The sequence below is a fragment of the Rhopalosiphum padi genome, chromosome 2 (genome assembly GCF_020882245.1).
Source record: "Rhopalosiphum padi isolate XX-2018 chromosome 2, ASM2088224v1, whole genome shotgun sequence".
In the NCBI taxonomy this organism is placed as follows: Eukaryota; Metazoa; Arthropoda; class Insecta; order Hemiptera; family Aphididae; genus Rhopalosiphum; species Rhopalosiphum padi.
This window is the reverse complement of record NC_083598.1, coordinates 45,921,196-46,037,191: the sequence shown is the minus strand read 5'-3', so window position 1 is coordinate 46,037,191 and position 115,996 is coordinate 45,921,196. Positions and strand designations below refer to the sequence as shown.

Sequence of the window (115,996 nt, the reverse complement as noted above, 5' to 3'; positions counted from 1 at the left end):
CAATAAGTACGGCAACGGACCATATTGTGTTTGATACTATGCTATTACTGCTATTGTTTTGTTTTTCTTTGCCGAGAACGCGTTTTGGATAATACGAAAGTCGTTTATCAATCATTATACATATATAGACTTGATATCACACACACGTTATAAACAAATTTATTCTATATACTTACGGATTACTATGTCCTGTCGAAACACACCGTCTGCGGTTTGAATAATGTTTAGAATTTTCGCAATTCCGTTGTTTGGCCCACTGACTTATTTCCGTTGTTATTTTATATTTTACAAAAAAAAAAAAAAAACAAAAAAAAATTAATTAAAAAAATTATTTTATTATAATAACAGACTAAAATATTTTTATTTTTACGAAATTATATTACAGTGAGTTCCACTTAATGTTATCATCGCAGTTTTAAGAATCATCCGTTTAATGGAAAAAAACCAAATCATATTATAGACTGTAAAAATATAGTGAGTTAATTATTGTCATCATTTTATAAGAAACACCGTGTATAAGATAATTAAATTAGCTTTATAGCTTGATAAGTCATAACTCATTTTAATCGTAAGTCATAACTTGACACATTAATTACAACATTTTTAGGCTAATATGAGAAATTAAGTAAGTACGTGACGCTCAAATAAACCAAATATCGATGGTTTATTTTCTTAGTGGTATTTATTTTTAAATAATATATGATACATTATATTATTATAAATTTATTATATCTTTTATTTTTATTAAATGGGGAAGTATAATAATGAACAGTTATTTCAAAAAGTATATATTTATATTATATTATTAAGCGGAACAATCATCGGATAATATAACTAATTTTTAAACTCTCGTGAAACCCTACAATAGAGATGTATATAGGCGATGATCATATAAATCTTGTACATTTATCCATTTATTATTATTCGTGTCGGGCACATACAAAAATGGTCAATGATGTAATATAATAACAACAAAGTATAAAAATAATAAGATAGAATTTAAACATTTTAAACAAATAGATAAATTAAATAAATATGATAATGGTAATGCATACCTGTAATTTTATTACTTGGTGTTCCTATTAATTATCTATTAAGGAAGGAACACTTTGGATTGGCGAAAAAACAAAACGATTCACAATCGAGTAGATATATCTACTACGACGGAAAACGTAATGTTTTTATTTATTTGGTCTTAAAACTGCAGTCGATAACACACTACACGGATCGTGTTGTATATACATGATTGATGACACCTGAGTCAATATAATAATAATATCTCGTTGTCGATGATCCGCGATGACAATACAAAGGCGTCATATTATTATTTTCTATTTCTTCCCTACAAGAAGAGACAATATACAACGCAATCGTATAGCGTCGTCGTATTCGTGATTATAATTCGTACGCGCGCGAACCAAACTCTGATCGTTTCCTAACGATTTACAATATGATTAGAATATTATTACAACACCATAGTGTTTCGCGTACATCCGCCAATATACCGCCCAGCGCGGGCGTAACACGTGTAATATATAGGTATAATTTACTCGTACCGCGTATAATATAAATAGCTGTTAATGCCTCAGATAACGATATGATATATTATAGTCGCGTATCGAAACGACGACGGAAGAAAACGTCTGAAAAGAAAATTATTTAAACGCACGCCATTATTATATATTATTATAAATATAGTATTATAGTATATTAAATACATAATATACGGATTACTGGCGTTTGGCACGCACTGTTCCGCTGCCGCGCCAACCGATTAACACACCTGCAGCGTCTTTCGCATACCTACCTATTCAATATACGCATTCGGTGTAACATATATTCAAGGCTGAGCATTAACGCGTTATTAAGTTAAATTAATTTAACTTTTTAACTTTATAAGTTATTTTTTTTTTATGATTATTAACTTAAGGAGTTTTCAAATTAACTTTTAGTTAACTTGAGTTAATTTTCATTTAAACAATAGTTAAGTTAATTTCAATAAAATTGTGTGAACTATTGTACTGTTACCTTTTGGAACATATACAATAATAATAGTTCTTTGGTCTAATAACATGAACAATTTTAGGTACCGATTATTTTAATTTTACCTATGTGAAAACCAGATACTTTTTTTTTTTAAACTAACTTAACTTGAGTTAAAAAGCTAATATTAAATTTTGGTTAACTCTTAACTTAGTTCAATTGATAGAAAATTTTGAATTAACTTTTAACTATTAACTTAATTTAGATTTCAATTTAACTTAACTGAGTTAGAAAATATCATTAACTTGCCCACCCTTGCATATATTATATGGGTAGGTGCATTATCGCGAGCCTACGGTTCGTTAAAAGGACGTGTAATATATAGGAACTATTTACTATATATATATATATATATGCTGCACGATATGATGTAATTTCACTGTGATTATAATATGTTTACAATAATTAGATACTGTAGAACAAAAACGCACAGCACCGATCTACAACACGATCGAATCTATAGTACTACAAAAACTCCCGCTAATTTTACATGCGCAAATCCTATCATAATGGTATATAAGTACTAAACCAATCCTTGTTCACTCCACAATATAATTATTACACTTCTGAATGTCTATATAGGTTGGATGTAGAAATTTGATCGTATATGAAATTTCGTTCAGTGTTCATTTTTTTTTTTTTTATAATATAAACGGACGCTTTATATTTACGTGTTATACGAATTAACAAATCATACCAATGCGAAACGGTACATCATTAAACTAAACAATCAAATGTTTAAATAAGGGTTCCATATTAGCAATAATCATCAGAGTTTAGTTTTCTATTTTTTTTTCAAAATAATTTACTGTACATATAGGAGTGTAAAATGAGAATCGGGAATGGATATAATACTATATGGTATTTTTAAATTAAACACCTATTACCATTATACATTAATATACTTACTTACGTTGTGAATATAAACTGAAAAAAAATTATAGAACATATTTATTATTTACCACTAATATTTTCCACTCAGCTAGTACCTTTTTGGCTTCTTTCGCTGAAGATACTTATTAAGTTTCAATTAACATAGATCTAATTCGAGTCTACAATCCCGGTACCAGTGCACCAATTCTACTTAGTATTGACGTGATTCCCTCCACTCAGACAATAAATAGTTAGGTATCTATTTTGACAAAAGACTTAAACGGACTAACCGCTTAAAAACAAAAGCGAAATCGCGAACATAAAACTTTACAAAAACTGCAACACCTTTCCAAATTGTAAATCTCACTTAATACCAAAACTTTTCTTTACGAACAAATAATCCATCCAACGATGACCAACGATATCTAACTAGATATATGATGCGATACATAAAACTATAAAAGTATAGAATATCGGTATCTTTCAGACCTTCCGACCAACATGTTTTCATTTGGTTTATTCCAATTATCATATTAACGATCTCACTTTACTTACATACCGTAAAATTCCGAAATGTCTTCTACTGTGGTCTCATTACAAAATAAAATTACAGTAGCCCATAATATTCATCCTAAGTCCTAACCCATTTGTATGCAGTCTTCATTCTACCACTTCCTTTAACAATCCACAACACGGGCTTTAACGTAAATAGTTCCGGACCTTCATAATGAATACTTAAACCTATCATTACTGGACAAATAAATTCTAAAAGTACCTGAAGTAGTGTTAATAGACACTCAAGTCCAGTATTTATTGTAGGTATTAATTGTATGCAGATCGTAATTATTTGATTTCTATGTATATTTATTTAAATCGTTATTTATATCAATATACCATACATTTGATGGGTAACACTGAGGTAATATACGCATAGGACAAGATAATATTTTTATTAGTTTGTGGACTAGGGACACTTAAAGGTATCTAGTACACTATTTGGGGTCTTTACGTCTTGTATTATTTTATGTATTACACTAGTTGTATCTCAGATGTATTTCAGATTCAGGAATAACCTACTATATACTGCAGGTACATTGTGTCACGTCATTTGAACGTGCGTCAAATCAATGCGTGTAAATTTGATGCATTTTTTTTTTTTAGCTGATATTATTATAAACAATATAAAAATAAAAGTGTAACATTGGAAAATTCCAGTTTAATAACATTTGTCTTTATAACCGTTCGTATCGTTATAGATATATTTACCACGAAAAATCATATTATTATAAACAATATTTGAAATTATTGAGTCGAAATGACGTTACATACGTCAAAAATCAGTGACCAAACTAGTGTAGTACCTAAAATAAATGGGATATCTAACTATATTATGAATATTTTATTATAAAGCCTTATCCATATGCTGTAGCCAAATAATAACAACATAATATCTAGTTGTTATTGTTGATTTTTGCTATATTAACAAATCGTATTTGTTTTCGATTTTTGGAGGGGCTTAGTCTCTAAAATCCCTAAAATCACCAATAAATGCAGGGTGATCTATTTGACGTAATATACTTAGTATTTCAGAAAACACAAACGTTTTTGAAAATATTTCTCTTACATAAACAATTTAAATCAAAACAATATTTTTTACAAAACAAATATTTTTTACTATTTGTTATTTTTATCATTTTTTCAATGAAACGTACATTTTTAATTTCTAAAGCGGAATATTATTCAGAGTCTTTCTTTCTATAAAAATCAAATTTCGGATGAGTAGTATTATTTATATACTTTCTATATCATGGAAATAAGATTCAATTACTGGTTTTATATATATATATATACTATTTACAAACAACATCAATAACACGATAATTATATAAAAAAGGTAAAAAAAATATATATAATTATTATAAATATCATGGTATACTATTTATTTTAAAGTTATTAGTGGAGCAGTGAGACACTATTTTTTAGGTGCCCTTAAAATAACATTTCTCTCTGCTCATCAAATACCTATACTTATAAAGTTATAACTTATAACTTTAAACTATATAATAATTTATTATAAAATAAAAAAAAAATCGAATTAACTATACACGTACGAAATTTGATTGTTATGTATGTATCGAATCACTTCGAAATATTATATTTTGCTTTGTAACAAAGAATTGAATAATAGTAAACAATTTGTTTTAATATTTTAATTGTTATAACTATGTAAAAAAATATATTCATAAACGTGCTCTTATTGTAATGGTTATAGTGAAGTGATTTTATATCACTATACCTCAAATGAACTATATCCGAGAACACCTATATTTACAGGATATATATTATAAATTTCGTGTGAAAAATTTGTGGGGATTGCGTTAATAATTAACATGATCGGCAATTACCACGAATTTTGTCTGCACACATTTGAAAAACTGTATAATCTATAATATTTATATTATGTTATGTATTATATACAAAACAAAAAATAACAGAAAATAACAAAAAATAATTAACGGCATCATGGTACATCATAAAACTATGAAAGTGTCTCGCCATAGTTTTATTTAAATAATAATATTAAACATTCCGGTTTACGCGTTTATGTTACTTGAATGTGTTTTTTAGCTATAACTTTTTCCACGGTTAAAATAAAATTCATAGAAGTATAATTGGAAATGTTTTATTCTTTTATTCGCTTAAATTAAGCTGTTTATATATTTATAATATTTATTTAATATTATAATTACAATTTTATAACGATTCGCGTTATAATTCGGCTTAGTTTACTAACAAATTTCCAATATGTAATGAAAACGAGTAATTTTGACACTTACATAATCGATTTTCATGAAATCTACTGAGATACTCCAAGTCCTCAGACGGGTATAATATATATTACAGCAATATTATACATTTATAATTTTGATGTTAATCCCGTTTGAAGCGACTATATAAGTATTAAGTAGTCAAACAAATTGTTGGGAGTTTACTAATGAAATAACTGTTATCAAATTTACACCGATCCCAATCGCTTAATACAAGATAAATTATTTGCATATTAATCGTATATACTTACATATTAAACACAGTGTTGTCTATATTCGAATGTTTTCGTTGTTTTAGTAATGTTGTTATCTATAACATCACTCAATTGCGCAGTATAAACGAAATAAATCCTAAAACTTTGAGTTTTCAATGTTTCAACCGTTAAGCTTTACACTTGTCGTCTTTCCAAACTTACATCGTAAACTTTTAGTAGGTACTTATATTTAGTTTTCACATTGCCATTGACTTTCGAGTTTTTTGTTTCTCTCTCCTAGCTTTGTTCTAAATTTAATTCGTATACTTTTTTCTTTGGCTCTTATATAAGTTCTAACTTCTGACAAATGCTCTACCAGCAAACAATAAAGTGCACGGCAACGACAGAAACCCTTGACTGAACAATTTAATAATACCCATTTAAATGAAACATATTATATTAATTTTTAATATTTTCTAAGTGGATAGTTTGATTGAAAAAATTTAGGTAGATGCATTATTACCTAGCTATGTATTATATTTGTGTAACAGTCATTAACTGCCTTCTTAAGTCTTGCGATATTATAATACAATTTTTGTGTTAACAATTATTCTGGATTAAACGCTTGTTAATCAATGTTCTGTATTGAATTCTAAATATTTATTTGTTTTGTGAAAAATGTATTATTTTAATTGAATCCAATATATCAATGCTTAACAGTCGATGGTCTGGAAAATAATAACATTTTATTTTTAATTCTATTAAATTTGGTAATTTTTATACCTATACTTACTTTTCATTTAAAAGTTTTAACGGTGGCTGTCATAAATGTATTTTACATAAAACAAAATAAAACAATTGTTATTGAATCAAATATCATTAGGATAATTAAATATCGGAATGGAAAATGGTTTGGGTGTAAATCACATGGTTATAGACTAAATAAATTGTTTTTATTTGACATGCATTTTTATTATTGTCGACTATCAAACAAAAACTGGTTAATGTTTTAGAATATAATAATAAAATTAAAATCATTAAATATCTGATATCAATGTAACGTGAAACACTATAAATACTAATATAATGTACAATCTTAATAATTCAAAAAAAGCAAAAACAAAACAATGTTCAATTTACAAAATAATAATAATAAACGTATAAATAAATTTTAATCTTACAATAAAATTGGCACCAAGTGTTAAAAATAAACAAAATATCTTAGTCTAAAAATGTAATAATGTTTCTATACATAATATAATATATTATATTATACCATAATAATAATAATAATACCTAGTCGTATGAGAATAGAAAAACGACGAAAACGAATTTTTAGACTTAGACACGTGTACAACACTGCGGTGAGAGAACCCTACTTATAACAAGTACATATTATTATGATATACTTTTTTCGTCTTTGGTCGATTTCCTAACGAAAATTATGATAAAATATAGTGTTGTACGTGGCTATGTAAATGTATATCATAATATACCTTCCTACTGCGAATTGAATTTGCGCACATTTACTTACCAATATCTTAATAGAAAAAAATAAAACAATACTAACCAAACGCTTTAAATAATTTTATACACAAAAACAGATTTTGGTTTGAATAAATTACTATCGAAATATCTAAATATACATACGAATACGTGTCTCAGAAATGTGCATGTATACAGTATATATACGCGCATATAATATATTATGAAGACCTAATGTCGTCGTGTTTTGCATATGCATGAGATATAATAAACTATGCACTATAATATGCATAATATCGATGAGTCAACACGATAAAAAATTTAAAAAAAAAAAACGATTTTTCCGAAAACCCGTTAAAAATACGACGGAAACGGATGCCGGCAAATGCGACCGGAAATCGAGAGACGTCGAGAACACGCGGACGGGCCACGGCGGCTTACAAAAAATCCGTGACAAACACTCGTTTCAGATCGGGCACGCTGCCGCCGTGATGTCCGCGGCCACCGCCGCCCAGCCGTCTACCTGCTATGCCGCCGAAGCCACCGCGATGTCTGCCGCCGGCGCCGTGATGATGGTGCACCTGGTGGTGTTGGTGGTGGTGCGGCTGTGGCTGGTGGTGCTGCTGCTGCTGGTGGTGATGCTGCTGCTGCTGCAGCATTTTGGCGGCGTGCGGATAACCCGCGGTGGCCGCGGCGTCCGCAGCCGCTTGTGCCGCGACCAGCGAGTCGACAGACAAGACGGACGTGAGACGGGCCTTGGGCCTGCGGGGAGTGGGCGGGGTGGGTGGCAGGGCCGGTGCCGCGGAGCGAACTTGATGCCTGTGATGTTGCTGGTGATACTGCGGCGGCTGCGGGTGTTGGTGGTGCCGGTGGTGCTGCGGCTGCGGCTGGTGGTGCTTGGCACGTCTGGTCGGCGCCCGCTGGTACGGGACCCGACCGCCGACGGGCGACCGGTCGGACGCCGGCGGAACAGTGACGACTTCACCGCCGCCGCCACTGCCGCGACTGTCGCGACTGGCGCCGCCGGATCGGTCGACGGACGCGGCGAAATACTCGAAATCGTCGTTGGCCGCCGTCGTGGCCGAGCACACGCTCCGGGCGGACAGCGTGGCGTACCCGCCCTCTTCGTCGCAGTCGTCGCAGTCGTCCCGCCTGTCGCATCCGTCGTCCGAAGAATCGTCTTCGTCGTCGGCCGTCGTGTCCGTGGCCGCTGCTTTCTCGGGCCTGTCCGCCCGACGTCCGTCGTCGTCCGCGTCCCGTCCACCGTCACTGCCGCAACAACTCGTCTCGTCTTCGTCGTCGTCGTCGTCGTCTTGGGCGTACAGTTTTTCGCGGAGCTGTTGCAAGTTTTGCGGCAATCGGTTGTCCGCCGCTTGAACGCCACCCACTGCGGTGGCCGCGCCGGCTATGACCGACTGGTCGTCCAGGCTGTCGGCCGGCGTCGAGTCGTCCGCCACCGTTTTGCAGTCGTCCACCGTCGTCGTCGACATGGCTGCGGACGCGGTCACCATGTTGGCGAACCGTAGTGACCGATGGTGGAGTTGTTGTTGTTGTTGTTGTTGGTCGTGGTGGTGGTGATGTTCGTCTTCGCAACAGTGACCGGCAGCCGAATCGTTTGCAGTGTGAATGAAATGTGGAGGTGGTGGAGAAGAAAGTAGGCCACTCATCGTCCTAACGCCTGAAAAACCAACAGACACAAATATTAATAATGTATATAGGACATGGGTACTTTAGTGTATTAATATGGGTTGCAAAAATATGATCTTAAAATTTACGATTAAAATATTATCATATTATTATTATTATTATTATTAATTGAATACAAGAAAAAAAATCTATTATTTAAAAATATTCAATATGACTTATTAAAAAAATTGTTTTCATCAATATTCAACTCGTTTCAACCTGCATGTTTCGCTTTATCTTCATTCATACACTTCATGACGTGAACTATACTATTCTATACTGAACACCAAACCGACCTATAACTGATTTTCTTTCATTTATTTTCCAAAATGCTCTTGATATTTATTCATATTACTAATATTACTGTATCACTAGATTGTTATGTTTAATCTTAAACAATTATAATTAAATGTCAGACTATGTATTTCAATGAGAAAATAATATCTTTGTTGTGTTATTGTTATACGTATAAAAAGACTAAATACAAAAACACCAATTGGCAAAATATCACTGAGTAATGTTTATGATACTGTTATTGTGTGTTATAGGTACTCAACAATAACGTGGAAAACGTTAGATTTCGTGGTACTGTGATTATCGACTAAACGGTTACAACGAGAATAAAGGAACAAATACATCAAACTCCAAACGGTATTCGGCTGTGCTGGTAAAGTTATTAAAGTTTAATATCATGTAGGTAAAACGACTACAACGAAGTATGCTACGAAAATATGGTGTATTTATATTCTGAGCAAGTAATAAAACATTTTTTTAGCGTTTTTAGTTAAATATGTACACATGTTACACATTATATACTGTAACTATTGCCGTCTATCGGCATCGTACATTATTCCTTAAGTAGGGCACCCGCTGCCTAATATGCTGAGTGTGAGGAATAGCGAGCGCAGCTGACTGCTGACCAAGGGTTTTAGGCACACGGCAGGGGTGTATATAATTAAGACCGAGGCGGTGTGTGAAGAGAGTGTGTGCGACACGGAAACAACGACAACAGCAACATCGACTCCGCGACGATCCGACGGCCCCATCAACGATCCACACTCACGGCACGTCATCATCTACCCGGATCGGTAAACCATTTATATTTATATATATGTCATATATTATATTATATATTTATATATATTATACCTATGTGCTTACTTCAATAAGGTAACCCTGATCTCTTAGTATTAATATTACACACCGAGGTCGAGTCCCCGAGACCTCGAAAAAATAAACAGAACTTAAATCCGTAGGGTTCGAGAGACGAACGCCCGGTGAAGAGGGGACGTTACAATACGTAATATATGTACATAAATAAAAAATAAATGTACTATATATATACTATTAAAAATATGGATGTTTACTGTTGAGCGTTTAGTCGGAACGATACGTTCACATCGGCGTAATCCAACAATGTATTATTATTAATTGTGATTACAATAATAATGATTCTCAGGGTAGTCTACAGTCAAGGTTTAACCTAAAATATAATTTATTATAATTAATAATGCCCGTCGACAATTCTCTCAACCTTTCTCACGTGCGATTTTTCTTTAAACTTATAAGAAAATCAAAAAACGACCTATTTGAAATAATAAAGTGTTGGTACTAAATTCTCGAATTTCCAATCGACTTACACGAATTCCAGGTAGGAAAATTATTCACCGAGGAAAAAGTTAGAATAACGTTCTCATCATTGTAAGGCCAATATAGATTTACTTAGAAATCAGAATATACAATTAAAAATTAAAACTACATTTCTTAGACAATATAAACATAACAATATATTATAATGTTACCACGCGCTTTCTCAATTATAATTCTGTATATTTTATACCCATGTAAAATGTAATACTTCATTTTTTTTACAAAGTGTGTCATAGGATATTATACCCGCTGTCTTTTATTGCCAACACACGATTTTTAGCCCTGTGACCCGTATTATACAATATAATTTTATAATTTGTACATAGTAGGTAATAACTAATAGGTTAGCTCTAATAATCGGCAATAAAATAAATACTCGAATGCGTATATATAGTATATACATAGACAATATTATTATTATTATATTGTTGGGTTACGGTGCACGGTCAAACGTCAACGCCGCCGTGATCATAATAATAATAATAATATACTGTTATATAGATGATGAAAAAACGCGGTGATTTAATATATATATATATATATATATAATAATTATGTTTGGTGGACGTCGTGTTACACGCTCGGCGCCGGCTTGGAATTGCATTGGACACGAGCAAAATTTAATAAATATTCCAACGGCCCTCGATGTGCCCAAATCACGTCGCTATTAATTCGTTCTTTGGATATTTTTTTCCTCTATATTTCATATTATATTTTACAATCGCGAGAAGCCTATTGTTTGTATATTACTTTAATACGATATAATAATATTATAACTATATATTGAATTGGTATGTATTCGGCACGAAGGACGTGATAATTACGCGCTCTCTGTGCGTGTACTATATATTTTATAGGTATAACTATCAAAAATATAAAATAATATAATATTTTTTTTTTAAATAGGTCCGTTATTAGTTATTACATTCTATAATGTATTTTATAGTTTAATGTATTTTATGTAGGTATAGATAGAGACGAGATGATTTTTATTATCTTCAAAAAACAATTGAAATTCATTTACGGTTTGCAGTTAGCCGTTCCTCGCCCGCGAGTACATATTATTAATTGTTTATGGATCATAGTAGGTATTTAACTATCAACGAGAAGACTTTAAGTCGGCAAAAATAATCGAAATTCAACCAACGAGTCTCTCGTGACCGCTTAAAATTTAAACGATAATCTAACAGTATTAGTGTCATTAGTTGTATATTATTATAATATTGTACTACGAACCTACAGCTGTCGACTAATATTAAATTCATCGAGTTATTCTAAAAAAGGAATAGATATACATAACCAGATTATATTATAATCGACTACGTTTAAAAACGAATTTCACGCCGATTTACTCGAGTGGTGGTCGTACCCGTGTGTTGTATAGCTGATTTACCTATAAACACACACGCGTTGTGATTATCTACACGCGGTGCTGCGTTGGTAAGAAATAAAACTCCTACAACAACGTTACAAACTCGTGTCGTTGTTTTTGTATTAGGTACTTTTAAATTTAATAGCGGTACTGACGGAGAGAAAAATTCATAATGTAAATATTATATACTTTTATGTGCGATATACGCATATTGTCAATGGGTCTCGACACGACGGCGTTTTTGTTTCGTAGGAGTATTTTTTTCGTTAACAGTAATTGGATTTTAAAAAAATAAGCGAAAAACGAACCAGTAAAATTTTATAAATAAATAAATAATAATAACGATGATATTGTATACGACACTCTGGCAGAAGTATATTATATACACGTCATGAAAACACTGTGTCAATAACCATAAGAAAACTATATAGTATATTATTATTATTATTTATAATTATTTTATAATGGTATATTATTCTAATATCGTTGTAGGTACTTCGTCGACGACGGAAAATTGCAGTTTGCATAATGATGGCGCAACGACGCGACGACCGGAGAGACACGTTGGTAAACAGATCGAAGACCTGAACACGCGAACCGTAATAATCGCAAACACGGTGTTTCACTAACTAGCTAAACATATTCACGTAAAAAAAACTAACATATCTAGGTAAGTAGCATAGGCGTGCGCAGGGAAGATGCCAGGTATGCCATGGCATCCACTGCGGGTCTGCGAAGCCAGCTTGTTTTTTGTTTTTACTTTTTAGTTAGGCGTTTACAAACGTTTTTATTTATAAAAAACTTTTAACAGAAGATTAGAACTATAATAAAGTATTACATAAATTAAATTCATATTAACATTAGTAATAAAATGCAAAGTTAAAATTATATTTTTTACTTATATTAACTATTATTTTGAGAGAACATTGTAGTTATGTAATACATTTTTTTTTTTTTAAATCCTTATTTATGTTTTTTTGAAAGGAGATAAAAATTGAATTGTTTTTAAATATATTGGCATCCCCCGCGAAAAAAATCTGCGCACGCCTATGGTAGGTAGGCAGGTTTAAAATATTGTCGTAAAAATATACACACACGGAATTCGAGACGCGTCGCAGCGGCGCGCCGAAGACCTGAACGGAATAACGCGCAACGGTATTATTATGTTATAAAGGCGCGCACAATCTTATAATAATAATAATAATAATATACCTAATATTTACGCGCACGCACAATAATATTAAATATTATATTTTTTAACGACTGCGCCCGCGTGTATGCTTTACAATAAAATATTATTATTGTCATACGCGCGCTAGCTTGTGTTGTGCGTGTAGAATTTTCGGTTTTTCACGATCGCGCGACACGTTTTTTGTTTTGGCGACACGACCGCATTATAATACGACTTTGTTGGATATTATACGGCGACGAGGTAGGCAGGCTGCAGGTATGTAGGTATACAATATGGTAAGGTGCCATCTATTTATAATACGCGCGACGTTCATAATATATATATCATCGTGGCCCGCGTCGTTAATATTTGCCAAGGCAAAGAAAACGACGATGACAACGACGAATGATGATGATTATTATGATGATTGTGATGACGATGACGGTAATAATGATAACACGTTAAAGAAAATATTTACAGTTACCTATTATACGAATATCGCATATTATTCGCGTATAATACACGGTCGTATCGAACAACCGCTCGACTGTGCGAGGTCATCAATATTTAAATAACTACAATAATATTTCAAGGAAATTTTTGATGTTTTCAAAAATAATATTGATGTAACATACATGTTCAAATAACATGTTTTTTATAAAAATATAATACAAGACAACGGTTTTAATCGATTTAAACGTTTTTTTTTTTTTTGTTAAAACAAGTTTTTTTTCCAAATATTTAAAAAAAACCGTTTTTAAACGTGATTTAATCAAATTTAAAACGAATTAAAAAGATTGGTACATGTATTTGGTTGTAAGTACTAAGAAAAACAATAATGTAAATAATAAATTATTACAATTATTGTATTATAAATACAATATTATATAATATTATATAATATGTTATATGAATTTATTGGAATATAATTAATTAAATCATCATCTAAACATATGAAATGTATTCAAAATTTGCGAATTTTTCCTAAATTTTATTATAAAACATAGTTGTAAACTAATTGTTAGTAGTTTTTAATGGTTATCAGAAGATATTGAACTTATTACTATAAAATACTAACAGTGTCAATAGTGACTATAATACTAAAATCAGTCTCTAATTATTTACATAATATATTATATATTTATAAATTTAGTGTATCTTTAAATTTTAAATGTAATTGACTAAATTATTAATTTATTGTTAAATAAAAAAATAATAATTGTATTGATACCAATAAATCAAAAATTATATTTTCTAAACGATTTTTTCTTAATTTTCTAAATAATTGACTTTAAATATTTTAAATAAAACTACGTTTGATTAATTTTTTAGATGTCTAACATAATAAAAATTTGGATAATTTTTTTTTTATTTGTAGTAACATTAATAATGTTTAAAATAGCTAATTAAATAGACCACAACTTTTGCAAGAATTTACTTGGAAAATGAGTGTAACCTCTTGTTAAATTCGTGGAAACCTATAGTTTTATTATGACTCGCTTATTATTGCTGTTTAAACAATGAGTAAGTTGATAATATCACGCACGTGGCACGTACTTGATGTGTACGCCTAGTGCGTTGCGTGTATCTGTTTGAAATCAGTTTTGAAAATGTGCCTTGTGCGTTGTACGTACAAACAAAATATCGTAACGATCACGTACTAACTCGAGTCAGATATGAGGTGATTTGCCCGTATCTGACAGGGACCAAAGAGACCGCGCGGCGTAATATGATGTTGCGTTGCAGCGTTGGGAGAAACCGGTCCTGAATCTTTTCTCGCGGAAAAGAAAATCTAGAGTTTTGCTGTTTATATAGGTACTCAACACATGATATTATTATTGTGTTGTATACTGCAACGATATAATGTTACTTTTATTATATTATTATTTATTAAAAGCCATTGCGAACTAGCGAGGTGCATAATAAGAAGGCGTGCGGCGCGCGACGAATGGCAAGTCAGAGTGGTGAAAATGTCTATTCGTTTTTACCGAGAAATTCTGCCGTCGCCGAAGTGAACGAGAAAAAGAGCGCACAATATTCAATGTGAATATTTTATAACATTTTGTCGACATTTTCGTGTCGCTGCCGCATTGTCACGACAACGTACGATTTATAAAATTTGTCAGATTTTTATTATTATTTATTTTTTTACCTTGTAGAAATTTTATTATACACATGCACACACGTCGGGGCATATATATATATATCGTGTTTTTTCGGTATTACATTATATATATATATTATGTATGACCGGCATTGGGCGGCAGCAGTCGTAGATAATACAATAATAATAATAATAATAACATGACGCGTATATATATATTATTACGAGGTGAATTCCGGAATATGTATAAAATATAACGCGTACCTGCAGCCTACACGCCCGTTTATCCGTGTGTGAATATGTTATTTGAGAAAGTCGCACATGTGATGCGCAGTTCCAGACAGACCCGACACGCATACAATATTATTATTATCGTCATGTACTCGTATATTATATTATGTACGTTATTATTATTATTTTGTTGTTATACACACATACACCGAAGATATGGATACGAGATTTTACGATCGGGTATTCGCGAGTGGACACTGGTCTGTCTGGCGACACTAAACGTTATGGGCGCAAAACAAAATCCGATAATATAATATATTATATATAATATAATATATTGTACGCACTTCGGACAGATATCCCAATCCCGTATAGTGCGCGTACATCGATACACATAAAACACGACGTAAACAGAAATGGACGGTCGTTACGGAGTCGAGCCAATTCACGCAACTGTGTATCGACGAAAAATATTATTATTTATTGCGGTACATATATTGTCAAAAAAACTGCAGTGTAGTGTGCATAAATTAAAAACCGTCGCCGTGCATTATATAGTTATTATAATATATCGTGTAGGAACAACCGCGCGACCTAGACATATCTAGAACCTGTAAAGTCATAATAATACGAGTATTGTCTAGTATTATGTCACCAAAAATATTATTATAGTATACACTATACGTTATAGTATCTGTGGTATTTAATATAAATTCGCTGCGGTTCAAATAAATATAACCGAACAGGTGAAAAAATTAGCTGCATCACTATCATGATGGGTGAACCATGAACAGTGAACTATATATTTATTAATGCGCTGGGCGTTTAATTGTTTTCTATTAAAAAATACATAAAGACTACGGAATGTTTATGATTTTCTGCATTTTTATCTTTAATATGGATCTTAAACTATTAAGTACGTTTTAATAAATAAAAATATATTTATAGCAGTAGTGTTGCAATCGTAAGATATTAAAATTTTGATTTTTACGTTCCAATAGTTTTTTTTTTATAAAATGTTTACCGTTGTAATTGGAAATATATATTATAAATAATAATATATTGAAAAAAAATGATATTTTCGTTGAAACAAATATTTTATAGTTTTATTTTATTTAATCTTGTTTTAACAGTAACTTAAAAAAGAATATTTTTCTTTTAAACTCGAAATATAACTGCTCTTTTCAGGTTTTATCGGATATTTTTTCGTTTTATTAGGTATATTTAATTCATATTTAAATATTTTAAAATTAATTTATATGTTCTTAAACCATCTGTCGAGAGAGTATTATGAATAAATATGTGTGTGTGTGTGTGTGTGTGTGTGTGTGTGTGTGTGTGTGTGTGTGTGTGTGTGTGTGTGTGTGTGTGTGTGTGTGTGTGTGTATGTGTGTGTGTGTGTGTGTGTGTGTGTGTGTGTGTGTATGTGAAAGAGAGAGAGTGAATATATACGAACCTCGTCTGTAGTTGTGCAGAACCGGAACTCTGCCGTCCAAGCTGGCGAACAAAGATCCGTTGGTGATGGGAAATCTGACCGCTTCGCCACCACTGGAAGGCGGCGGAGGCCTCCGGGCATCTTGCAACGAACCGTTGTACGGGCGAAACTTGCCGTGTAAACCTGCAAACGCACGCCACGCATGTTAGACGAAATTTATAAAATATTAATACATTTTTATTGTTTTCACGGTGTGATTGATTTAATATAATAATAATAATAATAATAATAAACCAGATTTCAGAAAAATATAATAAGTATAATTCTATTTGTCGAGTAAAGAATTTCGTTAAAATAGAATTTCCGACTTTGATATATGATTTTATATATTAATATGTTTAAATGTACTACTATTCTACTATTCGAATGACGTATATATTCTACATGAACTGGTCATGTTTCACATGGTTGATTAATCAGTCTGTACAACATATCATTTTCGATTTATTTTGAGAATCGGTTCCCTGTTTATACGAAGTTTATATATTACAGGCTTAAATGTTTTTAATGTAACAGTAGCACACCAACGTGTATAATGACTAATGGTGTTTACATTACTCTCACCCTGACACCCTGTATATGTATATAGTATATAACAATTCACCACCACCCGTACTCGGTCGATTCGTTGAATATATATACGGTGAAGAATGGAGTAACACTTATTCTTCTGTAGAATTTCAGAAGCAACATATTTGCTGCACTGCAGGAATAAAATATATATATCATTCTCATTTCCGATTTTTCGGGATACGACAGTAGGTTACGCTTGGAACAATTTCAGCAAATATATCATATACCATTTATAATTGTATATATGTATAATATTATATACTCTCAATGTTATAACTTAAATGTGTTCGTTCAAACGACCTTTATTCTTCAAAGTTATGATCGTAGTATTTTTCTTAAAAATACAAAGGCGGACAGCAGTCACGAATTTTTCACTAAAAGATGAAATATTGAATAAATGGAAAACGAAAAACGATTTAATTCTTAAGCGATAAATAGTCAACATGGCATATTATATTGAATCAATAATATAATATGAAAATATGCAGTATAGGTATAGAGTATATAGCTTTCGGTTTCAATTGTCAAAATAGCAGCTATTGTAAATTCTGTTTTTATTTTAAAATATATAATTTTATCGGTATAATTTATTCATCGTCGTTATTATAAAAATAAAATAATTGCAATTAAATGTATCGCTATTGTTTAGTTTAAATACGATATTTATAGAAACTACTTTTTTAAAATAGATATCCAGTATTCGAGAAAACATGAAATAAATAAAATTACACTATAGAAAATTTTACATTTTGTATGATGATTTATATTAAACAAATATATAAAATGTACGATGAAGATTATTAAAAACACAAAATAAAATAAAATTCAATTTTGCATTTGAAGCAGATAACACGTAATGTCGTAATATATTTAGGTGTATAGATAACAATTTAAAATATGTACCTCAATATTATTATTTATGAATGATATATTTCCAATCATAACACGTATATGTAAAAATGTCATCAAAATGAGAAATATATAAAATATATTATAGTAATTCTATAATATTAAAATATCATCGTATTTCCATTTCAGAAAAGAGTCAAAATCAAATAAATATTCAAGCAAACGATTTTTTCAATTTGCATTTTACGCATTCGCGTATGTACCTACATAATATTATTATTTTATATATGCTCAGATGTAACATATTTAAGTTAAGTCTATAAATGTATAGGGGCACTGATTTTCAAAATTGTATTATTATTGATTTTTTATATTAATTAATTATATTAAAAACTAAATTAAGTTAACCAGAAGATAGAGTAGAATCTGACAACACTCACCTTACTCGGTGTATACGAAACTGAATGATTATAATATGCATATTGCATACACATTATAAACATGGTTTAATATAATATATGGTATTTGGATAAGTGATGCGTGTACGAAAACCACGTTGACGGTGATAAAAACTAAATGCATTTATTTACCTTGAGGGGGCTTAGCCCGATCTGAAACACTTCGTCTCCGGTACAAGTTTGATAGCCGGGGCACGAACTGGTCGTCGAACAGGAGTAATACTACTGGCCACAAACACGCTTCGGCCAGCGCCGCCAGCATTGGTAAATTTTTTACCACGGGTGCATAATCAGCAGAAAACACAAACTTTGAAGGTATGAAATGTTCGGAAGCCATCAGTACCTGTAATGCATCGAATTTCTCCGTTAGAATGATCGATTGCAGTTAATATAATATAATATATTATGATACTTTAAAATCTAGAGGTAGATATTATATTATATTTATATAAAAACTGATTGGTAATTCGGTATGACATTTAATATGTTAAATTTTAATAATTGTATTTCAATACTACCTATATACGTCCAAATAATGATAATATATTTATATTATTAAACATTTATATGATTTCACTTACACACAATAGGAAATTATATATTTCTATACTTTTTCTACTGCAACAAACCTTACATGTTTCGAGTAAACATCTAACCTAGATATTATCATTGTGTTTTTCCGATAACCTAAACCCAAAGTCGTCTTGTAACATATTCGAATACGGTTTTTAAGCATTTATTGTAATTTAGACTTAAATTTGGGCATAATATTTTATATTTGTGTAAAGGTATATATTTCTCTTTCAAACAAATTAAGCACAACGACAAAAATAAAATATTTTAGTTAATAATTTTTACATGAAATAATTGTCAATTATTGTGGCAGAGCAAAATCGAAGACCTTCTATCTCCAACGTATTAAAGCTATCTCCACTTAATCTACTGAACTGATTTTAAAACTTAAAATATATAATTGTGATAATAGTCTGAAAGTGCATAGATTCAATAATGTCTTTTTTGAGAAAGTTTTTATATTTAGGTTCATTAATAGTTTAGAAAATATAAAAATAAATCTAAATGTTTATAAAAACACATAAATAAATTGTTATTTAATAAAATATAGTAACTATTATGTATATTTAAATGAATTAAAAACAACGATCTTTTAGAAAGATTCATAACAGGACATGCACAAATTGAGCGCATCTAAGCAAATAAACCAATCTATAAATAATATCGCAACTCTTTTCTTAAATATACTGGACCAAAAAATCTAAGGAGATTAAATTCCAATTATATCATTAAAATCATAATTTAAAAAATTCCAAATATCTTGTGCTAGAAAACAATTTTCTTTAATACTAGTATAATAATATTATGCTTTTAGCATTTATAGGATTTAAGGAATGATATTGTCAATTCTGAATTTCAAGTTGGGTTAACTATAAGATAATATGCAACACTGTCGTTTGTCACATGTAAAGACGTTATTTGGGATTATTGCCGAGGTGGATATTTAATTTTGAAAGACTGATGTAAAATTAACCGAAGTATACTGCTATAATTGCGAGATGGGATGAACAGCAATGCTTGTAAATTTTATATAATGAAAATTAACGTAGGTAATATATTTTTAGTTAATTATAACAATAATCAAAACTATTATTAGTAAATATTTTTTAGGATGCACAGGTTTATTAATGTAATAATATTATTATTGTGGTTATGCGAGAATAAAATTATTTTGTGATAAATAATAATAAATAACATATACAAATAATATTTAGTTTAAAAAATGAAAATTGTTCATCTAATTATTTTCGTGAAATAATGCTTTGCTGCTCTTTTATACACATCGTACTATTGTACAATTAATTTTAAAGCTTGTTACTTTTTTTTTTATTGAAAATACGTTAATCTGTACAAACATAAATAAATGTGATATGGGAAGGAGCCAGGAGGTGTGTGTGAGGAAGTCACCCTGCAATTATGTAACTTATGCAGTTATGCAAACTTGATGTGAATTATTACTTTAAATTTGTTTGTAGAATAGTTATCAGCTTTAAATATTTTATTTAAAAATGTAATTTATTGATAAAAAAAAGTACTCTATACAAAGTTTGACATTTTTTCTCAAAACTATGTAATGTACGTATGTACTAACATTTGTGATTTTAAATATTAGTGTCTATTTTGTTAGGAATATAGTTCTTACAATACTTGTGTGTTTTATCATAATTTTGTCCGTGTTATAATTGATGTCAATTACTATGTCAATTCGAGGCCTTTTTAAGACTGTAGCAAGTCCAATTTGATACGCCATGCTGTACCCAACGGCCAAGGCCCATGTGCAATATATTGTATACATAGTACACACCTTGCGCACGCCTAGTTTTTACAGTACTGATAAAATTCAACCGATATATCTACATAACGTCTTTGTATTAATTATACAAATTATTATAATTCGCAGTGGCGACATTGTTAATTAGGAAAACGTAATTTTACAAAAATACTAGTCTATTGTCGTTAATTATGTTTTTATATATATATATATATAAATATAATTTGATGGTAACTGTAATATTGTTAAAAAAGTAATGAATATATCGTAATTAAAATTGAAAAACCTATGTTAAACAATAACTAATTATTCATTATATTAGCTATAATAATCATAAAATAATATTTTTGAACTTAACTTCCTGATAAATAAAAATAATGTTTGTTTTATTTTAAGTAAATTAAACTTTAAAACTATTTTAATGAAATAAAAACCCGCTAATTTCTAGATAAACATTATAGACATTTTTAAGAAAAGCCATATGCCTAAAATATCAATGAAAAAATTCCATTTTTTTTTTTTTATTGTTTTCGACACGATGAAATATTAAACAACAACAACAGAAATATAGAAATAAAAAATATTCATGCCTGTGTAATTTTTACAAACATAATATTATATATTGCGGTTGTTGTTTCGTTAAACATGAAATTCAAATAAACCACATTGATAATAATAATAATTATGAAATTCCGAACGTTCATAATATAATATAATAACCAACTATACTTCGTATAGACGATGTAATTGACTAATTTGATTACAATAGATTACACTACCCGACATATTATTACAAAAAATCTTCAACACATCTGTAGGTATACGGTAATAAAATGATAAATAATGTTTTATATTTTAATATACACTCTGAGACAACCACCCATATTTTGTATACTATATAGTGACAGGATACTTATCAACCTAGTATTATGTATAATATATATAATACAATATATTAGAAATACTATAAACTATGTAATGGTGCATAATAAAGTATTTATGTACTTATATACTATATTAATATACAGTAATATTATATAGACGTCATTTGCCGTCTACTACGCACATATTCAGAATTTCAGACATCCATAAAATGTGTAATATTATATAGTAATATAAGTGATTTCGAAAATAGTTTTCCGGCCTTCTGGACTGCAGACGACCCATTGCGATTTGATTTATGATTTATTATTCGCGTGCTATACATTGAATGCGTAAGTACAGAATACTGTATATAGTATATACTTATATGTTATATTACATGAAACGCGACTATTATTATTATTATTATTATAAAAAAAATTGTTTTCGATAATATCGCAGAGAAATTGTTCTTCTCGTGCGTATCTATCGTCTGATGCTGCTGCTACAGCGGCACGTCTATTATACACACGCGCACGAACATAGGTATACGTATACGTATACGTATTTTATATATTATAATAGGTATGTATACACAGTAAATTGCCTCCTATTAAATATTAAACGTTTTCTTTCTACGGGCCACGTATGTGTGCCGCGTCTATTCGTTTAAATATGCCGCCGAATTACCATTTATTATTTTTGAGATGCTTTTATATCTTTCTTTCTTTTTCCTATCTCTCTATCTATATATCTATCTATCTCTTACGCAGGTTTACATAAAATAATATATATATATATATATATATACATACATAATACTTTTAAGGCCTCGAAGGCATACTACCTAAATATCACGGACGTTATAACTATTATAATAAGGTGATATTATATATATATATATAATACAATAAAAGAATTGATCATCTCGCCATAATTTTTCTTGAATTTTCATTTTTGTTCAATGACAGTAATTAGTGACAAAGTCCACGTGCATTCGAGTATAATATATTCTGTATTTGTGGTATAGGAATATATACATAATACATTATTATATATACCTATACTTCCAATAATAATAATATATTATAAAATAATAACCGGCATATCGTAACACACGCGATAGCGGACGGAGAGAAAATTTACATTATATGGTATGTTAGTGCAGTGTATAACATATAACATGTATAATATGACATCTGTATAACTGTGTATTTATATTGAGACGAGAAACAATATAATAATGATGTAACTACATGCAGAGGAAAAATTTGTTTCGGACGTCAAGTAATAAAGACAAAAAAGTATATACGGCCGTTTTAACGGGAATAACGCGATGTTGAGTGGAATAAAATACACGAGAAAGACGTGTACACATAATACAAGTCATACAAATACACAACACCATGCGATGACATTTAGGAGATAAAGAGAGAGTGAGTAAATGAGAGAAGAGATGGAAAAAGCAAACTAAAAATGCGTAAAATTGGATTTTGCTTCAAGAAACACGCACAGCCAACCGGTGTATCTGCAGTCGTGTGTGTACACAAAATATTATTATATGTTTATAACGTGTACATAATTTCATAATATATGTATATATGTATTATATTTTATGAATTTAATATCAATAGGTATTATACTGCTGCGAAAACCTGTCTTCCGAGTCATAGTAAGAAATGATAGAATAATTAAAACAGGACTTGTTGGAGTTTTTGGATCGAGGGAGAGGGGTGACTGTAATCCTGCAGAGATCGTGTCGATCGTTTATTTGTATACGATCTACACGAGTCGTGGCGGTGCTGCTGAAAGAAATTCAAACGCAAAGGCGTAAGAAAAATAATATCACTGTGGCGCGGTGGTTGCAGGTCAACGCGTGACCGCGGTCGGAACAATAAAAAGCTTTAGCTCACAGACATCTGTGGCGCGCGCGCTAAGGACATGGCGTATTTCATACATACACACACTATTCAGGTATAATATATGACTAGTACTATATTATTGTACCTATATAATATAATGTGGAAACGTCGCCGACGGTCGCCCCGCACATTAATCACAAACACTATCACAATGACGCACAAAAGACGGACCCGTGTCAAACGATTTTATAGGTACTTGACGTCGCGAATGCATAATACAGCCTCGGGTGTAAACGCGCGCGCCTTTAAATAATAGCGACGTCGTTATAATATTATATAATTCGTCTTGGCTAGCGGAAAACTCAGCACTTATTTTCTCGCAACGTCTATTCACGATCGAACGGAGCCGTCATTAAACGTCATTTAAATGAGCTGCTCGATAAAATTACTTATATACGATAACGAGAGGGTTAAATGTACATACGAGTATATATATATATATATGTATATTCGAACGTGTAGGTGTACTATGAAGACGTTTTTATCCATCTCGCAAAATCGATTTTGGAAGGTATAGCAACAAAATTGTGAGTAACGCATCAAGACATAATAATAATATTATCATATTAATTTAATAGACTATACATATTTTGTTTACGAAAACTGCGTTTGGAGGTTCTCAACTTAAATAATATGGATGTTCAGTTTTAGATGTTATTAAAATATGATATCTATGTATATTATAAATTTATAAATGTTTATGGTACCTACTCGAGTGTTAATAACCTGCACCTTCAGGCTCAAGATCAAAACAATATTTAAATCCCACGACGCTATTTAGATGGGTAATTTATTCTCCCACGCACGCGTTTGTGTGTACAAAAATCAATTCCACTTTAACCGTTTCATGTGTCATATAACTGCATAGATATTTAGACAAGCCAATTTTTACATAAGAAAATCTGTCTTCTCAAATTCGCGAGAAAAAAACGTATTTTGATATCTCAGTAAGTATAGAAAATCGTGAATATATAACGCGATAAATTATATAAATCTGTAAAATAAAATTAATCACAGAATAATAAAATGTTATATTACAAAACGAAATACGATAGGAATGTTAAATTTTAAATTTAATTCTAACTAAAGGAAAACTAATAAAATGTATAGAAAATTAAAAAATATATCAACTAGATATATAAGATAGAATGTTTTATTAAAATATATATAGTATATACAGAGATTCAACAACCATGCTCATCTAACCTTTTATCATTCTTTTATTAATATGTACGTATTTATTAAAATTAAATTTTTTTCAAAATAAGACTTTTCTGTATATTTAAAAATGTCTTATTTTGAATCAAATTTGATGAATTATTTCTTGTATATCAAAGACAATTTCATTAAATATCATACTAATTCGAATTTAAAGTGTACATTGTATAATATTGGTTAAACAAAATATCTTTACACCAACTTACATAAAATCAACAATGATATTGGAAGTAAAGTAGTAACCATAGAAACAAAAATAATTAATGTGATGAATAAAATAAGACGTATATGGTGTTTTATAATAATGTATAGAAACCTAACATTATATGTAGATAGTATAGATACTCACGTGTTACTAGATAATATATAGGTAATAATAAATTTATATTCACTGTGCATATTTTCTGTTGCGGTTGTGTTCTATACCTACCGAATTAACTCTATGATGCTTATATTATTCATATTATACAACTCTAGTGATATATTTGAGTGAGTAATTATATAATATCACACGAAATTGATTTTTGTTTTTATAATAAAGCCCACGTAAAACTTCAACATTATAGAGTTCGCAAACTTATTATGATATAGTCACCTGCCGTTTGTCAGTCACGATAGTTGACGTAAGAATCGAACAATATATCATATTGTTGTAAGGACAATTGCTTGAATTTTATTTATTCTTATGTAGTAAGAAAATTACAATGTCATATCGGCTATGATATATTGATTTTTGACAGAATGATTATGACTTCGTTCAAAACAAAATATCTATTGGTATTTACAAAAAATAAACGATATAAAGTTCTAGTACCTGCACGTCATCTTACGTGATTTAATTTCTTATTTGTATCAACTCATGAGTTTTACAACTTTAACAATAGTGACTTAACTGTGGTTGAATTAAGTTAATTCTCAATCAAACTATTTCGTATCTGTAACTACAATATGCACAGTTAATTTTTATTTAACAGTTTATTACACTTTTACGTAAATTTACTATCAAAGACATTTATTTTAAATTGTTAATTAATTTTTAATTGAGAACTTAATATTATAAATAATAATTAACTACACTTTTGTATTAATTAAAAATAATGTATTCATTTAAATTCATAGGTATCAAATATCAGTTGTATTTTTCATATAGATATTTTTTTTATTTTTTACTTCTATTATTAATCATTGCATATTAGGAAGTAAAAATATGATTTAGTAAATTGAAATTCTGAAATAATATTAATTTACAAATTTATATAAAACCATAATGATTTAAAGATCATACATAAACATATCTTATGCTATAAAATGATCTCGAGCAATTAAAGCATATCTGAACAAAACATATATATTATACACATTAAGTGGGGAATCATTATCATTATTTAACTTATTATGATTAGGTACTGTTTATTCAAAAAACTTAAAATACACTTTCCCCTTAATAAATAATCTTGGCACATGTAAGTCGTAAATAACATGACTCGGGATACAAAATTTCACAAAAGTTTTTCATTTCAAACTATACTATTGAATATTGTTGTCTAGAAAATAATTTAACTAGTTTCAAGTTTTTCATATAAAAATTAACTCACAATTAATAATAAGCAAAATAAAAATAATTCAATTATAATTAGAATGCAAACATAGCAATGTCTTAGAACGAACAAATTATCAAAAAAATGTTACAAACAACTATAATATAGATATTTGATATTTATGTATTCAATATAATTCGTGAAATTCGGATTACTATCTGTACTCACAATAATAATTACTATAACATATTAAAATGTGACCTATTTTTCAAGATCAAGATCCATTGTCGATAAAATCAAACGCCTTGAGCTATACGTGATTAAATGTGACTTATGTAACTGGCCTCAATAATTTAATAAAATAATGTATATACTATATTATACATTATACACGTCGTATTTATCAATAATTCTCACAAACTTCATATGCGCAAATAATAACCAGCACTGTTTTGTTCACACCAGTTGTACGTATTTAATACTACAATGTGACTAAAGAATTATTGCTAAATATAAATATAACGTGGGATTGTATCATATCCAACAAGACGTAAAATAAATTTGTTTATTATTCAGTAAAAAATAAAACGGGCAATAATTTAAGTTAAAATTAAGTGAATTTCAGTTGAATCTAACAATGTATTGTGATTTTAATACAATTTATATTTTATTTATTACCTTCAACGACTTTAGGGTTTTTTTTTCAAATCTTGTTAAAGCTAAAATTGGTATTATTATTCGTATTAAATATATTCACCAAAATTAAATTTTTATAGAAAAAAATATCTTTAAAAAAATCATACACATGAAATAATATTATTATTTTTTCGATTAAAAGTAATTTCCAGACAATATTAAACAATTAACTAAACTCTATAAGTCTATAACTATAATTATCCATCCAAGAAACTTGAAAATTCATATCAAATCGAAATATTATATTACTAATTATAAAAAAAATAACTATTATTATAGACATAAGTGAATTGTCTTTGCAATACTGTCAACTGGCGAGTGCTACAATTTCCTTTCGCTGTGTAGGCCGCGTACAACAGAAGTTCTGTGATTCTGTGCAACCATGACCTGTCTGGAGAATTTATAAAAATCCATAAATGCATGAAACTACTTGAAATGGAAATGACTAAAGTAGTGTAATTCATTTTGAACACAAATTTCCCATTCAAGTGGACCATGATGCAATCAGTTACCAACCCATATAATAATACAGAGTAGACACTGTTCAATTGGGAAACACGGTGAGTTTATAATGATGTATATTATTATGTCGATTTATTTTGACCCCTGAGGCAACAATGATCACTATTTAGATGCTCGGGTAACTTGAATACGGTACATTTAACTTTGTCAGAACTAACGTGTGATGAAATGTGCTTAATAAAATATTTGCAAAGTAAATAAAATTACATATTTACCAGAAAATGGTGATATATAAATAAATTTATATTATAAGTGTTTGTAAGATGGGAATAAAGTTTCAGAGCGGAATTTGAAAAGTGAAAATAACTTTTAATTTTTAACATATATCATATTATGGTATAATTTTTTCTGCATATATACCGATTTATGTCTCATGAGAATATTTAATTATTTGAAAGACGGAGAAAATATGTTGATTCATACTCTATCATTTTTAATTTATTATTAAATTTAATCGTTGGATACGAATACAATTGTATACAAGGTAAATCTTTTATCGAACAAAACTCATTATTTTTAAATCTATTAATATTTTTGAAATATTTTTTTAATGTAATTTTTAGGTCAGAAAAAATAAAAAATTTTTAAAAAAAAACGTTATTTATAACGTTATAATTGTTTAAGTTAACTTTGTTAAAAATTAAAACAAATATTTTTAATTTCGTATTCTGAAGCGGAATGCTATAATGCATAAAATTAGGAATATTGATAAGCAGTTATAAGTATTATAAGTTTAGGAATGGGAATACCCCGATATAATTTTATACTCTGATAATTGTTGGTCTACTACTCTCCGTACTTAAACTTTAAATATTTATAAATCATAAACTACTCGTTCGAATTTTATGTAACGAAATACTCTGAAAAATATTCTATTTCAGAGTATACATTTAAAAATGTATGCTCTTTCAAAAAAGTAAATAATTTAAAAAATATCATAAAAAAAGAAAATGTTGTTTTATTTTGACTGAAAATCATGTAAAATATTTTTTTTCTAAAACATTAAATTTTGAAATAATTAGTGTTGTTTGATAAAGGTACCACCTAATATACCTTTATAATTATATAATACATATAATTTAAATATTAAATTGAATGATGCTACAAAATATTTTGTTAAGTTAATACATATTTTTTAATCATTAACTGCAAAAATGTAAAATTATATCCATTCTATGTCTTGTATATGTTTAAATCATTAATACTAAAAATATAGATTTTAAACTAATTTTTAAAATGTTGATCTATCATATTGTAAATAAAAAAAATGTTCTATTAGGTACTGGTATCTACGTCATATAGATTCCACACAAACTGTTTATAAATACTTACTAGTTACTACTATACTTACAACAATAGCATATAAAAGCAATTTCTCGTCCTAGTTTCTGGTGTATTACATTAGTGATGTGTGATATATAAATATAATATAAATTGTATATTTTGTACATACAGTTTTATAATTCAACTACATGCCGTTTCATATCTCATATAGCACACAGTCGCTTGTTAACACACGGACAAAAAAGACAATTTCTATTGTAACAACAATTAGGTACCGTCGACGAATAAGAATGTTGGATCGTGAATGGACTGAAACATGTCTACTTCAATTAATACGGTAGGAATACACGTAGTATAAGTGCATTATAAAATATATGCCAATAAGGTGACAAAATGGAGGTCATAATGTAAATATTATACATTATCCGTAAATGGACTCGTAAACATTATGTTTCTTAAGATAATTAATCGTTGTTCAATTATAAACTCAGTGCACGGATTAAATGCAATAATAGCAAACGATAATATTGTGTAAATATATACAGTATCAGTATATAAGTAAAATAGCCAATAGGTAGTACACACATTGTTGACACACAATAAAGTATTAGATAAAAGTATAAGTTTAATACAAAAAAAGACGCTTCTTAAATAGTAAAAACTATTTTTTTTCGTATCATTCATAATTACGAAAAATCAAATAGAAAAATTAATTGTACATTTTTTCAGTCTAAATTTGTTGTATTACCTATATTAATTACCAATTAATAACTTAAGATCGATCCCAAGATTAATCTTATCAAAAAAACTAATGTAACAAAATTTTTAGTTTCAAACTTTTAATGTTTAAATGTGGTTGTTTTTTAAAAGCTATTATTATTATAACGTTAAGGTTTTATTTTTATGTTGATATTTCATTAAAAATATCTTTACAGAGTTGCTTATTTAAAATTGATCATGTAACTTGAGTAATATAACATTTAATAATATAAAGTACATAAATTTCGTAATATAAAGGAATTAATAAAGCATTTCTAGCTACTAAAACAAAATTATTTTAGAATAAGTACCAATTATTATATTCATTAGTTTATTCAGCCTAATGAAATTCTATATTCCCAGTAGGAATTTCCTATCAATAGAACAAAAGTATCGAAAAAACACATAACAAGTATAAAACCCAATTATTATAATTTTGAACTATAACTTGTAGTCTAATAAACAAAAGTAAGTTACTAAGTCTGTCAACTTGATGAAAATGATAACATTTATTTTATATTTGTATGTATCTTTTTTCTCCCAAATATCATCGCGTCATTATAAAGAAAATTTATAGTTTTATATTTTAACTATATAACTTTCTCAAAACATAAATAAGATGACAATTTGAAGAGATAAAAATATAAAATAATGATGATCGCAATTTCACGAAAATAAAAAAATAACATATAGGTACTTACATTATATCATGTTGACAGCATTATGCTGTGCATATTTAATGTATAACGATTAACAAAAATAATAGAAGAAAAAATATTTGTTTAGTAGTGTTCTCTAGAAGCGAGTTGTTATAAAAGTTTATGGTAGGTACTTAAATTTGTTTAAAAAATAATTTAATAACGATGATGGCATACAAAAAATAAAATAATCAGACACTTTTTGTGTATCTAATATAAAACAATTGTATCAATTTAACATTATTTTTGAATTTTTACTTTTTACAAATATATTAATGTAGATTTGTTATTTTACCTTACTAGTATTATTTATGATCATTATTATTAACATTATGATCAGTGTATAAATAACAAATAGTTCGTATTTATATTTTATTTTAAACCTGTAGTTAACAGCTATATTATTTGAACACTTTTTAAATTTTACACAATACAAAATAATATGTCCATATACGATAACAATAAATATATAACATTGTATATCTACTGTATCACTGCATTATTACAATATTAACAATACTACTGATAAAAATATTATCAGTATATGTTAACTCTTAATCATTTGATAAACTTCTAACTTAAATAAAAAAAAATTTAAAAAAATAAAATGTAGAAATTTTTTAAAATGTCATGAAGAGTCATTAATATAATTTTAGAGTTATTCAAAACAATCAAAACATAATATATTCTCGATGTCATCTTAACTGAAAAAATATTGGTGGTTATATTATTAATTTTTTGAAAATTTGTTTATTTTAAAATTAATATATTATATTTTGATAATATTCGAAATATATATATATTAATAAATACATAATTTATTATCATCATTGCAACTTAGAGTCGCAATAATTGGGTATTAAATATAAATAATTTATAATTTAAATTTAGGTTTTTATATATGTTTGCTCAGAACATTTATTAAGCATTAAAATATAATATAAACGGAAATCACTACATAATGGATATTATTATGTTGTAAAAAATATTGAAGTGTACGTGAATAATTTTATATTTCGATTGAAAAGTTCTCATTATATGAATACAGCAAGTCACAATATTTTCAAATCATTATATCCATATATGGATAACGAAGAAATATTTCGTTACGATGAAGATTTCGTAATCTAATTGTAATTTTTATGTTATTTGCTTTAGTGTCACCCAATTAAATAAATTTAAAAACAAAAAAAGAAACCATCTGTCAAACATCTATGCATAATGCAATGTCATTAAGCGATCCATTTAACACAGTAAATTTAGTTTCTATTTTATTTTGACACTTGTTGACAATATATATTTGTATTTTCTACTTATTTTTATAAGTATGTAAGAGTTAAGCGTGTTAAGCATACCTACCTATTAATCATTATATTATTAACAAATATGAAATAATAACACACGTTTACATAACTAACACAAGTATGTACAAAGTATATTATCTAATGTAATATTTTAATTAATAATTATTTAATAAATATTATATTGTTCTATCATCGATAATAATAAAATAAACTATTACAATTAATAATATCATATACACTTTCGATATATCAATATAAAGGTACCTATAATCATTATATTTTTAACAATACAACAATACTCTTCCATTGTATAATTTTACAATACAATTATTACGTTTTCATTTCTACAATAGTTATATATATTAAAATATTTTTCTAAATAATTTTTTCTAAATTTTATGTTCAGTTTTATTTGTATTGACCATTAAACTAATTGAATTAAGTATAAATTCATAAATGAAATCATATTTTTTATTAATTAAAACATTATACTCATGAGTTATCGATGCATTAAAACTAAAAATTCAAATTCAATTTTTTTTGAACAAATTATTAGATTTATATCTAATCTAAATTCAGAAAGATTAAACTATTACTATAATAGGATATTATAAGGTATTATTTTAAGGTTTTGGAGTTCACGCAGTATTAAACACGACATTTTAACTATAGAATAATAACAAATAATCATGTTACTGTAATTGTAAGCGTACAGTAGACACTAGATAGCTATTAAAAAATTAAACATTATAAAATTTAATTTTAAAGATTTACTTAAAAGGTAAATATCTTAAATTGTATTAATTACAAAATAATTCATAACTCATTATTAATATTATATTTATTATACAATCTACAAAATGAGTAAGACATAAATTTACGTTGTGTAATAGAAAATTAAAATGTATATTTTTATGTAAAATATACATAATACATAAATATTATATTATATTCCAAATTCCAAATATTTAAGTTTTGTATATAATATAGGTTTATTCATGTATATATATATGAAAATATATTAACATGAATATATATTATATACATTTATAATACTCTAAAAATATTATACAATTGTCACGAATACTAGTAGATCAAGCTCATAAACTTAGTTAAGTAAACTAAGTTACAAAGTAATGAGACCTAGTGTAACGAATCATAATTATATTAAATATAAATTATTATAACATATTTACTGATTAAATATTATTAAATTGATAAATTATAAAAAAAAGACTTATAACGTTCTATGTATAATTTTAGTGTTTTTATTTTTTTTTTTTAAATATTATGTTATAGTATATAAATGTATTATTTGTATTGGGTTTACATATATAATGCATATAATATATCATATACATTATTTTTATGACAGCCTTATTGAATGCAAGAGTGTGTAATGATGTTGTATGTAAAAAATGTGGAAAAATATAATAAAATAGTTTATATCTAACACTACGTTACATGACCTATTTGAAATGCTTACATTGCAGGTAATGAAGTCTTCCACTCTACCCACTATTCGTATAAGAGAAAAATTACTTTTCCATTTCATGCATCATAAATCTCGTACAATATATATTATTTATTTTACTCAAACGCCAATATTTGAATGAAAGCAAAAAAAAAAACAAATAAATACAAGACCATTATACTGCCACAACTCTCGAGTGTCTTCTATAGCGGCAGAAATAACACCCAATTGATTAGTCTGTCTGTTTTACGCTGTAAACCTTGAAACCAATAGATTTACTTTAATAAAAAATATTGATCCTTAAGCTTATAAATTATAATACATGGCCGCATCGTCCGATTATCCAATTATCCAATTAAGCGTGAAGACTAAATTATAAAAGATATAAAATCCTGTGGTACGCTATACCTATGCGGCTATGCGTAATATAGTTAATTTTTAAGTGTATAATTGTTTAACATATTAGTAATTTTGAATGAGAAGCATTTCAATAATAATCGCTATATCATTGACTTAATTTTGTTAATTTAAACAATGTAAATTTGATATTTTTTCAAATTCATTATTTCTAACTTATTTTCAACAAAATAGATATATTAATACATAGGTAGTTAAAATTAGGTAACAATTTTAAACTTTTATTTTGCATTGTTTTTTTATTTTTATGTCTTTTTCGACCTTTTTATTACTTTTTTTTCAAAATGTTTAATAATATTTTTATCAGTTAAATTTTTTACATTCACTTGATGAATTATTATTTTTTAATTTTTACCATTTATGTTTTTGTAAGCAAATTAAAATATAAAATTTAAATAAATATATTTTTACATTTTTGGATTTTGTCTTTTAGTGCATCATTATTGCATTTTTCGAAACTTTAAATACATTTTATAGTTCTTTAGTGTATTCAATTCACAGCGTTGTAATTATAATAAATACATTCGTAAAGTATTAAACGTAGATACTTGTACATAGTTGAATTGGAAATACTTTTTAATGAATATACACATATAAGTTTGTAATTTAAAAAAAAAATACCAAATACTTTAGGTATAATGGCACATATTTCGCGTACATTGGCACATACTAAGTACCTGCAGCTATATTATAACATCGCGGAAGACCAAGGTCATGGCGGAAAACCGCAGTTCCGGTATAAGAAGATCGCATTTATATACCTATACTATATATAATGTATATACAAGAGTACCTATATACAAAACGCACAACTCGCTATATAATATTATGACGTCGCGTGCTCGGGGGTCATTGTCGGTCCAAAAACCGGACGATGCATTATGTACGACAAACGGAAACGGCCGATTTTGGAGAAACGAACAAACCGTAAAAAGCCGATCGGCGGACAATATACAGAATACCGATACGCGCGTGTATGGTATTATCGTATACGCAATACGCGAACGTCATTATAATAATATGTAATGTAACGCGCGTAGTATTTACGATAACAAACGGAGCGGGTTATAATTTATGTACCGATAACAGTTCTACCGCTGCAGATGGTGGTGTACAGTTATGTACTTAATATGTGCGTGCATAACAATATATACGTCTTATATACGGACAGAATCGAAAAGAGTTCGTTATAGGCTGGTCACTCGTGGAAAGAGAGACGAAAAACAGTATTATAATAGCGATAAGCGCGAGACGAAATGAAGACTGACTGATGGACAAAACAAAATAATATTAGGTATAACATATAAACCGGCCGCGAGATAAACTGGGACACTTACGGTAAGTTACGGCGGCGACCGTTGTAAATCGGGGTCAGTGCGCGGCGGCTGCAGCAGTCGTTTCCGCGCGCGCGGAGAACTCTCCCCAAGTACGTCCTTGGCACAACCGCTAAAACCACGAATCGACATTCCAAATTTCACGTGTTATCAAGTAGCAATATTATGGGTATCAACTCACTTTATTACCGCTCTGCATATAACACTGTTAGTATTATTATTATTATTATCGTAAACCGACAAAAAGATTATACTGCTATTACCAACAGAGCAGTAACACAACTGCTGTTAACGCACAAGAATTTTGAAAAACACACCGCAACAGCAACCGATTTGCATACACGCGGTGGCGACGGTGATCGTAAAATTAAACACCGTTCGCGGAAGACGGATCAATCGTTGACCTCACTTGATGTGTGTGTGTGTGTATGTGTGTGTGTACGACTGACGTTATAAACCTACACAACGTAGTCGTACTATTACTCGTACCTATATATTCATTTCAAATAATATAAAATATACATGAATGTCATCGACAGACGCACTTATCGCGCTTATTAAAACTTTGCGACCGACATTTTCTCTCTTAAGCTGCAATTTTTCGATGGAAGTCTCGACGGTTCAATTTTGTAGTTGAATACCCGGAATATAACATAAGTTGATGCTGGAATGTACGTTTTGAAATTCCTACGTATATATCAACGTACGTATACACAATCGACGCCATTTTCTCTGCTGCGCGTATTTTATTTTATATATATATATCGTCATATCACTTTGGTAGTGTACACCGTTCGCCAATCGAAAACAACTTAAATTATTTGAACACGTCTGCTAACAATTTAAAATTTATACCTACCCAGAACTCGGATATAAAATTTAAAAACAAAATAAGGTGATATTAAACTGAAGAGATATTGGAGTAACTCTGCTTAAAAATAACAGAAATTGACTCGTTAGAAACAGGAACATAAAAAGTACACCTTTTCTTCCATATAATATAATGATAATAATAATGATAATCAATAAAATATATTATGAGCCGATAAAACTATAACAGTGTCAATGTAGAGCTAGCTGTGTACTTTTTTGAAAAATTCTTATCAAAATACAAAAAAAAACATTTTATTATGTTAACTGTATCAGTAGTTTCCAAGATTTCCCCGGTCCCCCGGACAAACATAACCCGTAAGGGACTTTCTTTTAAATAATATATAGGTATATATGCATATGTAAAAAGAGTATCTACATGCATGCGCGATGCACGAGTAAAACAACATAGTATAGAACTGTTGCATAGTCTGCATATTATAAATACAACAAAGGTATACATAATACAATATATGACTAACGCGAAACGTTCACAAATTTCCATGACATTATATTATAATAATATAATATTTTGTATATAACTTGTGCACTCGAATATTCTGTATTTTATGCGATTATCCGGTTTCGACACGTGTAAAATGTTTACGGCAATTCCGGTTGTAGACAACTGCGGCGGGCGTGTAGACATTCGCCTAAGTCACTTATTATTATGGACGGCGAACGCGTTTACTAATTCATATATATTATAAATATATATATATATATATTATTGGCTGAACTCATTTCCGAAACAAGTTACACTGCCGAAACGTTGACAAAGAAAATGTAAAAAAAAAACAAACACGACGCACTATATATACGTACAGCTGTCGTACGTGTCCAGATATCCTACATAATATTATTACTATAAATCCGAACGATAAATGAGGACGAACAATTACACTCAAACGTCGCCGCCGCCACTAGATCGATAATTATATATTGCACACGACGCTAATAAACACCTGCGGTAAAATAGGATATCCGGTCAAATAATAAGATAATCCACCGCCGTCACGTATCCGCGAACACAGATCGGATACAACGCGGAGTCATTGCGTTATATATAGGTACATGATGAATACTTTATCGTCCAATAATTACGTAATTCGGGTGCATTTCAATTGTGCAAAAATCTCGTCCATAAGCGACCGCGAGAACTCTGCTCGGATCACGTTACGGATTGTTGATAATAAATAAATATATGTAGAAAGGTCTGCGCGTGGAAGGCGGCGGAAGGGGTGGAAAGAAATTTCGGTCAGATGACGCGGAGAGGAGTAGAAGGAAAAAAAACTCCCGAAACAATAATAATCTCGGAGAACAATGCCGCCGCCGCCGAAAATTTGCGATCCGTTGCGCGCTCTTGGGATCCGGTGATTAGACACCATTCGTTTTTATGTGTACGGGTGGGTGATATCGCGTATAAGTGCATATAATGTTATTATTATATTTTTGCGTGGAACGCGGGCGAGGAAGTTTCCCGTTTTCCGACGAGGAAAAATATTTGCGTTGCGCAACCGCGCGGTGACGGTTGAAAACTTGCGCGGGCACTGGCTATACAATATATAATAAATAATAATATACGTACTACGTAACACCGCGGGTGATCGTTTCGGTCAGAGGAGACTGCGCGTATTATATATTATATATTTAAACATAATATTTATAAAATGTACCGGGTCGATGCTTTATCGTGAACCCGACAATATAAATCTTGTTTAACGCGATTTTATTATCGTTACTATTATTTTTATTTTTATTTTTATTTTTCATTTTAGGGGTAAAATTATTAAAATACAATTGAGAAATACGCGCACAGTAATAATATTATAATACTGTGTATTTGTTTTGTATTATTAAAATAAAAGTAAAATGCCCGTGATCAGTCATTACCTGCAGGTCTGCGATGAGAAGCATTACCCTATATATTATTATTGTGAATGTTATTATTATGATGACACGAGTGCGGTGTGATTTCGAGTGTGTAATTACTAATTGTATTATTATCATTTCAGAGAGTGAAGTATTACGCGGCTGGGTAAGACGTGATAGTGGTTTTAATGTATGCGAGTTTCGTCTAACTTTCGACCATATTATATACGTATATTATATTATATTAGTACACGATTCAATTACATGTTATGACCTTATGGGTTATTGTTATCCACTATTACGTTAATATAATATAATACGTGAATATGTCAGTGTTAATACGTCAAATTATTACTTTCAAGAAATATAATAATATAATATACATTATTATGTATAAAAATATGTACTAAATATTTTAATTTGACATTTTTTTAAACGGAATTCAATAATTTACAGTTTGTGGGTGCCTGAATATTATAATGATTAACAATTATACTAAAAGAGTATAATTTGAAATATTATTTCAAAGTCATAAACGTGAATTTATATAATTTGGACCTTAAAATACATTATATTTGTGTGAAAAACCAAATGGAAAATAGAAATCATTCTAATAAAGTTAAGCGCTGGAAACAGAAATCTCAGGGTATAGCTCTATCTCCAATTATTTATATTATGTTTGTATATCTACGTAAGGTTAATGGCTGAAATTTACAGTTACGCAGACAATAATGGATTTTATTTTCCTACTCTGCCTGCAATTCGGCTTAGCAAAAAGCAGTACCAGATATAATTCGATTAGATGATTAGTTTTTTTAATGGTAATTTAAGAATATACTACAATAAATCAAAATGTATTCCATTTACCTACTAAAAACTAATGAACAACAGCATTCAACTATGAAATTTCGAGTTGCAATATTATTTAAAGAATGTACTTTTCCAAAATGATTTAGATGTTTGAACGTTAAATAATAGCTAGATTTAATAGATTTATTAAATATTCAGCATCTAAAATTAAATAATCATATTAGAAATATCATTATACAATCAAGAAAACGAATATAATTTATTTTTACTGCCAGATAAATAATCAATAAACATATTTTGCAACGGTATTATTAATTCAGGATTATATAATTGTTTGGTGTGGTTATAACATCATTCTAAAATAACATTTATTTTGTCATTTTCTCAAAAGGATTTAATAAAAATAATTTAAGGTAACCTAATAATTATTTTCAAATTATCATGAGTACATGCAAATAAGAAATAGACAAATTACAAAAGCAACTATAGTCATGTACTCGTGTATATTATGGTTTATCTATAGAAGTATTAAAAAAAAATGTCAATAACATCCCTGATAATATATTTAATTGTGCTATAGGTAGGTATACTTATTTCAAATATAGGTAAGTTTGAAATATCGGTTATTTAAAATATACACTTATAAATTACATATTGCAATTAAAAGTCTTTCCTTAAAAATTTGCTTTTAAAATGTTTATTCGTATTATATATAATATTGTATTAATTTACCCTACTCGTAAATAATTTTTATTATTTTCATAAGTTTAAATGAGTACATTTGCTCTCCGATAAAAAATTTTACCTCAGTACACCATACATCGGACATTTTTCCTGTTTGTATTAAAATTTAACTATAGCAAACTACAATTATTATGATTGATTATAAATTATTATTATTATTTTATTTAGAATGATGATAATACTAAAGATGCAGTGTAACGTAATAATATACATAAAAAAATACAAAATACAATTATGATTTGTGTATTTCCGAATCCAATGTTTTGTTCCTTGATAAAAATTTAAGTGCGGGGAACCTTAGCATATTTTATCTGTAACCTGTAACTACTATTACGATATAAATTTTACTGAATTACTGAACAGATCCCACTTAATATAGGTATAGGCACTTAACAAGATAAAAATGGATTTATTTTTATAATGGAGCACCCATTAAAATGACGCAAACCCCTATGTTGATGGTGAACAATGATAGCTTTTTTCCTTTCAATATTTCAAATATTATGACGTTCATCGCGTGGGTGCGAACGGTCAAAAACATATTGTACCTATATTATTGTGTACGAAGACACGTGGGCGGTGAAATCGGCTCGACGTTGTGACCGGTGGAATTGTTGTATGTACAAGTATTGTGTTCGTTGGAATTTCAACGAAAATTATACTATCAAATTCTCGTATCATTAGCATACCGGGCGACTGAATAAAAAAAAAAAAAAATCATACTAGATACGTACTTAAAAAGCGGTCATTTAAAATGAAAATAAAATGAATAACTGAAATAAAACTTTTACGCTTATCCAGTATCTGCGAGTAATCGTACAAGTATATACATATATTATATATTTGGATATAGTGTAAACATTGTACATAGTCACTGATTATAAATTATTCGTTTTATAATACGCACTATCGCATTATTCTCTCGAAAATGATATTTATTCGATCTATTTACATAACAATACAAATTACAAACACAATCGTAGGCACGTCATCGCATATTTTTATATTATAAGTTGTCGACACTGCAGTATATTTATTATTCATATATATAAAATGAAAATCCTATTTAAAAAAATGTAGATATTCTATTTCACACGATTATCATAAAATGTATTAGCGATTATATAGTACCTTTAGAACCACTATACCTGGTAGGACAGCCGGAAAAATTAGGTCTGTTCACGGGGTCCGTGTAAAATGCAATTTAATTCTCCATGTTACATAATTAATGTTCATTACACGATTACACAGTTACATAAAATAACGTATCTTATGGCTTCTAAATTCTAATATCATTTCGTTTGTTTTGCAAATATTGAAAAGAAAATATTTTCCATTTTTCATAAAATATAAACCCTGGTAATCCTCAAATACTTAATTCCAAAACGCCAAATACATAATCTTCCGACGTGACTTCCGTCCTGTCCACCTACATATATTGCAGTCAACTGTCGAGCAAGATACGTGTATAATAAATAGGTGTAATAATATATAGGTAACTATCACCAATACGAAACAGCTTAGTGGATTTGCATTTAATATTGATTTATATACTTTAATATGCTTAATATTTTGCAAGCGGGCCTCCGCGTTCCAAGCTGCAGATGTGTAAGACAGTGGGTGGTTAACATTATTTTAGGTTTTTTATTATGGTCTGTCACAAAAATTTACACATTTTATAGTGCCACTGTAGGTTATTAAATATATATTAACTTATGTATATATATGTAATATGTATATTGTATAGGCATTTTCAAAAAAAAATTAAACAGTTTGGCTATATTTTCTTGATTAAAAAAAATGATATTATTTATATGAATTATCTACCACGCATACGACGATAAACGAAATATGACGAATTTGTTTTTTCTAATAGGTATATGTAATAAAAGAAACTCAATGTAAATATAATAATATATGGTTACAAGTATGTGGTTTACGGTTTACGTCATGAAAGACCAATAGTATTTTGCTAACTGATTATTTTAATTCTAAAATCAGTAGAGCACCCCACACATTAAATATACTCCAACTGCGCAGTTCTAAAATAACTGACTAGCTTGTTTCTCTGTATCTACTTTCCGGTATTATTTAATAATATTTAAATAACTGAACAACAAAAAGAGACCATATTGAACGAACATTAAATCGATATTACAATTCAAAATAATACCCTAGGTATTTATAATTTATTTATACGAAAACGATGGTTAACAATTTTATGAATGAAAAACTATTAATAAATATTAATAACTATATAGGTGTCAATAGTCAATACTATAATAAAAAGCATTGCGAAAGTGACCAAAACCTTCAATTGGTTTCAATATTTTGCGCAAACCGAAAAAAAGTATTAATGTGCTTCGAATTCTAGAAATAATTCAGATTTTACAGTCGAATTTAAATCCAAGTTGTACGTGACATTGGCAGTAAATAGAATGAATAGGAGTACTATTACATGTTGGGTACATTGGGAGTGGAGAGTCGCGTTTCGCGTGATCCTACAAACCCGGTTTTCTCTTATTGATTTTAAACTTCGTGGCGAACCACATTGGAACGAGCAGTACGACGATTGCGGTTTAAGATCAATTGGAGCACGTAAAAATGTGTTACTTTTATTGATTTAAAATGTTTTCCTATATTTTATTGATGACTTGGAATATAAACTGAACACATGGGTGAATCAATGGCTTAAACCAGTTAAACCATAAAAAAAGTATAATAATTCATTTTTACGGGATAACTCGTAAACGCGTTTTAACTTTAGGTGCTACTTTATTATATGAATTTTTTTCAACAATTCATTTCAAAAGAAAAACCTTTTCAGATATTATATTCTCTACATATGTCTATATAACACTCTTTATAATATGTCAGACGTTTAGAAAACGCAAATGGCTGAAATGATACCAATTACAATACTGCGCGATAATAATGGGTCTCAACGTGACAAAGTACTTAGAGTTGTAGTGGAAGATACCGCCACGCGTATAGTGTACGTTTTTTAGAAATTATATTTTTTTACGCGTTTATTATATTATATTATACAAACGACGAAATAAGAATACGACACGCAATTCCTATATTAGAAAAATAGAAAGAAAGTTAGTAACCTATACATATCGATCGCGAAAAACGTGCACGTGGAGTACGTGACGAGAATATTGTAAACGTTTTTATTTTTTTTTTTGTTAATTTTATAAACTTCCTGTTCTAGCTATTATAATATTATTACAAAGGTATGTTACCACCATATTTTATGAGAAGGTGCAAGTACATACGGTGTAGTAAGTATTTATTATTTTTATAGCTAAGACCGTTTTTTAATGTACACTTATTAAATAATTATCATAATGGTGTTTTCTTCTTAACCAAATTCATTATACATCTTCTACGTGCATATAATTTAATAAATATACGAATAAATTTTAATATCTAAAGGGAGCAATGAATATATTATATGTATTGATTTTATAATAATGGTGTATGTCTTTTCTATCTGTCATCAGTTTTTTCTTTCGAAGCAGAAAAATACTTTGATTTTCAGCTTTAACTTTTAAGGGTGGTATTTTGTAGAACACCCGACCTAATTGGCACTTTGGAAGGTCAAAGGGAAAAAGTCCAGTATTTTTTTTATGATGTTTTACATAAAATCCGTTTTTGATAAAATCGATTATTTTTATTATTATATCATTAAGTATACTTATCAAATATTATTAGCTTTAACAAATAGAGACATTATCTTTACATAATAAATTTACACTAACAATAAGATAATGAAAAAAATAGACCCATCATAACTACTTCATAATATAACTATTATATTGTCATAGATTTGTTAAAATGAAAAATTTGCTACATCATACCTTAAAATGCAACGTGAAAATGGTCGATTGTAGATCGAAATTAGCAGCTGAAAGTTCGTCTCACAGCACAACACCAATACGTAAAATGGAGATGGATCGTTTCGTAATACTGACTGACAGAAAATATCGAAAATATCCGCCGTCGCAAATCTATACCGTAAACAACTTGGTTATCGCGGTTGCATCTGCGATGCTTACCGAACATTTTACATTACTTCACTAGATTTTTTTGTCGAGCGTTTCGGTGAAAACTTTCAAAACTTATCTTTCCGCGAATTTTATAGCGAAATTCAATAAATACAATGCACTCCGTATACCACCAATAACCACGGTAAATTCGAACGGTATGACTGTACGTGTCATTATAATATACAATATGTCGATTTACGTAAAGTCTTTGGAAAAGAAACGGGAAAATTCAATATTGGCAGCATTGCATGTATATGCTGATAATAAATTGTGTTGAATAGAATTATTTTCGGCACATTGGCACAACGAGATGCATTTATTAATTATGGACAATTAGTGGATAAGTTGTGCATTTCACAATGTTAGAGTACTTTTTCAGGAATGTTTACATATGAATGGACATTATCTTACGCATTTACAGAAATCAATTTTTAAACATGACATTTTTATCGTTACACGTACCGCTATATTAGATAATATGCTAGACAATTTCATGTTTTGGAATTATATATATTTACTTTTGAGAGTTATTTCAAACTTCACTATTTTCCCGGAAGATCCTGTACTAATATCAGGTAACGGTTGTATTTTTATTGGACAACTACAAACTTACAATTTACATAACGGTCAAAGCAGTCCAATTTGCGACAATTTTCTATCGTGCCACTTATTCTATGATTATCATTATGCGTAATAATACACACTCATCACAACTCATAGACTATCCCTTTTTTCCTTTTTAAGCATTATGAATTAGTGGCCCACGATTGGTCCATTATATTTTAATTAACCATAAATTAGTCATTTGTATATTATGTAACCCGGCATAAATATTAAGAAATTTAAGTCACTTCGTGTTATTTATTTAATTTACAATATGGTCTCTATGAATCTCTCTCTACTAGACCAAAAACTGTAAAATTGTATTAAGTATGGATACAGCGATGCGTCCTCAAAATTATATAAGTGTGCATTCTTTTGAAATATAATATATTGAACACAATAAATGATAACTAAAAAAAAAAAATAATTGGATAAAACGCATTTTAAATTTTATAAAATATCTATAACAATTTTAAAAAACTGTAATTTGTCTGCAGTACAAATAATAATAAAGTTACAATTATTTATTATGATTTTCAAAAAATAGTACAAATATACACTTATCGGTATATTTTATTAGGTATTTTTAAAAAAAACCAATAAATTGTTTTCCTAAACAACTTTTACCGCAAGATCGACAGTAGGTAAACAAAACCCTGACGCTATAATAACTTAAAAAATTTAAGACAAATTAATCAGTTGAGAATACATATAATTATATTATGCAAAAATATCTAGAAATATAAAACTGTAATATATTATTCACGTGTAGCATGAACACTACTTTTGTCGCAGCGAGGTAAAACAAATTTTAAGTGAATTTAATATTAATACGTTATAATTATTATATGAACTTCTGCAAAGTAGTTGACGAAAGTAAAAAAAACGCCAATGCATTACTTATTATGCGCATGGCTAATATGTAAATATCATATTATTATAAGACACTATATATTTGAAAATATGTTTAGACTTACCAGAACGGGCAAATGGTCGACAAAGTAGCACATGAACAGTATGGCCACCACGTAACCAATGCGGACGTCCTGGACCAGCGACACGCGTTTGGCCAGGCACGGGGCCCGGCTGTTGGTGGACGTGACGGACACGGACGCCGCGGTGGACGGCAATTGATACCGCGAACCCGGGCCACCGCCGCCGCCGTACCGGTACGGTCTGATGGTGGACGCGGCGTAGCTGTCCCGGTCGCTGCTCGTCAACAACGTGCCGGAGTCGATGAGCCGCTTGGTCTCGTCCATCCTGCGCAGCGTGTCGTCCTCCGCGGCGGCGGCGCCGTTCTGGTGGTGCACCATCGTCCTGGGCGCGCCGTTCAGGAACGTGACCGGCGGCGCGTTACCGGCCGACGGCAACCGGAGCAGGTCGTTGACCAGCGCGCAATCGGTCCGGTGATATCCTCCGGTACCGGTGGCCGACGTGGTGCACGTCACCGTCGTCCGGTCGCTGCAGTCGCTGACGCTGTGCCGTATGCCGCCGCGGCTGCAGCTGGACACTGTGGATATCTCGGACATGCACGACGACAGGTCGGACGACGAGTTGACCAGCAGCGGGTTGGGGCCCTTCCGGTGGCCGGCGCAACCGAACGCCGCGGACGCCGCGGCCACGGCTGCCAGGGACGCGTGCAACACCAGCGAAAATACCGCGTACCGGCGGTCAGACGGCGGCGCGCACGGATCCGTCTGGGCGATCAGCGCGGCGGCGCCCACGCACGCGCTCACCACCGATAGGCTGGCCAGGTGATAGAGCAACAGCGGCCGGCCGCCCGCGGCCACCGTCCGCTTCTTGCGCCTCAGTCCGGCCATCAGCGCCAGCGACGCCAGCGTGCCGGCCTGCATCGTGTGCGCGGCCGTCCACAGCCACTGCACCGCGCTGCACATGGCCGGTTCGTCGGGCCGGAACAGCGACAGCGCTGAGCTAGCGGTGCCGGCCGCCTGTTTGGCGATCGCCTCAGCCAACAGCGCTATGAGCAGCGGGTCCGACGGCCGCCACTGGCCTCGGCCGAACCACAACACCAGTATCGCCCAGCACAGCCATACCACGGACAGAGGACCGCCGATTCCCGTCGTCAACCACACCAAAGCCTCTGAATGCATCATTCATTTTTCTGAAAATTCCAAACGATTTTTATTATTATTAGAAAATGTAACAGGTATCATATATTATTATTTTGTTGAGCACACCGCTGTTTCGTTCGTCGTATCGGCTCATCTTATTATTATTATATTTTTAATACAATTACAACTATATTTTGAATTTTTAAGATACCAATGATACCATGAAATTACATTTTTTTATCTATAAAAACTAAAGTGCAAAAACTTCCAATTTAGTGCTAAATTCTTCAGTTTCTATTGTAAAAATAAACAATATACTATTTCTAAATAGATACGTATCATTCCACACAATTACACATTTGCAGCACACGATATTATTACGAAAATGTTCGGTGAGGATTAGGTGTATCATATAACATTCATAACTTGCTTCAAATTATGTAGTTATAATTATAGCGACTAATAACATGAAATACGTAGTATAAATTAATAATTGTTTGTTCACAGCTCATTTTGATTTTTACCGTGATAATCACACCACCATGTTTGACGTTCAACCGAAAAAATCTCGATTTTACTGTACACACATTATAAGGATATTACACAGTATTTGTCGATCAATTTATCGCTCACCCAAAATAATTACCGTATATACTACATACATGTTAACCACACTAGAATATTGTGTTTTTTTTTACATAACAAAAATAGAATTAACCAAGATGATGGTTCACAGGAAATTGAAAAAATAAAAAACAACTTGATTAAACGACAGTTTATTCATAATAGAATACTTTTAACTTTTAACTTAAAAGTATAAATTAAATAATATATGTCTTTTTAAATAACTTTTAGTTAGTTATCAAATTGTTAAAAAAAAAACCTTTAGCTGTGTGTACAACAAACATGTATGTTAATGTGAATTCAGTAAATATTTTCGTGTGTGTGTGTGTGTGTGTGTGTGTGTGATAAATTGACAGTCAAAGACTGTATAATCTCCCTGTAATGTAATTTGGGAAATTCCCCTTTGAACGTGGTGTGATTACCGCAGTGAAAAATGAAAATGGGCTGAGGACATAAAAATATATACTCAGTATTCGTCATACTCAGTACAGTGCTGCAGCACTATATAATCGAAATAAATTGCGTTGCTTGTTAGAAGAGTTCATTTTCTGTTTTAAATTTATTGCACCAACGCACGGTTGAAATCCAAAATACATTCATAAAACGAAAGTACCTTTGATTTATGTGAACACGTTTTGGAATAATTTGTAGAATGACTACGTTGTTTTCGAACGAATTGACATTTTATTTTATGAAAATCCTATGTACAGTAGACAGAGTTTGAAATATAATTACGCAACATAATTTTTTTTTTTTATATGAATTTCAGGCAGAAAAATAATTATAAACTACAGGCATAATGTAAAACAGCAATAATTATCGTCATAATTATAAATCGATGATAAATCCGTCATGATATATAGGGATGAATATAGTAATAAGACAACAATCATCTGCAGTTCACATATTTTATGAACTTAAATGAATGTTGACAATAAAAACAATTCATACTATTACATATTATTTTAGATTTTTATTTAACGATTTTCCTGCAATATGTATAATGTGATGATTAGTATGAAGCAATTATTGTGATTTCCATTTTTTTCTGTATCTTTTTTCATCTAATTACGGTGAGTATCAGTCGTATTTAATCTTACTATTATACATATTATATTATAACCATTATAGTTAACATAATAACACCTTTATCTCCGTCACAACTTAGCTTCAAAAGACTATAGATATTTTTCGAAAAATAAATACATTTATTGTTGGTACATATAACAAATGAAAATAATACTAAATTATTCACATATATTTTTGATCAATAAAGTCAAAATCAAATATTGTAGAACGCAGAGGCGTGGCGGCAGCGCGAGTATGTCAGACTTCAGACAGCAGAGTACCATCAAACCGAATAATGAATGACACGACTACGACAACGACGGTTATATATTATATAGGTACGGACTTGCGATATCATTCCGCGAAATGTGCATAATATTCAATAACGTGCGTTGTAGACATGCTGCAGGTGTACGAAATGCAAACGTCACGGCAGCGGTTCTGCAACGATGTTTACCGCGAAAACGAACTATTTCTACTATTCGAGTGATTGTGTTTGTACGACGTGTATAATATTATCGAGTCCGCGTGAACGGTTTTTCGGATGTATAGGTATAGTGTATTACGGCGACAAAATCGATCGACAAACTTCCGTCGTCAGTGGCATATTTCCCATGATACTATTACGTATAACGCATGTATAGTTTCGGTATGGCATCCGAAATGAGTACTGTCACCTATATATTATTATGTGATTCCGCAGTGGTGAATCTGTTCTTTTTCGGTTTTTTTTTTTTTGTAAACGTGTATGTACAATTTACCTACTTATGTTTTGTAGACATAATATCGTGATTTATTAGCAAACGCATATTATAACATTTAACAATACTACTATACTTATGGTAATTTACCTTCTCCGTCTTACTCGTATTTAAGTCTAGTGCCCAACCAACAAAACAATTAGATCGTTCGAAATACTACAAACGCGCGTCATTAAACCACAACGATATACTACTGCACTGCTTATAACAGATTAAAAGTACTATAATAGTACTGTCTTAACGTTTAAAGGTTGAAACCATTTTGATGATATTTTTGCACGTCAAACGCTTTGCATAAAATTGTAGTAGTGAAATGTCATTTTCCGTTCTAAAAAACTTTAAAAGTAGGCTAATATCAACTTATTTCTTAAACACCAGAAATATTTAATAATTCATCTTTATTTTTGATTAATGATGATTTACCAAATTACTACAAAATATAAATATGTTATAGACTATTAATTCACTACTAACCAATTACCAACAACAATGTTATTATTCTTTATTTATTTAGAAAGATGACGTATATGGTACACCAAATGCATAATATATATTAAATATTTAATTTTATATTTTGTTAATTATTAAAATATATTTGATAAAAATATAATTTAAATCCTTGTACATAAGAATATATAGGTAATGTTTTTGTTAAGTTTACGAATTGAGTATAGGAAATAATTTTAATAATCACAATTTTATAATAATATCGTGTTGGACAAATTGTAGGTGTTTATAAGGAGGGGTATAGACCTCAAAATTCCTAAACCAAACTCAGCATCTGATTAGGCACAGTATGACTATAATAATATAATATGTATTATAAAAAGGCAATATATTCAAATATGACTTGTGTGTATACGTGGGGTATGGCAGCAGCAGCCAGCAATATAATATATTAATATGGGTGTTGACGACAAAATATAAAACACACCTCAAACGATTACTATTCGTTTTTTGTTTTACAAACTCTGTAGTCATAAAAACTTTAACACGATCAATTAACCAAAACCCACGGCTTTGGAGGTCACGTTAATTCATTGTATTGTATTTGAAGTTTTGTTTAATAATATAAGACAATCGTTTTCTCAGTGAATTTTTTTTTTTTAACTTTTTCATGTTGAATTTTAAGAAAACTGTGATATTAATTTTACTAAATTTAATTATCATTACACACATATGTTTAGTCAAAAAAATGTCAAATGCTTTACTTTTACCACTTATACCCATTCATTTTTTTTATAACCTCAATTTTTAAAATTGTATTCTGAATCAAACATTTTTCTAAAAATTGTTATGTACGAATACACACACATTAAATATAATTAAACCATTATAGTTTATTATTTATTTTAATTGAGCGTTTAGATGAGTTTAATAGTATACTTACAGAAAATATTCAAAAAGTATAAAATTACTTTCCCTATTTTTGAAATAAATGCATCTATAAGGTATAGCCTATTTTTTAATTTAAAGTACTCAATATACTTATTTTATATAATTACATTTCCAAATATTTTTCTTTAGTCTGTGAAATAAAAATAGTATCTGGTAATTAAAAAATCATAGATAATAAAAACCATATAATTGTTATGACTGTAAAATAAGACATCAGTAAATTATACAACGTAAGAAGCACTTCAAAACACAAATGTTTACTGAAATAATGTAGTGCCTCAAGTAGGTAATTAAAATAACCATGTATATATCTTTAAATATCATACTATAAATATTCTTAAATTTTTACGAAACCCGTCACCACTATATGAATTTCTCTTCGTGACGAAACGCGTAAGTACCTCGTGTATTTTCGCGTGTATTATGAAAAAAAAAACCAGAGGGTCGACGACGTAATTTTCTCTCTCTTTCTCTCTACTTGCTTTTCACCGGTTCTTCACGCGAATATATCCATGTACGACGGACGCGTGGTATATAATCATGTATATTATTCGATTCCCGGTATACATACCTGGTAAGTGTTTGCTCTCGGGATATAAATACGTATACATACATTTGTTACACACGTCGCTGTTGTGTATGTATTATAATGCCGCGTTAAACCGTGAGCGACGATGGTTTATTATTTTTTTTTTCAACGCGGATTACGCATATAGCACGCGTTAAAGAAACTCATTAGAAAACATACGACGCGAGTTCTACGCAGACATAACAACCGTAACAGTAAGCATTTTTGCGTAACCATCAGTCGATTCGTATACGTATATATACCTGTATGTATACAATAATATGTAATATAATATGCGCATTATTATTAATATTGTTATTGTGTACCTGCAACAGCTATATGGCTGTATATTATATAGTCACGACGGCGGTGATATAAATTTCAGGGTGGGTGTCACCGTATCACATATTATTATATTGTATAAATTATAGACGTGCAATAAATAAACCACAAATAAAGTGGCGTCATTTGTTTACACTTTTTAATACCATTCGGAAACGTGATGCGTATCATATCATATGATATACGAATATGTAGTTGTGTGAGAGTCGTTTTCGATGTATGTTTAGGTGCATCAGTCATGATATTACGATCAATGATTAGAACTATTATATAATAATATACTTGTTTTGTTTGGGTGTTTCGCGTTTCGTCAAAAAAAAAAAAACATTATAAATCGCGTAACCGTAGCGGCGCATACATCACTTTCCGTAGAGCAAAAATGGCTTTAAACAAAAATCCACGGATCAATCCGGTGACCGAATAATTATGTGTTTTGGTATAGGTATAGGTGTACCGAAATTTGCCAAAGCTCTCGACGCGTTACAGTAACCTTGTCGGCGGTGCTGGTATATTAATACACTAATACATATATTATACGTGTAATATATAGTATACGTAGGTATATATACGCTTTTGTCCGACAGTATAATGCACGCGAAGAAAACAATGTATTAGGTACGTGTGGCGTTTCACCGTGTTTTCTAAATCACACGCCGCCCGTGTGTATATATAGGTATTAGGTACCTACTACGTTCGGGAAAATCGACAAGAACAATACGTCTATCGTCTAATATACTTATACACGTACACACACACACAAACCTATGTTCCGCGGATTCAAAAGGAGAAAAGGAAAACTTTGACTCATTAATACGATATTATATAGCACACATAATGTTATACCCGTGCGTATATTATATACATAAAATATGTACAATCGGCGTGGGAACGCCGACAGATGTTTAATAATTGGTGCTGGCCGAAAAACAAAAGGTCAATTTCTACACCATAGGTACATATTATTAAATATTATATATGTTATAGAGAAGAATATATGAGCCACCGTATTATTCTCTTCTATTAAAAAAAAAATATATCGCTAATGCCTCCAGCAAGGACATAAATATATTAACGATTCGTAATTATTATTGTTATCGGAATGATGCGATCCCATTATTATTATGTTACGTGTAGGTACGAGATTTGGTCCGGACCGCACATAACAACAACAATAATAATAATAATATTTATAAACAACAATGGTCTGACACGCGTCTCATAGTATAATATATACATATATGTATATAGATATATATTATGTGTGTATGCGTCACGTTCATGTGTAGCTGTCGCCGGCCTGCGGTCCACGACGCGCATATATATATATATTATATATTGTGTTGGCGTGTAGAGGAGATTTTCACGGGCGTACCTACCTATAAAGTTATGCAATTTATCGGTTTAAATTTAGACATTTATAACACGGGTACGCAACGACTGCCGTAGTAGTGCATTTATTAGTGTTTTAAACCCATTATTACTTATTAGTTGTAATAAAAGGGAGGACAAACGGGACCATAGATGCCCCGGGCATCAATTTTCTTAAGGTCGAATCTGTTTTTTTTCACCATTATTTTTATCATACACAAGTATAAATAATTGCTATTATCTGAATAATAGTATTAAAATATTATGACAGGTACCTTTTACGTGGTTTTATTTTATTGTTTCGCTATAAGACTATAAAATATTTATCGAATAACTACGCTCACCGGAAAAGAAAGGAAAAGAAAACCGTTAAAAGTATCGTCAAAGAAAAATTCGCATACCGAACGTTAAAGCACCAACATAACAAAGCTAGTTGATGTATTAAAACCCAGGAAGTGTATTTATAGCAGTATTACCTAAGTGCTAAGTACATGATATATCGATTTGATTATTGACCTAGCGCACGTCAGAGTAAGGTATTTAAAGGTCATCCTGACAACGGTAGCTGCGGCATGTCATTTATAATATATATAATAACATATTTATAAATAGGTATCATGCTGTTATTATAACAATAATTATTATATTATTATATCGTATTATAAACTCCGTTCGCGCAATTTCTCTAATGGACTTTCAAATATAAAATTTCTTACATACGACTGTGGATGCGATATAGAAAACCTTATATACACATATGATATAGGTATGCTAGTGCATAATATACTTGAATATGGATGCATAGAAAGCGAACGACATCGTAATCGGCTTGAATAACACATACCTACCGATCTGAGGACTTTTTATTATATTATTATGTTATATTATACTAACATTTATTTTTTACTCTCTATATATTATACCTACCTAATAATAATTATTGCTATTGCGGTTTCCGGCCGGATCGAGTTGTTTTTCAATTGCCTGATTTCGTAACGTTGCCGGTTATTCGGTTTGGACAGCAGCGATGGTTGTGTTTTTTCACACCGGTTTTTGGTTTAAACCAAACGTGAAACCATCGGTGAAAAGGTCAAATGGTATAATAATACGTGCATATATCAGTCGTGTATACGATGCACCACAAAACGTGTCCTTTCAAATTATTATTAAAACACACACACAGACGCACAGATGAGATGAGCAAAAAAAAGTTGTTTTTGTTCTTTCTATATAGTCTCTTCTTCGTTCGAAAGTAATTGTCGTAAGACTCGTTGGATTTTCTTATTTATAAACGCGTGGCCCGAAGTGATTCAAAACGAGCTCGTGTACCGCTGGTGGACCGTCAGGGTCAGCCAGAAAATATGAAATTATTGTAATTTGAATACGTTTACCGTTTGCAAAACGCTAACATAACACATAATACGAGTGCGTCTATATAATAATATAGGCAATCGTAATTAGCCATTACTGTTGCGAGTTGAAAGTTTGGATAGCGAGAGAACACGCAAGATCTATAATAGTAGTTGATGATTATAGGTAGATACTGATTTAAAACTACGACTGTATAATGACTGCAGTCTGCAACGTACTTGCATACATCTTCATCGCATCATTTCAAAATTCAGAGTAATTATATTATTAAGGTCGTATAAAGCTGTGTAGTATATAAACTAATTTAATACAAATTAAGCGATAGCTTTTAGATATGATTTCGATATTTTAATGAATAATAATGATTGATGAAATTTTCTATGAAATAGATTTGAATGTAATTGTATAGTAACAATTATATCATAATATATTATTAAATACGATGGCACTCGATGATGTACTTACTTTATACTAATATAATATTGTATTATAAAATACAAAATTTAAATACAATAAAATGCATTAAGTTTTCAAAATACAGATCTAATCATTTGACTACTATCTATCAGTAACACTATAATACCCTTATTCAAAATATTTAAATTATATAGCAACTTTCATTTTTATTTTTAATATATTTACATTTTAAATAATAATATGGTTGTTACTTGTTAGGATACTTAAAAAAATTAAATTCTTACGTTAATATCATTTATTAAATAATATATTTATGTACATTTTACTATTTACTCGAGAACTATTTATAATAAATATGATTTAGTGTAATATGTTTAAGTTACTTAAAATATAATTTAAACAGATAATTTATTTGTTGTTAATAATTTTCAAATTTAAGGTAAAATAATCGGTTAAAAAACTTTTCTTTTTTAAATGTATACGTTTTTACTTTTAACGTGTGAAAATTTTTAAAAATATTATGATAATTAAACACTTACCTTGATCAACTGAATATGTATTTTACGAAATATTAGGTATGGTAACTGATTATAATCTCAAATTTAAAACACTTTATATAAGTCTACATAATAATTTAACCGAATATATATTAATTAATTATGTATTATATTATATTATGTTGAGGTAGAAATGAGCATGAATAAACGTTTAGCTATTTTATTGTACTTAAACTGATATGAATCACAATGTCATTTCAATTAATAATAATAATGATTTTTTTCTTTTAGTATCAGCAAATTCATATCTATATTTAGTATAGATATCGTGATGGAAATCTTAAATGCCATATTATATTATTATGGACGTGATAATACAAGGGCTTATATTGTTATTAGTTTCAATTAATATATTGTATATTGACTTGTGAAAGTTAAAATTTTAAAAGCATATAAAGACCGCGTACGAACGTCGAGATTCCATTATATACAAGACACTTTCCGACTTTCCGTCTTCCGAATATTACTTTGATAAATAAATAAATAAAAAAAAAAAAAATAGTAATGCTTCCGGATCGATTTTTACGTTTTATATATCCGTCGTGTTATGCGTGTATACAAATATAAATAAAATGCGACGTTGTGAATTGATATAATATATGTGTATATATATAATATATATATATTTATTGAGTAACGAAAACGGCAATGATTCCGTTTAGCGACTACCGCAGTACATACTAACAATATATATTATATTATATTATAATATTATGCATACATATACAGTATATGGATATTATGGAGTAAAACACGCATCTTAACCTCCTAAAATACGCAGTACAGTGTGTGTTTCGGTCAAGGTCGGTTGAGATTGAAAAAAAAACGAACGATGTGCAAGCGCGATGCAATACATCTTCGTCGTGTATAATAATAATAATAATAATATTATATGAAATATGTGAGCGTTTTTTTTATTTTTTTTTCACTAGAAAGCGTCGCACGACGACCGCCCGTCGCGTAAATCGGTCGATCGTCTTGTTCGCTTCGATGCATTTACAGTTTAAGTATACCCATACACAACCTATAGACCTATTATACATCAATGTATACGTATATATCGTATGCGTGTATGGACGCGGCACGACGAGTATAGTGTATACCTATAATAATAGTATACATATATATATACGTACACGATAATAATATGACATTGCATTTAAAACCGTGAAAAACCACACCGCGGCGGAGGCGGTTGAGCATATTACTATTATTATTATTATTATTATTATGATATTATATTAGTTACCTATAATTAATGCAGCTATACGTATATATTATTATGACGAAGTTTAATATAATATAGTGACGACTATAAAGCAGCACACCACCACGAAACAAACAACTCACTTTCATCTCTCCCGTCGTCATCGTCGTCGTCGTCTTCGCTTTGTTCTAAGCCATCGGCCGTATGTATACTGTATATATTATTATTATATTATTTACCCACCGCATTACATTATTACACGAGCGTCTGCGTATATGTAAATAAATGTTGTGTTTATATACCCATATTTCCATGTACGCCAGAATTCGTATTGTTGTGCGTATAATACTCCTGACCGGCCATCGTGTGTATATAAATAATAATATTGTAATAATATTATATGCTCGTACGAGAATATTGTTATATTCGTATATAATATACGCACTCGTCGTGGCCTTGATCGTTTGACTTAGCGCGCGCCACTTTCTCCGCGCGTGCTCGATGTGGGACACACGACAATCGATCGCGAAATCGTTTATCACGATCGTGCGCGATGTGTATTGCTCAGTGTTATACATTTGTGCACTGTGTTAAATGTATATAATATATTGTTGTTAAACGTATTCGACAGGGTCGACGCGACGGTGGCTGTCGCGGAGTTACGCCTCGAACTGTTTCGCCAGATTAAAAGTTTAATACCACGCTATATATACATGAATATCGTCATTCCCGGACGATAGCAAATCTATTCGATCTATACATCGTATAACGAGACGAATTATAATTCAATAATAAATTGTAGATGTAGACATGCAGTGTACGTGTGTGTGTGTATAATACCATCGTGTGCCTACAATAACGTTCGGCAATCACACTTCTATACGACGACTATTCTACGTTATAATATAATAGATAACAATAATAATATGTACTCAACAATAATACTCGAAAATGATAAACCGACGACCGCGGGGAGTCTCGAAAAAAAATTAATAACACCGGTCCTATCGCGTTCGGAGACTTGAGTGTAAATCGTCTCTCGTCATCGGTGTATACTGTATATTATGTATTTGTTGGTGATTGAAACGAACAATGAGCCGTGAAAGACACGTCGTGCGTATAAGTGTACGCGTATACGAGACATTTATGCAGCGGCGGTGGACCAAAATCACTGTAACTATAAATATATATATATATATATTATATGTACATAATTGGAGCGCTTTCGTCGGAAGGTACTGGCAGTCGAAAGAATGTGACGATGGAACGGACGACTATGCTACAAGCAGGTGAAAGCGTGTATGACGCGCACTCGAGTCTTGAGCCTCGCTGGCTGTATAAGCATATTAAGTATACGTCAAAAACAGTTTTTCAGTAAAACCCTATCGGAATAGAGTTTCACGGGATTCATTGGTTAGACATCACTGTATTTATGTGTTATACCAACAAAATATACTACGAGTAATGCTATTATGCGTATACACATGTATATAATATAATATTATAAACACTCACTTTGCGCGAAAACCGTATTAAAAACGGTTTTGATTGAAAACTAAACAAAAAACCGTAATATATTAAACGTATAGACCGCGAAGGTTTTAGATTACACACCCCCGCACACTGCACATCTTTATATTACCTATAACATACAGATTCGTTTCGATTAAACGTCATTATACCGATTATAATTATAGTGGACGCATGTACACATTATATATAATATATACGATAGTAAGTAAATAATATATGTACGGTTATTAATCGACCGTTCGCACGTATCGGAAAGTCATACGCCGAAAATTAAATAGAAATTAAACGTAAACAAATTGAACTCTCTCTCCCTCTTTCACTCTGGGAAAAAATAAAAATCACAAGATTACCCGCTATAATTATTACCGTCAGATAAGCTCCAACAACATAATTTAATATTTTCATGAATTTATGTGCCCGCACGCTTTTCGTTCTAGAGATGAGAAATACTATACGTATATTATATATAATATTATGCACATTATTATTTGTACTAGGTGCCTAGTGAAATTTGGTTTCGAGCCATTTCGTCCGCGTCGCTGCGTGTAAACGCGAAACGTAGGTAAATACACCACACACCTACGCGGCTATACACACACGTATCATAATAATTATTATTACTACGTGGTAATTATTAATTAATTATTATTATTATCATATTTTACTGTATTACACGCCTATAAAACTGGCTCTACAAAGCTTAATGCACAGCGCAATAGGTATAGATAATATGATGTTAAATCTAAAACACGCGTATCATCGGTTGTATTATGTACTTATATAATTCGCATATCAGATATTAATTATATACGATACGATTTAGTCCAATTTGAATGGCTTAATGGCCGTGTCTCGTATTTCGCGCGATTATAGATTTACTAGCAATTATTATTATTATTATTATTATTATTATACAATATTATGCGTTTATTATTATAATATTATGGACACACGTTTACACAACACCGTAGGGTTTGCGGGTAACACGCGGACGCGGGAAATCGTTGTCAACGGTGGTCGGTGAGACAATGCAATACGATTTGTATTATATTTAATATAATATTGTTTGGCGCGTGAATTTGTGTATAATATACGTTATATTATATTGAAAGTGTGATTGTACGTCGTAATGAATGATGATTGACTGCTGTAATAAGAGGCACTTAACGATTTTTACGTTTCCGCCGGTGGCCACAATAACGGCGTAAGTATAAAATTAAAAATCATAAAATTTACGAAAGTCACAAGGGTCAATAGGTGGTCAGAACGCGTCGATATCAAGTACACCTACACAAAACCAGACAAATATATCCGGAAAAATATATACGTATTCACTCGTTTCATTGACACCATTATTCTACTTACTTATATACGTTTACTATGTATATAGCAATCATATCTATTAAAATCGCAAGTCAAATTTATAAAAAAAACTAATTACATTAATTGTCATTTTATAAATAAATTTGATTTGCACCAAATATCTACTATATTAACTATTAATTAACATACTTTTTTTTTTTTATCCATTTCACTTTATATAGCGACAGCTGTGATTCCGGTCGGTTCTCCTTAGATGACTAGGAGGTTTTTAAATCCGTAAAATAGTTTAAATATAGTATAAACGGACTACGTGAGTGTTCTCCCAAGTGTTAATCTATACGGATAAAAAATAGTGATCACATCACGCATTACACTCTCGAGACTCGTAAAATAAATAATATACGATTTACAGTTAATATATATTATATTATGATTCAATAGCCAGCCCCGCACATAAAATGAATTCTTTTAAAATAAACAAAATTATATGTATATATGTAGTTTGTATAAATAGCTGTGTATTTGTTAACATATAACCCTTTAAACACGATTCCACTAATGCATTCGTTCACGAGAAATGGTAATTTTAACAATAGAAGTTTAGACAAAAATTATTTGTTTGGCTTGTTAAATTATCTTATTGAAAAAAAAAAGAACGCGGTCAAATGTCAATCGGAAACGTCGTTATATACAATTTAAAGGGACATTATTATAATATTATATACGTACATTGTAGGTTATATATACTTATATATTATTCAAAGGGGACATCGAGGTGTCCTGCTTTTTGAATAACAAAATATACATTATATTATACAACCGAAGAACGAAATGTTTATACACCTTCCTAATAACAATGATTAAAATATGTGTCATTGTATAATATTATATGTTATTATTTTATACTATGTGGTATGGAAAATTTGTATCACCATTAAAAAGTGACCCAACGGGTAATGCCAAAATACCTAAATAATATATACATAGCAGGGACTGAATGTTTGACAAAACATACACTAAATAAAAATTCATTCGTTTGGAATATATAATATCCATAATATTATATAGAACTATAATACATCTATTTATAGTAGGCACCTACAAATATTTTGTATATAATACGTTTTGGAACACGTCATAATGTACTGTGTGTATAAACAAATGCGTAAGCGTATAATAAAATCAGAAGGAAAAAATAGGTTCATAAGACCGGTGCGTATTTGTTCGTGTATTGTTGACAGTTAATAACCTAAAAGAAAACCAAAAATTACTCTGAAACCAAATAAAATAAATATATATGTACACTAAACTCTGTGGTAAATTTTTTTTATTTATAATATTTAGATTTAGGATTTATATAGATTAGTACTTTAAAAAAAATTGATTATAGACTTATAGTTATATGTCTTATGTCCAAGAATTTGTTTATATAATTGGTATACTTGATCAATTTTGATTTTGCATATTATTTTAAATATAATACATATTATATTAAATTAATATAATTAAATTATAAACTCGATAAATATATGTTTTATGTTACATTTAAACAAAATTAACGTAAAAAGCTTGAAGCCATATACCATATACCTATTATAATTGACGCTCCTAATTTCAATTTCATAAAATCTGTGATTTTTATCTTTGACGAAAACAATTTAAAAGTGTATTAAAAATAATATGCATTTATTTAAAAGTAAGGCCAGAGAATAAATTAAGTATGACAAGACTAACGAAAATATTTACCAAACGTAAACTGCATTAAACATAATTTGTTTTTTAATTATTTAATTTAAGAAGCTTTTGTTTCACTTAAAGATGATTTGGAAATTATTAGTAAATCCATCGTACATTGTATTAAAGTTTTGTCGAATTTTCTAGCATATTTTAACAAAATTAAATGAATATTTGACTATTTGATATTGCATGTATAATTCCTAGCCCTAATAATAGTATTAATTTAGGTACGCCTAATTTGAACACGACAGACTTTAATGCACATAATATTTTATTCCAGTGCGTCGCCGTCATTACGAATTGTATTGTTATCGTGATTTAAAAAACAATTCGTGTAAAACATTTTGTTTGTTTTGATACGGGAATCCGACAAAACACTGAAGTCGGAGGGGAAAACAACAAATAAAACATGCGAAAATCGCTAGTGAAACTTTTGGTATTACGTATAGCCGCCGATAATTTATTGGTTGGTCCTAAACACGCAACGTTCCATGTACTCGTCGGGACGGACGAGACGCGTTTAAAATTTAAATAGGTAATACCGAAACCTACCTGCAGTATATTATTATGTATACTATAACGAATAATCGTTGTATACACGATATATACTCGTATATTATATACGTTTTCGGGAAATCTCCAACATCACGTACCTATACAGTTCATAACAATATTATAACGGCATTATAATACGACGTGTAAGATACAGGTGGGTACAACAATATATTATTATATGCATGTAACGCCTGTGATGATTTTTTTTTTTTTTTTATTATTATTTTACAATGTTTCATGGATTATCGATCGAATCGGATGATATTATATATTTTCCATTGACGTTATATTATTAATGTCATCGCAAACAAAACATTATATTATATCCGTCCGTGACAAAACAGCCGTGACCTACGTGATTCGTATATAATGTATATATATATATTTTTTTTTTTCGTTTTTTTTTTCACCGAATTTCGTTTATCGGACCGCTCCGCGCGGACGACTGATTGGAATTTCGGAAAACCGCGTGCCCGCCACGGCAAGTAGGACGGGCAGTGAAAACAATAACAAATAATACACAAGTAGATACGCGACCGCGGTGACGACGCACGGCCGGTCAATCGGTCCACAAAAAAATATTATTGCGAATTAGTTTTGACCGAGACAAAACCCATTTACAGCGATATTATTTTATGGCCACAGTTGTTGTGTACAAATGGTCGCGTGTATAGCATGCGGCGATACTGCGGCAGCAGCTGTACTAGCTGTAGTATACACAGAGGAGATTATCGCCGTGTGTTCAGATTTTCGGTTTTTCAATTTTCGCCGCAGTTGCATTTCGGCCGTAGTGGGTGTATGCACCTACTCGTACTATATATATATAATATATTATAATTTATAAAATAATAATAATAATACAATTTTTGGTCCGATAGTCCGGTATTAGCAGCCGGTCACGTATCACCTCCGGTTCTAGGTCGATCCCAATAGATATATATACACATATATATATACAATCCACCTACCCGGCACTACTTATATATATATATAGCAGCAGCACCCGCGCTGACCGTCCCGCGAAGAGAAAGAGAGAGGAACCGTGTCGCACGGGACACAAAAATTATAAATAATATAATAATAATAATACAAAAACGGCACACACACATAAACTCGCGCACGCACGCACGCACGATTCGTGTGACCTCGATCTGGATTTACACTCCGGGTATAGATCGGGCGTAGGTACTACACGTCCTCTATAATAGGTACCTATGGATCGCGGTGAAATTCGATCGGTAACTACTGGAAAAGAATTGTTGCGATTTTTTTATTTTTATTTTTTTTGTTTTGTTTTTCAAAACGCCAACGCACTCGAGGGGTCAAAAAGCCACGGCCTCGGTCGATCTATATTATTACTATTACGAACATATTATAATAATGTTGGCCGTAACACGGTGTATACGTATATTAAAGTAGTATTACGTAGTGTGACTGCTGTGGTACGGCTTCACGACCGTCGCCGCAGAGTGGAAAAAAACTACAATAATAATAACACATAATATTATAATGACGACGGCGCTCCGCAAAGACAATGCTGATAAATTGTCGAGAGACTATAATGTTATTATGTTACATACGAGCTGGTGGTGATGGCGTGCAATATAGGTACCTATAGCTACCGGCCACCGCAATAATAAACGCATATATATCCACTATAATATGTAATAATAAGTATTGTGTTTTATTAACTCGCCATTATAATGTGGTCCAATCAAAAACGGAGAGAAGTGAAAAAATATACTTAACGCGTGTCGAAACCATTAGCCATTAGTGGTCGTTATAGTTGTAACAATATAATAAGTCACTGCTGCACTACTGCAGGGACACGCGTATTATATATCTATATAACTTTAATACAGATACTCTGCAGCGACGGTTCGGTGTGACTGTGTGTGTATATGGTCCCATTTGTCATAAAAATGTGTATAATACGAGCCTAGAGCAGCGTCCACACATGTCGTACAGTCTTTGTTACTCTGAAACGGTACGAGGACACGTGATTTTCTAATATTAGACGAAACTATATGAGATTATATGCGTCTCTAAGCTAGGGTGAGGCCGGGACCGATTTCAAGACTATTTCGGATTTTTCAAATGGAACGTGTACGCGTTCACAGCGTAGCTACAAAATAATTAAAATTTCCGGGCGTCTATAACCACCGTGCGCATACGTTTCAAGTCGTAAGTGTTACAATAATCATTACCACCTCTATATATATATATATGTATGTGTATGTGCGTAACGTCTGACAACGACGTATATAACGCTGTTCAATTTGACGAACTATTTCAATAGACGAATACCAGATACCTATATCAGCCATGTACCGGTGCTTGCTGTTCAAAATGCCAGCGCAGAGAAGTCAGAGCTATAAGATAAATTATAAAATATACTGTATTATATTATATGCATGCCTACATCATGTGTAAAACACTGTATGGTGTACATAAACACGATATTATACATTACTGCACTTACCACCGGCGTTGGGCATGTGTGTATATTATATTATATTCAAAGGGCTCGAGGTGAACACCGCGCACGTTTCTATAGCGATATTAATATTATTATAGGTACATGTTTTACGTTCGATACCTAACAATATGGTTTTTTATGTCCAACACAAGGGCTGTAGAAAAAAAAACGAAAAAAATAATGTCACACGCGCGTACCTATTGTTGTTACTATATAATATATATTACGTTGTATATAGGTACAAATTAAAACCCATTATCGTGAACTTTAATTTCAAACCGTAGGTATACCCCAACTCTACCTCGTTGAAATGTCAAGTGAATAAAATAAATGTTAATCTTTTTCAGACCATGAAAACCGCCAAATACGATTTTCGAAACAAATCCACAGTATAGCGACTAGCGAGTCTCGCTGAAACATTACGATCCGTTGCAAACGAAAACCACAATCGGTCATGTTATTATATTTTAACGTGACGTTGAATAATTGCAACGCTTGTGTGTACGCGCGTTCCGTGTTTTGTATTAAATATATAAATATTATACATCTATATATGCATATATATATTATATATATGAATACCAAACTCGCTTCCCAATTTGTATGGAAAAAAACTCTCAATCGATCCCCATCCCCCATCGTTTGCTAACGAGCAGCGGTTAAATTTATCATTGCGTTTACACAAATAGCCTTTTACTAAAACCAATTAAATTAGACTTAAAATTTAAAACATCCCCAGGCTTGTGGCGGTGTATTTGGAACGGAAAACATAATCTTGGCGCTATACTACCCCATGTTGCCCCGAGCGGAAATTTCATCAAAATATACGCCGTTTAATTACCAGAGACTAGAAACGACGCCTGTTGGTGCGGTGGGGAAAAAGAGATATTATCCCAGGGGATGCGAAGAATATACTATATTCATAGTTGAGTATATAATAATTTCATTATTTTAAGAAATGTATCTGAAAAAAAGTTAAAAATTCTACGAACATCAAGACATACAAATTATAGGTGCAGTCTATACTCGTATATTATATGGCTACTTATTTATACATTTAAAATATCCAATTTAATCTATATTCATATCATTGTTTTCAACATTTTCAACCGTAATATCGTAATGTGTTTAGACAGTGTTTTGACTAAAGGCAAGTTAGTAACTTACTCAATTGGTTAAAATAAATAGAATTATAAAATTGCAAAGTATAATTATCTTTCAACTGGACCTTCAGATAATTTTCGCGCCAAGGAGTGTATACAATTATCGTCTATTTTCTAAAATACAATCTAGAGCCAAAAGAGTTTGTAATAAACTAAGTATCCTCTGGAGCACTAATTGGCACTTCGAGTATCTTTGCTCACATGAGTTTTATTATCCCACACATATTTCGAGTGAATTTTCAAAAATTAAAAAATTAAATACTTATTGATAATATTCAAAAAATATGCCCAAAAAGTTTTTAACTTAAAGTTCATCCCACTCGAAACTATATCGACGACTATGAGTAAACAATAACAATACACAATACGTATTTTGAACTCACCAGTGTCTCTCAGGTTTCCGGCGAATTTATTAATCCACATTTGAACGTGCGATGGTAACACAAACAATATTAATTATATTCAAGATATGGTTATCCCGTTGTACCGATTGAGAATATCAACAATAAAGAGCGGTTAGGTTGGAAAATTAAAAAATAAATAAAACAATAACAGAAACAACAAAAATTAAATAGCAAAAAAAACGTTCATATTTTATTTCCCGGAATGATATTTACGAGTCGTACCGGTGAATAAGTTCGGCGTATAATTTTTTGTGACGACTAGTAGGATAAAGAAAATTAAAAATTAAACACAACTACGATCGCGACCGACGGCGGCAACAAAACGAACCGGACACGAGAGAACAGCGAACTGACTGCTATGGTACCGTCGACGGACTTGGCGGGCGCGGCTTATAGTATCGTCGGCGGTGGCGGGCGACGGCGGCTACGGCGGCCGTTCGTCCGGGGGAACACGCGGCGGCCGAACCGGCGTTTTTCTTTCGCCCGAGCGGATAGAGAGACAAATGGGAAAAGCATAAATGTTCGTATAAACAAAAATACAATATAATAATAATAATGTGGTATGGTATCGTTATATTATTCTTATATTATTCTTATTATTATACTGCGACATATAGATAGATACATCCAATACTTACAGGTACAGTATAATCGCACTCTACATACACATATCTCATGATAATATGTATAACAATTTTATATACGGTTATGATTGATCGATCTTATTTTTGTTGATTTTTTTTTGTTTTTTTTTTGTACGTTATAATATACCTATACAGGTCTTACTGTGCCCGGGATATTATACACGCGCGTCCTACCGGCTACCTATTTGTTTGTTGGACCAAAACATCACTCGCGTGATACGATTTATATTGAATTATCGTCCTTATTCCGCAGACGGCAAACAAATGCAGGTGACGGCGACAACGACCGCGGGATGACAAGAAATAATTTCTTGTTTTTTTTTTTTTTTTTTTGGTTTTTTTTTTCTATTTATTTTCCGATAATATAACAACAATCGTACAACAATAATACGCGGAGTGTAAGTAGGTATATGTATTACACATAATAATATATACCTACATTATAGTATTCATATATATTTAGGTAGGTATACTAGGTAGTAGTTACTATATATTATGTTGTACGCGTACCTACTTATTTATTTAATATTTTTTTTTTGCTTTTCGTGTTATCCGTCCGCGAAATACGCGTAAGACATGACACTATATAATATTATGTATCAATGCTCTTTAATAGTGAGTATAAAGTCTATAATATAGCACTGAACAGCGTGGTAATATTATTATAGATGAGTAGGTACCTATAGGCACGCCTATCAACGAGACCGCCCGTCGTACGGATTTAATAGTTCTTTATTATGATTCTGGTCGAAATTTTCGGTTATAATCGCTGAATCATATCGTCTGACGGCTACTGCAAATCTATAAGCTGTCGTATAAGTGTAAAAAGTAAAAAAATAAATAAATGAAACAAGTAGGCACTCTAGACGAACATTTAAATGTAAGTATTTATACGTAATATAATATTGTACTGTATGATTACTACGTGCATACTAAGTGTTTCTACAACTAATATCAACATTAAGATAAACATACTTGACGGAACAGTACAAAACGAATTTCCGTGTATCTACTTACTTAATACATTTATATATATTAAAAAAAGACTGGGTTTCAGAGGTAGAAAATATGTTTTGAAAACTTTGTTTTTGAACCATTTCGTGTATAATAATATGTTTATTCTAAATCCTAATGGTATCGTTGTTGTAGAAAAATTCTGTATATACTATGTAATATATTATACGTCGTGTATCTACAGTATATTATATTTGAATGTAAACTTTATTTTCACATTGTGATGTTGTAAAACAAAATTAATATTTTTATGTTTACCGTGTAAATTGAAAGTACCCTTTTTTACTTTTTTTAAAATCATTGTTTACACGGGCTTTAATATCAATCACAAAATAATACATTTTATTATATACCTGTTTTTTTTTTAACTGGGGACCCTAGACCACTGATCTTACCAATGAAATCTAACCTTCTGGGTTTTAACTACGAATACGGAAGTTCATTGTCTTCTGCGCAATCACTATCAGAGCCACAAAGAAGTATTACTAAAAAATTAACAAGAAAAAGTATAAAAATAATATTGTATTCTAAAACTAGGTGTAGGATTTTCATTTTATCATATAATGAAGATAGTGTAAGTAGTCCGTTAATGATTATTAAACTGAAGTTTATATCGGCTTAAAAGGTCTGTCCAACAATCAAAATCTTTTCGACTAAGCTCCATCGGGGGATTTGTCCCATCTGCGCTGCTAACAACCAGTAGGATTCCTTGGGGTTTTTTTTGTCGTCGGTAGTGAACAGTTAAATAAGTTATTTAAGTACCACTTAAAGTGCATGAGTTTTTCCAATGTCAACAAGTCACTTAGAGGAGCAGCAGAACGTTCGATAAGTCGGTCCAGTACGCTTAGATCACTCAAAAACTAGTTCTTTTCTGTGTCCACAGTCCACACGCATAACTACATTCTATTTTTTGGCCATGGTAATACCCTTATTAGCCAAACAAAGCGTTGATCAGTTTGCTGTAGACTGTTGACGATAGATCATATATTTTTTTTTTGACTGGACGATCCGTTTTGGGTATGTGGATTTGCGCCGTTCGATTAGTACGGTTGTTTACTTTTTTCATGTACCTACATTATATATATATCTATATATATCATTCAGATACAAAATTAGATTTAAATATATTTAACATAATATTATGACACAAAAATGTTTATTGATAACAGTAATTTTTAAAATAAAAGTATAATAAATTTATTGTATGTTAAATACATATATATATATAAAGAAAAATATTAATCAGAACAAAAGTTATTACATGATCGAATAGTAAGTTGATTATATTATTTTTTGGGCATTTCTACTACACACTGTATATAATAATTGCGTAATTGAGTGGGATATGTATATTATTTTTATACAACTAAAATTTAATATTGTAAGATGATGCATGTATATTTATATTAAATGATTGTATCATATCAAATCATTTTCATGTGGTAATAAAATATTATATCGAATAATTATGTACATAATACTCGTGTATAAATTAAAATCATGGCGATAGGGCCAACTATACTTTGGAATATTATTTATAATATACACGACAATTGTTTTAATAATATTTCTAAATTAGTGATGGTATTAATAAAGCATATAGTTAGAAACGCACGGTTTTACGTATTATAATCTAATTTTACATATATTTATATATATATATATATATCTTTATATATACCTATATATAACCTTTATTTATTAATTCAGTGAATCATAAATGACGAAAGTAAAATAGTATTTGCTTGTATTGAATATATGCGTGCTTAATGCTCTTGTATATATTTGTAATATACATTATATATCTATAGACATATTATTAAAAGGTACGTGAGTTTACGGTAAATTCGGTTCGTTCATTTGTTGTATAATAGTGTATAATATATATTATAGAAAATCAACTACGTTATATAGTCAAAACTAACCTCGTTATAAAAATTAAAAATAAACACGTAGGTATAATTCTGGAGCACATGCATAAAAATCATACGTGTACACAAAAGAATTCTTAGTTTACAATAGAATACTTCTAGAGGAAAGAACTAGAGAAGGACGTCGCTTATATATATTCTAAACATAATAAATATATTTATATGTGTATATATAGATAGATAGGTATAATATATATATATATATATATATATATATATAATATAAATATATATGTATGTTACACATGGGTACAGACAGGTGTCCGTGTATAATAAACATATAAAGATTCTTGTAAAATATATATAATTTCGAGTTTATTCTTGACACAAATCTAGTGATTATTATAAATTCTGCGGTTGCCGTTGCACCATAATTCGGGATTCAATAACTATAATAGATATTAAAAATGATCTTTGTGTCTGTCTTTTAAACAAAATAAGTGTAAATTACTTTAACTAAACATTAAATTAACTGTAAGAGTATTCATTGTCACCTTCAGGATGAAATTACATAATATATATAAATATATACATATTAAATACATTTGAAATATGATTAATTCGATCTTCTTGGCCGTTTGGAACAATAGGAAGGGTGACAGCATCATAATATTCTCCGTGTGTGTATAATTATTTAATTAATTTAAATTAAATTCTAATACGAGAAAGGTAATAGTTGTTTCAAGGTTCAATATCTTAAATCTATATATTGTAATTATTATTTTTTTAATTTATTCGAACGTATGAGTAATACCTCCTATTTAAATGAAAATTTGTGTAATAACAAAATATATTCATATACATTACACCTATATACCTACATAACAAAAATAAAACTCAGTCGAATAACCGTGGTTGTTGTTAGTATTTATTTTCAAAATAATAAACTATTTTAATCAGTATAGTAAACATAATATGATTATATAAAATTAAAACGTTAGCACTTTTCTCATATCTTATTTATACGTGTTTAGTATTGATACGACCGGATTAGGTTACGAAATATATGTGTAGGTATATTGTATCGAATAATATAAATATAAAAATGCTATTTTACTAAATATAATTGAATACATTACTTTAATAAATTCCATTTAGTCTAAATTAAATCACAATACAGACATTAAGTAGATAATATTTACTTAATATTATATCGAACATTATTGAAATATGCAGCATTAGTGTGATATACTCGTATTATTGATTGGCATCTATTTAAATTATCATAAATAGTACAACATCCGCCAATCTCTAATATTATACTTATACCAAATATTGATATTAATTTATTTTAACATATTTACCATCATCAATATTTCTAGCTGAATGAAACATTCACAAAATAAAAATAAATTATATTATAGTCAAGTGTGTTTATGTTTATTTAATAATTATAATGCTTGTAATAATTGCTTAAATACTTTACCAATAGGTAGCCAGGTAGGTACCGAGTAAGTTAGGCATCTAGTTTAATAAATACATGTGCTTATGATACTAATTTGTTAAGTTTAGTCATATAAACTGGACATTTTCAGTATTTTATGAATAAATTAACGTCAACTTAGTTAAAAATAATAATATTTATTAATTATTATTAATATTTACATGTCTTTATTATCTTGTGTCCGTGGACTTCCTTGATTTTCCTTCGATTTCTGCAGTTTTAGTTTGGTTTAATATCAGATTCATTCAGAGTTAAGACTAAGAGTAATCCTACATATTCATACTCCGTAGATATCTGATGACTTTGTAACCGTGGACGATGAAAATCGATAGTTTAAAACTTCCAACTCTCTCTATGCAACTCAGTATTTCGATTATAGAAACTAAAAAGTTCTTTAGATAATCCGTAGACTGCTCTGTATGACAAATTCTAATAAATATCAAGCTAGAAATTGTGTGAAAATAAGGAAATCGCAATTGAGAATATTTCACTTTCATACATTGTAAACATTAAAAACATTAATTCATTTCAATAAACGAAGTGCGCAGAAAATGCTGTGTTTAATACTAAATTAAAAATCGTAAAAAATACGGGTTATGATAAAATTGTATTTAAAATACTTACTGTTAGTTTCTCTCTATAAACATTAAATTTCTCATATTTAATACACAATTTAAATCAAAACAAAATATGCTAATAATATGCTGATATATGTATTTGAAATTACTATTACATCTTTACCATATATAATTTAAAGTTTAGGAGTACCTTAGTTAAAATATACATTATAAATATATGACGTGTAGATTACATGGACAAATATTAGTGGGTGTCATGGGAGCTACTCCCTTTTTGTAGTTTACTTCTGACGTGTTCTTTCGGATAAATGATTTTGAAACAGTAAAAACATCAAAGAGTATACCTTTTAGTACTTCTTATTAAGATATTAAATTAACAAATTGAATATAGAAATTTATATTGTGTTATGAAACCATTCATTTTCATAATTTTCTGAATTAAAATTATAGAAAACCCTGATAATGAAATTAAAAAAAACAGCAAAACACATTGAATAAATAATTAATAAAAGCGAACACCCATTAAAAAATCATTTTTTGGCCCAACCCTATTTTAAATGATTTTTATAATGCAGTTATCTGTTATTAATTACAAAATTTTAAATAACTGTCACGTGTAATTATGCCACATAATAATTATTAAAAGCAGTTTAAGTGATTTATAGAAACCTACAGTTTAAAAATGTGTTAAGCAACACCTTTATATTTAGAAAGGTAGTTTTACTTAACAAGTAGCTATGAATCTCTTAAAGTAAAATTGGCTGAGTAAGAGCCATTACAAACTTAATCATAAATACATTTATATGATTTGTTAAGATATTAAAACCAAATCATATTTGTTTGTTTTTAGCGTTTTTTGTGGCTTTTTTTTATTTTAATTGTTGTAAAGTTGCTTCTGCGTAAATATTATTCATACATACTTGATTGATAAATTGCTATGTATTAATTTAGGCTTAATTTACTAAAAATCTACAAAAATTATTAAATATCAATAATTAAAAAGTATACATTTTACGAACTGTTCAATTTATATCATTTTAATAAATACAATTTTTGGTACACATTTTAGTAATTAAAAAGTCAATTAAATACAAACAAAACATGATGTATATAATTCTTGTATACTACTTTCGAGACGGTTCTTTATTTTCTGGAAGTCCGAAAAATATCACTCAAAAGACGATACTTTCTGTAGTTAATAGTGTTAATTTTGCTTTGCAAAGCCCGATAAAATTACAATTTTTATATACCTACCTATTATAAACTATTACACATTTATCGAAAAAATCAATATATAATTTATAAATTAAAGATTATTTTAGATAAAGCATTTTAGTATTTTCCTTTAAATTTGTTTAACTTTAAAAAGTTAAAATATACTTTCTAATTAGTAATTAGAAAAAAACATATACGTAAGACATAAATTAATGATTGCTTAGATTATAGAGACGATCATCAATCCTTCTAATAACATTATTAAATACCTATATTATTATATTTTACTGATGTCAGTTTCATAAATTAATTAGTACATACGTGCAAAACTATAGTGTTACTAAAGTAAAAAAAAAAACGAAGGAAAACAACATAATGAATATTATATTATAAAGTACCTATATTGTACCTACACTGCAATGTGTATAATATAATGTATATACATAATCATAATAAAAAAATATATTATGTAATAATAGAAAAAAAAATACTTAGGTAATATATTATATTCTTTTTGATAAAAGGAAACCGAGTGAAAGTACAGTTTGTATCTAATATATAATATAATACGAGTATAACTGAAGTACTCAATGAGCATTTTTTAATTTAGTTTTTTCGGTAGGTAGGTACGTACATTTTGTCGATAGGTATGGCTTTTAGTTTTAATTAAATTCCATAACAAAAAAAGAAAAATAACCCAAACGTAAAAAATTCCATACCTACGTTCTTTAAATTTACAAAACTAATAATAAAATGTTAAATGAAATTTATTAAAAATAAATCAAATTATTATATTTAATAGAATGAGTCTCTGTAGCTTTATTATAGACATATTTATAAAAAGGGGAATATAGATCCCCTATTACCCATTTTAAGCTTATTCTTACGACATTCCATTATTATCATATTATAAATACATATTATTTATTTTATCATGCATGGAAAAGCAAAAGAACACAATTAATAATTACAAACAATATTCATTACCGAGATTTATTTCTAGAGCTTAAAAATAAAATAAAAATTAGCTTAGGATTAAATAGGTACTATGTAGTATTATGAAATATTAATTTCTTTTATTTTTATTAAATAGTAATAATAATAATTAATAAGTATTTTTTTTTTATTTACATGTTTATTAATTGTACTCTTTATGAAAACCTATTACAGGTAAATAAAAGAAATGTCGGTGAGAATTATATAGGTGAGTAATTAGGGCGGTAATTTCCAAATTTTGCACATAAAACTTCATAATTCACCCCTTAGCTTATTATGTTTTATTTAAGCACGTACTGAACTACTGAAGAGATTTTTTTTTTAATTGTATACTAATGTAAATGGATTGTGAATGCATATTCAATTTTTTATACACATAAATTGATAACAATTTGAAAATAACACGAAAACAGTATTAAAAAAGCTTTTATAATATTGTTAGGACCCCCCCCCCTCCCCCGAATTTTTTTAAAGTATAAACATTCTAGTGTGAATATGGTTTATTAACTATAAAATGTCAGACATGTCAGTATCTACATTTAAAAAAATGTTGGACCCCCTCGAAATGTTTTTTCAGTTACGGCCTTTACGTATATTAATCATCAATGAAAATATTAAGTCATTTTAAAAACCCGTGTTTCATAAAGTTTCCTGATTTTTTGTAATTCTTTGTCAGTATTTTCCCAATTATTAAAAAAATACATTAAATTAATAAATTAATTCTTCAATGCATCAAATAGATCCAATATGCTCGCTATTAAGTCTTCTGGTCAAAATTTATGTTAGCAGACAAGAAAAAAAAATCATAATATAATATTTATATTATATTATATTTTTCATTCAGAAACTCAAGTAATAATTTCATAATTTTTATGATTAATAAAAATATAATATTTTAAGTTTAAAAAATTCAATACCTATAATAATGTTGTATATTACACCAGTATCACTATTTACATAATACAAGTTTATAACACAAAAATAGGATTATGAATTTTAAATAGTAAATTAGGAATTACTGTCTTAGAATAACATAACTTAAGTATAACTACTGTTAGGTAAACATAATAATGATTTTTTAACTTTGAATAATAATGGTTTTTGTCGGTTAAAATGATTATGTTTCATATTTAAACTCCAATGTTTCTTAAATACAAATTTGAATGGAAAATATCCACTACTTATAAATCATAAAATTCTTGCTATTAAATATAGAAAATCCGCAGTACTTGTTTATTATAGGGAAAAATTATTTAAGTACCCACACAACACTGATTTTAAACAATGAGCATTTGACTGAATTGATTAGTGAAATCACGCATATTTGCAAATTATTACAGTTAAATTAAATTATATATTTCTTAAAATATCATAAAGTTTTAATTTTAATAGTTACGCTTAATATTAATGAATTTATTCATAATTTATTTTTACAGAAATTTAAAAATTCCGAAAACATAATTAGGCAAAATACAAAATAGGCATATTTTTTTAAACATGAATTTCAAGTTAAAATTTGAATACAATTAATTGTTTTAACGTAAAATTATGACCTCTACTAAACGTTATAATATAATAAAGTTATTCTTATTTTGTTGTAATTCATTAAAAAAATATCAATCGTTAATACATGAAACATGTACAAAACTAGCACAGTTGTAGCACACATTATTATTTTCTACATACCTAGGAATAGAAGGTATCATCAATACAATTTTAAAAATATTAAAAACTTTTCTTGTGAAAATTAATTTAATCATTGACATTTATTTTATTGCCCAATCTTCGGTAATTTTCCAAGATATATTTCCTAAATGTTATTAACTAATAACTATTAATAAAATATAAAAAGTAAATGTTGATTTAATAATATAATATAATATAATATATAATAATTAACACTCGAATCACTCGATTTGAGTGTTTAAATACTTTAAATATATTATATTCATGAATATGACATCACATTTAATTAATTAATTATTAGATTATGTTTAAAAATACATTATATCGGTGTATCTGGGTATATATACTAATGATACTGAATTAGTGGAACACAGTAATAATTAACTTTACATTTCATATGTTGTTACACAGAATTCCAAAAACATACTATTTTTTTTTTCAAAGTTTAAAGCTGTTTAAAATTTGTTATAAAAGTGTTTTTCGGCCATAATGGTTAGTAATTCGAAAAATTACAGTCATTCGTCTGTCATTGTATTGGTGTTATTTCTTATGATTTCTAATCTGTGGATATTGCCCGTGGAGAATGCTAAGATATTGGCCGTGGAGACGCTTGGATGCAAAAGTCACTGGAACTTTATGAGCGCTGTGCTCCGATCGTTAACGGACGCCGGTCATAGCGTAACCGTGTTCACCCCGCTGACAGACGGCGACCGGACGAACTACACGGAAGTGGATTTATCCAAAAATTTTCCGATTCTAATGGCTAAGGATATGAGGGAAACATTGAACGTTTACCGCAATCCGATTGTATACATGAATATGAAGACTGGGTTGAACAAGCGATATTGTGACTCGGTTTATGGGAACCGACAGTTCAATGAAATAATCCGTAACCTCAACGCAGATTTTGACGTGATCATAATGGAACCATTGAGCGTTGATTGCATGTCATACTTGGCAAGCACACTGAACTTACCAATAATTTATGTGATCCCGTCCCCCATGATAACTTATGCGGAACGTATGTTTACCGGACATCTCTCGAACCCTGCGGTTGTGTCTAATTTATTAGCACAACAAGCCGTTCCCAAGACGTTCATCCAAAGAACCGTAAACACCGCTCTTTTGGTGTATAGTATGCTAGTAACTACATACGATGAATGGGTGCTGAGATTTACTAATCCAAGATTGTACGACTCGTCTCCGAAGGTCCATCCATCTGTAATATTTCAAAATTCCCATTACATAACTGAAACTTCGAGACCAGTTGTGCCTAATCTTATTGACATCGGCGGTATTCACTTAAAACCATCTAAAAATATACCACAAGTAAGTAAATTATGAGCACACTCTATACCGAAAAACGTTAACAATTTCTAACATTCTAACTTAAAATAACTATATTTTAACTAATTGTGGAATATAATAATCATAACTATGAATGTTTTATGTACAATTGTATGTAGTTATGTACCTACCTTGTACCTATATAATTACCTATAGACTGCTATAGTATATATAATATGCTTTATTATTCATTTTTATTTTTCAATCTCTCTTTTCATTATTATCTGTATATCTGTATGGACAAATTTATTTTAAATATTCAATAAGGTACTTATTATTTTTGTAAATGTATATTGTATAGTGTATGTCCAAAAATAAGATATTATTAATAATATTGTCATCAATTATGACAATAAAAAAAAAAAATTATACAAATTTTCTTGAACAATTTATATTTGTTCACATTTATTTAAAAAGTGATAACTCATTTATTTTTATTATCAAAGGGCAATTTTAGTTTTTTTTTATTCGTGTTACTTTATTTTGGAAAATAACTTACATTATAATATTGTCATTGCCCGTTTCAGGATATATTAGATTTTATCGAGGACTCGCCCCATGGAGTTATTTATTTCACATTTGGTTCAATAATTCAATCATATACATTACCAGAACATATTATAAATTCATTCAAAGAAGCATTTGCTAATGTTCCACAAAAAGTTTTATGGAAATTTGAAGGTGAAATGAAAGATGTTCCAAAGAATGTTATGATAAGAAAATGGTTTCCTCAACGAGATATTCTTCGTAAGTTTTAATGAACGATTTTACATAGGTACGTTTTATTGTTATTAATTTATAATACAATTGTATATAGTGCATCCCAAAATAAAACTATTTATCAGTCATGGAGGTATATCCGGAATTTATGAAGCTGTTGATGGCGGAGTTCCTGTACTCGGATTTCCTTTGTTTTTTGACCAGCCGAGAAATATAGATAACTTAGTTAATGCTAAAATGGCAATAAGTATGGACCTGTTCACAATCAACAAAGAAAAATTGTTAAATAACATTGTAAATCTCATTAATAACGAAAAGTGAGTTTAAATAAAAATTACATACCTACCTACCTAATCTTATATTAAAATTAAAGAATCGCTTTTATATTTACAAATAGATAATCCTATAAATATGATTAAATATTAATAGAGTATTTATAATTTTATTTTAGATACATGAGAAATGCGAAAATTGCCTCTCAACGTTTCAAAGATCGACCTATGTCACCAGAGCAATCAGTTGTTTATTGGACGGAGTATGTTATTCGCCATAAAGGAGCAGATCATTTAAAATCCCATGGACTTAATCTAACGTGGTATCAATATTTTCTATTGGATGTGATTGCTGTCATATTAATATTTATTACATTAGTATTATTCGTAATTTATATATTTTTTAAATTGATGTGTAAGTATATAAATTATATACCTAAATATTCACACAATTATGTTAGAGCCCTTTTAATTTGGCCTTGGATTAATAATTTAAACAGTTTAAAATATTTACCATTATTATGGTGAGTAGCAACAATTACATTTAAATTTAAACTTGTAGGTACTATTGTCACAAAATTTTTACCATTCCTATTAGTTTTTATGATAAAGCTTGTCATTGATATGAACAGAAATTATAAAAATAGGTAATAATGTACCTATTAACTGTTTAAAATCTAATTCAAAGACAGCTTAACCAAAATATTATGTACATATAACATATGACTAGGTAACCTACTTATTATTTATATAATTTTATTTAAAAAAAACTATACATTGTATTCTTGTATTAACTATTAGGTATATGTATATTAATATTATATATATTATTATAATTAAGACTCAAACTATTTCTTATATGCATATTAATTATTAATGTTAAGTATCTATATTATATTATTTTTTTACATGCAATATGTCTATATTAAAATAATAAAATATTGATTTAATAATATTATACCTATGGTTTTATATTATATTACTAGTTGTATAACTACCTGACTTTACCTGGTAAAAAATGAAAAAACAGAAGCCATGGCGCTTTATCGGTGTATCTAAAAGTATTTCAGATTTTGTCCACTTATATTTCAAATTTCAATCATGGCCCATGGGCAAATGGACATTGATGTTGACGTGTTGTTCATCAATTCATCACTTAGTGAAATAATTCAACCAAGATGGGCAATCCGACCGTATCACATTAGTGCATAGTGCATTAGTTACAACACTTAGTACTTATATTTTTTAACATACATTACTCTTTAGACATTCTTGATGTCTCTAAAAACAATTTTTTTAATTTTCGTATTAATCTTTGTTTGAGTAGGTTTTGAGTCTATATAAACTCCAAACATAAGAACATTGCCTTTTGTTGTAAATTTAAACAAAAAACAATAAATTAAATATGGTTTTATTTTATTTAAAAAAATCCCTTAGATCTTAAATGAAGGGCTCCTTTATAGAGAATAGCATACTCCATCCAATGAACAACTGCTTGTTCTTTTTACCTAGATTATAGGCTGATCTATGAAATGTTTAATAATAATCATAATAATAAGTTATAAATTATATTATTAAGAACAAATAAAAGTAAAATAATTATTTTTATTGTTTCATTAATATAAATTACAACTATGTGATATGAAGTTCTAATCGTTAAATTGTATAAAGAAATCACAATTTATAATTTAAAGATGACATACAATGTTAGCAATATTATGTCTTATTTCTCTGTTCTCCCTTTTAAATTAAAATATTGTTATGAAATAAGATATGTCAATAAACGAGCACGAATAATGATTTTGTTTAAACATTTTATCAAAACAACCAATATAATTTTAATTTTGATAATTACTACCAAAAATAAAAATAATTAATTATGGATCTGTTTTCAAGGAAAAACTAGAATACGGGCTGGAGTATTATTATGTTGCTACTTAAACCGGATTCTATGTCAAAGTAATTTAAATAATGGTTAAACAATATGAATTATAAATAAATCATAAATAACATATACACTGGTCAAAGCATTATTTGCAATATAACAATTATCATTGCATATTACATACAAGTAACAAGTTAACAATAATAATTATTATTAATTGATAATAATTAGTGAATAGCAATATACAAAATACATATTAAAAGACAATTAAAAATAAACATCAAAATTTCATTTCTTATTAAATTTACCAAATACATAAAATATTAATTTATGACACAATTAAATACTTGCATTATAAACTTAATAAGAAGTAAATATTTAACTAACATAATTGGACTAGGATATTAAGAGAACAAATAATAATTCAAAAAATGAATTTTATTTTGTATATTTTATTCAGGATAAAATAAATTATACTCATATTAATTTTATAAAAATTAGGAAGTTATATTATAAGTAATATTGTATTAATAAGATTTTAAAATGATTCTTCAGTACAGTCAACAATAACAGGGGCTTCATCATCATCCTCTTCAGTTAGTCCATTGAATTCCCAACCAAACTTTTGTTGCAAAAATCGTTTGATTTGAATCGTACCATCTTTAAGATCATCCTCCAGTACAAAATCACAAGTTTCTAATGTTCTAAATAACTCTTTTAAACCATTATAAATAACATTATTGTTTTCAACAATGTCGACTAAAAAGCCCTCAGGTATGGTTTCTAGTTGATGACGTACTGCTATAAAAAATTTTGCAAAAAAGTTTTGATCCTGTGCTATTGCTTCTTTACTCATACAAAATAATTGAAACAGCTTCTTCCAGCGCTCAAAAGATTCATAACTTAAACCAAGAAGAAAACAAACATAGGAAAATTGCAGTTCAGCCAATAAATCGATTTTACTGAAAATAAAAACATATGAGTACTTAATTAATATTGTAGATAATAATTATAATAATAAATATAAAGATATGATAATAACCTATCGTGTTTTTCAGCCATGGTATGAAGTATGTATGAAGTGTCAAGTGAATATTTAGTGATTTCTGAAAGTGACGAACCAGGTGGATAATGACATTCTGGAGGTTCAGTAAATCTAAATAATATTGAAAATAAAAATCCAGATACAATAAGGGTAAAGAAAGGTATGTTCGTAATATTTAATTTAACGTTTATATTGTTTATAATGAACATACCTATTCATCGGTAAACATCTAAAAGAAGTCAAATCATACCTAGATGATAACTAGTATAACTTGACGCTATTTAGATTTTTATCGATGAATAGGTACAATCATTATAAACACTAAAAAAAATATCACAAACATACCGTTCTTTACCCTATCTAGCATTATAAATATTAAAATATGTTATTTTATAACAACATTATATTATAAAATAACATTAAGAAAATTGATAAAATGTAATTTACCTTATTTTATTTTCTTCTTTTGGCACTAAGTTGGGCAAATGTTCATATCCAACATCTGTTTCACTTCTAATAGGACCCCATTTTCTTCTTTTTTTTGTATTTTCCTTAACTGATGTTGGAAATAACTCCATTGCTGATCGGATAAATTTGGTTTCAGGGCATAACCTGTGTATTAAGTTTTCTAAAATGAAAAATGAATGACTGATAACTAAGAGTATATTTTTATAAAGTTTTATAATTGTCCATACCAGTAAGCAATGATGACAAACCATTCCATTTTGATAGTTCTTCATATGGATAAGGACCCAGACAGTCATCAAAATATAATATATTTGTTTTGTATTGCACTATTTCTAATCTGGGTACATCTACCAATATTTCATTTTCTGTATCCCACTTTTTTACAAGACATTCACCTTTTTTAAAAGCATGAAAAAACCCACAACGTGGAGCTGTGTTTCCATATTTATCTGTGGCACTGTAAAAATGATATAGTCGTTAAATAATAATATGATCTATTACATAAGAATTTAAATAGCAACCTAAAAAGTGACAGTTCCAATAATACATTTTAATCATATTACCTGTAATATACGAAATGTATACCAGGGGGTATCATTTTGATTCCTTTGAATTTATCACCAGTCGCCCAAGACATCATATCAATGCCGAATTCCATGCCAGACGGGATGTCAAGAAAAAACGCTGTCGCACCGTTCAGATACAGTTTCATGGCCCTATCTTGATCCATGTCTGATGTATCGTTTAATAAAATATTATATAAAACACGCTTCAAACATAAACGTTAAAAATGTCGTTAACATTTAAACAATATTACTATTAAAACGGACTTGTATAAGTTTTAGACTTGTATGTTTTATAGATTTATTTTAAAATACTATCTAAGCATTACGGTCTTATCTAAGCGATAACTGTTGTATATAAAACAGATAATACTATCAACAAAAATATGGTACACAAGGTAACCCCGTGGTAATAATATATAGCGTAATATTTTAACCATGGGTAAACCAAGGTGAAGGTGGGTTAAAAAATCCACTTAACTTCTTCGGCCTGTTTGCATCTTGTGATATGAATGATAATATTATGATCACGAGATGTTTTTATGTTTATGATTTGTACATTTTTATCTACGTGCCGCAGCAGTACACCTACAGCAGCAGGCTACTATAAGATACATTAAGTTGATCTTGATTGTTGATGTCATCACTCATCAACTATACCATACACTTTAAAAAAATACAAGTTTTTTTAAAATAATAGTATGTTATTATAGTTAATTAGGTAATTAACTCTAATTATTATTAGTTAATAATCTCGTTGGCATAATATTCAGTAAATACTCATTTTGTTTACTGATTTTAACGTTTCACTGACAGTAGGTAACTAATTATTTCAAATACCTAAATAATCTATCGATTTTTTTAAACTTATTATTTTTATTAGTTAAAAATTCTATATTTGTGTTTAATTAATGTCTAAAGAAGGTAAGCCAATATAAGTTGTATAAAATGCATGATTAATTTTTATTAATTTGTTTGACCATATTAATACTTTTTTTTTCATTTGTGTACATTTTATACTAATGTTTAAATAATTATTGCATTAATATTAAAAACAGATAACATAACACTATAATAAAATGCCAAATGGCAACATTTGAACAATAATAATAAGATAGTTATATTTAACAATAATTTTAAAGTTCTAAATTAGTATTTTATTTTTATTGTTATTATAATCTGTTATTCTATCTTATTCTAGGTAAGCAATAGATATTATATTAAATATATAATAATCTTTAACAATTTAACAATATTTTTGTGTTTAAGATAGGTGATTAAAATAATATGATTTCATTCAAGTTTTTATTTCAAAATATTTTAAAGATTATGAGTTTACTTAAATTTATAAGTGACATACGTGTATCAAAATATTCATTGCTGGCAATTTTTTTTATAGCTCATCTGTTTATTCTACAAATGAAATTTACAGTTTGTGTATTTTTAATTATTAAATAGAATATGAATAAGAAAATTATATTTGTATAATTATATATTTAACAAAATATATAAAGGATATAGAGAATAAATATTCTGTATATTATGCTATATTCATGAAATGTACACTGATTTTTAAAAGAAATCTAGCCTGTACATTGTATACCTATTTAAAGTGTTATATAATAATACAAAATTATATTTTATTTTCAGAGGTATCTCAATATTTTAGTAATATTATGGAAAAAGAGTCAGATATAAGTGCTAGTATAGCAGCAATCACTACACTATTGAAATTATTGGAACATGATAAATGTAAGTACACTTAAAATATAAATACTAAATAAGATTTTATGTAATAATTTGTGTATCGGGAACATTTTTGACTATTTAATAACAATGCAATTTAAAGTTATAAGTTAGATTACTATCAACAAAATAAAACAAATTTATAAACTTGAAAAAGAATATGAAAGCTATTATACTTTACAATTAAATATCTACTAATTATTATTATTGTATTTATTATGAAAATTAGTGACACATTTTATAAGAATTGTACAAATTACCTAAATGTAGTAAATTCATATTTTCTTTTTCTTAATGTTTAGCTGAAACTGTACAAGAACTCGATTTTAATTTGCAATCTGCAGTTGAAGTAATTACAAATAGCAGTTTCCGTGTTACTGGTGTATCTTCTGGATGTGCATTATTTATGCGGTTTATAACATTTGCTAAGTTGGATAATATTGTAAGTATTTTTAAATGTTTAGTGTTACTAATATTTTACTTAATTAAGTTTCATTTTGAATATTTAGACAGCGAACCTAAATTTGTGGACTTCTCACAATAGCGGACTACTTCTTATTAATGGATATTTTATCGGGTCCCAGCAAAAATATACATGTTAGATAGGCCTTAAGTATTTCTAACTTACTGGACCCTTCTATACAACTGTAATATATTTTTAAAATAGTCAACAAGTGTATAAAATAAATATAATTTAACATTAGTCAATAGTGACAATAATTAACTATTTAATATACTAGATATTTTCTATGAATATTATTAATTTATGTTATGGCTTCACTTAGCCTATATTGAAATAATTATCAATTAAAAAAGTAATTATTCATAGTTACATTTGTGAATTATATATATATATGTGTGTGTGTACACCATTATGTCTTGTGGTAAACGAAAAAGACTAACTTTGGCACAAAAAATTGAAATTATAAAATTTGTGGAAGCAGAAAATGTTGGAGTACGAGCAGTAGCAGAAAAATTTAGTATTGGTAAAACACAGGTTAGTGATATATTAAAAAATAAACTATATTTATCACAAACATTTGTGGAGCAAGGAAATGACAAATCAAAACGCAAATTTCCTAAATCAGATGGTGAAATAATCGATACAGTGATATATCAATGGTATCTACATGCTCGTGTCAACAATTTGCCAATTTCGGGTCCAGTATTAAAAGAAAAAGCATTGGAGTTAGCATCAGAAGTTGGCCTCAATGATTTTAAAGCATCTAATGGATGGTTGCAAAAATTTAAAGAAAGGCATCAAATTTCTTATAAAAATATTTATGCAGATCCTGCATTAATAAAAGAATGTGTTATTACAGAATGGTTGAATAGTGTGAAAGAAACTATAAAAGATTATAAAGAATGTGATATATTTAACTGCGATGAAACAGGTCTATTTTATCGAATTCTCCCTGAAAATACAATGAGTTTTATTAATGAGGCTTGTATTGATGGAAATTTATCAAAGGAGAGACTGACTATTATGTTGTGTACTAACATAGATGGAGAATTTGAAAAACCATTGATTATAGGAAAGGTTGGAAAATATAATTGTTTTAAAAATATTAATATAGACAACCCTGAAATTGTTTGGAAGTCCAACACTAAAGCATGGATGACACGTAGCATTATGACTGAGTGGATTTTAGATTTTGATTACAGAATGACTCAATCAAAAAGAAACATCGTTCTTTTTTTAGATAATGCAAGTTCTCATCCTTTGCTTAACAATCTGCAATCAATTAAACTAATATTTTTTCCACCATATATATCATCTAATTGTCAGCCTTTAAATCTAGGAATCATTCAAAATTTTAAGATGTTATATCGACAATGTTTATTAAAACATCGGCTATTAATAATGGATAATGGTTCTGGTTTAATAAATAGAATTAATGTGTTACATGCAATTCTTTGGATAAAATGTGCCATTAATCAGATTAAAAAATCTACAGTTAGAAATAGTTTCATTAAATCTGGCATCTTAATCTCAGGTGAAAAGCAATCTGAAGATAATCTTGCAACTAATAATGATTATAAAGCATTGTTGAATCGTTTGGTTGGTGATGATTCTATTAATTATGCGGGAATAGATGACAAGCTAATGACAGAAAATCAATCATTAGATTTAATCAAAATAATGCAAGAAATCATTGACCCACAAATCAGTGATGAAGATGAAGATGATACTGAAGATGACACCTCATATCTTCTCAATGAAGATATAGCTTTGACCAATTTGGGTCAAATTTCTGAGTCTAATGAAAAGAAAAAAAATTAAAATTAAATTATTAGTTAAAAATTATTGTTTTTTATTTATTTTTATCCTTCATGTTGGCAAATAGTAGATTTTAATAAATTTAAAAGTTAATATTATACAATACCTATTTATACTTTTTAATTTTTTGTAAAATAAAATATAAAATCTAATTTAAATTGTATGTAAATTAATAAATGTTATGAGCATAAGTTTTTACTATGTTAATGGAATACTATAAAGTTTGATCTGACTTTTTGTTTGTAAAATTTCAATCTAAAATAATATTTTATAATGATTAAAAATATATAACTATTAATACTATAAATAAATATACAAGTTGTTCTATAGAATAATAATATAAAATGTTAATGTAACTAAAATTGTTTATTAATTTTATATTATTATACAATTCTGTGTATGAATATGATAATAGTGTAATTAAATTAGTTATAAGTTAATATATTACTTATTTAAGTAAATTATTTTCAAAAATCTAATTTGCTGTTATTTTGATTTTGACAGTATCAAGAGCAAACAATAAAAATTTCAATTTAAAATTCTTTTTTTTTAATATCTATACTTTTATGTACTTAATTTTAGACTTTTGCGGAATGTAAAAAAGTAATGTTGGATCGAGGAAAGGTATTTTTGAAGAAACTTACTGATGCAAGAAATAAGGTTGCCAAAATTACTCTTCCTTTCTTTGTTGATGGCACTGTAAGTATTAATATACCTGTCATTACACATATTTAGAACTAAATTAAAAACAAAAGATGAAACGTTGATAATTAATTACATAATTTATTAATGATATAATCTAAAATTGCAGAATAATATGTATAAAATAAACTCTCAATTATAATATGTACATTCATATGACCCTACCTGTAAATAGGTGTTCTCTCTTTTATATTCTCCACTCATTTATACATGTATTATATTTTGTTTTATGTTTAATGTTTGTTAAAAAAAGTCATTAGGTAGCTTTTTATTCTTGCAACCCCTATTTCTGTTTTATCATCCCATTTATCACTTTTATTTAATATTATGCATACATTTGATTATATTATATTATGTTATAGAATATCTTGACACATTCAAAATCTAGAGTAGTGTTAGAAGCCATGAAATTAGCAGTGAATTCACAAAAAAGATTTCATGTTTTTGTATCAGAATCATCTCCTGACAAAAGCGGGTAATTTTGTGGCATAATATTCATATAAAATAATATAGTTTATAAAATATATTTTAGACTTTTTTTTAATACATTTGTTTGTTTTTTAGAATTGAAATGTACAATTGTTTGAAAGCACTTGATATTCCTTGCACATTGATATTAGATTCTGCTGTTGGCTACATCATGGAAAGGGTCGATATGGTTATGGTTGGAGCTGAATGTGTCGTAGAGAGTGGTGGAATCATCAATAAGGTAATAAATTATAATATACACTTTTACTGTGACCAAGTGAGTAATATTTTTATTACAGGGAAAAAACAATATGGTTTTTTATATTATTATCTTCTTGAATATAATATTACAAATTTAATGTTGTACTATAGGTATAGCCTATTAAATATTAATTATAATACATATAGTAATATTGGGGTTCAGCCAAAAACTCAATTTTAAATAGAATCCAAACATTTCAATCCAAATACCTCCAGCAGATAAATAATACTCCTTTGTATGTTTTGAATGATACTCTCCACAGGGACCTCCTCATTCTGACAGTCAAAAATATTGCTAAAACTATACAAACACTTTCATCTTAAACTAGCAAATTACCAAAACCCCCTCATGTAAGACCTCTCTTTCTGAACAATCCCAGTTGACCCTTACAGACGTCTAAATTTTAGACTTTAAAGCATAGTTGGTGTGTCGTGACTTATTAGTCGACCATTTGACTAATCACTACTATCCACATCATGAAGTACTATTATTGAATAGTTTCTTTTATCAAGCCAATCAAACCCTCTTATGCTTCTTTCCGTCTATTGTGCTTATTGAAAAATTTTTTGTATAGATTGTACAAACTAAAATAAATATGAAAAAAAAATGTAGTAATATAAAATGAACAACCACTCACTCCCCTTTTCAAAGATTCTGGCTAAATATCCATTTAGACCTTATGTTTGTCATGCAATTTTAGTCATGTCAAAGACCTATCTAGTTAGTGTAATGAGTAAAATGTAAAATTCTGTTCCAACAATTAAAAACTATTACCAAGCTAATTTGTTTAAGCAATTTTTTTTTTTAATTTTAAGTGTACAGTATAAACATCATTATAGAATTAAAACTTAAAAATAATAGAATACAACAATTAATTACTTTGTAATATATTATAACTAGGGAATGGATTTAAATGCTCTAAATAAAACTAGAAAAATGCCTTAAAAAAACATAATTTAATGCACTCATAACAGAATTTTTTTTTAAAAATGCACTAAAAAATACTTTTAAAATTATTTTTAATATTGAAAAATGTGTTAAATTATATACATTTTTATTCTTAGGTATTAATTATTATTTATATCATTTTCATCATCTTCTAGTTCTTCTATTTTCTTTTTACTCTGAAAATTATTTCCAAAAAATGAATATACAATTTAGATAAGTACATTCATTATACTTTTACCTTGAGTTTCATAACAGCACTGTATAACAGATGCTGTTTAATTTTTATCAAATTTTATCAATTCCTATATAAAAGTTACTTAAAAACATAAAAAATGCAATAAACATGTCAAAAAATGCAAATTGCATTTAAACCCGTTCCCTAATTATTACAAAGGAATTTTTGTTATGAGTATGACTGATCAATTTCATGATATTTTATTATATTACTCCACTGAATAATGAGTTTAGATATAAGTGATAAATTAAAGATCTTCCTATATAGTAATATAAATATCAAAACAATCTTTTTTGAATTGAAAATAATTCTGCTTTTTATATTAATCCTGTTCTATTTTATTTTCTATAGATTGGAAGTTGTACTATGGCTATTTGTGCCAAAGAATTCAAAAAACCATTTTATGTGTTAACAGAAAGTTATAAGTTCTCCCGAATGTATCCTCTGAATCAGAAAGATTTACCTAATAATTTCAAAGTGAGTAATATTTTTAAAACTTTATGTGGTCGTATAGATAATTAAATTATTCATCATTTTATTTTTTTTACATATAATTTGATTAAATCTACTATACTAAGAAGAATAACTCAACTTTGTTGACATAAAAAATATTTTTTGTGTTAAAAACTGATTTTTCATGAGACAACATTTTTTTTAAAGTTTATCCAAGGAGTCGAAGCATTTTTGAAACTGAGAAAACAGTTTAATACATACAAATTTTTTCTGTTTATAAATTAGGAAACTAGAACAATTATTTAACAATTTAATATTTTCAGTCTCAATACACACATCTAAAAAAATTCTGTATAATTTTCATATTTTGACTCAAACCTAACTTAACTTTTATTTGTTTTTTATATCAATTTTACCAAAATCGGAGTCTTATAATTTTACACATTTTTGTATTGATATTATGAAAGTAATTTGATTCTTTTCATTTAAAACATTTAATAACAGTTTAAATAAATAAAATTATGTAATTTTTATTCATTTAAACCTAGTAGTATTTGTTTTGAAGAAAAAAACATTTGAAATACTATTAAATTAAGTGTATATTCTATATTTGTTATACATATTAATTTACTGCCTTTTAGTTTTTTTTAAATTTCCACCCCTAGATGAATTCTTTAAAAATGTAATATTGTTAAATATTATTTGTCAATGTTCAATATCTATTATTATCCACTAATTAGTTTTTTTATTTTTTTGTTTCAATTTAGTACACTGGAAACAATTCAAATGATGATAACTTATTAAGTGCTCACCCTTCGGTGGATTATACACACCCATCATACATCAGTTTGCTTTTTACCGACCTTGGAATATTGATGCCATCAGCTGTAAGTGACGAATTAATAAAACTCTACTTGTAAATGGACAATATGCATTTGATATGTTGATTAAATTATGTTAATAAAAATGTAATATTTTAATAAAAATAATTTAAAATTTAAATTATAATCTTATATTAGGTATCATTAATTTTTGTGTTCATAACTTTTTCCTATGAAATATAGTAAATATACCACTTCATACATATTTTTAATTTGGAAAACATTAAGACGTGTAATTACCGTTATGGAAATAGGAGTCATTTACGTACCTATATAATTTACCTTTGAAACTTAAATGTATCTATTTTAAACTATATATGTATTCTAATTATATTTTTATTCTATTCAAATCAATCATATTCATTTGATATGAAGTATTGAAAAATGGACTATATGGCTATATGATCATAATTAGTTGGAAATATATTAAAAATATATATATATATATATATATACATATAATATCATTCAGGCACGTATACAAAAAAAAATGTCGGGGGGGGAGGAGTACAAAATATAGCAATACAAATTGTGCCGCAACAATGCCTGATATCATTATGATATATCGCCGATATCGGAAAAAAGGATTAAATATTAACAACAATAGACAATACAAGACCTGTAAACATGGTGTTGAGTCTTGAGTGTACTTAGTTGTTTTTCAATTAAAATTTATAGTACAATACCTTGAACACAAGGAGAAAATTTATATCTATAAAATGAACATAGTTTAGATTCTGATAGTTACAACTTACAAAGCCACAGATCAAAAGTCGTGAATTCCTCGTCATACTTACCATCGCGGTGTTATTTTATTTTATACGCGTCATCATTAATGTACATAAGTAGCTGAGACTAGCTATACTGAGTATATGTTTTCAAGTACATATTTGAGTAGGTAAATATTGATGAATAAACGTTTAAATCATTTAATATAAATTATTAATCCTATTAGAAAAAATAAATTAGTGGGATTAAGGTTTATTTATCAGGGAAATTTGATCGGAAATATTCACTAAAAATCAGTGGCGTAGCCAAGGGGGGGAGCTGCAGCCCCCTTCAACATATCAAGAAAATTTAAAAATGATTTAAATTTTTAATGGTTTATGAAAATCGCTACAAAAATCTTAAATTGTACTTTACAAAAATTGAGCAGCCCTCCCCGAACAAAAAATCCTGGCTATGCCACTGCTAGAAATATATTACTAAACGGAGAAATAATCGCGCTCATGCCGGCTTATTGTCTAGACGTGTACTGCAGTTTGTTATAAGTGTTATGACTTTACAGTTTGCTGTTACACTTACACCGTAAAGAGTTTTAAAATATTATAGTATCTTTATTACCTATCAGCTATTATATTGTATATTAGGCTTTATTACACTAATCGACGGAGCAATGAAGGAATTTCCGTAAATAAACGTGGCCGTGCTGCTTGAAGAGCCTTGCAAATGGTGTGGGGCAATTAGGGCAAGTGGCCAAAAGGAGCAATACTTTAAAGAGCGGTAAAAAAGCCACTAACGCCCCCCTGATGTCCGCCTATGATTAAAGGCGCCAAATATAATTACCTTATAGGGCTCCACTGATTGTTAGCACGGCACTGGCTGCTCGTGTTGTGCTTTTTGTACCACACATTGACACATATGTGAACTAAAGCTATGCGATTGTACAATAGGTATAATTTAATCGGCCACGTGATAGAGCTATTGAAATTAGTACACTATCAAAATTTAAAATGTGCGCGTATTTGCGAGTCGTAGATTTTGTGGGTTTGAGTTTGAGTTAAAGTTAGTTTTTTTTATTTTGTATGGATATATAATTCATTTTTTTGTACTTACATATTTTTTGAAATGGTTTTTTTCCGATAGTCCTAAGGGGGCCACAAGCCCACAACATAATAAATATCTGTTGAAATAAAATTTAACTAATTACAATGACCTATTTAATGACGAGGTACAATCGACACATTTCTATAACATGTTGTCTTGGATCTTCAGTTATTCCCTGCATAATGAATGTGTTTTCCGAACACAGTCATTCAGAATCCTTGCATTCTGATCGTCGCAAATGAACGCTGCACTGGTACGTTTGACGTCAAGAGGTGTACAGATGTAGAATCGGTTTACTAACCTCCCGGCTCCCGCCGACTGTACTGTCGAAACTATGCATTATATGTAGAAATAGGTTGATTGTTGGCTCGATTCGCGGTATAATGAGGCAAAACATATGCAAACTTGTTTAATCGATCTATTTCATGGTGACCATTTCGATAATAACAATAAAATGGCTCTTATTGGGTTATTAATTCAAGTGATGTGGTTATAAATCACATATCCAATTGACTAAACGCCAGCTGAATCAAAAGGGATAAATCGTGAAGACCAACAACGCGCAGGCTAAACCAACAGCCATTGCCGACGCCAGGCATATCTGTGTGATTTTAAAATTTTCCGAACGCAACAGCGAGTCACAGTCTGTATTTAATACAGAATATGTTTTTTAAATTCTGTTAATTTCACAGTTATGCGTTTCTAATTTACAGTTTATTTAATAATCAATTTACGTAACCAATGAACCACCGATTTCTAGAACGATTTTAATGACGTAAACTGGTGTTGTGTGAGTGACTGACTTATAAATATGTAAATTACTTTGATGACTGATGGCGGCACTCTTGGCCTTTAATTTCTTAGAATACACTAAACACATTATCTGGTGGTCTTAACGACTACTGTAGGTACTATTAATTTGTAAAATTCCGAAATATGGAAATAGTTTGCATTTTAGGACACATAGTCTTCATAAAAATATTTCATCTGCATATTTTGAATTTTGTTGTCTACAAAGTGGATGTTAATAATTATGGAACCAAATGGGTCTATAGCAGGACTTGAATTTGATTTTAATTCTCGATAAAAATCGTTAAAAATGTAAGAGCAATATTATAATCGAAAATATTTGTTGATGATATTCAAAATTTATATTAAAACTAGTTGTAGGCACAATATATTTATATTCGTATTACCCGACTTCACCTGAGTTAAAATTAATCTACCTTGCAATTGTTTTATGTTTTGATTCATTTGAAATAAATCTAAAATCACAAAAACCCTACATTAACTAAAAATTATAATGAATAATTATTTTATAATTTTAACTTCTTAATTCTGGACATATTTTTGATATAAATACAAAAAAAAACTGGAGAGAGATTCAACAAATGCTTAAAGCTGACGATAATCTAATCGTTCAGATTATACCCTATGACGTGCAATATTAAAATCCAAAATATTACACAACAATGCCATATTTCCAATGAATCATGAAAAGTGTTGTGTTTATGTCTAAATAAAATCGTAAAAATGTAAAATAAGTATAAAAATCGAAATTATGATTGAAAAAAAAAAGAATAATCAGAAAATAATTAAACTGCAGATATTGTGGAATAATGTAAAAATAATAAGATTATAACAAAAATTATAAATATATGGTTATTTTTTAGATTATGATTGGAGCTTGTAGCTATGAATGTAATCATTTCACAATGATTTTTGCCTGTATATATGTATACAATAAGTAGTTTGAAATATCTTTCAATTTCAACTTTAAGGGTGATTTCGTATATCAGCAAAAACAAACAAAAAAAAAATTACGAAAAATAGTAAAATAAATATTTTACATTAATAGAATATCAGAAAATTTGTGACCAAAGTATGTAGATATGCTTATATTGGCTGATAGACCATCTCTCACAGGTTCAGTAAAATTAGAAAGAAAAAAAAATCAAAAGACAAAAATCTTGAAGGGGAAGACGCAATAACGATGCACTTGGACAACTATTTCCAAATGAATAAAGGCCAATTTGGTTACCACGTGCTTACCAGATACTTTTAGTGAAAAAACGTTCACATTATGAAACACATCAAGTATATAATTATTTGCACTTGAGATACTACTCCGTAAAAGGAATGTAGATTAAATTGAAATTGAAATTGAAATTCTACTGCTGTTATAGGAAACTGGCGTACCTTTGAGGCTTTAAGTACCTACAAACATACCGAAAACACGAAGATGCAACCTAAATTACACTGAAAGGTCATGAAGTAACGAAACAGCTGTATGAACGTCACAACGATACAGAGACGGATAACCAAGTATACGAGTACAATGGCCAAAAACATTTTTGAATAATATTATTTTGTTGACCAAGTCCAGAAATACCAACCACACCAATCCACGCAATTTAAAACCGAGTCTAATTACACACAATTATAGGACAGCTAGACGTTAGTCGTGCAACAAAAAACCAACAGGATTTATATAGATCTTTAGGAGAGAAAAATACACTAATCGCAATTTGTCACCGTCACAAACGATTATTATTTGAATAAATACACACAAGCCGGGAATCGAGGCATATATAATAATAAATTAATAAATAATATTATTATCGACGCCACGAACGTCTTATCAATTCCCCCGACAACACCCGCATTATCGTCATTCATCCCGATAGGAGACTCGGCAGTACTACCAATCAGCGGTAGGTCTTCCTTTTTTGAAAACTTTCCGCTTTCAAGCTCTTCCATCCGTCCTAGGGTATTCACATACAGCGAGTTTCACTCAAAGCGAGTTTCACCCAAAGCGAGGCACATGGGTGCTAGTTACAATATAGAGTGCGTTCGCTATTGCCGCCAATCGTCATACCAACATAATATCTATACCAAAACAATTCAGTCTGCCACGATATAAAATTGTATCTCCGTGCTAGTATGCTAGTAACACAACTTTATAGTTTTCTACTATGAATTGCATTTGAAGAAATATTATTTCCGAAGTACTTGCCACGCGAATTCGTTAGATATTATTTTAAAGAGGAAATGATATAAGATACTGATGGAAAATATTATGTGTACGATGTTACTGCCACCATCGTTTACTGTAAGTCAAGTTATGTTCAACATAAGCACTTTTCTATTGTTTTGAAACGAAATTGTGATAATATACAGTTCCTTTATAAGCAACAATTTATAACCTATTGTACCTTTCAGTTTTCAAATGTCGTTATCGTAAAATGTTTTTACTTGACTGCTGCGTTTCTGAAATCGATCGGCAATTAGGTAAATTGAAAATTTAACACTAAATGTTTTTAAAAAGTATCCAAGGTCGTTGACATTGGCGCATGTCATATAATATACTAATATACAGTGGTTTCTAATGTTGTAACTTTCGTTATTCATGTTTATATAATATATACCACCGTCAATATTTTACATATTTTTATAGACTATACTTTTTTAGATTCTGTTGGTATCAAAATTGTACGTTTTTAATTTAATATTAAGTAAAAAATAAATCACTTAAAAATTTCAAGTTCAAACCATAAACCTGAAACTAATGAATCTCACATTTCTATAACGATTTTAATGACATAAACTTACTGGCGTGGGTAAGTGCACACTGTACAACTTATAAATATGTTATGTAAAATGTAAAATGTAAATACTAATCACTATCGTAGACCATCAAGCATGCAAATGATTCAGATCACCTGATGACCAAAAGCAGTACTTTTAACATTTTGTTTTCTCGTACTCTTAATTTGTCAATGTAATTAATATAGTTATAACTTATAAAGCATGACTTGAGCTAATGTAATTCACCTTTTCTTATAATTTTTCTTTCTGCCTCCTCGCCGAATCAAGAATGTTGCTAAAATAAACGCCATAAAATATATTTTAATACTAGTAATGTTTGAATTAATTTATAATTCCGCAAAAGTTTGCTTTTAGGACTCACCGCCTTCATTATGAAATTGTATCTATAAACATTTAGATTTTTTAAGTTGTATTACCTATAGCCGATATTAATAAAAAGTAGATACATGAATTACATTCCGAAAATCCGAAGAAAATTTAGTTTTGCCGAAGTTTTAAAATGTGTGACTTCTTCAATAGATAAAAATGCCTGGATAATTATACTTAAGTTTTTTTTCTTGTATGCCTGTATAGTGTATGGGCAGAAATATTCTAGTAATAAAAAAATAACTACTAAAGCATTAAATGTGAAATCAAAGTTATTTATTAATAAGATTCAGCGTAGTTACTTTAGACATTTTTACAACTATTAAATATTTAAGAACCAAAATCAAATATTATATTCAACAATTAATATATTTATAGAAATGCTGAAAATTGCACAACGATTTATAGATTTTCAGTTGATATGTTACACGTTACACGAAAAATGTTTGTGCTTATTTGGAAATTCAGTTAGTATCGATGAAAATGATGTTATCACTTCTCTTCAATTTAAACTAATTAATTTTCAAATTAATTTGTTTTATTCTCATAAACTTCAAAAAATAAAACACAATAGCATTTTAGAATAATTGTATTTAAAACTTTTATACAACGACTTTCTTGTTTTCAAAAACATTGTAATGATAATAGCAACTACGTTTAAACAAATATTTTTACGAAATAAACGCATAAAATCAGTTCATAGATCGTGGTTAACGAATCATTAGTTACTATAAGAAATGGGACAAAAAAATGCCAACCATACTTTTATTATTAGTGAATAAAATACAATCTAAAATTCCATATTAAAAAAAGTTTAAAACATTTTTACATATTTTTAGTAGGTATTATCGTTATTGATACGTATAATTATTGTATTTTTGAAGTATATAAATATATTATATTATATTAATAAAAAATTCAAAAATTAATAAAAAAAAATGTATTTGAAATAGTTTTATTTAATTTTTGTAATATTTAATTTAATTTTATAAATTTGTAAAGTGCAACGAGTTGGGGTACCACCGTTTTAGTACAATGCTACGTATAACTTACTACTGTGACGGATTTTACTACAAATTTAATTCAATGTTCTATTCAAGTCATCCCAATATTTTTTAGTTCATCGATTATTTCGCGGAAGCAATGCGAAAGCAGATTCCGCGGCGTCGTCGGTTAAAACAGGAAAAAAAAAAGTTCATCGATCATAAAAAATTTTCAATATTATATTAAAAAACACAAATTTCTTAATTTGAATTTATATAAATAATAGTTTCATTTAGTTTCTGTTAAATACATAATTATTTTTATTTTCAATTTAAATTAGGTAATTATAAATATGAAATAAAATATATTTTTGTTTAAAAATGTGTAAATTTATATCTATAATATTGTAATGAACAAACTTTTCGAGATGAATTTATTGGCATACAACTTGCGTAAACTTGCCTTTTTTCGTCTGGACATAATTCACGCATTTCAAAAAAATTTATTAGACACAACTGATGTAACCAAGAAATAAACAAAACAATTTTGTGTTTGGAACACGAATAATTTGTAGCCATATTAATTATTAAATGGGTCTGCAGTACTAATTTCTACGAAAATTCCTCGATATACACACCGGTATTTGTGAGTATAAGGTACTTGAACTAATGTTTACGATTCTTATACAGAATGTTGACACACGCAGATGAACCGACACGATTATTATGTTGACATAATGAGTCAAACACAATTGTATGAATTTGTATTAACCTTAACGCAATTTAAAGAAAATTCAAACTTGCATTTTGCAGTAGATACACCATACTACCAGCATTGTAATTTAAAATATTACGCATTGCTACGCTTAGTTTTTATGCGCATGCGCGCTGATTAGTTGAAGTGTCAAAGTATAAATTGATGTCTATACATGCATCATACCTGTATCATATGAATTAAACACGAGCAGAGTGACGTTTTACTTTAAATACCATTATTGAAATATTATAATAATATATTATGTTGATACTAATTATTTAGGACTTGTGGCTATTTTAACTCTTTCAGTAATTTCAAAATGTTCATCAAAAAACCGACGGCGGACTTAAAACGGTACGGTTATAGTTCGGAACCTTACCTGATAATAGCGACTGTGCTTTACACGGTATCGCTGACTGTGTCTAGTACCTTTGCCTTGAAAAATTCCTGCGAACCGTTAATTCCTTTTGGGGAATGTCTAGTTGGTGTTTATGAAAGTCAATACTTGGTGCATTCAAATACTAACGTCTTACAATATTTGATTTCTTTCGTCGTTGTATTACTAGCAGGTAAATACAAACTAATATATAATATAGGTGAACTGGATATAAAATCTTGAATTATTTATTTGACAAAATAGATAGTGATTTTGAGTGGAACAAAGATTCTATCGATTTTACATTAATGTGTGTGTGTTTTGTATCTGAAGTCGCTTGTTCTGATCATCAAACGTTGAGGGAGATTACTGATAGTAAAATTAATCTAGTTAGTACTTGTAAGATGTCAAAATTTAAAACTCTAAGTATTTTTCAAAATAAACGAGAAAAACAAAAAAGAAATATAACCACTCAGCTGTGCAATAACTATTGAGTGTATCTTGTCATCGGGGAGTAAGTCACTGTAATGTATATGTTAAAACTTATACTTGAATTCAATGATAAATCATTGCATATGAAAAACGAATCTGAGCGAAGACAGCCTGTTAGCTTATATTACTGAGTTTATATAAGATATTTTATTATTTTTATAACATACCTATTTATAATTCTATAAAATTATGTTTTTACTATAAGGAATTTATTTATGTCAAAACTATCGCATTTAAAAATATTATTCTGTGCATGAAATATAATAATATTAATTTAAATATCTAATTTCGTCCAAATTAGAACCTTAAATGTCTATAAAAAAACTAAGTTTGTATATTTTTTAGTATGTTTGGTTTCACTATGTAAACGGATAATAATGGTAAATACTTGAAATACTCATCAAATTTTTATTTTATCATTTTTTTTACACATTTTATTAATTTCTAAGTATAATCATTATTTTTGAACTATTTATACACTTAAATATTTAATAGTGAACTTATTATTTAAAATAATATATTTCTAATAATATAAATATTTTTTTAAAAAACCAGAAGTTTATCTTGAAAAAAACCTCTATTGTATTTAGTTGCATAGAATTAAATCGTATCTTTATTAATTATTAACATATGTTACAATATTTCAATAATTAACAAAATACTCGTAGAATTAGTATAGTAATTACCATTTATTTTCAGGTGCATGGAGTGACAGTCATGGAAGAAGACGTAAACCTTTGATTTTCTTACCAATTATCGCACAGATTTTAACTGATAGTTTAAACATTGGGTTTTACTATTGGAACGTATACCAATATTACTCTTGGGCTTTCGATATTATCATGAATTGGATAAAACCTGCACTTTACGTTGGTCGGAATATGTTCTGGGTTGGCGTGATGTCATATGTATCGGAAAATACAACCTTTGAATCAAGAACGTTGAAACATGGAATAATAATTGCAACTTATCCTTTGAGTACATTAGTGGGCGCTGGTATAGTTGCATTAATAAAAATGGTCGTTGGATATCGTTCTTATGGTTTATCGTTTTTGGTACCAACGTTGTTAAATTGTATTGCGTTAATGGTTGTCAATTTGTACATTAAAGACACATCTGACTCGTATAATAAAGAAATTATGTGGCAAAAACCAAAATATGTTTTGAAAGAGTACATCAGTTTATTGAAGAATAAATCAATGAGTTTAGTTGTTGTATTAGCTGTATTGATCATATGTCAATCAATATTAGTAACAAGAATAGGATGTAAGTAAAAATAAAAATAATTTTTGTAAATTTTATACATTAGAAATTGTGTTGAAATTTCATTTTTCAGGTGATTATGATTTATTAATGAGCTATATTAAACAATCGAATTATTGGTATTATAACGAGGAAGTTTATTTTACTGTTTTAAAAATGATGGCCCTATTTTTTGGTAATTTTATTATTCGTTTATATTAATATTAATAATATTTAATATTTTCAAGGGGACGTCTTACCCCTCACGTGTTGTCTCCGTCTTAGTAATGCATAACTTATCAGTATTAGGTCCGACAGTTCCAGTTTTGTATTATTTACTTTTTTATAATATTTTAATTTTTAAACGAGTTATGAGCATTTTTAAATTTTATTATTTTACATACTCATAAGTTACTTTAAATTAATACATTCTAAAACCCTAATAAGAAAACACAGATAACGTTCTTACCTTAAAGTTATGTAATAGGTTATAAATTTAATATTTATGCTAACAATTCAAAACTAGAACTGTTTAACCTAAATATTGGTAATTATACTTAAGTTAGATAAAGACCATATATACGGGTATGACGTTTTCTTAACAAAAAAAATCATTTTTGAAAATTTGTTTAGCTATTTATAGATATTGGATGAGACATAAAAATGTGTATTCAGTATGAATACTTTTTAATTGTTTTTCACAATTATTTCGCTTTAACTAATTTAATATATTATCTTATTTTTATTTATAGGAATTGTGTTTTCGGTTTCTGTTTTAAGTTATTATATGAAAATAAACGATTTAAAAATTGGTATTTTATCTTGCTGCTTTTTTATCACAGCTGCTATATGTTACATTTTTGCAAATACAATTTTGCAAGTTATTACAAGTAAATATTATTAACTGTTTATTTATATTTGATACTTCATAAATTTATACCATTGTTATATTTTGATAATAATCATTCTTATTGTAGTTACAATTATTTATTTATGCCACGGAACAGCGATTACTATTATTAGTTCGTTAGTATCTAAATTAGCGGCAATCGAACAACTAGGTATCTGCCTATAGAATTTTATTATATCATTATTTTATAATGTTATAAGAAAATTGTAATATTAAAATTTGTCTAGGTCGTTTAAATTCCATTCAAATGTGTATGAACTCCTTATTGACTGTGAGTGTAGTTAAAGCTTATCAAATCGCATTTGGTTCCATTCATTACACTAAATCTGGACATTTGTGTTTGATGACTTTCTTGTATGTCTTTTTAACTCTACCTATATTATCTGTGTTTGTGTAAGTTATTTTTGATCTTAGAAAATATTTATTTACAAATTGCTAATAATATACTTTCATTCCATAGGATTTTATATTCTAAGTACAAAGATTTCTGGCAAAATGATACCACTGCAGTATATCAAAAAAATGTATACGTCATAAGTCAATAATGTTTTAATGTTATTTTATATATTTTATTTGTATACTCTATATTTGTGTAAATTTAATACACATAAATACCATTAATTTAACTTTTTAAAACAGGGGGAATATTATATTATTTTTTTTTCCGTAAAAAGTAAATAATAGATAATATCTATTATATTATAATAACATGTATCCAACATGCTGTATTAATAAAGTTAATAAACTCTTATATTTTGGGTACTTCATTCGGAATTCCAAATTTAAGATCATGAAACAAAATATTGTTTTTAACAAATTAATTAAATTAATATTTAATATTGTATACTTAAATTTATTTATTTATCATTGATAAGTATTTAATGAATAAAATCACGGAGTATATTATATTTTCACTAATACTTCACGATAGCTGTTATTATACACTCTACTTAATTCATTTAAGTTTTAAATGCTCAGATACCTATAAATTATAATTATTTAGTTTTTAGTTCATATTTTGCGTGAATAGTTTATACACAACGATAATACAGTATAATATATCTACATTAAAGAAGAAAAAAAAGATATTTTTAAGAATATTAATTTAAGACATTTTAGATCTTAAAAACCTATATAATTCCAAATTGGCAAACTTAAATGATTCCGCGTATTTAACAATTAAGAAAATTACAAATACAATTTACTTTACAGATAATCGTTGACCCTTGATAAAATTATCATTCACAGGTTACCAATTTACCATATAAACTGCTATAGGAGGCGGTCTTTCAAAAAATAAAAGTTTCTATATAATTTTTAATTTATTATTTTATATGGTAAGAGTAACAATATTAAAAAGCATTGGATGTATTCGACGCGTTAGTATAATCACCAAAATAACATTTAAGTGATATGACTCTAATATTAATTCAGATAAGATGATTGGTATACAAAATAAAAGCGAACTAATCATCCACTCACTCTGATCGAATAGCACGACCATAGTATTATTTCGTGTCTCAATACAATTAATTGTGAAGAAACGGTCCATTATATTATGTAGATGCAGCCGAACTATACTGCAGATTAACAAAATTATTATAACGGAAACATCTCGCATCGCATCATAAACAAATATAAACGTAGTATAATATTATATTACTTTCACGATTCTCGTATACGGTATTACTACTGAAATAATTCAATTGGGCGAAAAGCTAACGTGGACATTTTAATTTTCTCGAACAAATTACTACAGTCATCTATACATTATTGTTCAAAATAATAAATTCTGATATTTATACAGACACCAAGAGAACAATATTATATACTAACCGTCACTATGAAATTTAACTCACGTAAGTAAACGTTAATCCCGCAAATGTTAATAGCATGTTTCGTTTTATTTATATTAAAATAGGAAACGATGATTTTCTCGTAGCACATATTGTAACTTATTAGGTTTATTATAATACAATATTTTTAAGTGTTATTCTAATTAGAATATTATTTTTCACTTAATTATGTGAAATAAATAACCAGATACTACATTTTTCTATTATTTATTTATTTAATTTTGTGGCAGTTAAAATGTGAACATTTACGTTTTAGTCATACTTTGATGTCTTGACCGTTATTATTTCAATAATAAGAACATTTTAATTACTATTTAATTTATTAATGTGGCAGCTTAATTAACTAAATTGAATAAAACTTCACAGTAACATAAAAAATTAAATTTGCACGATCAAGTTTTAAAATAAAAAATTAACGATAAAAATGCAAGCTTTGAATAAGCGATAAATACTATACTCGGAATTTCTTTTTACATTTATTTATATTTTACATCTATATAATTTATTTAAAATATCAGAAATATTATTCTGAGTTTCATTAATAGGTGTCTCTCTAATTAACGTTTGTCCACTTATATAAATATGTATATGCATTTTATGTATCTTACCCACGTTGTATATAGTTCTTGTGCATGTGTACATATACATATTAATTTTGTGTATTAGTTGTATATTTTAAAATTCTATGAACGATATATTATACATCATTGATAAATTAAATTAATTTCTGCAACTAAATGTTTAGCAAAATAATTCACAGCATCAATTACAATAGGTTCTTTATTTAGGTATATTCATTTTTTTCTTAATTTAAAACATAAGTAATATAATTTACTATGCATAATAATCGTTGTTAAAATTAAAGTTAATTACGTCTAAAAAAAAAAAAAAAAAATTATATGTACCTATATTATGATCTGGAAAATCAGATAATGAAATTAAAAATAAGTTATATAAAATACTTATAAATACGTAAATTATGATGTATTTAAACATTTTTGTTAGTTGTCGATTTATTTTATTTAACGATGTACTACGATTCATACAAATCGAATAAATTAATTTATAAGTGTATCGTTGTAGAGTTTGATTAGTCATTACTAATTATGGTTTTTACAATAAAAATGATCAATTAAAATAATTTTTTAATTATTATAACTTTAAAATATATCTTATTAAAAAAAAAGTAAGCAATCATTAAACGTATACAACAATATAACAAACATAGTCACAAATCAGTAATCATAGTAAATGATTGTTGTGGAAAGCAGATTTCAAACTTAATTATCTCTGTTTATCAGTCATTATAATTATAATGTCATACAATAGATTACATTTTTAGTCTTGACATTATTAATTTAATATCAAACTGTAATTATTCCAGTGCATTTAGTTTTTCATTGCATGCTTATTATATTCTGGCAAATATATTTTTGTTTTTTAGACTTTTAAATTAAATACAAGTAGTTATTATTAATATTGAATAGTACCTAAACACTATTACATTGTACGTAAGGGTTAAGGCGAGGGCAGATAACACATGGGATATTTTTCCTTTACCTGTATTAAGTACCTCAAACTTTTCTTGATTAGACTACTGACTATCTATGACAATTTCTTGAACTAAACAAAATATTGAATATTATCGTCAAATATTTTTTTGGTCCTTCTGTTAACATAAACGAAATTTCCGCAAAATATAAATACTCTTATCCGTAAGCCTGCTTTTAATATTGATAATATTATTATTATTTCCAACAAGGATCGAACACTTTTGCATGACGTTATCGTGGTTATAATAATTGATGTACATAACCTTAACCCCACATCCCACGATAATGATACATATTATATTTATATTTATATGTAAAATCATTAAACAATACGAGTCTAAATGGAAATGTCGAGGCCAATATTGGCCATACTTTACCTATCACACTTACAATGTCAAAGCATATATAAAAAATTCATTATGTTAACTAGAGAGGATTATGAGGAATTGAGGACTAAAGATGTTTTGATATTTTAAAGATTTTTCACTTATATTTATAAGAATGTAAATTTATATATAAAAAAAATATTATTTTGTAGTTATAATGGCGTCTAAAGGTGTTTTATTTTTATTTATATATAGGTGCATAGATTTTGTCTAAACCACTTTTTTTCATGCTTAGATCCACCTTTGAATACAACTACACTTTTAATTTGTATGGATATAGTTAACTTACCAATTTTAAATTAAGTTCGTTTAACTATTAATGAACAATTTTCCATTAATAATAACTTTATTCTACCTATTTTGACTTAAAGTATTGTTATTATTAATTATTATTTTTTGTAATTTACTTACAATCAAAAAGTACGATATCAAAATATCAAACTGTTCACGAGAGCTACTTTAAACTTAATACCTATGTAATATCTTTTTTCGTCATGAATGATATTAATGACTATTAAATCTAAAAATGGACAAAGTTATTCTATTTTGAATCTTGAAATTTATTTTCTGTTCATTGTAAAACTTAACGTAAAAAGCTACATAACATATAGTTTAACATTATAAATATGTAACATGTAAGAAATCTCTGGTAAGAACCTAAAGGTTCTACTAATACAACTTTTTATATATTTGTATTTTATTTTTTTTATTTAGTTGGAATTTTTTTGTTCTGAATTATATCCATGTTTTCCCGGGAATAATAATTTGATAAAATAATAGAGGATATATTATAGTGATGTTATACCAAAATATTAAGATGGCCATATTTTTTATTTTGTTAGTTTTTTATGGTACAATAATTAATAATATATAATGTAATAAATAAATACTATTTATAAGTATAGTAGTTTCACATAATGAATATAATACAGTAATTTTTGATTAAATAGATAGAATATTAGAATCTATTGATTTAACTCTATATAGTTAAGAACTAACAGATTCTAATTAGATTAGGTACTGTTAAATAACATTTTTTTTTTATGTTATGCGGAACTTAACAAGTACTTATTATTATAATAGTAACAAGTAATATACTAATACATAGAATATAAATAATTTATATTTGTGAATTGTATTGATTTAATCACTTGATATCCTGGATAACTTTTTGAATAATGGCATAAATTAATTGTAGGTGAGCTTGAATTATAATTTATAATAATTTACTTATATTATATATTTATGTATAAAAATAAATGATTTAACACCTTAACTATATCTTAACTCTTCTATCCTTTATGGCAGGACACACTTGGTAGGTTAATGTATAAAATGTATTTAGTTTAATACAAATAATTAAACTTATGCTATAGTTCAGTTAAATCGACGTTAAGCTATAATTTCCTTAATAGTTAACAAACAATATACATACCTAAATATATTTCATTTTAAAAGTTAAAAGTTAATGTATAGATCAAATATTAACTTAATGCAGTTAAAAAGAAGTTCTTTATTCTTATTTTTTTTTCTAAATTATCAATAAGTTAATATTACAATAAATAGTATAAATACACTATTAACTATTAACGTAACTAGCAGCTGTAGTAGTTAAGGCAATAGACGTTTGTATCAACTAAATTATTAAATCAAGGAATATTTGTTTATTTATGAGTATTTAAAATAATTTTATAAACGGTGATAGTTTAAACAAAAACATATTTAACTACAAAATAGTTATAGATTATATGTGTAGAAAAAATTATTTTAGGTATTGTTTTTAAACTATCTAGAAGTAACTAAGTTGTTACAATAGATCATAGATCCTAGCTGTTTTTGTTTAAAATTATAAAACTAGTTTTAAGTTAAAAAGTTTAAAAAAATTAACTTTTAAACTACAATTAAATGTAAAAAAACGTTTGCAGTGAAATAATAATTGTACATTATCGACGTTGTTTGACGTTGTGCAGGACGCGTTTCCCAGAGATGGGTGATGGCCGTGATGGGCATGCTGGGTGTGACAATGGCATACGTAATGCGGGCGTGCCTGGGCATCACGCTCACGCAAATGGTGTTGCCCGTGCAGGTGCAGGGGCGACGCAGCGATCCACTGACGGCCGTGCAACACGATTACTGCCCGGTGCAGGGGCAACCGCACTCCGCTCCGGCGTCCAACCGGTCGTCAGCGGCGGCCGTGGCACCGGCGCAGGGGCACGTGCACGGCGAACACCCGCGGTTCGACTGGGACGAGGAGACACAGGGAGAGGTTCTGTCGGCGTTCTACTACGGTTACATACTCACGCACCTGCCCGGTGGCGTACTGTCGCAGAAGTATGGCGGCAAGCACACCATGGGCTTTGGCATACTGTGCACGGCCATATTCACGCTGATGACGCCGTTCGTGGCGCACATCGGGTCCAGGCCGCTGACCATCCTGCGGTTCATCGAAGGACTCGGCGAGGTAACGCGAACGATAATGATATTCTCACCTCTGTCGTCTGTATTGCGGTATTGTGATGTTTGATATAGTGATTGCGAGGCTGGGAAAGTTGGCTGTTGTTATATTATATAGACAATATGTCAAGTTGACATGATCGTATTAACTCGTTGACTCGAATCAATATAGAAGAATGTAAAGTTAAAAGTTACTTAACTTTTTATTTTCAACTCGGTTAAAAACTAGATACATTTTGATAGATCTGAATAATTTTCAGTCCTTAACATTCTGTGTAATACGTAAATTTGATAGAAGTACCTATATGGCTATATTATACACACAAAAACAAATGTATATAGTAAAAATAATATATAATAAGGACATGGACGCAATCCAGCGCGGTATACAAATCAATAGACGTTATTTATAATTTATATATTTATATAATACAGCCAATACAAGTATATAATATTATTTATTTATTTTTAGTTATTTAATTTACCAAGACATCACGATACCGATATTTCTTTGAACCAAATTATCGGGTAGTGTTGAGATATTTTAAATTAATGTTTTTGATTGAGATCATGTTTTCTTCATGGAAATGTATGTATATTATTTCGTTTTCAATGAGGAACAAAAAATTAAAATCAGAACTAGGTTACCTATTTGACACTTTTTAAGTTCAAAATTTAGTACTTATAATACATATAGGTAGGTAACATTATAAATAATATTTACAATTATTTGTTTAACTTTTTTTTTTTTTTTATTAAAATAATAATTTATAAAAAAACCAAAAATATTTTAAATATACGAGATTCACACGAGGGGAACAAATAACTTAACGTTAGTAAAAAATTAATTAATTGATTAGTATATATACATGTTACAAAACATTTTAACTTGTTATAGAGGTTGGAAGTTACTTTAAAAAAAGTGAAACTCTTTATGTAACTTAGTTAAAAGTAATTCAAATTTTAACTTGTCAATGTTCAGCCTTGCATATTATAACGTATTAACGTACATGGAGGTTATTTGAAGGTTTAAAAATTCAAATGAGCAATATTGTCAAATATTATTCCTTTTAAATATTAATGATATAATAATATAACATAATTAAATATGAACGTTTCTGAATAATATTCTACAATATGTAATATAAAACGAATTATTGTTGTTTTTTAATAAAATATTAATAAACTGTATACAATATTTTGAACCATCACCTATTTGTATTCTACAAACTTCACAATGACGCATTTATACCTATTTATCAAGAATATACTCGTATATTATAATATGCACTTCATTATCCATTATCAATTATTATAAATGTGTAAATAATTAACAATTAAACTGAACAGTCCGGTATCTACCTTCTTCTTCATTTAAAATAATTAATGGCTTGTGATATAATTTTATGTTAGAATATGTATCATATTTTAGTAAACAACTTATTGTATAAATTCTAAAATAAAGAATATTATCTTTGTGTATCACTTTTTATAAATTAAAAAAATAATATAAAGCATACCATATCTATGGTTCGCGGTGAATTGGTCGCGAACAATTGATCGCCGGTGAATTGGTCGCCGGTGAATTGATCGCGGGCGAATTGATCGCGAATACAATTGGTCGCCAAGATAATTGATCGCCAAACGAACTTTTTTAGTTTTTTAAGTATTTTATTATCCTAGGTATATTACCGAATTTTATGTTTATTATTTTAGAATATTTAAGTATTTTTAAAATTTAATTAATTGACATTATTATTTACAGTATGTGCTTAATGTGTAATTATTAACTATTGACAATATAATGTGTAATTTTTATATATATTTTGAAATTTAATTAATTGACATTATTATTTATTATTTTATTTTATTTATGTGTAATTATTAACTATTAACAATATAATGTATAATTTTTATTTGATTTAATTTTAAATTTTCATTATCGAGTTCGTATCATTATATTGTTATAAAGTATTATTATTATTGATATTATATACCCACAGGGTATAATGAGTATAATTTAACATACATATTTTATACGAATGAGTAAGGCAGTAACCACTATAATTATTAGTGACATAGGCATACACCCTCCGTATTTATTTAAAAATATACTTGTGATATGTTATATGATTCATATTTTTACAAAAAAAAATTCGTAATATGGTTCTATTTCATATTTTATATTATATTGACATAAAGACCGATGACAACAATAGTTGTAGTCGGTGTAAGACCCCTGAAAATAAATCTTGATATGCGCCTTCAGTAATTATGTAAGCTACGCGATATTTTGGTTACAATTTTGCATATATTTACTAAATATCGTAAAAATACCTTATTAATTTTTATACCAAACAAATGAATGCAAATTAGTTCGTAACTATTTAAATTTATAATTTTATTGTACGTTTTATTTATACGTTTATTGTAAACCGAGTTCGATTTTCTTATTCTAGTATTAATTTTGTAAATACATAATGTATTATAATTTTCTATTCACACTCGGTTGTACCTAAATACTTAGTATGTTTATTTTTTGTCCCATTTAGGGCATGACGTTTCCAGCGCTTTGCACACTCCTAGCGCAGTGGGCGCCGCCCAAAGAAAAAGGAAAGTTTGCCACGCTGGTATTTGCAGGTAACGCGTATACACGAAATAAAAATTACAGTAGGTACACACGCGATAACTTACTCGTATAACTTTGTACACAGGTGCGCAAATCGGTAATATTCTGTCAAACTTTTTGAGTGGGTTTATCATGCGATTCATACCCGGTGGTTGGCCGAACGTCTTTTACTTTTTCGGTATTGTTTCAATTATCTGGTTTATACTTTGGTGCATGTTTGTTTTCAATGATCCAAATTCTCATCCATTCATTTCGGACGAAGAGTGCGCCTACTTAAAAAAATCCATAGGAAGACTAGAAAGAAAGAAGGTTTGGACAGATTTTTAATCAGACTTTCTCTTATATAACAAAATATGAACTATGATATTAATTTATGTGTACAGGATCTGACACCTACACCTTGGAAATCCATAATAACCTCTATGCCTGTTTGGGCTTTGGTCATCGCTGGAGCAGGACATGATTGGGGCGCTTTTACTTTAATCAGTGATCTTCCCAAGTATATGAATGATGTATTACACTTTTCTGTGACGGAAGTAAGTCAAAAACAAAAACTATATGTCAATGAATTAGGTACATTTTTTTATATTCATTAAAAATATTTATGTTATTAGAACGGTTTTTTGTCATCAATCCCATTTCTTGCTCAATGGGTCACATCAATTGCTGCAAGTATATTAGCAGATAATTTAATAAGTAAAGGAACGATGAGTGTCACAAAAGTCCGAAAAATATATGCCATAATAGGTATAAACGTCGAGTAAAAATATCTCTATCGAAACGATGTAAAAATAATTTAAAATTGGATATACTTTCAGGAAATCTTGGTCCCGCTATGGGAGTGATGTGTGCTTCATTTGTCGGATGTAATAAAATCCTTGCAACATTGTGTTTTACCTTGGGCGTAGCTCTTATGGGATTCTGCTATCCTAGCTTACGTGTTAACTCACTTGATTTGTCACCCAATTATTCAGCTACACTAATGGGATTGGTAAATGGTATTGGGTGTTTGTCAGGTATGGCCACTCCATACCTTGTAGGAATCCTTACACCAAATGTAAGTTTATGTATTCATCATTAGAAATTAAATAATAATTAGCAATAATTTCAATTTATTTACTTTACTAATATTTATATAATGTAAATACTAGGTAAATGCACAATACTTATTTACATGCATATTTATATATAGTATGGTTTGTTCTAGTTTTTAAAAATATTTTTTTATATTGCTTTAGTTAGTTGAATTTATATTTACAATTCAGGAAATTATTTAAGCATAACAGCTAGTAGATTTGATATAAACTGTATTCATATTATTTTATAATGATTCGACAAACCTTAGTATCTGTGATATTATTTACATTTCATTTTTATGATTCAATTTTTCACTCTTTTAAATATATTTAAAAAAACATGTAACAATAGAACTGACATTATGACCTGTTACTATATCATGTCATCTTGTTCAAATATTTTTTTAAGAAGAAAGTGATAATAAGTCAATTTTTTTATGGACATTTAGTTCGCCACAAGTTTTTTTTTTATAGTAAGTAATCATATAACCATATAGGTACCTGAATATTTTGATTTTCTTAATACTTATTCCAGATTAATAGTTATCCAGTGCATATTATTATCCTATTTAGTATTAAAAAAATACATACTTAATATTTATTTTTTAATTTTAGAGAACCGTTTTAGAATGGCGTTTGGTATTTTGGATCATGGTGATAATAATGATATCAACATCTATTATCTTTGTGTTTTTTGGATCTGGTGATGTACAGCCATGGGATGATATAAAACAATATCGTCTAAGTGAAAATGAAAAAGAAAATAAAGATGGCGAATCAAATGGAATACAATTGAAATCAATAGAAGATGGTAAAACATCAAAATAGTTTGATTCGCAATCTAACTACATACTAACAAAACCGTCAAAACCATCCTAAACATTGTAAATATAAATACATTTTATCTATTAATTTAGTTATTAAACTTTTGTTTTTCTAATTATTTTAAAAATGTACTGTTATCTGTTGAAATAATAAAGAAATTGTATGTGTATACAAAATACATCATTATTTATGTATTCTAATAAAATAAACAAACTATTTTTGTAAATTATTATGTTATTTGGATTTTATTTAAAAATCAAATCTAAATACCACGAAACTAATAATATTATTATATCTTTATACTATATTAACTAACCAGTCTGAACTCAATATTTCTTTTTTAAATAAGTATTTTGATATTAATTATTACTTACACACAACAGATCAAGTCGGTTTATATTTACTTTTATCTCGTATGTGTATCCTGTATGGTATCTTTCTTTGTTAACTGTCTTATATAATTGATAAATAAACAATATTGTGACAAACAGTTCCCATCAATTTCTATGTTTCGAACGGAAAAAAGATACCTATGGTATACTAAACATATCATTATAGATCGCACCATTCGCACCTACTTGTAACTACTCAGAAGCTGAGAATTTGATCGTTCCGCTTACTATCGTATTGGTCACAATCACTGATATGGATGTGGTACAAATATGCCTAGTGGAAATGCGATAGGTATATAATAGTTTTAATAATACGTACTTATAGACAACTGCCTTATCATTTTTTTTATTTTTTTTTTATTAAGCAATTAGCAATTATAATACAAGATGACTCAACTAAAATACTATAGTCTTTTAAGTCACACGAGCATACACGCTATACCTACGTAATTATACTATAGATTTACATGTAGTCCACTATATGTACTTCAGAGTGTTGATAAGGTCTCAAGCAGTATTTTAGGTACCTATTCACTATCATTTATTTTGTACTTTTTCAGTGGTTTCAAACACAGTCGTTAATCTATAATGGACGTTATACGATACGACTGCGCTCCAGAGCGTTCCTTTATAATAGTGACGATACTTTATACCACAGCACTGACGGTGTCTACTTCCAATCAAAATACATTGGTACAGAAATCTACGTGTGACCCATTGATTCCATTCGGCGAATGCCTACTAGGCGAATATGAAGGTCAACACCGAGTAAATTCGAACACCACGTATTTACAATATTCGATTTCTTTCATTGTTACGTTACTTGCAGGTATGTAATATGTATGCATTAAATTAAATAATTAAAAATGTATGTATGAATCAGTCGATTTCAGATTTGCATATTGTATACATTTGTAAAGTCGGGTTTTCTGGTTACATACAATGGGTAGAAAAAGGCGGGGATAGTTAGATTAAAAGTTCCTCCAACTATACACCATGTTCAGGAATTTATCAAAGTATTGTACGTATAAGTATGTCAACATTTGAACTACCTATATGAAAATAAAGATTTTAAAACAATATATTTATTATGTTTCCATAATTTTAGATTTAAAGTTAAAATTTGATATTATTGTTATTATTTTCCGGAATACTGATATTAATTGAAACCTTGTATTAGTTATTTATCATTTAAATATAATATTATCTAGTTACCTAACTCTTAGAAAATGTTTATACATAAGTGAGTGCTTCTTAAAATAATTTATCTTGAATAATTTAATTGATCGCTATCACAAAAAATAAGTGCAGTACTATATCTAGCATTAGATATCGAAGTGATACAAATTATGTATAAAAAATAAATTCTGCATGAATATATTTTATATGAATTTAGATTGTGAGCGAAGCGATTAACGTAGTTATTTTACAAAGACTTGTGTGTGTATGTTTTTTATGTCTATGTACATGGTAATAATATTTAAAATAAAGTGAATTGTTGATTATTCGCACTACGGATTTCGAAATTTTTTTAAAAAAAATGTATATTTATTTTATATTTCTGTATTTTTGAATTTTAAATTTAAATTAATTATATAACATAATTTGAACAATACATATATATTTATTACTTACACGTTACATGTATAACACATTAGTTTTATTTTTATTTTATAAAATATTTCAATTCACGTTCAATGTATATTTTTATTGATTGTTTGATTATTCGTACAATTAGATTATCCTCACCACCTTTGGTCCCAATTGATGCAGATAATCGACGCTCCACTGTATAGTTATACAGTTTATATATTTCATAAAATATACATCTTTTAATTATTATTTATTGAATTATCATTTATCATAATCAATTTTATTAAGTATTGAGTAAGGAGTAACACATTTATTCCAATTTAAAAGTATTATTAATGTGTTCAGATTAGTTTTACCTTTTACGTTACGGCTCCAATTATTTAACATTTAAAATTATCCATCTTATTTTCTACAAAATATTGAGATATCTCACTCAAATACTTATAGGTAAATACTTATAATGTAAATGTAGATATTTAATGTTTTAACTTATAAAAAATACACAAATGTACTAAAAAATAATACATTTATTGACGTAAGTTTATTTCAGGAGCATGGAGCGACAGTCATGGCAGAAGACGTAAACCTTTGATTTTCTTATCAATTATTGGACAAATTTTAACAGATGGATTATATTTTATGAATCACTTTTGGTTTTGGCCTTCAATATTTAATATAATCTTTACATCAATTATTCCTGGATTATACGTTGGTCGAAATATGTTTTGGGTTGGTATAATGTCTCATGTATCAGAAAATTCAAAATTTGAAGGTAGAACTCTGAAACATGGGATAGTTATTGCAACATATACCTTTAGTTTATTATTAGGGTGGGGTTTAATAGCAATTTTAAAAAAATGCACAGACTATTTACATCGATATTTATTATTTGTGGTACCGATATTGTTTAATTTGTTCGCCATATTGATTGGCCATTTGTATCTTGATGATAATTCTGATACTTATGATAGCGATATCATATGGTTGAGACCAAGCTCTGTATTCAAAAGTTTCATTAATTTATTTAATAACAAATTTAAAGGATTTTCTATTGTACTAGCAACATTAATAATATGCCAATCAGTCATAGTAGCAAGAATAGGAAGTAAGTTTACTATAATATAGTATTTTTTTTTTTTTTTTTTTTTTTTAGTTTGATTTAGTATATTATAATACATTATACCACTTTATATACATAGGTAATACATATTATGTAGATCTAGATGTGTATATAATATGTATAATGTATATGTATATATATTATGAATAATAAATATAATAATATTTATAATGTACTTTTCTACGCCCTTAAATCAATATTTCAGGTGAATATGAAATAATAATGCAGTATATAAGTAAATCGTTTATGTGGTACAATGATGACTATATTTATTTTAGTGTTATCAAAATGTTGGCGATAATTTTTGGTAATTATCATTTTCTTTTTTTCGTAAGTTTGTGTGTAATATAAGGTTTATCGAAAAATATATCGTGGATAAAAGAAAAAATAACATATTATATCTGAAACACCTATAATACTGACTCACAGATAGTATTCACAACAAATCACTTACTGTTTAATAATAATAAATAATATCGCAACAACAAAATATATAATATTGTATAATGTTTATTCTATGCTCTATAGCCATTTTATTCAAATGATAACTTTGTTGAACTTGATAGATGATGTAGAAACTAAATAGGTAATGTTTATTTTTTTTTAAACACTCTTACAATTGACTTACATTTTATAATTTCATGGATTTAGTTTTTCGTAAACTTATAACATTTTTATATATAACAGGTGACAAAAACATAAGATTATTATGCAACAATTCTAAATATATTATTAAAATCTAAATTTTTATACTCCAAAAATATTAAACAAACGATTAATATTTACTAAATAATTTTGAAAATATGTACGAATATAATGTTATTATAATTATGATTTAGGAATATTGTTGTTACTTCAAACTTTTTTATATTTCTATAATCTAAAACTATGTATTTTTCCTAGTTGAAAACTTTATAGCCTCACAAATTTATTGTAGAATTTATGACTATAAATTATGTAATAAATATTTTTTTCCTATATGTTTATATCAAGGATCATTTTAATTATTAATTTTAAATTTACTATAATAATAAATTACTTACTTATTTATATGTTTTTTTTAAAAAAACTGTTAATACTTATACGTAAATATGTAATAATATGCGTTATTTGAATTTACGCATTCGAGTGGTATGTTTACTTTATTTACTAAAATATATTAATTTTATTTCAGGTTCTATGTTTTCAGTATTTATGTTGAGTTACAATTTAAAAATAAACGACTTTGTTATTGGCATTTCAGCTTGCATTATTTATATCATTGCCACAATTTTATATGTCATTTCAAGTCAACTTTGGCAAATTCTTCTTAGTAAATATTATAATAATTAATATTTTAATTTTATCATTTGTATCGATATTATCAAAATATTTACATGATATTGTATCGAGTTTAAATAATAATTCTTATTCTCTTTATAGTTGCCATTATTTATTTATGTCATGGTAGTGCTGTAACTATTACAATGTCATTAACATCTAAAATTATGGATAACGATCATCTTGGTATGGATATAATATTTTTTATATTTTAAAATGTATTAATTATTAGAATACTATTATTAAAATTATTATTATTATTATTATTATTAGGACGATTTTATTCCATTCAAACCTGTATGAACTCTGTATTGACATTTGGTTTAGTTACGGCATACGAGACCGCAACTGATAACATAACTTATACTAAATTTAATCATTTTTGTTTAATGATTTTGATGTATGTTATTCTAACTATACCTATTTTATTTGTGTTTATGTGAGTAATGCTTCATCCAAAAAAATAATATTTTTTACTAATAAACTTAAATGCACTAATTTTTAGAACTCTATATTCTAAGTACAAAAATTTCTGGGTAAGGGATGCTGCAAGAACATTAAGAACTAGACAACAGTCTATATATGTTATAAGTACCTAATTTATTTATTCTATAATTCTTAATAATGTTATATACGATTATGAATAAGCCTTTTTTAATATTGTATTTTATTATATTTATTGATTTTATTATCAATGAAAATTGTTATTGTATTTAAGTGTTAAATTTTTTGTTAATATTTTCTTAACAAGTTGTATTATAATATATAATAGGTATACATACAAAGTGCAGTCATGTAAATTATTAAAATAAATGTACTTATTTAAATAATTTTAGCTTTTTAATTTTGAATACTTTTATAACGTACAGATAGGAAATAATATAATTGAATATACTGAATATAACTGCCAACATCAGCTTTAATAAATAGGATTAATTTGGTTTTTATTTCTTAACTATTTAATTTTAATTTACCAGTTTCTAGACTATAGAATAATTATTGTTTAGTATACTATTTTATATGTAGTACCTAAATAATTGCGTATTATTAGTTAAAAATAGTGTTGTAATTTATTGGTGTAAACGAAAATATATTATGTCTTATTATGTATAGTATTATATTATGTATTTAATTCTACAGAGAATACCTAATTATGAAAAAA

At 28.6% G+C, this 115,996-nt stretch overlaps 7 protein-coding genes across 15 annotated transcripts; 5 read left to right on the top strand and 2 right to left on the bottom strand.

Annotated features, from left to right (window-relative positions):
• Positions 1-6,885: 6,885 nt before the first annotated feature.
• Positions 6,886-65,657, bottom strand: LOC132920295 (uncharacterized). The gene is made up of 5 exons (XM_060982568.1): positions 65,264-65,657; positions 45,315-46,459; positions 19,145-19,355; positions 17,094-17,255; positions 6,886-9,101 (listed from the first exon to the last, which is right to left on the bottom strand). The coding sequence occupies exons 2-5, from the start codon at positions 46,449-46,451 to the stop codon at positions 7,861-7,863; spliced, it is 2,751 nt and encodes a 916-aa protein (XP_060838551.1). The 5' UTR covers positions 46,452-46,459; positions 65,264-65,657; the 3' UTR covers positions 6,886-7,860.
• Positions 65,658-75,163: 9,506 nt separating this feature from the next.
• On the top strand, positions 75,164-77,997 carry LOC132923096 (UDP-glucosyltransferase 2-like). The gene is made up of 4 exons (XM_060986916.1): positions 75,164-76,121; positions 76,667-76,886; positions 76,957-77,176; positions 77,311-77,997. Exons 1-4 carry the CDS (start codon positions 75,282-75,284, stop codon positions 77,657-77,659), a joined length of 1,629 nt encoding a protein of 542 aa, XP_060842899.1. The 5' UTR covers positions 75,164-75,281; the 3' UTR covers positions 77,660-77,997.
• Positions 77,998-78,928: 931 nt separating this feature from the next.
• LOC132920833 (protein AAR2 homolog) lies at positions 78,929-81,431 on the bottom strand. The gene is made up of 5 exons (XM_060983538.1): positions 81,093-81,431; positions 80,757-80,986; positions 80,509-80,689; positions 80,059-80,172; positions 78,929-79,978 (listed from the first exon to the last, which is right to left on the bottom strand). Exons 1-5 carry the CDS (start codon positions 81,257-81,259, stop codon positions 79,555-79,557), a joined length of 1,116 nt encoding a protein of 371 aa, XP_060839521.1. The 5' UTR covers positions 81,260-81,431; the 3' UTR covers positions 78,929-79,554.
• A 193-nt stretch (positions 81,432-81,624) lies between these two features.
• On the top strand, positions 81,625-89,189 carry LOC132920832 (translation initiation factor eIF-2B subunit alpha). Of its 6 annotated transcripts, XM_060983533.1 has the most exons (9): positions 81,625-81,907; positions 81,976-82,016; positions 82,743-82,844; positions 83,141-83,280; positions 85,702-85,818; positions 86,184-86,296; positions 86,386-86,530; positions 88,086-88,211; positions 88,955-89,189. In XM_060983533.1, exons 2-9 carry the CDS (start codon positions 82,004-82,006, stop codon positions 89,105-89,107), a joined length of 909 nt encoding a protein of 302 aa, XP_060839516.1. In that variant the 5' UTR covers positions 81,625-81,907; positions 81,976-82,003; the 3' UTR covers positions 89,108-89,189. The 6 variants fall into 6 exon arrangements, with proteins under 6 accessions (XP_060839516.1, XP_060839520.1, XP_060839517.1 ...); XM_060983537.1 differs by lacking the exon at positions 81,976-82,016 and having other exon boundaries at positions 81,626-81,791; XM_060983534.1 differs by lacking the exon at positions 81,976-82,016 and having other exon boundaries at positions 81,626-81,813.
• Positions 89,190-93,820: 4,631 nt separating this feature from the next.
• Positions 93,821-100,381, top strand: LOC132920122 (uncharacterized). Of its 3 annotated transcripts, XM_060982219.1 has the most exons (10): positions 93,821-94,007; positions 94,118-94,186; positions 94,368-94,515; positions 96,920-97,179; positions 98,178-98,744; positions 98,815-98,916; positions 99,473-99,610; positions 99,698-99,781; positions 99,858-100,023; positions 100,091-100,381. In XM_060982219.1, exons 4-10 carry the CDS (start codon positions 96,930-96,932, stop codon positions 100,173-100,175), a joined length of 1,392 nt encoding a protein of 463 aa, XP_060838202.1. In that variant the 5' UTR covers positions 93,821-94,007; positions 94,118-94,186; positions 94,368-94,515; positions 96,920-96,929; the 3' UTR covers positions 100,176-100,381. The 3 variants fall into 3 exon arrangements, with proteins under 3 accessions (XP_060838202.1, XP_060838201.1, XP_060838203.1); XM_060982218.1 differs by lacking the exon at positions 94,368-94,515; XM_060982220.1 differs by lacking the exons at positions 94,118-94,186; positions 94,368-94,515.
• Positions 100,382-100,974: 593 nt separating this feature from the next.
• On the top strand, positions 100,975-110,638 carry LOC132920121 (sialin-like). Its single transcript, XM_060982217.1, has 8 exons — positions 100,975-101,489; positions 105,396-105,886; positions 108,432-108,519; positions 108,594-108,817; positions 108,892-109,044; positions 109,123-109,255; positions 109,327-109,565; positions 110,200-110,638. The coding sequence occupies exons 1-8, from the start codon at positions 101,474-101,476 to the stop codon at positions 110,410-110,412; spliced, it is 1,557 nt and encodes a 518-aa protein (XP_060838200.1). The 5' UTR covers positions 100,975-101,473; the 3' UTR covers positions 110,413-110,638.
• On the top strand, positions 110,332-115,664 carry LOC132920123 (uncharacterized). 2 transcript variants are annotated; one of them, XM_060982222.1, is made up of 8 exons: positions 110,332-110,468; positions 111,362-111,630; positions 112,945-113,499; positions 113,720-113,821; positions 114,689-114,826; positions 114,937-115,020; positions 115,108-115,273; positions 115,340-115,664. In XM_060982222.1, the coding sequence occupies exons 2-8, from the start codon at positions 111,390-111,392 to the stop codon at positions 115,431-115,433; spliced, it is 1,380 nt and encodes a 459-aa protein (XP_060838205.1). In that variant the 5' UTR covers positions 110,332-110,468; positions 111,362-111,389; the 3' UTR covers positions 115,434-115,664. The 2 variants fall into 2 exon arrangements, with proteins under 2 accessions (XP_060838205.1, XP_060838206.1); XM_060982223.1 differs by lacking the exon at positions 110,332-110,468 and adding an exon at positions 111,166-111,247.
• The last annotated feature ends 332 nt before the right edge of the window (positions 115,665-115,996 follow it).

What these genes read in the sequence shown, in the direction of transcription:
- LOC132920295 (XM_060982568.1), bottom strand. Translation starts at nt 46,451, where the DNA reads ATGATGCATTCAGAGGCTTTGGTGTGGTTGACGACGGGAATCGGCGGT. An exon ending in TCGACCATTTGCCCGTTCTG is followed by an intron (nt 19,356 to 45,314) that starts GTAAGTCTAAAC and finishes GATGCATTACAG; the next exon opens with GTACTGATGGCTTCCGAACA. An exon ending in TCTGCACAACTACAGACGAG is followed by an intron (nt 9,102 to 17,093) that starts GTTCGTATATAT and finishes TTGGTTTTTCAG; the next exon opens with GCGTTAGGACGATGAGTGGC.
- LOC132923096 (XM_060986916.1), top strand. Translation starts at nt 75,282, where the DNA reads ATGGTTAGTAATTCGAAAAATTACAGTCATTCGTCTGTCATTGTATTG. An exon ending in CATCTAAAAATATACCACAA is followed by an intron (nt 76,122 to 76,666) that starts GTAAGTAAATTA and finishes TGCCCGTTTCAG; the next exon opens with GATATATTAGATTTTATCGA. An exon ending in AATCTCATTAATAACGAAAA is followed by an intron (nt 77,177 to 77,310) that starts GTGAGTTTAAAT and finishes ATTTTATTTTAG; the next exon opens with ATACATGAGAAATGCGAAAA.
- LOC132920833 (XM_060983538.1), bottom strand. Translation starts at nt 81,259, where the DNA reads ATGGATCAAGATAGGGCCATGAAACTGTATCTGAACGGTGCGACAGCG. An exon ending in AAAGAAGAAAATAAAATAAG is followed by an intron (nt 80,173 to 80,508) that starts GTAAATTACATT and finishes AATATTATTTAG; the next exon opens with ATTTACTGAACCTCCAGAAT. An exon ending in ATGGCTGAAAAACACGATAG is followed by an intron (nt 79,979 to 80,058) that starts GTTATTATCATA and finishes TTTTATTTTCAG; the next exon opens with TAAAATCGATTTATTGGCTG.
- LOC132920832 (XM_060983532.1), top strand. Translation starts at nt 83,713, where the DNA reads ATGTCTTGTGGTAAACGAAAAAGACTAACTTTGGCACAAAAAATTGAA.
- LOC132920122 (XM_060982220.1), top strand. Translation starts at nt 96,930, where the DNA reads ATGTTCATCAAAAAACCGACGGCGGACTTAAAACGGTACGGTTATAGT. An exon ending in ATTAGTAACAAGAATAGGAT is followed by an intron (nt 98,745 to 98,814) that starts GTAAGTAAAAAT and finishes TTCATTTTTCAG; the next exon opens with GTGATTATGATTTATTAATG. An exon ending in AATTTTGCAAGTTATTACAA is followed by an intron (nt 99,611 to 99,697) that starts GTAAATATTATT and finishes TTCTTATTGTAG; the next exon opens with TTACAATTATTTATTTATGC.
- LOC132920121 (XM_060982217.1), top strand. An exon ending in GAAGACTAGAAAGAAAGAAG is followed by an intron (nt 108,818 to 108,891) that starts GTTTGGACAGAT and finishes TTATGTGTACAG; the next exon opens with GATCTGACACCTACACCTTG. An exon ending in AAAAATATATGCCATAATAG is followed by an intron (nt 109,256 to 109,326) that starts GTATAAACGTCG and finishes ATATACTTTCAG; the next exon opens with GAAATCTTGGTCCCGCTATG.
- LOC132920123 (XM_060982222.1), top strand. Translation starts at nt 111,390, where the DNA reads ATGGACGTTATACGATACGACTGCGCTCCAGAGCGTTCCTTTATAATA. An exon ending in CATTGTTACGTTACTTGCAG is followed by an intron (nt 111,631 to 112,944) that starts GTATGTAATATG and finishes AGTTTATTTCAG; the next exon opens with GAGCATGGAGCGACAGTCAT. An exon ending in CATAGTAGCAAGAATAGGAA is followed by an intron (nt 113,500 to 113,719) that starts GTAAGTTTACTA and finishes TCAATATTTCAG; the next exon opens with GTGAATATGAAATAATAATG.